This window comes from Podarcis tiliguerta, assembly GCF_965153285.1.
Source record: "Podarcis tiliguerta genome assembly, chromosome: 13".
NCBI lineage: Eukaryota > Metazoa > Chordata > Lepidosauria > Squamata > Lacertidae > Podarcis > Podarcis tiliguerta.
Genome location: NC_139546.1, coordinates 47223185 through 47361749, shown reverse-complemented (window position 1 = coordinate 47361749; position 138565 = coordinate 47223185). Strand labels below are relative to the sequence as shown.

Below are 138565 nucleotides of genomic sequence, written 5' to 3'. Positions count from 1 at the left end.
CTCTCTCTCTCTCGCTCAGCACGTTTTGGTGGGAAGAAAAGGAGGAAGGAGCCGATTGCAAAAGGAGGAGAGCAGAAAAGAAAGGAAAGGACGGGCGAGAGAAAGGAAGGAGGAGATTCTCCCGGCAGCCGCGGGAGGGAGGAGAGGAAAGAGAGAAAGAGAACGAAAGAAAGAGTGGCAAAAGCTGAAAGGAGAAGAAGTAGCACATCCGGCATACCGGAGCCGGAGGCGAGACTTTTGCAGGGAGTAAGAAGGGAAGAGGACAAAATGGGAGAGGGAGGAGGAGGAGGCGAGGGCGCCGCTCGCCCTCCGACAGATGGGAGCGAGAAGAAGTAATCCCTTCGCCCAAACTGGGAGGGAGGGAAAGAGAAAGGAGAGACGCGCGAGGAGAGAAGGAAGGAAGGAAAAGAAAGAAAGAGGGAGACAATGATGGAGAAGGCGCTTTGAAGTCCTCGAGGAGCCTCCGCTCTGCTTCCATCTCCTACCCTCTTTCTGCTTTTCTTCCCCAACTCTCATTCATTCCTTTCTTTCCCCACGACCTCCTTTCCCCGGGTCGCCCGTTTCCCTCCCTTCCACCTGATCCCCGCTTTCTCCTCCTCGTCCCCTCTTCCGCCTCCCCTTCTTTTCCTCTTCCTCGCCTACTTTCTGCCTCCCAGCCAGCTGCAATTTTCCTTTTCTCGACTGGCCTCCTTTCTTCCCCCCTCACCCAGTTTCCATCCAGCAACTTGGTTTCTGACTTGGGACGCTCCCTGGGCCGGATAAATTGCTACCTTGCAAGGAAGGAGCAGGCCGGACCCTTCTATTATTGGCTTGAGTGGGAGCCAGGATCCCAGCCGAAGGGGGGAAAAGGCCAAAACCCTAAATTTGTGGGTGTGGGTATCTGCCTTTCCTTGGAAGAGAGTTCCCCCAAAATTAAGCCTGCAGCAAACCCAAGCTGCTTGCCTCAGCATAAAATAGATTTGTGTAGGAAAGAGCCAATAATATTTTTTCCCCCAAAAAAGAAAGGGAAAAAGATGGACCTGCGACCTTTCCACAGAACTGGTCTCCCTCCAAAATGTCCCTCATCTTAAACCCACAGAAGAGGGAAAACATAACTTGGGAGTCTTGAGAGGGAAAATTGCTACTTTAGGTTAATATGGAAAGCTGGAGTCTAGTTTATCCAGGCTGACTGTTTGGACTTTGCTTATGGCAAATGACAGAGAGGAGTACGGATGGTTTGGATCAGCTGCTTTTTCATCTGGATTGTGCAGTCTTTTTCTGGATGCTGAAGATTAATTCAACTTCTAAAGTCCACCTGTGTCCGCTTGGGTTGGGGCTGCAGCACGTATACATTTTCTGGATGTTGGACTCTGTCATATGACAACACTGATGCTGGATTGAATATTTGTGCTAACAAGTTATTTTTCTAGATTTTGGCAGCCCTCCAAATTACTTTTTTTGTTGTTGGAAAAACACTGCTTTTTTCTGGATTATAAAGGGTGTGGAAACAACATCATGTGGAATTCCTCAAAATTTACAAATGATTTTGGGGGTTTTCTGAAGAGCCTCAAGTTTCCCATGCTTTGAAAAATTTAAAATTATGATGTGTCATCTCCCCCATCGCCAAATCTTACATCTCCCCTGTAGTTTGAGGGAGAAATCATGGGTCTTTCTTAGGCAATGAGCTTACATTAATGTGCATCGTGATTTTTGAAGTTTGATTTTTGTCAGTATTAGCATTTTCAAGCTTCACATCTCCTGAAGATTTGGAGCTTTCTGCAAAGCAGGACGTTTTTATTATTATTATTTGGGAGAAAAACTGGATCAAACCTCAGGATTTAATAAAGAATTTAGTGTCCTGGGACCTGGAGAAAGTCTGCAAAACATCTGGAAATTTCAAGACGTGGTAAATACTGCCTGCGTTCTCAGGAAAAAACTGACCTGCTGGATGTGTGTGTGTGCGCTTTTTTAATCTATTTCGGATATGGTATTTTGGATAAGTAGGAAAGTGTGTTAGCATCTGTGGATATACAGACTCTGCTGGCAAGACTTCTGGCTTGAACGGAACAGCTCAGGCTTTCTGGATTTCATGACGATGCAAAAATCCCTGGTCGTTCTTCTGAGCGTGCCAGGTTTTTTTTAAACAAGGACCTTTGGAGAGAAGTACAGTATTGCAAATGCCTCTGTTTTGGGTTGCAATTCCACTCTGTGGTTGCAGCACAAGCCCGTGTTCCAACTTGTTACTCTTTCGCCTCGCCTGCCTCATCAATCCATGCAGCCTGCACGGCCTGGAAGCAGCCAGGCCTACTCAGACGGTTTTTCTGGGAAGCTTTTGCTGACCAAGAGATTTGGGAAGGCTTACAAAAACTTCTGGGGTGTGGGGCAAAGAGAATTGCAAATTGAAAGTGGCTGGACTTCTGAGAAACCAGACTCGTAGCAATCAAAGGACAGGGAGTGTTTGAGTTCGTTTGGAAATTACCTTTCCCTCCCACTTTGCGTAGGGATACTGTTTTGCAACAAATTTGCCAACTTTTTTTTGTTTTGAGAAACTCTTGTTTTGAATCTGTTTCCGCTTCTTCCATCCCCAAAGCATCGGATATATATTTTTCAAGGATATAAGAAACCGGTGTTGAATTTCTCAGGAATCTCTTCTTCGTTTCGGAACAACCACAAATAATCCACCTAGAGGCAGGGATATTGTTTTCAGAAGCCGGCGGAACAGAGGTGTAATCTTCGCTCACTATCTCCTGGGTCTGCGGTTGTTCCTTTTCCACTTCTCCTCAGTGTTCAACACCCTGCCTTATTCGAAGCAACATGTCTGTAAGTATGCTCAGCTAGGAAAGAGAGCCAGATATTTAGCTAGCCCTGAGAGCAAAGTCTAGAGTTGAATCAGGAACCGAGAGCTCTTTTAACCTTGGACAAAAGATTTGTTTCGGGGTCACTGGGCCACAGCACGTTCCAGGTGTACAAACACTGAAGACTAGGGGGGAAAGTACAGAGCTGTAAAAAAACCTCTCCTGGGAACGTTTGCCAATGGAAAACCATTTTTAATTTCCCTCACAATTCCCTGCAGATGTTTAATCTGTGTGTGTGTGGACCCCAAATTCACCTGAGGTTTTGCTTCAGGTGAAATTGGATGGCGTTGCTCAGCTAGTTTTGTTGAAGGAGGGCTGTTGCTTTCACTGCGCCTTGGCCCCAGCACCTGTTTGAATGCTGAAGCTCAGAATAGCCAAGTGTCCCCAACTATATTCAGTAGGTCTTTGCTTAATACATTCGGGGGCAGAGGATGTGGCTGCTTTTGTAGGTATGAGCCCCCGGGTCTTTACATCTCAGTTTATTTTATCTTACTTTCTGCAGCTTTACCAAAGAGAGAGAGGGAAAAGGACAGGGATCCCTCAGCAGGGACCCTCCCCCTATAGAGAAACACATGTTAACTTCTTGAACATTGCCCTCATTTCAGAGCAGTCATGCACCCAACTCCCTAATGAGATCATCCCTGGCAAAGAATTATCTGTCAGCACCCAAATTGGCTCTTTCCCTCCCCCGCACCCCTTGATTGCCAAACACTCTGAATTTCTCCTCCAATACTGGAATAACAAGGAGCATATCCTATTAGTGGCCAAGATCTGCATTATATTTTAATCTGATTATTTTTATTGTCGTAGGCCACTTTCGGAACTGGTTTGACTGGAAAGCAAGTTAGCAGTAGCGACAGGGATCTGGCGCCCTAAGGGCTATTTTATCTGCCCCCCGCCTCCCCCAGAAACTCTTCCTAAGTTTTCATCAAGGGGTCAGCAACATAATAAAATTCCCCCTCTTTTTGCGCATAATGTAAAGGTCACTGCTAACCCTACACAGAGCTGACCCATTGGAATGAATGGACCTAAGTTAGTCATAGCCATTAACTTCAGTGGGTCTTCTTTTGAGTTTTGGATACAACCCATTGCTTTTCAAAGTGGTGGGAGTGAGGGATTTCCAGATGAGTCAGTCATTTCAGCAAAAAACAAACCCAAAGTCTCAAAGATTTCACGGATTCAGTGTCACATCCCTCCTTTGGGATTTGAATGTTCACATTTGCAAGTCATGTGGAGTGTGAATATGCATGTTCCATAGCATCTCTTACTAATGTGCTCTCACTGATAGATGAGGCAACTTTACTGCGGAGTCTGGATACCTGCAAAGGGTTGCCAATTTGTGTTGCGAAATGCAACTGCCATCTGGAAAATGGGTATATATATATCTCTGAGCAGTACAGTCGTACCTTGGTAGTCGAACGGAACCCGTTCCGGAAGTCCATTCAACTTACAAAACGTTCGAAAATCAAAGCACGGCATCTGATTGGCCGCAGGAACCTCCTGCGGCCAATCGGAAGCCACACCGGGTGTTTGGCTTCTGAAAATCATTCTAAAACCGGAACACTCACTTCCGGGTTTCGATCGCTCAGGAGCCGATTTGTTCGGGAGCCAAGGTGTTCAAGATCCAAGGTACGACTGGATAAAACCCCCCTCTTAGGAAGGCATCTGTTGAGCTCTTCCACCCCAGGAAGAGTTTCAAGTGTGCAATATTAAAAAAGGAAGGCAGATGCATGCATCCAAAAAAATAAATAAATCATGACACAGCCTTACTTGAACTATAAAAGGTAAAGGTACCCCTGCCCATACGGGCCAGTCTTGACAGACTCTAGGGTTGCGCGCCCATCTCAAAGAGGCCGGGGGCCAGCGCTGTCCGGAGACACTTCCGGGTCACGTGGCCAGCGTGACATCGCTGCTCTGGCGAGCCAGAGCCGCACATGGAAACGCCATTTACCTTCCCGCTAGTAAGCGGTCCCTATTTATCTACTTGCACCCGGGGGTGCTTTCGAACTGCTAGGTTGGCAGGCGCTGGGACCGAGCAACAGGAGCGCACCCCGCCACGGGGATTCGAACCGCCAACCTGGCGATCGGCAAGTCCTAGGCGCTGAGGTTTTACCCACAGCGCCACCCGCATCCCTTACTTGAACTATACCACTTCAGAATATTGGGGTGGGAGTGGAGTTTGAATCCTACTCTGCAACTCTCTGCTGTTTAAAGTGGCAGAGCCCCGCTTCCAAAAGGCAGAGAGGGTTGTACCTGTTTTGTGTGTCTGTTTGTGTCTCTTTGTGTCTGTATGCACTTCCGCTTAGCCGGTCGCCCCCTCCAGGAGTCCCTGCCACATTTGGACTTTTGCCTGCCTGTGCGGGTGGCCGTGAATTATAAGCTACGACTTGGGAGAAACAGATGGCAGCCTGGGATTTAGGGGGATTTGGGTGGCGAAAGCGAGAGTGTTGGAGAGAATGCTTTGCACCGCACCGGATAGGGGTCTCGCCCTGAGCTCATTTATCGCTTCCTGGTTTGCATCTAACTAACTGGGTTACCGGCATCTGGGCCCATCGCTATCCAGGGTTAACCCAACAGTGTGAACATCTGCATTCGGAGCAGCTCTGTCTGGGAAACACCCTGGATCGAGGGACAACCCTTGTGATGCAATATATCCCATGTGGCAAACGGGTGGGTTCTCCAGCTCCCAGCCAAGGAGTATGGAACCACAGAGTATAGAATCACAGGACTGTAGAGTTGGAAGGGACCCCAAGGGTCATCCAGTCCAACCCCCTGCAATGCAGAAATCTTTTGCCCAACATGGGGCTCTGCCAGCACGACAAAGAGCCAGGGATGATGGGGGTTGCGGTCTATAAGGACACAGACATTGCACCATTGCAGATTGCAAAGGCAGCGCAGCTTGTGTCCTCTTTTGGGGGAACGATCTGTTTCCAGGCGGGCAAATCCCGAGTCGTTTTTAGGGTTGTGCGGAGTCAGGAAAAGGGGGTACAGACTCTGTGTTGCTGTTGATCCGTAGGTGAAGTTTCGAGTGTCTGTCTTGGACACAGGGTTGTACGCTAAGGGTTTGTTTCCTGCTGAGTCTTGCTGTGTCAGCATCCCCAAAAAAGGACAGCGTGTGCCCATCTGGCTGTGTGGTGGCCTGTCCTTACGGTTGTGTGTTACGTCCTTAAAACCACCAAGCAGGCAAGTCTGGTGTGTTTGCCTCTCCTAGGTCTGCTCAAGTGCCTGGGGCCAAATCAAGAACTGACCCACCCTCCCAAAGGCATCTCTCTGGCGCCGATCAAACTTTATGGCGCTTAAGCAAGCGAGGTCTTTTGTTTGAGGCAGCGGCCCCTTTCCACCTTTCTGTTGACAGTGAAGCTGCCTTATCAAAGGCCTTGGAGCGAAATGCAACCTCCCTGCGTCAGGGCAGACAGGGACAAACAGCGTGGAAGGGGGTGTGTGGTCTTTGTGCCTTCCTCATGTGCTTCCTGGTAGCATCTGATGGTGGTTGTGAAATGCAGGGTGTTTCTGAAAGCTGGGGTCCTGGCTGCCGTTGGGACTACAACTCCCATCATCCCTAGCTAGCAGGACCAGTGGACAGGGATGATGGGAGTTGTAGTCCAACAGCAGCTTGGGACCAAAGTTTGAGAAACACACTGGCTAGGCAGACCCTCAAGAACCTCTCAGGTTCTCTGTGTGTGCGCGATTTGCACATCCGTGGGAGGAGAATGCAGTCTGTACTGGGATATAAGGGGTGATATGCTAGCCATGTTCAAATATATAAAAGGATGTCACATAGAGGAGGGAGAAAGGTTGTTTTCTGCTGCTCCAGAGAAGCGGACACGGAGCAATGGATCCAAACTACAAGAAAGAAGATTCCACCTAAACATTAGGAAGAACTTCCTGACAGTAAGAGCTTTTCGACAGTGGAATTTGCTGCCAAGGAGTGTGGTGGAGTCTCCTCCTTTGGAGGTCTTTAAGCAGAGGCTTGACAACCATATGTCAGGAGGGCTCTGATGGTGTTTCCTGCTTGGCAGGGGGTTGGACTCGATGGCCCTTGGGGTCTCTTCCAACTCTATGATTCTATGATTCACCTTTTTGTTTCTTTAAATTTATACACTGCTTGATTGGGAGGGGGTGGACTTCAAAGCGGTTAGCGAAAAGAGCGAATAACAGCAATTTGAAAAATAATTAAAAACAACAGAAAGGTAAAAGCGTATCAAAACACACGCCTTCATTACACATATCTGGGTAGGCTTGCCTAAACGGAAATGTTCTCAGCAGGCGCCCAAAAGAGTGCAGCAAAGGCACCTTCCTGACGATGTCAAGAGGCAGCGAGTTCCAAAGTCTAGGCAATGCCACACAAATGGAACAAGTATTTAATGCAGAGCAAGTATTAGAGGGCATCCAGAGCAAGTTGGGCGGATTGAATTATTATTATTATTATTTATTATTATTTGTACCCCGCCCATCTAGCTGGGTTTCCCCAGCCACTCTGGGTGGCTTTCACAAAGACCAAAAATACACTAACATGTCATACATTAAAAACTTCCCTGAACAGGGCTGCCTTAAGATGTCTTCTGAATGTCAGGTAGTTGTTTATCGCTTTGACATCTGATGGGAGGGCATTCAAGAGGGTGGGCGCCACTACCGAGAAGGCCCTCTGCCTGGTTCCCTTTAGCTTTGCTTCTCGCAATGAGGGAACCGCCAGAAGGCCCTCGGCGCTGGACCTCGGCGTCCGGGCAGAACGATGGGGTGGAGACGCTCCTTCAGGTATACTGGGCCGAGACTGTTTAGTGCTTTAAAGGTCAACACCAACACTTTGAATTGTGCTCAGAAACGTACTGGGAGCCAATGTAGGTCTTTCAAGACCGGTGTTATGTGGTCTCGGCAGCCGCCCCCATTCACCCATCTAGCTGCCGCATTCTGGATTAGTTTTAGTTTCCAGGTCACCTTCAAAGGTAGCCCCAAGTAGAACACATTGCAGTAGTACAAGCGGGAGATAACCAGAGCATGCACCACCCTGGCGAGACAGTCTGCGGGCAAGTAGGGTCTCATCCTGCGTACCAGAAGGAGCTGGTAGACAGCTGCCCTGGACACAGAATTGACCTGTGCCTCCATGGACAGGTGTGAGTCCAAAATGACTCCCAGGCTGCGCACCTGTTCCTTCAGGGGCACAGTTACCCCATTCAGGACCAGCAGTCAAGTTGGCATATGTGTAGTTTTGTGAAGAAGATAACAGCTCAGTTGGCAGAGCAGGAGACTCTTGAGCTCAGGGTGGTGGGTTCGAGCCCCACGTTGGGCGAAAGATTCCTAGACTGCAGGGGGTGGGGCTAGATGACCCTTGTGGTCCCTTCCAGCTCTGTGATTTCATATAGAGATGTAGTGACTTCGTCAGCATTTTGAGGGATGCCTGACCTGCCCTCTGCTTCCCGCCAGGCCCAGCTCTGCCGCGCCCTCTACGACAACGCCGCCGAGTGCCCGGACGAGCTCTCCTTCCGCAAGGGCGACTTGATGGTGCTGCTGCAGCCCGAAGCCCCGGGCTTGGAAGGCTGGCACCTTTGCTCCTTGCATGGCCAGCAGGGGATTGTGCCAGCCAACCGGGTCAGAGTCCTCCCCGAGCCGGGGTCTCCAGGGCCCACCCCTCGCCGGAACCACGTCCCAGCGGACGTCTACCAGGTGCCCAGGAAGGAGGCGGCGGCGGCAGCAGCCGGGACGGCCTACGAAGCGCCCCAAGATGAGCGGAGGAGGAGGGGGCGCAGGAAGGAGGAGCAAGAGGTGAGGAAAGGTGCTGGGGGGGTTGTTTATTGACTCTCCAGAATTTCAGAGGGGGAATCTCTCCTGGGTCCTGCTTGGAGCTGCTGTCAGAAATCGAACTTTGGACCCTTGGCATGCAAAGCAAATTGAGCTCTATTCCCTAGAACCCCAAACTACAGTGAACCTTGAGATTCGAGGCCAATACAGTGGTGCCTCGCAAGACGAAATTAATCCGTTCCGTGAGTCTCTTCGTCTAGCGGTTTTTTCGTCTTGCGAAGCAACCCTATTAGCGGTTTAGTGGCTATTAAAGGCTTAAGGGATTAGCGGATTAGCTGCTAAAAGGCTATTAGCGGTTTAGCGGTTTAGAAAAAGGGGGTGGGGAGCGGAAAAAAAATCTCAAGACTCGCAAGACATTTTCGTCTTGCGAAGCAAGCCCATAGGGAAATTTGTCCTGTGAAGCGCATCGAAAAACGGAAAACCCTTTCGTCTAGCGGGTTTTCCGTCTTGCGAGGCATTCGTCTTGCGGGGCACCACTGTATTCCACTAGGTGTAACCCGTGGGGGAGTGCAGCTGCTGGTTTCTTAGGCCCACCCCTTCTCTTTTAGCCACGCCCCCTTTGGCACTGCCACCTCCCCTTGACAGAAAGAGCATTCTTGTCATTATTAATTAAAATTGTATTATTTACCCATAGATCTCAGGGTGGTTCACAACACAAATATAACAAAATACAAAATACGCAGTGAAAAATAAGAACGAAAATGAGCCAATAATTCCCCTGTCCACCACACAATTAAAAGGCAGTGGAATATTAAGTCAGCCAAAGGCCTGGCTGAAGAGAAACGTTTTTGCCTGGTGCCTAAAGGTGTATCATGAAGGTGGTAGGCAGGCCTCCCTGGGGAGAGTGTCCCACTAATGCGGAGCCACCGCAGAAAAGGCCCCGTTCTTATGTTGCTGCCCTCCAGACCTCTCTGGAGTAAATTTATTTAAAGCAGCCTTTCCCCCCCACTGTATGTTTTGGCCCTCAGCATGGCTGAGGCCAGTGGGAATTGTTTTCCCTTTTTTAAAAAAAACGATATTTATTGAGTTTCCATTTTATAACATATAAATACAATCTTTGTTTTTTCACATAAGTTCAAACTCCTTTGAGCTCATCGACTTCCCCCCTTCCCACCTCATGGTTTCTTTGTTTCTTTGCTGTATCATCACATTTGTAATTTCCCTGTTTTTACCCTACATTATTCCCATGTCCTGTTTAATTTTTCTGTAAAAAGGTAGAATTTTCAGCCTTATAAGCCTTTGTAAGTCATTCCTGCCAGTGTTGTTTTCCAAAACACCTGGAGGGCACCAGGTTGGCAAAGGTTGCTCTTAAGGTATTCCTCTCGGACTAAGGCCAAATCTCACGGCTTGTACTGGCTGACTTTCATTACCGCAAAACAATCCCAACCATGAACCTCAGGATGAAGCCACAACTTCCTTTTGTCAATCCTGGTTTGAGTTCTCTCTCTTCCTTCTCCGCCCCCAGGTTTATGAGGTGCCACCACCCGCCAGACCCTGCCCTCTGCCCCCTGAGGGGATCTATAGGGTGCCTCGCAGCACCAGACGAGACGGGGACCCTGCTGAGGTTAGTGCTTATGCTGATTGGGGGAACTGCACGATGAAATCCGAGCAGCTGGCTGCATTATTGTTGACTGTGATGGCGTACTGTGTTTAGTCATTTAACGCATTTTTAAAAAATCACAATCCCTTCAAGGAGATCGGAGCTATGCACACGGTTCATCCCTCTCTCTTCCGTCCTCTTAACAACCCTGAGAGGTAGGCCCGGGAGAAGGCGTGTGACTGGGAGCTTCATGGATGATTTGGCCTCGGTCCTGTATACCTGAAGGAGCGTCTCCACCCCCACCATCCAGCCAGGACACTGAGGTCCAGCTCCGAGGGCCTTCTGGCGGTTCCCTCACTGCGAGAAGTGAGGTTACAGGGAACCAGACAGAGGGCCTTCTCGGTGGTGGCACCTGCCCGGTGGAACGCCCTCCCACCAGATGTCAAGGAAATAAACAACTATTTTACTTTTAAAAGTCAACTGAAGGTGGCCCTGTTTAGGGAAGTTTTTAATGTCTGACGCTGTATTGTTTTTAATATTCGGTTGGAAGCCGCCCAGAGTGGCTGGCGAGGCCCAGTCAGATGGGTGGGGTATAAATAATAAATTATTATTATTATTATTATTATTATTATTATTATTATTATTATTATTATTATTTGAAGCCAGGTCTTCTTGGCTGTCGTCTGACACTCCGGCCACAGCACCACACTGCTTGTAGGATTGGCACAGGGACTACAGATGGCGGAAGCAGCATTTTTCAGTTGGAAAAAGGGCTTCGGTTTGCTGGGTGCCTGCAGGCCAAAGTCTGAGGACCCCTGTTTCCGACTGAAGGCTGGTTGGGTCAGGGAGCCATTGCAAAGCATCAACGATTCCTGTGTTGCCGCGGGTTGGGCTAGATGACCCTCAGGGGTCCCTTCCAACTCAACGACGCTTTTGTATGTAGTGTTGCAATAGTAAGGCTAATAAGAGCCTTCCGCTTTGTCGCACTAGCAGTACACCCGTTCGAAATCTAGCCCACCTCAGCTCCCAGGGCTTTCCCCCCACCCGGAGTCCTGTTTTAACCTTTTCCCAAGGGTGAAGGCCCAAGCTGCGGGTGGGAAGATGCATTTGATAACCATGCCATTTAAGACAACTGGGATTCGGCTGCCTGCTGTCGAGCATCCCCCCTCCATTGGAGAGCTGCCTTTGTGGACAGCTGGACCCGTCTGTTGCTAAAGACAGCTGCGGCCGTGCCGGTCTCCGAGGGTAACTGTATCTCAGCCCAAATGCGGAGACTGCTGTCTCCGGACCAAACCAGTGTCCTTTTCAGCCCCTCAGCTGAGGCAGAGGTTGCCCTAGATGGACGAAAGCTTGGTGGGGAGTGGCAGGTGGGGTTGGTTGGACGGGGGGCCAGTGGACCTGAAGGGCTGAATGTAAGAGATACACTTGGGGGTGCCGAGTGTGTGGGTCTGTGCCAAAGGATAGGGGGCAGCATCATGGGGGAACAGGCCACAGAAATCTGCCATGGGGCTCTTTGGGTTTTGGGGGGGGCATCTCTTCAAGGCGGATTTGTTTGGGATCGGGAAGCCGGGAACGGCTACTTAAAATGGTGGGAGTGTCAGAAGCCATCGTATACCAAGTTATACCGTTGCTCCATCTATCAGAAGTGTCCCTATTAGGGGTGGGCAACCTGCAGACCATGGGTCAGTCATGGCCCACCAGGGGTACCGGTTTGGCCCACAAGGCTATATCTTCAAAGCCATGCCCACTTGTCAATCATTTGTCATCACTGCAGTGGGCAGGTGACACTCACTAAGAGGTGGGGTTCAATTTTGTGTGCGCCAGTTCTTTGCAGCTTCCCCCCCCCCTCCGGCCCTACCCACCTGACCTGTGCCCCTTGGAGGTTTGCCCATGATGAGATATACCCTCCCCCCGCTGTCAAGAGTTTGCCACCCCTGTTGTCAACGATCCAGAAATCCCCTCCCTCCCAAAACTGTTGTTCTCCTCCTTTCTCTCTTGTTTCCTGGAGTTGATTAACATAGTACAGAATTCCTGGGAGGCTACCATTTCAGTCTGATGTTAGGGGGTTGTATATATCCAAGCACTTCCCCATATCTCCAGATAAGACACCTCCTCCTATATACATAGAAACATAAGGCTGTTGTCATGCTAGAGTTTGAATCCAGAGTGACAGCAGAAAGGCAGGCAAACAAGCAAGGAGTGGGGCAGGTGGCCCAGGCAAGCTGTTTGGCAAACCCCTCTCTGAAGCGCCACCCCCTCTTTAAAAAGGGTTGTGGGGGGTTGGAGAAGCTGTGTGGGGGTAGGCGAGAGGAGGGGTGAGGTGTAAAGGGACAAAGGGCAGGCTAGCTGTTTGGGAAACAGGGTTGGCGGGTAAGCGGAGCAAAAAGGGACAGCAAGTGTGTGTGTGTGTGTGTGTGTGTGTGTCCACAAGTAGGTGAAGCCTCAAACCTTCTCACAAGCAGGCTAGTTTTCAACAGGTGAGGAGATTTTGATGTGAAGAAATACTCAGAGTTGTGACTCCTCCCTCCCTTCATGAAACAGTACACTCCAGGCAACGTTATAAAAAGTGACGGATATGAACCCAAAGTTTGGCGTTTCCACCCAGCAGCTTAAACCTCGTTCTCTCTCTCCTTCGTCGTCATCATCCCTATTCTTCTGTGCTCCTCAGGTTTACGACGTCCCCTCCTCCCTGATCCGAGACTCTCTGTCCGACACCTACGACTCGCCTTCCCCTTGCCCGAAGAAAGTGGCGCGTGTTGCCCCTCAGCCCTCCGCCCCTCCGCCCTCCGACGACCCCTACGACGTGCCCCTCGCCTTCAAGAAGCCCGCCGGTCCAGAGGAGGACGGGGAGGCGGAGGACGGGGGCCCAGAGGGGCCCCTCGTCTATGCCACCCCTTCAAACCTGCGCCGCGCCTCGGCCTTGCTGAACTTGTACGAGTCGCCCGAGGAGGTGTTGGCGGGAGGCGGAGAAGAGGAAGAGGACGGGGGCATCTACGACGTCCCTCTGCTGGCGCCCGGCTCCCCGCCCCTCGAGGGGGCGCTGCAGGGACTGAGCTTGCGGGATCCGGGACCCCCTTCGAGACCCCGCTTGCCCTCGGCCGAAAGCCTGTCGCGGCGCCCCCTGCCTGCCCTACCCAGCGAGGAACGGCTTTCCGTCGAGCCCCCGCCGCCGTCCCCGAGTATTGTGCGGAAAGGGAGCATCCAGGACCGCCCTCTGCCCCCGCCCCCACCCCGGCTGGGGGGTCTTGGGGCAGGAGAGCCGCTGGAGCAAGTCACAGATGACGGGCACAATGAATATGAGGGGATCCGTCTGGCGGAAGAATATGACTATGTTCACCTTAAGGTGAGTTCAGCGGCGAACGGCTTGCCGCAATGTGTGTCCGTCAGCCTTTGACCCCAGGGCCAAGGCAGGTCAGAAACTCCTTCATCGTCGCTCTGGGTTTGCATTTGATCCGACCAGGCTCTCACGCGCAAAAAATGTTTGTTTTCCTGCACTGAAATTAATTGTTTTTGTTGGTTTAATTGTATTGCTGCTGTTGTTATTGTTCTTTCAGTGAAGCTCAATAAGTGGCGGTGATTTTCTAGGATAGTGATGGGGAAAGCTAAATCTGCTTAACTGCTGAATGGCAGGCAGAAATCCAACAGGCGAAGTTGTTTTTCCATCACTGTATCCTCACTCTGAAAATCCCAAGGGATCCTGGGAAATGGGATCAGCGTTCTCTAAACATAGCATCCTCATGAAATGCAATCCCTTGGGTGTCTTGACGGCTGAACCAGATTTTAAAACACCTGAGCCACATTTGCAGTGAAGCTATGCCTCAGTTCTGCTTCCATCTCCCAAGAACCATTGAAATTATTAGCACCAGCACCACGTTTCTGTGGTCTTCGCCCAAAATCCGTGGCAAAAAAGCTCAACTGTGCATCATTTACATGGTGTGTTTTTTAAAAAAAAAAACATTTGGAAAGAAAGATTTGCACACTGCTTAATCACAAAGCTCTAATAAATAAAACTACCTGTGAAACGCAGCTGAAGAGTACGAAACTGTCACCGAAACAAATATATACAAGATAAGTATCAATAAAACACAGATAAAATTGGTAAAACTCTTAAAACAAACAGAGAGAACGACTTTATATGTTTGAGGAGGCAGACCTCTGAGCAGAGGGTCTCATTCTGTGTGGATAGCTAGATTGTATAGCAATTTCGGAGGTCAGATAGAAGACTTTCCCCAAAAAAGGCATGGACCAGGGTACATTCCTGCCAAACACGAGACCGTTACGTTTCTCAAGGAGACTGGGAAAGGGGTGGGGGGACAGTGTCAAACCATAATAAGGCATAAAGCAGCAGAACAATTTGCAAGGACCTGTGAAGGCTACCTGAATGTATTGGATATGTGGCTGGTTTGATACAAAATTTGATCTTCTTTGGAGACCAAACACCCCATCACCTTCTAAGCTTTCTGTTCCACTTCCCTTGCACACATACCCATAATCCTGCCTCTCTCTTCATTCCCAGGGAGCAGATAAAACCCAGCCCAAAGCTACAACTTCTGAAGGAAGCCTAGGACTCGCCCTTTCCGCAGACACAGCCCAGGCTGAAGAAATGGTACGTCTCACTTTTTAAAATGTCTTCAGCTTAGGCTGGGGACGGATGCCAGCCTCTCCTTATGGAATTTCTCCTCCCTGTGAGGCAGGCCTCTTGGTTTTTTGGGGTTTCCCCCTGCCAAAGGAGAGCCGAGACCGTGAAGAGACTCTGCCAAGGCCACACAGTCAGACTGTTGTCGAGGTGGGGTGGGACCTGGGTGGCGCTGCAGTCTAAACCACTGAGCCTCTTGGGCTTGCCGATCAGAAGGTTGGTGGTTTGAATCCCTGTGATGGGGTGAGCTCCCCTTGCTCTGTCCCAGCTCCTGCCAACCTAGCAGTTCGAAAGCACACCAGTGCAAGTAGATCAATAGGTACCACTGAGGCGGGAAGGTGAACTGAGTTTCCGTGCACTCTGGTTTCCGTCACGGTGTCCCATTGTGACAGAAACGGTTTAGTCCTGCTGGCCACAGGACCCAGAAAGATGTCTGTGGACAAACACTGGCTCCCTTGGCCTCAAAGTGAGATGAGAGCCGCAACCCCATAGTCGCCTTTGACTGGACTTAACCGCCCAGGGGTCCTTCACCTTTGCCTCTTACCTAGAGGTAGGGTTCTAAGGTGGTCTTCCCACAAAACACGCTCAGTCTTGGTCCAGCAGTGTGCATGACACACATGCACTCTTACAATATAAGCAGGCAGAGGGGGAAGGCAGCTGCCATCTTGAATTTCCCATAATGCCCCGGGAGGGATGCTACATAAGTGCATTTGGTTATGTCCCAAGAGCCAAGGAGACACACATACAACAAGGCGGCTACAGATGAGGCAGTTAGCTCCCACTGAAGCCTTACGTAGACCAGGATTTTGCTCAGCTCTTCCTCCCGGTGAAAACTTTGGGGTCCTCCAGCCAGGAAGGCCCCAAATAAGACACAAGCAAGAAGTGGGGCCTTTTTGACAGCTTGGGGGCCATGTTCCAGGGCCAGAGGCAGCAAGTGGAGGCAGCCACAGACTCTTAATTTCAGCTTAGAAAGCCATATTCCAGCCACACGGAAGCACTTGAGGAGAGTGTGGAGCAGGGCTAAGGAGGGGCATGGCCTAGAGAGAGACCCGAGGGCCTGATGTGAGGAGGGCCTGAGGCTCCTGTCCCCCCCACAAGGAAGAAGCCCGGATCTCATCCTCACTGGGTTCCTCTGAGATGTGCAATGCAAGAGATCCTCTGATCATGGCAGCAAGGGTAGTTCTGGGGGCATTATGGGAAATTGGAGCAGCAACGAGGAACAGAGAAGAGCATTGGGAAATTTTGAGGTCTTTGGCCTCAAAACCATCGAATTGCCCCCCTCAAGTCTTCTCTTGTGCCAATGAGGGAGATTTTCGTTCTGTGGTAAAAACCATGCCACTTAAATAAGTCTCCCCATGTTTGATCTGCTTGGATTTTCAGAATTGCACACAGACATGTTTCTCTGGCACCCAACGGGAAAGATTTTCCAGACGAAGGAAGTAGGCAGCCATCTCTCGTCTCTAAAAAAATAATGCACACAAACAGACGGCCAGAGTGAACAAAATGGCAGCTGCCTAACCTTTTTCTCTTCGGTTTATAGGCTCCGCCTTCCCCCGAGGACAGCCAGCTTTTGCAGTTTTACACGGGGCAGTGCCAGACTCATTACACCACCCTGCTCTCGGCCATCGAGGCGCTCCTGGCCAGCGCTGGGGCCCACCAGCCCCCGTGGGTCTTCGTGCCCCACGGGAAGTTCGTCATCGTCACGGCGCACAAACTGGTCTTTGTGGGGGACACCGTGTCCCGCCTGGCGTCCTCTGCCACCGTGCGGGCGAGGGTGGGGGCAGCGAGCGGCACCCTCTGCCAGGCCCTGAAGGACGCCGTGCTCTCGGTCAAGGGGGCTGCCCTGCACTACCCCTCGCCGCCCGCCGCCCGGGAGATGCGCGAATGCGTGGCAGAGCTCTCCCGGCAAGCCTTGGCCTTCACTTCCTTGCTCGGCACCCTGGCGCCATCTTGAATCCCGCGTCAGTGCCGATTCGCCACCAGCAAACTCCTGCCCTGAAGCTGTGAGACACTACGACCCCCTCCTGTGGCAATAACTGCGGCGCTGCTTGGTGGTTTTCTGGAACCGAGCAGGCCCGAACCTGCCCCCTGGATAACTCAGGCCCTCGCCTAAAAACAAACGTTTCCCTTGGGTTCCAGCTGCCATCTTGTCAGGGCCTCTTAACCCCCATGGCGTTTGGCGCCTGCAGCCAGAAGCAACGTTTAGTGACCTTCGACCCTCGGGTGCTCAGTTTCGACCCACAGAGGAGGCGGCCTTGCTCGACTTCATGACAAGAAATGGTCCTTATCCGTGCCAGGCCTTTGCCTATTTGCTTTCACTCCCTCGCCGTTGCACCGGCCACCAGCCATCTTGGACGGTTTCCTAACCAAAGAACGTTCCGGACCTTCGGCCTCTGACCCAACACTGCGCATCATGACACCCATTTCCTCCTCCAGTTAGGTTCTGTTAATTCTGACATGGGTTCCTTCCTGAAAACATCGAGGGTTTCTCAGACGCCCCTCGATAAAGATGGTGGCTTGAGGTCGTAAGACCAAAGACACGTATCCCCGCTGGCTCTTTATAGACTTGACAACAGTTCTTTAAGAGTGCAAAAAAAAACAACCCAAAAACCCCTGAATGGGAAAGGAGCTGAAGGGAGACAGAATTGATGGGAAATGACCCTCGTCATCCCGTAACAAAAGATTCTGGAGCAACGGCTGGAGAAAGGGGGGGGGGGGATTGGGAGAATGGTCAATATTGCTGCAGCAGAGAGGGTTATGGGAAATTGCCAACAGGGGCAAAGGAAAACAAAACACAGAGAGGCAGCCAAATGAGAAAAGAAGCAAATTAATCTGGGGCAGAAGGGACGAAGCTGAGGGTGAACAGGAAACGATTAAAAAAATGGACAACAGGGACGGGTCAGTATGGACACTATTACGATGCACAGTGTGAACTAGCAACAAAAATAACTGGGCAGGGGGGTTATTGAGCCACTGCTAGGTCAGCGGAATAGAGCCAGCACCTGGAAAGGGTCGGTAATCTTAATAATAGAAGTCCTTCAGCTTGATCTATGGATTCATTCCTCAGGTTTGTTGTCTTCCTCTGAAAAAACCCCCTCTAGATATTGGACAGCCGCCAGACAATTCTGCAGTTTACAGCATCCGGCCCCACCTGCTCCCTGCGAAGACCCTCATCTCACTTCCTCACCAGGAAACAAGCGGGGTCAAGAATATCTCTCTCAGGAAATATTTTCCAAGTTATTTTCTAGGTTTGATCATAATAAAAATGGGTGAAAAAACAAACACCCGTGTTGTGTGGCTTCCTTCCACATCCTGATTGGTTTCCCTCTCCCCGCCCCACAAATCTCCCCCGAAAACTCTGGCGTGCTTTGATTCCATTTCTGATTATTGATACGCTGCTGTTCAGGAAATGCAACTTGCGGATTTAAAATATAAGCAACAAAAAACCGATAAACTAGCTGTTAAAAGCAGACAGACCCACACACAAGAAACAACACAGTGAAACAGCCATAAACTAGGGGGAGACAGCAATCCGTTTTTCAAAGGCAAACTGGGAATGAATGTAAGAGTTTTACAAGAAAAGGCTCTGCGCGATCTAGATGTGGTCTAATAAAAGTTGACCACATGGCAGCATGGGAAAATGACGTGTGGGTCCAAGGTCATTAAATGCCAGAATGAATTTCAAAGCTGCAAAATTAAAAACTGGGTGGTATTCAATTAAGTTTAATTCAGAGTATAACTACTGAAATATGACTTAAATTTGGTCTATTCGTTTTGACAGGGCTGCTCTGAGTAAAGTTTAGTGGCGTAAGGTAAAAAGGTACCCCTGCCCGTACGGGCCAGTCTTGCCAGACTCTAGGGTTGTGCGCCCATCTCACTCAAGAGGCTGGGGGCCAGCGCTGTCCGGAGACACTTCCGGGTCACGTGGCCAGCGTGACATCGCTGCTCTGGCGAGCCAGAGCCGCACACGGAAACGCCGTTTACCTTCCCGCTAGTAAGCAGTCCCTATTTATCTACTTGCACCCGAGGGTGCTTTCAAACTGCTAGGTTGGCAGGCGCTGGGACCGAACAACGGGAGCGCACCCCGCCGCGGGGATTCGAACCGCCGACCTTTCGATCGGCAAGCCCTAGGCGCTGAGGCTTTTACCCACAGCGCCACCCGCGTCCCATTTAAAGTTTAGTGGAGTACCACCCTGTAAAATTTTGAAAAACCTCAATTATATTTCTATATCTGCCTCCTGCAATTCCCGTTCTTGATGCCCTTGCCCCAGGTCCATGCTTTAGTCATGGGGTCTAGAAGACTTGTGCCTATAAACAGTTAAGAAGCGAAGGAACGTGAACATTGATCTTGTTTATTAGCCTAGAATGATTGGTGAGGTGCGGAGCCAAGAGTTTGCCCAAGGCCAGCGAGAGGCGAAAACTGCACTGCAAAATTGAGAGAGAGAATCTCTCCGCCCTTTCAAGGGAGTCTTAAATTCACGAGATTTTCAATGTGACGTTGCATTTATTTTTCACCAAATACATTTTAATTAATAATTTCATTTATGTCCCTTTCTCCGAGGAACTTGGAGCAGTGCCCATGCCACAACAACCTTGCAAGGTAGAGTAGGATAAGAAAAGGGCTCAGTTGGTTGAGCATCTGCCTTGCCTGCCTCGGGTTCAATCCCCGGTGTCTCCAATTAGGTTTGAGATCCACTGCCAGCCAGTGTGGACAATTCTGAGTTAGACCCGCAGTGCACCTTCCTGAGAGGTCGCCCTGGGAACCTTAGTGGCCAAAAAGCCACTTGAACCCAGATATAGCCCAGGACTCTAACCACTGCGCAACACTGCCTTGGCAAGGCCAAACATTTCCAGGAGATCCCTTGGACCCAACCACCTGCGCCGGGTTGGCCAGCGAAACCTGAGCTGAGGTAGACCCCAAAAAGAGATTCTGGAGCAGACGGGTTGCAAATAATCCGGATTCGCTGGTGCGCCAAGAGGCGCGGGGCGCGTGACGCATTTGGAGAGGGAGAGAAGCGCCGGTGGCGGCGGCGGCGCGGATCGCGCTCTCTCGCCCTTGGCCGGTCTCCCTGCCCGGCTGGAGGTTGCGGGGCGGAGCAGGCTGTGCCGGGGGACGCGGCCGCCGTGTGGGGCGGAGGCAGCCTCGCTCCGCCCCGGCCTGCGTCGCCCCCTTGCGCGATCCCAGCCTCCGGAGGCGCACGGAGCCCGATCTCGGGGCGCAGCGTCCCCCCCCCCCGGCCGCCTCCGCCACCGCTCCAGCCCCCTTCTTCGCCCATGGGGACCCTCCCGGAGCGCGGCCACCCACCCGCGCCCCGCGCCTGGTGGTGAGTCTGGGCACCCGGGGCGCCCGTCCTTTGTCTCCCTTTCTCTCTCTCTTTCCTCTGCGCGCCCCCCTCTCCATCCCTCCTCCGGCCTCATCCATCCATCCATCCGCCCTTCTCTCTTTTCTCCCCCAAGACTTATGCTCCCCCCCCCATGTCCCGCCTCCCTCTCCCTATTTTTTCTTTCTCTCCGCCTCCCTGGGACCCGGAATGCGGAAACAGGAGGCCTGCCTCGGCTCTCCACGCCACGGGACCCCCCCTTCCCTCTCCCGGCTCCCTCCATCGCCCACACCCCCTTCTCCCCTTATGGACCCGCCCCACCCTTCAAACACACGCAGTTCTTACGACTTCCCCTCCCTGTAGCGAAAACGGCCCCACCCACCCGATTTTTTGCTTACCTCCACCTCTGCCCCCTGTATTTGCATTTCTATCCCCACCTTTTTCTCAAGGGGGTGGGCTTTATGGTGCTCCCCACGCCACCCCACTCCTTTAAAGGAGGTTTGGCTAAGAGGCGGGTGACTGGGCTCAAGGTCACGCCTTCCTGGCCAGGTGGGGATTCGAACCCAGGTCTCTCACCTGGGTCCTAGTCCGAGGACACTCTAAGCACTACGGAAGACCACAGCGCCCGCCCCCCTCCCACTTCATTCAACCTAGTTCACCCTAGACATCCCAGGGATTGAATTGGGGGCGTTCTGAATTCAAGGCAGATGCTTTACCCCTGAGCAAGATAAGTGGGACCCCTTCTTCTCCTCTGCCCCACAGTCCGGCCCCCTTTTGTACCCTTTCCAGGCCCTCCCTATTCCTGCCACCTGCCTTCTCCCTCCCTCCCTTCCATTCCTTCTGTTCCCCCTAATTAATTCATCCCACCTTTTACGCTTCTTTTCATTTGGGGAATTGCGGGATGAAACCCGAGCGGCTGGCTGCTTTATTGTTGACCTCGATGGCGTAGTACTGTATTTAGTTAATTATTACCTTTAAGGGGGTGGGGGACACTTCAAGCAGGTCAGAGCTACGTACGCAATTCATTCCTCTCTCTTCCGTCCTCTCAACAACACTGAGAGGTAGGTAGAGGCAGAAAGCATGAGACTTGCCCATGTTCACTCAGGGAACTTCATGGCTGATTCGAACCCAGCTCTTCCTGGCCATAGTCTGACAACTGGGGTCGAAGTTTGGGGACCCCTCTTCTCAACTGGAGGCTCCTTGGTGCAGAGAGACGTTGCTGAGCGTCAACGATTCTTTCATTTTAGCGGGTCAGGCTAGATGACCCCTGAGGGTCCCTTACAACTGCGCAATTCTATGACCTGCTCTTTCTCTCACTGCAGACGCTGCCCCATGGATACCAGCCCCCCGACTCCGGACCCCGGGGGCCCGCGGAGGGACTTTGCGGCTTCTGACCAAGGACCCCCGTCTTTTGAGGGGCTTCTGGGGCGGCTGGGGGCTGGGGGGCGAAGGCAGCGCCTCCTCCTGGCCCTGACCTGCCTGCCATGCCTCCTCCTGGGGCTCGGAGCCGGCTCGGACGCCCTCTTCACTCTGACGCCTCCGCGCCACTGCCGGGACCCCAACAGCACCCGGTTCCCGGACAACGCAACCTGCTGGGACCCCCACTGCCAGAGCTGGGAATACGGGGGTCTCCCAGCTCTCACCAACAATCCGGTGACCGAGGTGAGAGACCCAAATCCCCTCTCGACGTTGCCACCCAGGTCCACTTCCTGGCCCCCCACCCTCGCCGTACCCAGGAGAGGCAGAAGGATGCAGTGGTTCTTGTGCTAGACCAAGGAGACGTGAGTTCGAGTCCCCAGGAAGTGCTCTTGGGCCAGGCTGCATTACATGGTGGTTGTGTCTATAAAATGGACGGAGTGGGAATAACCAGTTATTCCTGTTCTTAGCTCTTTAAAGGAGGCAGACACAAACACGCACACACACACATACCGTATTTTTTGCTCTATAAGGCTCACTTTTTCCCTCCTAAAAAGTAAGGGGAAATGTGTGTGCGTCTTATGGCGCGAATGCAGGCTGCGCAGCTATCCCAGAAGCCAGAACAGCAAGAGGGATTGCTGCTTTCACTGCGCAGCGATCCCTCTTGCTGTTCTGGCTTCTGAGATTCAGAATATTTTTTTTCTTGTTTTCCTCATCCAAAAACTAGGTGTGTCTTGTGGTCTGGTGCGTCTTATAGAGCAAAAAATACGGTATATATAGTGCCAGAAACTTTCTTACAGAACATGTTCCTTCACTCCTACACAAAGCAGTTAATTGGAGCCAGTCCACAAACTGGCTTTCAATGTTGGGCTCAACCTGAATCACATGATAATAATAATAATAATAATAATAATAATAATAATAATAATGGGGAGATTGCATCTGAGCCGTGGCAACAGGAGTGCTCCTGAGCATGTATGGGGTATTTTCTCCCTGTTCCTGTGCTGCTGGATAGTCACTGCCAGATCCTGAAACCAGGATCGGGGAACATGGGGGTCACACTTGTAGGTCACACTTGCCCCATCCTCCCTTCCAGCTCTTTGACGTCTGCTGCCGCAAGAATGCATCCATTCAGGGCTAATTTGACCCCGGACTTCTAGGACCTCAAATTTAGATCCTTGTTCATTTGGGCGTTATTGGTAATTTTTCGCAACCTGTTTTTACATGCGAGCCAAAATGTGTTGCAACTCTCTCAACTCAGAGCTGCAAGTTTAAGCAAATAAGAGAAGCATTTGGTAAAAAATCTATACCACTGATAAAGATTATGGCGTATTAAAAACTGAGAAATGTGCTTATTAATAAATATATTGGTTCTGATGGCACAAGATTAGACCTTTCCCATCAGCTGATTATAGAAACAAACCACTCACCCTTTGGGACGGGGGAAAGCTGGATTTGTTTTTTTGGGGCGGGGGGGCACGGAATCGTAGAGTTTGAAGGGACCCCGAGGTCAATCTAGTCCAACCCCCTGCAGTGGAGGAATCTAACATGGGGCTCGAACCCACAACCCTAAGAGTCTCTTGCTCTACTGGCTGGTGGTCCTTTTTATTTTTATTTTAGTTACAGTTATGGGCCTCAAAAGCTGGAAGTGACCCGAGCCTCTCTGGACCTCTGAGAGGGGCTGCATCCACCCACCCATATCCCTGCCCTCCTATAAACGTCATGTTCTCCATTGTTCCGCTGCTTTTAACCTCTCTTTCTCCTCAGTGGTCCCTGGACTGTTTCCGTGGATGGATTGTTCCCTTGGAGCAGCTCTGCTTCCTCCTGGGTTTTGCCGCAGGCGCGCTGCTGCTGGGACACCTGGCAGACAGGTAAGCCAGAGGGTGAGGCAGCGGGCCTGTCGATGGGGCAGTTGGCAGGGGAAGCCATTTGTCATGAAGACATTCGCTCCCACAAGATCCATAAGGAAAGCCTGCCGGATCGGGCCAGTCGAGCACATCCATTCCAGCTTCTATCCTACATGACCAGTGCCGGATTTACGTACAGTGGTACCTCAGGTTAAGCACTTAATTCGTTCCAGAGGTCCGTACTTAACCTGAAACTGTTCTTAACCTGAAGCACCACTTTAGCTAATGGGGCCTCCTGCTGCCACCACGCCGCCGGAGCATGATTTCTGTTCTCATCCTGAAGCAAAGTTCTTAACCCAAGGTACTATTTCTGGGTTAATGGAGTCTGTAACCTGAAGCGTATGTAACCTGAGGTACCACTCTATAAGCTAAACAAGCTATAGCTTAGGGCCACACTCTCTTGGGGGGGGGGGGCAAAAAAAATTAAAGGGAGAAGAAACTGGATCTACCGTATTTTTCACCCCATAGGACGCACCGGCCCATAGGACGCACCAAGATTTGGGGGGGGGGGGAAATAAAGGGAAAAAAAATTATTTCCCCCAGGGCGCTTGTGGGGCCGGCAGCGGGGAGAAGCGCTCTTCTCCCCGCCACCCGCCTTCAGACCAGGTCCAGGGACAGCGGGAAGACGCGCTGCGCCTCCCCGCTGTCCCCGGAGCTTGCGGGGCTGGCGGCGGGGAGAAGCACACGTCTCCCCGCCGTCAGCCTCCAAACCACATCGGGAGACAGCGGGATGGCGGCGTTCCGCCTCCCCGCTGTCCCCCGATCTTGTGGGGCTGGCGCTGCGGCTCTCCTGAAGCCTGGAGAGCGAGAGGGGTCGGTGCGCACCGACCCCTCTCGCTCTCCAGGCTTCAGCGAAAGCCTGCATTCGCCCCATAGGACGCACGCACATTTCCCCTTCATTTTTGGAGGGGATAAAGTGCGTCCTATAGGGCGAAAAATACGGTACATTTCCAAAATATAAGATAAAAAACAAATAAAACGTACAGCAACAGTGTTTTGTGTTGTGTAGGCTCCTATGATGTAAGTCATGGGCCCCGCCTGCTAGCCTGCTCCCTAAAATATCACTGGTTTGTGTTGCATTCCGATGCCAAAGGAAGGATTGGACCCTGTTTAATAAAATACACACAAGGCTTGGCCAGCAAGACTCTGGGAGGAAGTGCGAATAATAATCCTGCCACACCCCGGCCCAGGTCCCTTTTATTAACAAAATAACTTTTAACACAGCGTTTGTAAGAACCAATCAGATTTCCTCTGAGCATTTCAAAAAATCCCCCATGTGGGACAAAGTCAGATCAGAGAAATCCTTTTAACTACAAAGAAACTATTTCCTACTTGAGCATGCATACATGATTAAGCTAAATAATCAGGAACCAAGGACAAATGCATTTAGTACCCCCGAAAGTCATAAACCCATAGGTAAGAAAGACACATTTACCATCTCCGTGTAAGCTCTTTTCCTGGCCCTTAAGACCTATCTAAAGATTAACAAAAGCTACATCAAAGCTACCTTCTGTCTTTATGGCCTGGTGAAGCAACTGGTCTGTGTTATAGAATGCTTATACGTTCCTGTCAGGTGTAGAGAAAGAAAATGGCAGAGGTGCAGAGGATTGTGGGATTGAATCAGAAATCGTGTCAAATGACGCAAGCCCAGTCAAAGCAATGCTTTCTTCGCTGACACAATGGCATGCTTCATTTTTCATAATTCCTCATAGCAATCCCCCCTGACCACCACATCTTTGCTCCTTTCTATATATAGGGTGCCTACATTCTGCATGGACTGGTTGCATGGCAACAGGGGCAAATGGCTTGAGATACCTATGAGGTCCATCAATTACCATATAGCATATATTCAACACAAAAAACAGCGACAATTTCTTGCTGACAAAGGACAACTGGACTTATAAAGGGCCCCATTACCTTCAGTAGCTGAGGGCCTCATCAGACCCTGTACATGACCATGCCCAGCGCTCTTTTAAAGCCATTCCAGTTGGTGACGTCACTGCCTCCTGTGGGAGTGAGTTCCACAGTTTAACTCGGCGCTGTGAGAAGCAGCACGCTTTTTTTTTCCCTCCTGAATTTCCCAACATTCCTCTCATGGCCACAAGTGGCTTCAAAAGAGGATCTGACAGGTGAATGGAGGCTATAGGGCTATCGCCAGTTACTAGTGACGATAGTTATGTTCCATCTTCCTTGTTGGAGGTAGCCTGTCTCTGAGTGCCAGTTTTTGGGAGCCACAAATGCGGAGAGAGGGCTGCTATACTCAAGTCCTGCTTTTGGAACGGGGAAAATAAAGATAGGCTACCCTTCAGTCAATGCACTGAGGATAGAAGATCACTGGTAATTTATGAACGCAGCCGCAGACTCCGTATGGATAAGTACAATAACATATGGAATGAGTTAATAATAATAATAATAATAATAATAATAATAATAATAATAATAATAATTTATTATTTGTACCCCGCCCATCTGGCTGGGTTTCCCCAGCCACTCTGGGCGGCTTCCAACAAAGATGAAAAATACACTAAAATGTCACATATTAAAAACTTCCCTGAACAGGGCTGCCTTCAGATGTCTTCTGAATGTCAGGTAGTTGTTTATCGCTTTGACATCTGATGGGAGGGCGTTCCACAGGGCGGGAGCCACTACCGAGAAGGCCCTCTGCCTGGTTCCCTGTAACTTGGCATCTCGCAGTGAGGGAACCGCCAGAAGGCCCTCGGAGCTGGACCTCAGTGTCCGGGCAGAACGATGCAAAATGTGCAAAATGTGGTAGGCTATTCACATTTACATAAGCACTAGGACAATAACACTATCCCAATTTATACAAGAATGTCTGGGAATATATTGATTATATATACAATAGTATATGCATATTGATTATATTTGCAATGAATACCCAGATTACAAAAATTACTAAACTACGATCAATAAAAATAATGGCAGGATCAATGCATGAAATACAGTCGTGCCTTGGATCCTGAACACCTTGTGAGTCGAACATTTTGGCTCCCAAATGCTGCAAACCCGGAAGTGACTGTTCCAGTTTCGGACGTTCTTTGGAACCCGATTGGCCGACGGGGCTTCTGCAGCTTTCGATTGGCTGCAGGAGCTTCTTACAGCCAATCAGAAGCCCATTTTGGTAGTCAAACGGACTTCTGGAATGGCTACCATTCGGCTTCCGAGGTATGACTGTACCACAAAACGTACAAAACCATTTAAAAGGATCAAACTGAGAAACGCGGACACACAACGTACAATTAAAAAGTAAACAAATCCCCGAACCTTGAAGAAAATAATAAAAAAATCCCTGAGCCTGGATTTGCATAGGGTTTACTGCTTAGCTGCTTCTTCAAGAAAGTCACAAAGCTGACCTTTTTATCCAGACCTTTGTGGAAGACTCGGAGGAGCTTGGGCTAGGAAGGAGAGAGAGAAGAATCGGCAGAGCAACCTTTCAACCTCTTTGTCTTTTCTTTTTCTTTTTTTATAATATTTTTTATTAAGGTTTTTACATAAGAGAGAAAAATAACAGAAAAATACAAAAATACAAAGCGACAAAAAACAGCAACAGAGAAAAAAAGAAGGAAAAAGACAAATAAAAACAATTCCATCTTCATAATATTCCTTGCATTTACTTATTTCCCAGACTTCCCCACACCTCCCCTCACTGTATTCCAGTTCATATATTTGATCAGCAAATCCCTTCCCTCTATCTTAACTAATCTTTATCTTAATTTTAATATCTTAATATATCTTGATCTCCTTAATATCTTAATATATTAAGTCTTTTAACTTTACACCTTTTTGCTAATAACCTTTTACGTTCAATCCAATGTCATTCTAACATTCATTAATCTTATAATATTTCTGTAAATAATCTCTGAATTTCTTCCAATCTTCTTCCACCATCTCTTCTCCCTGGTCTCTGATTATGCCAGTCATTTCTGCCCAACCTCTTTGTCTTTTCATCCACAGCGTGGGGCGGCGCGGGACCCTCCTTCTGGCCTTGGCTCTGGGTTGCCCTGCGGGCGTCTTGGCTGCCTTTGCCGCCTCGCCCTCCGTCTTCATGTTGGGCCGTTGCCTCTGGGGGGCAATGCTGGGGGGCATGCAGCTCTCCCTCTACCTTAGCCGTGAGTATCCTCTCCTACGTTGCGCAAGCGAATCCATCGGTTGGGTGGGGTCCTCCATTGCAGGCTGCAGCGTAGGAAACACAAGACGCTGCCTTGTGCTGAATCAGGTCATTGGTGCACCTAGCTCAGTGGTTCTCCAAATGGGTGTTGCAGCCCCCTGGGAGGCGGTGAGTTTCACTAGGGGGGTGCGAAGAGGCAAGGGGCAGCGGGTGTAAATGACCATCTGGCTTGACAGGCTGCCGGTGCTGAATCCAGCTTTGTTTTGTTGCATTAATTAAAACGAATCATTTTTGTTGCATTCATTCAATAGTTTTAATTGGGGTTTGAATGAAGGTGCAATGGATTGTTGGAGCGCAGGTGGCGCTGTGGTCTAAACCACTGAGCCTCTTGGGCTTGCTGATCGGAAGGTCGGCAGTTCGAATCCCCGCGACGGAGTGAGCTCCCATTGCTCTGTCCCAGCTCCTGCCAACCTAGCAGTTCGAAAGCACACCAGTTCAAGTAGGTAAATAGGTACCGCTCTGGCGGGAAGGTAAACAGCGTTTCTGTGCGCTCTGGTTTCCATCACGGCCCTCCATGTGCCAGTAGCAGTTAGTCCTGCTGGCCACATGACCCGGAAAGCTGTTTGTGGATAAACACCGGCTCCCTCGGCCTGAAAGCGAGATGAGCGCCGCAACCCCATAGTCGCCTTTGACTGGACTTAACCGCCCAGGGGCCCTTTACCTTTTTTTTAACCTAAAGGTGCAATGGATTGTTGCTGTTTTGCTTTATTATATTCCTTAGTGGATTGTGCAAGCCACGGTTTATCGGGCATTTTTACAAAGTAGGCACTGGAGATGAGTTGCTGGAACCAAGGGGGCAGTGGCAAGAAAATGACCTTATCTGGTAGACTGGTAAATGCTCTCCTGAATTTCAGGCAGGGCTCTCTCCTAGTCCTACCCAGAGATGCCTGCAGGGATTTGACTCTGGGGTCTCCTGCGTCCAAAGCAGACACTTTAACCCTGAGGGAGTTTGACTCTTAAGTATTAACTCTGTGAGACACGGTCGTACCCTGGAAGTCGAATGGAATCCGTTCCGGAAGTCCGTTCGACTTCCAAAATGTTCGGAAACCAATGTTCGGAAACCAAATGTTCGGACGTTTGGGTTCCGAAAACCATTCGAAAACCGGAACACTCACTTCCAGGTCTCGATCGTTTGGGAGCCAAGGCGTTCGAGATCCAAGACTGTACTTAGTTTTGCTCTTTTACTTAGCTTTAGGGCCACGGTTTCCAACAATATGATTTCGAGAATGAGTTATTAACAGTTGATGGCATTTTAGGCTTCCTCCATGTGAATAGGAGTTCACTTTTTGAATAATAGGAATTATATGTCATGGGGGGGGCACATCAGGATTTTAGAGATGCTTAGGTGGAGCATACTAGGGACGCGGGTAGCGCTGTGGTCTAACCCACAGAGCCTAGGACTTGCCGATCAGAAGGTTGGCGGTTCGAATCTTCGCGACGGGGTGAGCTCCCGTTGCTCGGTCCCTGCTCCTGCCAACCTAGCCATTCGAAAGCACGTCAAAGTGCAAGTAGATAAATAGGTACCACTCCGGTGGGAAGGTAAACGGCATTTCCGTGCGCTGCTCTGGTTCGCCAGAAGAGGCTTAGTCCTGCTGGCCACATGACCCGGAAGCTGTACGCCAGCTCCCTCGGCCAATAAAGCAAGATGAGCGCTGCAACCCCAGAGTCGGCCACAACTGGACCTAAGGGTCAGGGGTCCCTTTACCTTTACCTAGGTGGGGCATGGCCAAAAAAAGGTTGGGCACCACTGCTTTAGGGAGTTTTGTTGATGTTTTCGTCTGGCGTTCTCATTGTTTTCCATGTCAACCGCCACTCTGTTACCCCTGGAAAATATTGAATTGCAGCTTAGAAATTTGACCCCCGTCCTTTTTGCCTGGCCATGCCTTGACTTAGCCGCTGCCTCTCTTCCTTTCCAGGCTTGGAGCTGTGCTGCCCCCCACAGCGGCTGCCCGTGACCATGGCGGCAGACCTCCTCATGGTTGGGGGGCACTTCCTTCTTCTGGGGCTGGCATTGGCGTGTGGCGGTTGGAGGGTCTTGCAGGGCGTCATGGCGGCTGGGCTGGGCCTCTGCCTCTTCTATGGGTAAGTTGTGGGCGCGTCACTGAAATCCCTCGCCAAAACCAGGCAGAAGGCCTTGTGGGGAGGGGGAAATAATATTTTTATTAGTTTTCAATTACAATAATGCAATAATAGCCTCATTATAAGAATGGGATATTAGCTCCGCCCAAGGCCTGAAGGAGGACAGCAACAACCAGGAAAAGGTAAACATAATATTTTACAAGGACAAAAAAGAAGCATCACGGACAGGCTATAGTTTGAACGCTTCACCTGTAGATTTATAAATCATTTAATGTGTCAATACAAATGGAAGTCATTAATATTGCTGTTGTTGTATAAGGGATTGCTATTTTGCCTGGAGCGTAATTGAAATTCATAAGATTTGGGGACGCAGAAATAAAGTACATCATCAAACCACCAATTCTAGCATGCAGGGGACCACCTAAATTACATAATTTGGCAACTGAATGGTTGGTATTAGTAATTGTAATTTGGCGTTGGTATAATGAGGCTGAAAGCCTTTTTGCTAGTTGCACCCGGCACGGAAAACTACCGCCCGGCACAATTCCAAGTGTTGGTGCTGACCTTTAAAGCCGTAAATGGCCTCAAAGGCCCAGTAGACCTGAAGGAGCGTCTCCACCTCCATCGTTCAGCCTGGACACTGAGGTCCAGCTCCAAGGGCCTTCTGGCGGTTCCTTCACTGCGAGAATTAAAGTTACAGGGAACCAGGCAGAGGGCCTTCTCGGTGGTGGCGCCCACCCTGTGGCATGCCCTCCCACCAGATGTCAAGGAAATAAACAACTATCTGACTTTTAGAAGGCATCTGAAGGCAGCTCTGTTTAGGGAAGTTTTTAATGTTTGATATTTTATCATGTTTTTAATATTCTGTTGGGAGCCGCCCAGAGTGGCTGGGGAGGCCCGACCAGATGGGCGGGGTATAAATAATAAGTTGTTGTTGTTGTTTGCTGCAGTCTTCAGATGAGGATTAGACTATGCAAAAAATGAATACAGTCATACCTCGGGTTAAATATGCTTCAGGTTGAGCGTTTTCAGGTTACACTCCGCGGCGACCCGGAAGTAAAGGAATGCGTTGCTTCCGGGTTTTGCCGCATGTGCAGATGCTCAAAATGATGTCACACGCATGCGCGGAAGCAGTGGATCGTGCCACACGCAGACGCAGGTTGCATTCGCTTTAGGATGAGAACAGGGCTCTGGAACGGATCCCGTTTGCATCCAGAGGTACCACTGTATAAAATTTTAGCTGCAGTCCACTCATTTTCAGCGTTGTATTCTTGTTATTAAAAAGTGTGCCTAGACATTCCGTTGTTGCGCCCATAACCTAGGTTTAAGGTGCCATTTAGCTCCTAGCTTTCATATCTCAGTTTCTAACACTGCCTGATACCCCTGATTTCCCCCGCCCCCCGGCCCCGATCCTGCTTAGGTGTCCTGGATTGTACCCAGACTCACCCCGGTGGCTCTTGGCCACTCGACGGACAGCCCAAGCCAAGGAGATCCTGATAGCCCTGGCTCAGGGCAGTGGCAGCCAGGAGTCGGAGGCTCAGGAGGCCCTGGAAGGTGAGTCTCAAGAAGAGCAGGCCAAGAGGGCTTTGATCCAAAGATTTTTCAGAGGGGATGCCAATTTCTGCTTGAAGAACTGGGCTCTAGGTGAAGTGGGAAGCCTCTGCCCCCCTTTCCACCTGCCCCTTTAAAATATTTATAAAAATATATACATACAGTGGTGCCTCGCAAGACGAAATTAATTCGTTCTGCGAGTTTTTTCGTCTTGTGAATTTTTCGTCTTGCGAAGCACGGTTTCCCATAGGAAATGCATTGATGGTTTCCCATAGGAATGCATTGACGGTTTTAAGAAAAAGGCGCAAGACGTTTTCGTCTTGCGAAGCAAGCCCATAGGGAAATTCGTCTTGTGAAGCAACTCAAAAAACAAAAAACTCTTTCGTCTTGTGAGTTTTTCGTCTTGCGAGGTACCACTGTATCTCTCAAACCTTTATTGAGGCGGACAATAACCAGCATTAAGAAAGCAAAGGGATTTTATTTTATTTTTAAGGAAATGAAGCACATTTATTCAGATACATATTACAAGGCAGAGCAACATAAATGAAAGTCGCAAGAGATTATATAGGCAGCAAGAAAATTAGAATTTATAGGCCTATCACGAACTCCGAAGAGGGAGGCTGCAAAATGTCTGGGGTCAATTCCCGGCGAGTTTTGAAAGCGAGAGATGCCTTTTGATTGTCCTGGCAGATTTAATCAATGGGGCTCAATGAAGACTTTGCATAGATTTTAGTAAAAGGAGCAATACAGGAGGAGAGCCGTGTGGCTGTAGCTTCTCCTCATGGGTGGAATGCCCTTTTCAACTCCTTTATTTTGTGTGTTTCCCCCTAAATCTGCTTCTGAAGAACTTGACAATGCCTGCCACCTCCCCGCTGCAGCCCAGATTTCGTTCCGGGCCGTGCTGTCCTGCAGAAACATCTGGAAGAATGTTCTTATCCTCGGTTTCACTACGTAAGTCCACCTTTCTTTGTCCTGAACCAGAAAGTCTTGGCATCGGTGGGGGTCAGGGAGGTATATACGGGGTTTTGAGATGAGGAAGTTATTCAACGGTGAGGGAAAACCTCGTAGAGGTGAAATGAACAGTACCTTTTGGGGGAAGGCTCTTTGGCACTCGCATGTTCTCCCAGACTTGTGAGTTGGGTGTGAGAGCCAAGAACCTGGATTTGGAGTCTCCTCTCTTGATTATTATTATTAATTATTATTTATTTATTTATACATACATACATACATACCCCCATCAGGCTGGGTTTCCCCAGTCACTCTGGGTGGCTTCCAACAGAATATTAAGATACAATAGTCTATTAAACATTAAAAGCTTCCCTAAACAGGGCTGCCTTCAGATGTCTTCTAAAAGTTTGGTAGTTATTTTTCTCTTTGACATCTGATGGGAGGGCGTTCCACAGGGCAGGTGCCACCACCGAGAAGGCCCTCTGCCTGGTTCCCTGTAACTTCACTTCTCACAGGGAGGGAACCGCCAGAAGGCCCTTGGCGCTGGACCTCAGTGTCTGGGCAGAACGATGGGGATCACAGACCACCAGGTGGCTTTTAACATAGGGATCCACTCTTTTGGAACTTTTAATCAGCCATTGCACCATGCAAGGATCTAGAATGCATATAACCGTTCCAGTGGTCCTAATTCCTTTCCTTTTTATAACATACAATTTCATCTCAACTTCCCTTGAGAGAAACTATGAGATTTACAACTTTATGAAAGCTGAGTGGATCACTGTTTGGTTGCTCTTTTTAAAATATTTTTAAAGGTATTCGCCAGTTTTCCCTGTTATTTTCTCCCAACTCTACATTTCCACGATTTTTATATTTAAAAACCTCCTGCTGCTTTAATTTTTGTTCTTCTGTTTTCTTTTTCTTTTTCTTCAGGGTGCTTTTGGTTTGGATGCATTTTCTTCCCGCAAGCTCCTTTCAATATTATTAATATTAATATTATTTATTATTTATACCCCGTCCATCTGGCTGAGTTTCCCCAGCCACTCTGGGCAGATTGCAGCATATCTAAAAACATAATAAAAACATCAACCCTTAAAAACATCCCTAAACAGGGCTGCCTTCAGATGCCTTCTAAAAGTCAAAGAGTTATTTATTTCCTTGATATCTGATGGGAGGGTGTTCCACAGGGCGGGCGCCACCACCGAGAAGGCCCTCTGCCTGGTTCCCTGTAATTTGGCTTCTCGCAGTGAGGGAACCGCCAGAAGGCCCTCAGAGCTGAACCTCAGTGTCCAGGCTGAACAATGGGGGTGGAGATGCTCCTTCAGGTATACTGGGCCTTTGAGGCCATTTAGGGCTTTAAAGGTCAGCACCAACACCTTGAACTGTGCTTGGAAACGTACTGGGAGCCAATGTAGGGTTTTCAGGACTGGTGTTATATGGTCTCGGTGGCCACTCCCAGTCACCAGTCTGGCTGCCGCATTCTGGATTAGTTGTAGTTTCCGGGACACCTTTCATTCCCTCCAATCCCCCCAAAATTGGATATACAGTGGTACCTCGGGTTACATACACTTCAGGTTACAGATTCCACTAACCCAGAAATATTACCGCAAGTTAAGAACTTTGCTTCAGGATGAGAACAGAAATCGTGCTCCAGCGGTGTGGCGACAGCAGGAAGCCCCATTAGCTAAAGTGGTGCTTCAGGTTAAGAACAGTTTCAGGTTAAGAACGGACCTCTGGAATGAATTAAGTACTTAACCCGAGGTACCACTGTAAAAAGGGACGTGGGTGGCGCTGTGGGCTAAACCACAGAGCCTAGGACTTGCCGATCTGAAGGTCGGCGGTTCGAATCCCCGTGATGCAGTGAGCTCCCGTTCCTCGGTCGCTGCTCCTGCCAACCTAGCAGTTCAAAAGCACGTCAAAGTGCAAGTAGATAAATAGGTACCGCTCCAGCGGGAAGGTAAACTGCGTTTCTGTGCGCTGCCCTGGATCACCAGAAGCGGCTTAGTCATGCTGGCCACATGACCCGGAAGTTGTACGCCAGCTCCCTCGGCCAATAAAGCGAGATGTGCGCCGCAAGCCCAGAGTCGGCCACGACTGGACCTAATGGTCGGGGGTCCCTTTACCTTTTACCACTGTACTGTAAAAAACTAAACTGCATTGATGTTGTTGTTGTTTTCTGCATGGCACCTCTCCAGTTTCATCGCCCACGCCATCTGCCACTGTTACCTGCTGGCCTGGGAATCCCTGGAGGATCCACGGGCCAACTTCTACCTCTCCTACCTGCTGTCATCCGGCAGTGCGGGCCTTGCCTGCCTCTTCCTGTGCCTGAGCGTGGACCGCTACGGACGCCGCGGGATTCTCCTCCTCACCACCACGCTGGCCGGCATCGCTTCCCTGATCCTGCTGGGCCTGGGAGAGTGTAAGTCGCTTCAAGTTAGTTTTCCTTTTTTTAAAAAAAGCCGCTAAGGAGTTTCATTTGCAATCATGGTCACGCCCAAAATGAGGATGTGTGTCACAGGGCTCCTCTGCCCCTCCAGAAAGATGCACTAGGCAGATTGCAGAGACGCAGAGCGAGGACTCAGTAGGCTGATAACAACCAGTCCTGTTTATTCTTTTCCCCCCATCGAATGTAGATGGGAAGCTAACCCAAAAGTCCAGAGGTGGCATTATTATCAATTTACGATGGGGTGGAAGGTTCACAGGCTAGGAAGAACTCGCTCACAAATTTATTGACAGCTCCATGAGTTATTCTAGCTAGGAAGTGGAAGGGGCAAGCAGAATATAAAATAGAAGAATGATATAAAGCGGTGTGGGATATAGCTATGAATGATAAATTAACATGTGCCATTAAGGTAAGGCAGGAGAAATATGCAGGAGAAATTATTCTGAGGAGATATGGAGAGTGCCTGTTGAAAAAAACGGAAAGGGGTTGAAATTTGGGAAGGCTGGATAGTTGGAATGATCTTAGTGGTGGGGTGCACATTTTTGTTCTTATTTATTCATGATTATTACTTTGTCAAAATAAAGTATCTTTAAAAAAAAATGTAGATGGAGAAGTTGCTGCTGGGCAGAAACAGCCCCTCAAATTAGTAAAATGTAATTCAGCATAGTGAAGCTCGATCCATAGAAGTCAGAGGTACAGTCAGTATGCAATTCAAGCTGCACTGGCTCCCGGTGGAGTACAGGGTCAGATTTAAGGTGCTGCTTTTGGCCTTTAAGGCCCTTCACGGCCTAGGACCCTCGTACCTACGGGACCGCCTCTCCCGGTATGCCCCACAAAGAGCCTCAAGGTCCATAAATAGCAACACCCTTGTGGTCCCGGGCCCTAAGGAAGTTAGATTGGCTTCAACCAGAGCCAGGGCCTTTTCAGCTCTGGCCCCGGCCTGGTGGAACACTCTGCCTCATGAGACCAGGGCCCTGCAGGATCTGATTTCTTTCCGCAGGGCCTGTAAGACAGAGTTGTTCCGCCTGGCCTTTGGCTTGGAGCCAATTTGATTCCCTCCCTCCCTCTCCTTCTTTTTTCTTTTCCTTCTCCTCCTGCGATGAGGCTACATTTTAATATTTTAATGTTCCATTATTTTAATGTTGTATTTACTTTTGTTTTTAAGTTGTAATCATTCATCTTGTTTTTATTATTGCTTGTAAGCCGCTCTGAGCCCGGCCTTGGCTGGGGAGGGCGGGGTATAAATAAAATATTATTATTATTATTATTATTATTATTATTATTATTATTATTATTATTTCTGTAATTAGAGAGGCAGTGTTCAGTCTGTTGCAATCTAGAATGGGTTGGCACCCCTTTGAAATATCACAGTTGCAGGTGAGGAGCTACTGTTTGATCTAGGCCTGACTCTCAGTGTCTTCTATGCATGTGGTAATTTTTTAGCCTCTTGTGAATGAATTTAAATGTGCATTTCCTTTAGTGATGCTTTCTTTTGACATGTTTAAGATAATAATGCTGTTGTTGTTGTTGCTAACTTAGCTGTGTTATATGTGCATTCTGTAGTTGACCTCGTTTGCAATGTTTCCTTTTGAAACCTTTTAAAGATATTATCTTCTCTTAAGTATGTTGTGGGAGGGACACAGGTGGAGCTGTGGGTTAAACCACAGAGCCTAGGACTTGCCGATCAGAAGGTCGGCGGTTCGAATCCCCGCCACGGGGTGAGCTCCCGTTGCTTGGTCCCTGCTCCTGCCAACATAGCAGTTCAAAAGCACATCAAAGTGCAAGTAGATAAATAGGTACCGCTCCGGCGGGAAGGTAAATGGTGTTTCCGTGCGCTGCTCTAATTCACCAGAAGCGGCTTAGTCATGCTGGCCACATGACCCGGAAGCTGTACGCCGGCTCCCTCGGCCAATAAAGCGAGATGAGCGCCACAACCCCAGAGTTGGTCACGACTGGACCTAATGGTCAGGGGTCCCTTTACCTTTAAGTATGTTGCTTTGAATGTATACCTGACTTTCTTCAGTTGTGTTTTATTCTGGATTGTTTTGTTTGATGTTTTAATGTAGGTTGTAAACCGCTTCAAGGTCTTTTTCCTTAAAAATATAACGTAGTTTAGAAATGAAATTAAGAAGAAGAACATATAAAGCCCTGTTGAGTAACACCTGTGCAGGGCTAATTAGTGTCATGTCTTTGCACGTAATTTCTGTATTTCAAAGGATACATTTTTCTTGTTTTAATTTGCATATTATTATTATTCATTATTGTTATTGTTTGTTGATAGGTTATGTATTTTTGTGTTTTCACATTTTGAACCACCATAAGAATAATGATCATACAGTAATTGGTTAGTTGCTTTATCTTACCCAGGGCAAAAAACAACTTACAAATAGATAGATAGACAGACAGACAGAAGACCCCACATAGATATATTAAAACCAAGAGGATAAAGAAATACATTAAAAACACCCCACCCACTTCGAAAAGACCACAGATAGCTAAAGGCCAAACTTTTGATATACAAAGGTCCGTACTTAACCTGAAACTGTTCTTAACCTGAAGTACCACTTTAGCTAATGGGGCCTCCTGCTGCTGCTGTGCCGCCGGAGCCCGATTTCTGTTCTTATCCTGAAGCAAAGTTCTTAACCTGAAGCACTATTTCTGGGTTAGCGGAGTGTGTAACCTGAAGCGTATGTAACCCAAAGCGTATGTAACCCGAGGTACCACTGTATTATATAGAGGTATAAGTGAACAGATAAGCTTCTTCTGCTTTGAGTGGAAAAATATTAGGAGCCACTTCTGTTGGTTGAGACCTCTCTTGGTGTCTCCTTTTCACCGTTTCTGCCCTTTCCCTCCCTCCGCGTTGCAGATCTCAACGATGCTGCGCGGAGAATCTTCTCCATCCTTGGCCTCTTCTCCTCCCACGCAGCTGGATCCCTCAGCATCTTCTTCGCCTCCGAGGTCATCCCCACCGTGATCAGGTGAGGTGGAGAGAGCGAGAGGCCTCTCTCAGGCCCTTAACAAACTCCAGCTCCCAGGATTCTTTGGGGGAAAGAAGCTGTACCATCATGTAAGGTTGTGGATGGGGAGTTGGGAAACTGCGAGAAGGTGGCCCTATTTTAAAACTCCACCCTGGCTATATCTCCTTTGGTAGTATAGTCCACCCTTCTTTCGCCAACTGCTTGGGAACAGCCGCCCTGCCCCCCATTTTTCTCTTTCATGTTTCTAGCCCTCATATTGTGGCCATTTTGTTGCTTTCCTTATTTTGCTTCCCCAGCAGCTGCAGGTGAGTAAGTGCTGTAGTTCAGTTGGGTCTAATGCAGGCATGGCCAAACTTGGCCCTCCAGCTGTTTTGGGACTACAACTCCCATCATCCCTAGCTAACAGGACCAGTGGTCAGGGATGATGGGAATTGTAGTCCCAAGACAGCTGGAGGGCCGAGTTTGGCCATGCCTGGTCTAATGCCTGCTTTGAAAGGTTCCAGGTTCAGCTCCTCACATCTGAAGGTAGGGCTGGGAATCCTAGATGGACCAGCAGTATATTCCTGTGTCTCTATAAATTTGTGCGGCATTGCCACACATGCACAGAATTTGGTACTCAATCAGTCAAATCTTTATTACAGTCATAGACCAGCATAAGTAGGGTGGAGCACAATCATTTAGTATCTATAAAACATTTTGGAAAGCTAAAAAGTATTAAAACAGAAGGTATAGCTAAAGAACTATAGAAACCAAAAGAAACTAAAAGAATTTGGTACTGGTATCAGGACAGAGTTCTGCTTCATGAAAACCATGCTGTCCTTTTTAAAAAAAAGTTTCTAGTCCCTGGAAAATGAGCGAGGTACCAACTAGAAAAGAATGGCAACTTAAGCTGACAGAATATGCGCAGCTTGCAGACTTAACATATAGAATAAGAGAACAAGAAGAACATACATTTAGGGAAAACTGGAAAATGTTTATTGACTATATGGGGGCAAATTGTACAATTGAAAACTTTGGCAGCATTAAGATAAATTCAACTGTGTAAGTAAGTTTTGACGGATGTAATAATGGAATACTGAATGGTACAGTTTTTGTAAAATATTCAGGGATTTATGATACGCAAAATGAACCATGGAAAGAGAAGAAGGGAAGTTCACTGATATTTTAAGGATGTTTAAATAAGTATTCTGAATTGTAAAACAGAAAATGTAATAAAAATTATGTATATATAAAATAAAATAACTCCATAAAATAACTCCATAAGCCACCAAGCACTTTAGGAGCGCGAGAATTTCCATTTCCCCCTCATACTTGTTTACTCCCCTTCCTCTGGAGGTTTTTAAGCAGAGGTTGGACGGCCGTCTGGCATGGTGGCTTGAGTTCAGATTCCTGCATTTCAGGGGGTTGGTCTGGATGACCCTCAGGGCCCATTCCAAGTCGACCATTCTATATTCTCTTTCGTTCCATTTACGGCAGCCTTGGGAAAAGGACCCCCCTTCCGCTCACAGCTCTCTCTCTAGCCTTCGCCGTCCACCTGTTTTGGAGAACTTTGTTAGATAACGCAGGAGCAAGGATTAACAACATCCGCAGAGCCCTTCCTGCCGCTGGTTCAGCCTTGTCCTTGAGGCACGGGGAGCTCCGCGGCCTTGGCGATAACGTCCCTATGGCAACTGGTTTCAGGATCGCGTCACCAAGGCCCTCTATCTCTGTCTCCCTCCACAGGGGCAAGGGCCTGGGCCTGATCCTGGCCGTGGCATCCCTGGGCGGCCTGAGTGCCCCTCTGCTGCGGCTGCGAGAGCAACACGGCTCTTTCCTCGAGCACATCGTCCTGGCCTCTCTCAACATCCTGGCTCTCCTCTGCCTGATGCTGCTGCCTGAGAGCAAGCGGAAGGGGCTGCCCGAGGGCCTCCGTGACGGGGAACTCTACCGGAGGCCTTCGCTGCTACGCCGGGCCGGAGGAGGCGAGAGCCGGGACTCAGAAGGAGCCACCCGGCGGGACGACGTGCCTCTGCTGTCCACGCCGAACCCTGCCAGCTGATGCACCCTCTGCCGCTGCCGCCGTACACACGCCCTGGCTGGATGTGGACCTCCTTTGCCCGCTGCCTGGTTTGGGACTTCACTAAAGCCTCGCAAGGGCAGAAGAAGACATTGCCAAGCGGCCTCCACTTTTCTCCGTTTCGTTCTGCCGGAGAGCTGCCCTTTTCCTCCGTGTCGAGGCTGGGTGGGGGTAAACCATTAGCAACGCCGGTCATTTATCTTTTTTTCTTTCTGTTTTTTTATAAGCCTACAAACTGGCTCGCCCCCGCTCCTCGCACACACGCAGTTCAGTTGGCGATTCGGCGTGGCTCACCAGACGAGGGCCGGCCCAAGACCACACACACACACACCCTGACCATGCAGGCTTTCGTGGTTGGGATGGAGAACCCTCTCAAAACTAGACCGCTCTGTGTGCAATAATAATAAGCTCCTAGGTACAGTATTTCCAGAAAGCCAGGTCCTTTCTCAGAGTTCCCTGCCCCAAAAGAGCAGCGGTCTGCCTTGTCTTGGCTGCTTCTGCAAGTAGAAATTGCCAGGTGAAGCTCTGTCCAAATTGGGGGGGGGGGGGGACCAGGGAAAGCTGCCCAGGGTGGCTGGGGAAACCCAGCCAGATGGGCGGGGTACAAATAATAAATTATTATTATTATTATTATTTCCCTGCCAGATTTCTGGCAGTCAGGTGTTAAAAGGCCCAGGAGCCCTGGCAGAAATAATAGAGTGTCAGATTTAGAGAGGTGTTTCCTCACCTCTCATCTGTTTTTGTAGTTTTTTCCTTAAAATGCCTGGCTGCTCTCCAGTCTGGAAAAAACATCCATACAGTATTGGATATTTAACAATCTTGGGGGTATAACTTGCCCCAAGATACTGAACCATAGAGGATTCATTCGGATCAGATTGTTTCTGTTCCCATTTCACAGGTTTAGGAAACTGAGGCCAAGATGGAACGTTTAAGGGCCAGTTTCAAAGTCAGGGTCAGAGCTTTCAACCTATGCACTACATTCAGACATCGTTTTGATAGCACATCCTCAGTGTACAAAGGGCTTTGAATGTCACTCTTGTCAGAGTTGACTTAACCCCAAAATGGAAGCAAGAGCCTTTTAAAAGTGGGCTGTTCTATATTCTTCTCCATGATCTTGCGAAAGATGGCTGCTCACTCAATCCCTATCCCACAATCCCCTGCTGCACTCCATGGCCATTGCTCAATACTTGGGGGTCAGGATTGCCTCTTATAAGCTGGGCGGCATTTCCCTGTTTTAACATCCTGGAGGGAGCAAAACCTTCTTGGATTTCTGCTTCCTTACTGCCAAAAGGAAGCAGCAAGCTGCAGGCTTACTTCCAGCGCTAAGAGCAAGAAACCTAATTCCTTCTCTTCTCTCCTCCCTGCCTATTTGTATACTTTATAAAGCATTGACATGCACACCACATCAGGTACAGACTGGTTGTCCCACCCCTCTGGGCCCAAGGAAAATGCTAATTTTTATCACCAAGGAGGAAGGGGGGGAAAGAGATGCCTGAATGTGGGAAGGAACAGACTGGGCCACTCTACTTGCTCTTTTGGCAACTCAAAACGCAACCCACACAGGAGACTCTGGGAAGACGGTTGGCTGCTTTCTACGGGAAACAAACTACTGACTGTTAATAAGCTAAATACAAATTAAAGGGGGGGCACTTCTTGAGAATCCTTTGCTTCGCCCCATTTATTTCGGCGGTGCTAGAAATGTTTGTCCGGGTTTCTCATGGAGTTGGGGTGCAACTGCAGCTGACGTCCTTCCTCAATGTGGAACAGCAACTGTCCCAGGACACACCCCCCCCCCAAAATGCTAGCATTCCCCTCAAGCTTGCAGCCCTCCTGATTACAGCATTTCAGCTCCTTCCCACTCCAGGCAGTATGGCAATGGGCAGGGATGGTGGGAGTTGGGCGTTCTCAAGACCTTGGGGGGGGGTGCAGAGGCTCCCCTGCCCTAAAGCATCCTCTCCTAACCTGGAGCTGATGGGATTTGTAGTTCAGAGCATCTGGAGAGAAGGCTGCCCTGAGAGGTCTTGATGCAGAGTTGTATGGCATGCCCAGCAAGTTTGCTGCTCAAATGCTGGTAACAGGGCAGGTGCAAAGTTGCTGCAGAAACACATTTCCCTGTTCAGTGCACAGATGAGAGAAGTCTCCAAACTTGGCAGTAAATGGGAGCTGCTCATCTCTCCTTGACTCACTATGTAAAAATTCTTTAAACACACCTAAGCGTCTCTAGGGACGCGGGTGGCGCTGTGGTCTAAACCACAGAGCCTAGGACTTGCTGATCAGAAGGTCGGCGGTTTGAATCCCTGCAACGGGGTGAGGTCCCGTTGCTCGGTCCCTGCTCCTGCCAACATAGCAGTTCGAAAGCACATCAAAGTGCAAGTAGATAAATAGGTACAGCTTCGGCGGGAAGGTAAACGGCGTTTCCGCGCACTGCTCTGATTCGCCAGAAGCGGCTTAGTCATGCTGGCCACATGACCCGGAAGCTGTAAGCCGGCTCCCTCGGCCAATAAAGCGAGATGAGCGCCGCAACCACAGAGTCGTTTGCGACTGGACCTAATGGTCAGGGATCCCTTTACCTTTACCTATCTCTACTTCAACCTCCCTGCTTTCTATTATGGTACCCGATTGTGCATTTGTTCAGTCAGCTGTAGCAGAGGACTTCTGGCACCTCTTCCATCATTCTTCATGCTTTCCAGAGCATGTTTTGCCCTTTCGACGTGTGAAAAGGCAGGGCTGCACTCTGACAAGACCCACATTTACAGCATCCCACAATACTCTTCCCCGCACATACCCCTTTATGGTAAAAAAAAATATTTGGGACACACCAGTGGCGTAGCGTGGGGGGTGCAGGGGGGGCCGGCCGCACCGGGCGCAGCATCTGGGGGGGGGCGCGCTCGCACTCGCAGCTCTCTGCCCCTACCTGGCTCACTCACTCTCTCTCACTGCAGTGCTGGCTGTGCGAATCCGATCCGAGCCGCCGGGTCGCCGCCCACTGTGGAGGGTAGGGTGCCAGGCGTGCGGTGCGGAGCGGAGAGAGAGCGAGGGACTATCTGGGGGAGGGACAGTGCAGCAGTTGGGGGGGGCGCAAATTACTTGCCTTGCCCCGGGTGCTGACAACCCACGCTACGCCACTGTGACACCCCCCCCCCGTTTTTCCGCACCTGTTGGTCCAGGACTCCCGCTCCCATCGACTCCAAGCAGTGAGTTCAGGGAAGATGGGACGGATAATCCTGTACCCCCCGCAATGGTCATTTGTGAAAAGCTCCTGCTCCCTCCAGGGGGGTCCTGCTCAGCTCACTGGACAAGTTAACACACTGCCCCTCTCTTGCATCTCTGTTGTTGGGGCAGCCAGCAATCCAGTTATGCAACATGCTGTTATGCTGAGAAATCTGTGCTGCATTGAAGTAGGGGTTTTTTTAAAACGCAGGAAAATTCCTGCAGCAAGAAAGCATTGAGTAGGAGGTACGCAAAATCTGCAGCCTGCAAGCAGAGTATTTCTGGCAGTGATCCAGCCACTCTGAAGACAGAAGAGCTGTTTTAGAGAAGCATGCAGACCAATAAACCGGGGGGGGGGGGGCAGAAAGGCAAGAGGTGGCCAAGCTCAGGCAGTAGGTTTGGGGCTTGCCTGTACAGTGGTACCTCAGGTTAAGTACTTAATTTGTTCTGGAGGTCCGTTCTTAACCTGAAACTGTTCTTAACCTGAAGCACCACTTTAGCTAATGGGGCCTCCTGCTGCTGCTGCGCAATTTGTGTTCTCATCCTGAAGAAAAGTTCTTAACCTGAGGTAATATTTCTAGGTTAGCGGAGTCTGTAACCTGAAGCGTATGTAACCCAAGGTACCACTGTATATTCTCCCTTTCACACACACACATACCGTATTTTTTGCTCTATAAGACTCACTTTTTCCCTCCTAAAAAGTAAGGGGAAATGTGTGTGCATCTTATGGAGTGAATGCAGGCTGCGCAGCTATCCCAGAAGCCAGAACAGCAAGAGGGATCGCTGCTTTCACTGCAGTGATCCCTCTTGCTGTTCTGGCTTCTGAGATTCAGAATATTTTTTTTCTTGTCTTCCTCCTCCAAAAACTAGGTGCATCTTATGCTCTGGTGCATCTTATAAAGCGAAAAATACGGTATACTGCAGATTCCCCCAAAGAGGGCCAGAATTTCCAGCAGAAGCTAATTCCATCGCACTAGACTTCTAAAGCCCACAATGGTAGCATTGCTCCCATGGGACTACATTATTACTATTATTATTTATTAAATTTGTATACTGCCCTTTACCTGAAGATCACGGGATAGTTCACAACATAAAAATACAACATAAGAACACAAAACGGGTAATAAAAACAAACCAATGACGCACACCCAACACATTTCCAAGGCCATAGAATATTGATAATCCAAAGGCCTGGGAGAAGTATGTTTTCATCTGGGACCTAAAGATATATAATGAAGGAGCAAGGTGAGCCTCTCAGCCACCACGGAAAAAAGGCCCATCCTAGTGTTGCTGCCCTCCAGACGTCTTGTGGAGGCAGATGAAGAAGGGCCTCAGGTGCTGATCGCAGGGTCAGTTCATATGGGTATAGGTAGTCCTTGAGGTATCGCGGTCCTGAGTCGCTTAAGACTTTATATGTCAAACACCGGCACTTTGAATTGGGCCTAGAAGCTAATTGGCAGCCAGTGCAATTGAGCCAGGATTGGTGCAAGAGGCTCAAAATGGCGCCCTAATTCTGCACCAGTTGAAGTTTCCAAACCTGGTTATGAGAGCAGAGACAACAGGTTGGGTTATCCCTGCCCAGATAGGGGCATAGCTGGGCTTCAGTCTTAATCTGGATTGGGCTTCAGTTTGTTGGCTCTCATCCAGCCCATCACCAAGGCAAGAGAGTGGCTCAGCACATCCACTGCCCCACCTGCAGATGTAAAGTGGAGCTGGGTGTCAGCATATTGTTGACAGTGAAATTCCAAACCTCTAGATAACTCAGTGCTCCACAACATGAGGACTAAAACTGAATCCTGAAGAGCCACACACACCTGGGGACCGCTCCCCAAGCTTTGCCCTCTAGAAATGAGCATCCAAGTAGGACCAGAACGACCCCAAGTGGTGCCACCCACCCCAAACTTGGTATCGAAAGCCGCTGAGAGGTCGAGAATTAACGGGGGACATTTCCCATCTCTCTCCGAACAGGCTTCATACAGGGCAATCAAAGCAGTTTCTGTGCCAAAACCCTGATTGGAATGGATGTAGAAAATCAGTTTTTTTCTAAGAGCTCCTGGATCTGGTCCACCACTCTAGAACCTGCTCTAGAACCCTTCCCAAAGGGAGACTGGCAACTGGCCAGTAGTTACTTAACATTTCCCTGATATATAATGAGATGAAAAAGATGTTGAAATACATATTCTTAAAAAAAAACAGAAGCATTTTTACTTGGTATTATAGGCCGAGACATTAAATTGTCTTGGCAAGATGTTAAATTGTTCTTATATGCAACAACAGTGGCAAGAGAACTGTTAGCCCAGAAATGGAAGCAAGAAGAAATTCTGATGAAAGAATGGCAGACGAAATTAATGGACTATGCAGAATTGGACAAAATGACAGGAAAGATTCGAAACCTGCGGGACCAGAGATTTACAGAAGATTGGGAGAAGCATATGAATTATTTGAGGAGCAACTGTAATCAAAAAATTACACTAGTAGGACTACAATAAGTTTTGTAAGGAGAAATATATGAAGTGTTACAAAGTAGAAAAAGATAAGATATTGGTTATGAATTTGAAATGTAATAGGGAAAATAAGAAATGCATACTAAGATTAGATTGGAAAATTTTCAGACAGGACTGATGTAAGTCAAAAAAATTGAGTAAGATGTAAAAGTATGTTTAATTACTGTTGAAAATGGTATGTTAAAAAACTAATAAAATTAGATAGATAGATAGATAGATAGATAGATAGATAGATGATAGGGACGCGGGTGGCGCTGTGGGTTAAAGCCTCAGTGCTTAGGGCTTGCCGATCGAAAGGTCGGCGGTTCGAATCCCCACAGTGGGGTGCGCTCCCGCTGTTCAGTCCCAGCGCCTGCCAACCTAGCAGTTCGAAAGCACCCCTGGGTGCAAGTAGATAAATAGGGACCGCTTACTAGCGGGAAGGTAAATGGCGTTTCCGTGTGCGGCTCTGGCTTGCCAGAGCAGCAATGTCACGCTGGCCACGTGACCCGGAAGTGTCTTCGGACAGCGCTGGCCCTTGGCCTCTTTGAGTGAGATGGGCGCACAACCCTAGAGTCTGTCAAGACTGGCCCGTACGGGCAGGAGTACCTTTACCTTTACCTTAGATAGATGATAGTTACTTAACATTTCCCTCTCTTCTAAGGAGGCATTCACCTCCAGTTGTTTGGATCAGGCAGGTCAGCCACTTGTGCTCTGACTCCCTGTCCCTTGTGGCTGATAAAAACAGGGAGGAGACAACTGGCTGGGCCAGGGAGCTGCCTTCTTAGGGAAGGGCCCAGAGCACACATGGCTTTTCTGACTAATCCTGATGACCTTGTCCACCCAGCCTTACAAAGCGAAACTCATTCAACGCAACAGCACTAGAAAGCGTTCTGGGAAAGCCTTGAGATCCATCTGCTGTTAACAGCAGCCAAGGTTCCGGGGAATTAAAGGTTCATCCTCAAAATGCTTTGAAAACAAGTCAACAGTGATCTTCCGTCTGTTCCACCACCTCCTCCTTTTCTGCCTTCGCTGCCATCAAGGAGGCTCAACGTTTAGCCCTCACCGGTGTCCCACTTGTTTTTGACCGCTTTTCCTCCACCGGCGTCTGAGCAGTCTCCCAGGTTGTTTCCTCACCCATAGCACCCGCTTTGCAAACTCTCAGCCGCTGATTCAGCCATGCAACTTCCTCCTTGCTTGCTCACTTAAGGATCACCCGCCACAGTCCCACGGGAAGAGCCAACAGCCACATCGGCGCTCTGCGGCTCTAACTAGAAAGGGGAGAGCAGCTGCCGCAGCTCATTGCTGACACCGCTGACACTTTGTGTGTCTGTGTTGCTTATTTTCCCATCTGGCTGAAGGCAAGTTGATGCAGGCAGGCGATGTTTCTGTCAGCCAGAGGAGCTGCTTGCTTGCTAAGGAGCGGCAGAGGTCCTAGACTCGAACCATTTCTAAAATCAGCTTCCTGCTTTTGAGGAAAGCAGTTGAAGTGTGTGCGAAATTGAATTAAATCTTCCAAAAGGAAGAGGTATGTGTCTTTATTCGTATGAGTGGAACCCAGGAGCCCTAACTGCAAGATCACTCAATACTCATCAGCTCTGCCCAAGGCATGACGGGAAACAGCAACAACTGGGGGAAAGGAAGACATAACATCTTACAAGGACAGAAAGAAATGCCAAAGAAAGATTAATTGCCCCACACAGGAAGGAGGATATAGTTTTGAGTTCTTCACTTGCGGTTTTATAAATCATTTAATGTGCCAACACGAATAGAAGCTATTAATACTGCAGTTGTTGTATAAGGGATTATTATTATGACCAGAATGCAATGGAAATTAATAAGATTCTTGAACGCAGAAATAAGGAAATAACCAAACCATCAAATCTAGCATGCGGAGGGCTACTTTATCTAAATTATATAATCCGATATTTGAATGATTTGTATTAATAATTGTATTATAAATAGGAATTGTTATAATGAGGCTATTAGTGGATTGTAATCGAAAACTAATAAAAACTATAATAAATCACTCAACACTCATCTTTCTTCCAAAAAACATCTTTATTTTTTATTATTATTTTTTTTGCCCTCATAACATTTTATTCTATTTCTCCCCCTTTCCTCTTCCCTGCCCTCCAGCCCAATCTGGATCTCCTCCCCCTTTCTCTCTTACTCTTTTTTTTTTTTTAATAAAAAAAAACCATTCTCCCACATGGAAATATGGGCCTCAATTCCTCCCCGCTCCCAAACCCCCCCCACCCCCTGCCCCCAAAAAGGGTGTCCTCTCCCCGGCCCCTGGTCTCTACAGCTTCAGGTTTCGGTGTCATTTCTTCAGGCTAAAAAATAAAGAAACCTGTAAAGATAAAGACACTCAAACAAGGCATATAACATACCCCCAGGGGTGGTGGGAGAGGCAGCGACTCAGGGGCAAAGACAGGAACAGCAAAATGGGACGCAGCCGCAGTTATGTATGGCTCTGAGTGCGGGGTGCCTATTTTTACAGGACCTTCCCCACCCACCAGCCTGTTTTAGAATTAGCATTTCAGGGGCATTTCTCCATTGGGGAGTTTGGGACAAGGATCAATGGGGTAAGAGAAAAGCCCAAGGCAGGCTCCCCCCGTCTGACGTAGACACACATACACAGACACACACACACACACACACACCTAGAGAGGGATGCCGAGAGAGACTCGTCTGCCCAAAGTGAGAAAGAGGGTGGTGGACGTCTGGGAATGGGCAGGAACCCCAGGTCCCGCTCCCTGCTAATTCCTGAAGCGAAGGGGAGGGGAAGCAAACGAGATTGGGGGAGAACCAAGCACACGAGAGAGAGAGAGCGGGGGAAACAGGCATACCGGAATGGGCAAAGGCTGCAGAGGGAAAGGTTGGGAAGATGAACAAAAACTACAAAACTCTCTCTCTCACACACACACACACACACACAAAAATAGTATGACAAAAGATTTCGGGGTGTCGGCAAACCCTCCCCCACATCTGCCCCCTCCCCCAAATGCAGGGCAACAATTAAAAAAAAAAAGGCATGAGAGGAAGAATGGCTCGGTTATGCCCAACAATCTCTGCAGATGGGAGAAAAGGATGAGGAGCTGGAAGGGGGGGTGGCGTGGTGGGGACAGGGCTCAAGTCAGCAATACCAGCAGGTGGAAATTTGACAACAGGATTCGACCCCCTGCCCGGTGTTTACATCTTCCCCCCTCCCAATAAGTCAGCCCTCTTTTTCTGCACAGCATTAGACACTTCCACCTCCCACCAACAGTATTTTTTTTTTTCCGTCATGGTAACAATCTTCATTTTTTTTCTCTTTTTTTTTTCCTCCTTCCTAAAACAACCACTTTTTTTTGTTTTTAGTAAGGGGAATACCATGAGGTCGCTCTGGCCCGGCCCCTGTGGAGAGAAGAAGGACACAGGTTAATGAAAGAGAGACGAAAGGTTTGCTAAGTAGCTCAAAACCCTAAAGACCTCAGAGTTGGGACAATGCTCAGCTCCTTGAGAGTGGCTTGCTTTCATCTGTGCAAGCCAGGTTTTGAGTTTTTAAGGTGTTTTTTTTTTTCTGGTCTGCAAAGTTTCTGTCCTGACTAAAAAATTCTAAAGCCCGTGATTGAGAACCTGCCAACCTTTCACCCCAACCCAAAACTCTGGCTTTCCAAAGTTAACAAATCTGATTGAAGAACACTCAGATTGAAATACTGGCAAGATGACATTAAAACTGACCCAACTCCAATACTTGGAATTGCTTCCTCCTTCGAAGTCCCAAAATCCAGCAGCATCTACAACTGGAAATGTCATTAAAATGCTGGTTCAAGTTATAAAGTCGTTTTGTCTCAGTGCTGCTGCTTAACAAGAGCAGTCGTGGTTCCCAGCCCATCACCTCTCTCACTTGGTGCAGTCTACTTCCAGTCTGGGGGCATCAAGAGCCCTCCCACTCTAAGCCAATAGATCTCCCCTACTCCAGCCGCCACACCCCCCCCCGGAACCCCTGCAAGGCAGGAGCATAGAAGCTCCTCCCCCCAACCTGCCGCCACCGTCGTGCCAGACCTGTATGCGCGCCCTCGGGGCGGCCTGCTGCTAAAGCCGCTGTAGAAACGGGCCCGGGAACTGCTGTAGCCGGATCCTCTCCCTCTGTACCGGGTCCGGGGGAAACCCCGGTCTGTGGTGCTGATCCCAGGGCGGTTGGTCCGTTTGGGAATCACCTTCAAAAGGAGAAGATCCCCTTAGCCTCAAGAGCAAGGGTATCCCAGAAACCACCCCCAGCCCATCCTTACGCAACTTTTTATATATATAATTTTTATTATATTTTCTAAGTTACATTTCAAAATATTCATTTAGGCAACCTTAAATCAGTGACTTCGCTTCTTCTCTTTCGGTGGTTCATTCTGCATTCCATACATCCCTGCATATTCTACATGAACTCAACCATTCCGTAATCCATTATTACATCCATCAAATCTTATTTGCACTGTTGAATTCAACTCAATGCTACCAGCATTTTTAAATGAACACAGCTTTTACTCCTATATTCAGTAAACATTTCCCAGTCTTCTTTAAATGTGTATTCTTCTAGTTCTCTCATTCTATATGTTAAATCTGCAAGCTGTGTGTATACCATCAGTTTAAGTTTCCATTCTTGGGCTGCAGTAGTACCATACATAGTTTTCTGACACCTGGGAATTTCCCTCTGAATTATCCCCAACAAAAAGGACTCTGGTTTTTTCGGAAAGATACTTTTATGTTTCAAAGGTAAATGTTTATAAGTCCCTTATGCAACTGTTTTTAAACTCTGCTTACAATTGCGTTACATACTGGTCTATCTTAAGGAGTTGGATCTTAAGGAGTGAATACTATAGCTGCAGGACAGAAAGCCAGAAGTGCTTTTATTCTTGTATTTTTCTAATCTTTTCTCTTTCTCTCTTTTCCTTCTTCTTGCCTTTTCTCCTTTCTGCCTTTGTTCTTTTTTTAGACTAAGTAGCTGCTTATATTATAAAAAGATACTTTGCAATGGGCATGAATTTTTGTGTAGTCCTGAATTAAGTATCAGCAAATAAATAAATTTAAAACACTGAAAAGGATCAAGCAACTCAGAGCCTTCATTGGCCAGCCACTGCACTACACAAACTTCTTGCCCACAAAATGATGTTTCAGAGAGGCGGAAGGGGCCTGGTGGAAGAGTGTACACACCTTAATCTGTCTTCCCCTAAACAGCGACTCATCTAACGCTAAGGACGTCCTCACCGACTCCTTGTCCGAGAATTCAATGTAGGCAAACCTGGAGGGCAGGGGGGAGAGAATGGGCAGGCTTAAAAGGCAATCACTCACCCAGACGGAAAAACACACCCGGCTTCCCCACCCCGTCACACGCACTCACCCCTTGGGATGGCCAGTGTACTTATCGCAGAGGATGGTCACCCGGTTGACGGAGCCGCAACCGTGGAAGTGAGCCTCCAGCTCCTCTGCGGTCGCCCCGTAATCCACCTGAAACAAGAGGATTGAAAATGGTGAGGAAACCCAAGATACATCTCTTGGCCTCCTGATTGAGCTGAGCTGCAGGGAACAGACTTACGTTGCCTACATATATGGACCTGGCATCTGCTTCCATCTTTTCTTCTAAAGACATGATGACTGGGCCAGCTGGGGAGAAAGAAACAGTGTCAGGCAGTGTTAAGACACCTGGATATATAAGCTGGCTGCCAAATGGCTCCTTAAACCAGGGTTGCAGTCGCCAAAATGGACCAGATGGCTCGAAACTCGTATTTTTCAATACAATATTTTGGTTCCTGAAATTCGTTCCGATAGCGCAGATAAAATATAACGGATAGAATTCTACAGGATGTGTTGCTAGTGTGTGAAAACAGTCAAGACCCAAGGATCCCCCAGGCAGGCACCTCCAGATGGTGGAAACATCAGAAGACATCCTGGTCGCAAGTGGCTGATAACCAGGTACAAAATGCATCTGGCAAATTTCAAACACTGGTGTAAAGCCGGGGAAATGCTGGAGGAGGAAGAATTGCCTCTGATTCTGGGGCCTGGGGAAAAGCACATGCTGATTGGCCAGTGCTTCCTCCAGAAGTGGCTAGCCAAGTCTGCAGGAAAGCAACAAAACGAGGCGGGGAAAGGCCCAGCACCTGGGCAAAGCAATCTTGACACTGTTTTGGACTGCGACACCGCCAGCCTCACAAACCCTCTGCATGAGATTCTCTCTCCAGGTAAGTACAACACAGCACCTTTCTTTTAGCATCTAAAAGTTGGTTTGAACAATTTTAACTAGGAACACGGGTGGTGCTGTGGGTTAAACCACAGAGCCTAGGATTTGCTGATCAGAAGGTCGGCGGTTTGAATCCCCGCGACAAGGTAAGCTCCTGTTGTTTGGTCCTTGCTCCTGCCAACCTAGCAGTTCAAAAGCACATCAAAGTGCAAGTAGATAAATAGGTACCGCTCTGGCGGGAAGGTAAACGCCGTTTCTGTGCGCTGCTCTGGTTCGCCAGAAGCGGCTAAGTCATGCTGGCCACATGACCCAGAAGCTGTATGCCGACTACCTCGGCCAATAAAGCGAGATGAGTGCCGCAACCCCAGAGTCAGCCACAACTGGACCTAATGGTCAGGGGTCCCTTTACCTTAACTAGGAAGAAAGGAAGCCACCTTTGTGGCAGCAATTCTCCAGGATTTCAAGCAGGGGGGGCATGACCAGGTCTACCTGGGGAGGCCGGAGGTTGAACCTGAGACTTCCTAGATATAAAGCAAAATTTGGCGCCCTCCAGATTTTGCTGGGCTGCAACTCCCATCAGCACCAGCCTGTATTTGACTGGCTGAAGTTTCCAGCAAAGGGGGTGGGTGGGAAAGAGGAAGAAGCCAGCTCAAAATCCTTAGTCATACAATGTTAATGCTGTAAGAGCTGAAACACCCAACTGAAACACCTCTTCATTCATCTGCAAAATGCCTCTCACCTACACAAGCACATCTTCGTTTGGGACAAGACACCTGGCAAAACAAGTCTCCAGACTTTAGGCACAGCTACATTTTTTATTTTTTTTAGACTTATTTAACACACTTCTATCCTGCCTTTCTAGAAAACTATATTCAAAAGTGACTAGCTACACATCTGATACAGCAAAACAATCCAGTCTTAATCAGGTCATCTCCACAAAGCTGTTTGCTAAAGTAACGTAATTGCAGGGCCGGCACATTCACACATCCATTTGCGATGGAGAACCAGAGGTTTGGACGTGCTTTAAGCAACTTCCTTTCTCTACCACAGGTGTCCTGCATTTGTAAAGAACTTAATTGTCAAGTGTGGTGGCAGCGCCTAACACTTTGAAACTCCCTGCCTTTTGAGATCAAGCAGGTGTCTGCTTCAACATGTCTGTTAGACACACCTACGCAGATGCTTAGAAAGTTCAAGTAATTTTAATGTTTACGTTTTAAAGTAGGGTTGTGAATCTGTCTCGATTTTACCATTTTAGCTTTTGTAAGCTTTTGTAAGTTTTTTACATTCAAATATATATTATGAATTGGGGACGCGGGTGGCGCTGTGGGTAAAAGCCTCAGCGCCTAGGGCTTGCCAATCGAAAGGTAGGCGGTTCGAATCCCCACGGCGGGGTGCGCTCCCGTTGCTCGGTCCCAGCGCCTGCCAACCTAGCAGTTCGAAAGCACCTCCAGGTGCAAGTAGATAAATAGGGACTGCTTACTGGCGGGAAGGTAAACAACGTTTCTGTGCGCTGCACTGGCTCACCAGATGCAGCTTTGTCACGCTGGCCACGTGACCCGGAAGTGTCTGTGGACAGCGCTGGCCCCCGGCCTCTTGAGTGAGATGGGCGCACAACCCTAGAGTCGGACACGACTGGCCCGTATGGGCAGGGGTACCTTTACCTTTACATATTATGAAACAAATCATTCATCCCACTTCAATGCCACAAGACTCGCACAGAATTTGGAACCCCACAGCCGATAAATGAATGGGGTGAATGCATATCATCTAAAATACACTCCCATGTCCTCTGCTGACAAGGGAAAAATGAATTCCCTGAAGTGAATTTTAAAGGCATCAAGTTAACCTTCCATTTATCCTAACTGTTAAGGAAAGTAGCTTGCTTTGTTCTGCTCTGCACCGGAATTGTTCTAGCTCTATGCTGCATTTATTTTGTTTAAAAACAAGTAGACACAATAAAGTTACATGTCTGGCTTGCTTAACCAAAATATTCTTTAGCAGCTGTTGAAAACAGTGCAGTGAAAGTGCCTCTTATTGATAGGTAATTTCTTGTACTTCAGCAATGCTGCAGCTTGTAAAGTGTTTTAATTCCAGCCTCTGGTTAGCTAATGTATACCAGAGCCCAAACTGGGATTTTTACAAACCCTTGTAAAGACAATGCCAAGGAAATTAAACTTTTTTTTGTGGGGGGGGGTTACACCAAGGCCGTTGTTGTCTTTGTGCTGTATCCTGCCCTACTATATTTTCCTATGGAAGAGGTTTACAACAATCAAAAAACAATCCATGAATCCAATCTCCCAGAACAACTCCAACGCCCAGATGAGCCATTTAGCCTATTCTACATTAATGAAATTTCTGCAGGTAGAGGAGCTCGAGATGTGCATAAACCCTTGTACCTGAGCTAGATGGACCATGGATAAAGCATCTTCCTTTGTTCCAATGTAATTTCCCCATGTCATCCCTCTTAGCCTCAAAGTGTCAGCAACAACAGATGTTTCTTATCCATTACACAATTCCTAACTTCTCCCCCCCCCCCCCCGTATCTGAATACTTGCCACCTTTTGCGGGAGGTGGGGGGAGGAAGATGAGGAGCAAGCACAAATTAATTATAAGAAACTTAAGGAGACTTACCGTTCCCAGGCGGGGGGCTCATATTCATTTGTTTCTCAACTTCGTTCTGCAGCTCTTTTAACTTCTCTGCTTCCTCTTCCATCTCTCGCACTCGAGCTTTAATGGCTTCCAACTCCTGAGAGTGGGAAGAACGGGCAGGGAAAAGCGGGGAGCAAATTAAGAAACATTCTTGCAGTTCTTAAGAGCTCACATCCAACTGAGACTCCCTTCTCTTCTTCCACTTCTTTAATGCCACTGATTACTAGTACTTCTCAAGGTTACTGCTGCAAAACATTCTACAGTTATCTACTCCCATCCACTTGTTTATGCCAAGACAGCTCTGCCGGCATTTGCTTCATCTGATCTCTCCCTGGTCTTTCCCACGGTTTTAGCTGTTTTCCCACTCTGCCTCTGCTCTTTCCAATCTTACTGTCGCCACCCACTACGCAGGGCCTTAGCTCTGCCCACTTTTTTGCTTCTACAAATCAGTGTCAAAGATATAATCTGCATCCAATTGCCAAATGGCAACCCCAGACTTCATTTTGACACTATAATGAACTTCTCATCTGCCCAAGTCAGCAGGTGCAAATTAAAACCGCTTCTGCACTATCACTGAGCATCCCATATTAATAGTTTTGAATGTACCTTCCGGTACATTTTTTGCCCACCATCCCCCATTAGAGAAGAACCCCCTCCCCGAAGCCATGCTCTCTCCTTAGGAAGCAGTGAGCCAGGACCAGAGAAAGACCAGGATTTGAATCCCCCACTCACTGCATGACCTTGGGTCCACTCACTGCCTCTCAGCCTAATCCTACCTCATGGGGTTGTTGTGGGAACAATAGGATTTTTTGGGGGGGGGGACCACATACACCCTCTTGAGCTCCTTGGAGAAAAAGGTGGGATATAAACACAAAATAAGCAGCCCAGTGTGCTGTATATGCAATTTCTGAATACCGTATTTTTCGCCCTATAGGACGCACCGTCCCATAAGGCGCACCTAGTTTTTTTGGGATGAAAAAAAGGGGGGGGGGATTATTTCCGAGCTTCCCCCAACCCCAGAACAGGCAGCTCTCTGCAAGCCCTGGGAGCCCACCGCCGGGCTTCCGCTGCTTGCGGAGAGGTGCGCAAAGCCTGGACGCGCAGAGCTCAGCGTGCGCAGGCTTCAGCATTTAGGCAACTCTCCGGAAGCGGCGGGAGCCCAGCGCCGGGCTCCCGCTGCTTGCGGAGAGGTGCGCACCGACCCCTCTCGCTCTCCAGGCTTCAGCGAAAGCCTGCATTTGCCCCATAGGACGCACACACATTTCCCCTTCATTTTTGGAGGAGGAAAGGTGCATCCTACAGGGCGAAAAATACGGTAATCATTTCTTTGCAACTGTTCCCAGTATATAAAAAGTAAGACTCAATCTCACGGTTGTGGGTTCGAGCCCCACATTGCGCTAAGGATTCCTGCATTGGAGCGGGTTGGACTGCATCATGGGTAGGCAAACTAAGGCCCGGGGGCCAGATCCAGCTCAATCGCCTTCTAAATCTGGCCCGCAGATGGTCCGGGAATCAGCATGTTTTTACATGAGTAAACTGTGTCCTTTCACTTAAAATGCATCTCTGGGTTATTTGTGGGGCACAGGAATTCGTTCATTATTTTTTTCAAAATATAGTCCGGCCCCCCACAAGATCTGAGGGACAGTGGACCGGCCCCCTGCTGAAAAAGTTTGCTGACTAGATGACCCTCGTGGTTCATTTCAACACCACAATTCTATTATTCCACACACACGTTACCTCCTCATTCACCACCACTCTTTCGCTTAAGCCAGTACGGTGCAATGGTTAGAACTAAGGTCGAACTATGTGATCTGGGAGACAAGGGTTCGAATTCCCACTCAGCCACGAAGCTCGCTGGGCGACCTCGGGCCAGTCAACCCCGCTCCTATCCTACCCTACCTCACAGGGTGGCTGCGAGGATCAAGTGGGGGGGGGGGGGGAGAGCCACGTGCGCCACCTCGAGCTCCTTGGGGAGAGAAAGGCTATAAATGCGGCAAATAAATAAGCAACTCCTCGCGACACTCCTGCGAGGTAGGCGACGCTGAAAAAGAGACGGGTGAGGGGCGGGGGGCAAAGATCACGCGGGAGAGCAGTCCGAGCCTCGGGCTTGGCCGGGCCCTCTCTCCTCCGCGCCCCCGGGGGCCACTCACCGGGTCTTCGATGGCGGAGTCTCCGGGGTCGCTCTCTCCCAGGCCGGCCTCCTCCTCCAGCTCTTCGGAGTGAGGGTGGTGGTGGGGCCCCCCCACTCCCGCCTGGCCGGCCCTGGAGGGCGCGTGGGAGGAAGAGGAGGAGGAGGAAAGGGCGCCCCGCGGGCCGGAGCCTCGGATCCCGCCGCCGCCGCCGCCGCCCGCGGCTCCTCCGCCCGTCGCGGCCTCGAGGAGCAGCCCCTCCTCCTCCTCCTCCTCCAACTCGCGGAGCCCCCCGCCCTGCTCCCCCCCGGGTCCGCTCCCCCCCAGCCCGTTCCCGTACTGGGAGGAAGGCGGGCCCCCAACCAGCCCCCCGCCGGGCTCCCCTTCGCCCCCCAAGGCCGCCGCGGCCCCTCGCCCGCCGCCGACGCTGCTCGGGCCCCGCACGGACGCCATAGACCCCGCCGCAGCCGCCTGCCGCACTAGCCGCCCGCCGACGCGCTCTGATTGGCTGCCCGCCCGCCGACGCGCTCATTGGCTCGCCCAGAGGCCAGGCGCCCTCCTGCCATTGGTCCGCGGCGCAGCCCGCCGTCTCGCGAACGCAGGCTCTGCAGGCATTGGCTCGGGAAAGCCGCCGCTCGAAAGGTTTCGATCGGCGATTGGATCGGAGCTGGGAAAGGGTTGGTGGGGTTTCCCCCCGACTTTTGCAATGTGGATTAGTGATTGGTCCGGGAGCGTCTTGCGCCCGCCTTCGCCGCGTTTCTGTATGATTGGGTGGCTTCGCGGAGTTTCCCGCCCGCCTGCCCGATTTGCCCCCTTCGCGAAGTTGAATTGGAGAGCAAGCACGCCAATCAAAACGTACAGGGAAATGATTTATCAGAGCGCTGAAGGGCCAAATCGGAGTGTTTTTCATTTTCGACCCGCCTCACGTGATTATTGGGTGAGATGCCTGTCTATTACATACATTCGTATTTTCATTGGGTCAGAAACCATTGGATAGAGTTGTGCCAGTCATATCTAGAGTAGCTCTCCTATTGGCCATGGAGGGATTCCTCAGGTTCTACTGTAAGTGGTAGAACGCCGCTTTGGTCCAGGCCCTTTTCTCTATCGCGTTTGAAGCTGCAGTTTCTGATTGGCTAATGGCGCCAACGTCTCTGTAGCTACTGGAAAAGCCGTTTAACGGCCTTCCGTGCTTCCTACAAGCCTTCCCAGGGGGGCCTGCATTATATGCAATGTTATCGATAGTAGCAGTGATATGAAAACATACAATCAAATGTAGAATAAAACAGTTTTAAATGAATAAAAAATCATTTCACTATCGAAAACTCCACAAGTAGAATATACAATAAAACCTTTAAATTAAAAGCCAGGGAAAACTTTCTTCAAAACTGGGAACTAATGAACCCTGTTGCATTTCTCTCAGAAAGGAATTGCAGGAGACTGGAGCCACCACTGAAAAGGCCCTGTTTCCCAAGGCTGCTGCAGTCGGACTGTTATTTCCTTCAAAATACCCATTTTACATCCTTAAATGACTTCCATTCTTCTCTTTCCATGGTTCATTTTACATATCATAAATCCTTGCGTATTTTACAAAAACTATACCATTCAGTATTCCATTATTGAATCCGTCAAAACTTATTGACACTGTTGAATTTATCTTAACGCTGTAAGCATTTTCAGATCTTTATATTTGCCGTTTGATGCCACAAGATGTTGGGGTGGCGCTTGACTAAGGCAGATTTAAAGGGAGGTTAGACAAATTGAATGAGGTGTAGAGGCCTATCAGCAGCTTTTTGGTTATGACAGCTAAAGGTGAAACTCCATTATCAACCATCTTGTCTGAATTATTTTTCTGATGGGCTCTTTCAAATTTTGGATCAATCAGATATTTAAATTCTAAGCAGACTGCCAGTGTTACTTGCAGGAAAACAAGGCAGGCAGGAGAGCTTTTCTGCTTTGCGGGCAGAAAGTCGTGTCTGGCTGAAAGGATTCCAGGTGAAGGGAAAGACTCTCTGCCTTAAACTCTAGAGACTTGCTGTCTCTCCCTTTTGGACTGTATAGGCCAATGGTCTATGTATAAGGCGGCTTCCTATCTTTAAAGGATTGCTGAGCTGGCAACACTTTGCAGAATTACTTAGGAGTATATTGCATCAAAATGAGATTTTAAAATTAAAGTGGGATTTTCTTCTGAGTAAACATGCATAGGGATGTTTCCAAATTTACAAGTACAGGGAAATCTCTTATTTATAAGCAAGAGACATTAAGTTCATCCGCTGAATAACAAGCGTCTCGTCTGCTGTCTACTTGCCAATCTGCTCAACCCCCAGAAGAAGCTCAGAATTCTAGTCCATCTGAAAATAAGGGGACAGATGATTATTGTTATTTGTTGAAATTGTTAATCGCTTTATCTTGCCCAGAGCAACACAAAGTGACTTACAACCAGCCAACTGGGAAAAAAACACCACATAGATGCATGCAGCTCAAGGATGTTGTGGCAAATGCCAGACCAGAGGCATGGCATGGGGGGCCGGGGGGAGGGTCATCGCTCTGGATACAGTTTGGGGGGACAGGACGTTGTGCGTCCTCGCTCATGCCGCCCTGCGAGCCCAGTGCTGTTCTTGTGATTCTCGCAAAGTGACACTGGGCTCACAGAGTGCCATGAATGCTTCTTTCTTTGTTAACATTTTCACATTATTATTTTCTTTTTCTTTTTCTGTGCTCTCACCACTCCTGGCGCTCATTCTAATTAGAACTGGAAGTCAGCAGATCATGGTGGACTTTGGGGTTGTGGCTCCATTTCTGTTGTGTTTTTTAAATATTTCTTTAACCACAACATTCACCTGCTCTTTGGTTCTTTGAGACTCGGAATTAATCCCCAAATACACTGAATTGTCTGTCAGTGTTCCTGTGGGCCAGTCTCCAGCTGTGGAGAGGTAACTGGTAATGAAACACCTTTCGGCAAGTGATAAAGAAGAAGAAGAAGAAGAAGAGTTTGGATTTGATATCCCGCCTTTCACTCCCCTTCAGGAGTCTCAAAGCGGCTAACATTCTCCTTTCCCTTCCTCCCCCACAACAAACACTCTGTGAGGTGAGTGGGGCTGAGAGACTTCACAGAAGTGTGACTGGCCCAAGGTCACCCAGCAGCTGCATGTGGAGGAGCAGAGACGTGAACCCGGTTACCCAGATTACGTGACTACCGCTCTTAACCACTACACCACACTGGCTCCCAGTGGCAAGTGAAAAAGGAACAACATGAAAATGTGTGCCCGGTCATTTCCTAGGACCTTGCAACGGTATATGTCGGCCTTCGGCCACCAGGTGCCCTCCAGATATTGTTGGATTACAACTCCCATCAACACCTGCCGACACAGCCATATTGGCACAGTCTGATGGGAGTTGTAATGCATTGCAACTCCTTTGCCTAGTGAGCAAAGGCTGTCCCAGAGAAATGGTGCGCAGTGTAAAAAGCCAAACTTCATAGGTGTAAGAGACAGATGGATTCTTTTAGGTGTTTTAGGTGCAAAACAAACATTGGCTGTTTGCGTGTGTCTGCAAGGATTGCATTAGCGTTCGGGCCCGAGACAAACCAAGCTCAATTTCCTATGACCTTGGGAAATGAGGCAGGTTGAGCAGAGGGACAGAGCAGCTGCGGTAAAAATAAGATGAGGAGGATGTCATTGAACTCACCCTGCTCCCAAGAGAGAGAGAAGGCTACGTATTTGTAGAGCTGTCCGTAACCATTTCTGTACCTTCATTAGATTCAGGGAGGTGGCGTGATGTGGTTGCCTGTTTTCTGAAGCTGATCTGAGGTGGCTGTCAGTGGAAAGGAAAGGTGTGATTCTATCAATTTAGCGAAGGGAGAGAGAACAGGCTCCTTCCTTCGCAATAAAAGTAGTACAGTAAACATCATGTAACCCCTTTTATGCTTTGTGGTGAGAATAGGCAGGAGAGGATGTTAAGGAGAGGAGGACAGAAAGCTTTAGGCTTGCTCCATTATTCATGACCGGATGCCTGCAGTTTCATGTACAGAGACGCTCTCAGGCACCTGGTTAACGCGGCATGAAGCCAAAGGAGCAGCTCCATCTCAGTTAACAGCTTCATTTCTGCCCCCCAAAACAACCTCCCCAGTTCTACTGGTGTCCCTTGTTGCCAGCTTGAAGCCCCCCATCCCACCCAAACACACACATTTCCCATATCTGAGCTCCGACTGCCAAATCTGCCCCCAATTTTGAATCCCACCCCCCTTTTCCTGATCTTTGTGGGGCTTTCTTGCTCTTGCATAATCCATTAGTTCCATTTTCTCTTCTGAATAATTCATCTCCCAAAGAAACATTTCTGGGCACGTATACTTTTTTAAGGTACATCTTGTCTCTGGAACCTAGAGGGGCAAGGTGTGAGGGAGAGGGAGCCCTTTTCCTAGCAGTAATAAAACCTTTTCGGGTCTGGAAGCAAAGATCTTCTCCTTCCCACCAGCCCGCCCAAGCCTCCGGTTCTTGACTGAGTGAGTTGTGCCTGTTTGCATTCCGTGGAGAGATCTACTCTGGAGTACCGGACCTTCAGATTCTGGATGGGCAGGCAGTTTTCAAGGAGCCGCAGCTCTGAGGATTATGGTAATCTCTGAGTCACCTTTAGCTGGACCACACTGAATAAAAAGCTAGAGAGACTGAGAACTCTCCAGGAAGCAAAAATATTTAACAGCATCTTCCAGAGAGAGAGAGAGAGTCCGGGAATCTCTGGAGTGGGACAGCGTGGAAGTGAAGCGATGGACAGATAGAAGAAGGAAGAAGCAGCAAGGGAAAGATACCTTGATACAGACATATATAAAATTTTAAATATACACAGAGAGTATCAGAGATCAAGTAGAGTGAAAAGAGACAGGAGAGAGCAGACAGACGACCTGACCGACTTGACTCCTCAAAGAGTGACGGTGTCCTTGGGAAGGAGAAGGCAAAGTCACACAGTTGAATCAACAGAAAGAGACAGAGCACGGATGGAATAATAAAACACAGAGCATCTCCAAAAGGAACAGTGACAAAGCAAAAGAATGAGGTAGAACGAGAGAGTCTTCAGAAGGAAGAGCAGCGGAATACACTGAAAAATGGAAAGACAGAGCGAAAACACCAGACCAGATGGAGGGAGGGAGGGAGAGCAGAAGATGATGGAGTGGTAATAAATGAAGAAGTGACCCACAGACAGACCGAGAGCCCTGCAGACAACCGGAAGCATGGCAAAGAGACTCTAGCAGGAGAATTCAGAGGAGGTAACATGCTGAGGGAGAACCAGAGTGCTGAAGAAGACTAAGAGGCAGGGCGGGGGACAACAGAGCTGCAAAGGAACATCTTTCCTCCCAAACGTGCGATAAGGCAGTCCGAAACAGAGCAACAGTGGAGGAAGGTCTGGCGAAGGGCGTGAAGAACTTGGGTTGCCACCAAACACTCCCGAAAAGTGATTCTTGGGCCTGAGCCAAGCCTTGGGGTCTGCAGCTTTGCCCCCATGGCTCGTGCCCCACCGTCACCTCTGACCCCTAGCAACATCCCGCGGAACCTGAGCTATATCGCAGGCCTGTACGAGCGAGCCTACTACCGCACCGCCCGGCCGAGCATAGCAGAGGACTCGGGGACCGAGGGCTCCGAATCCGAGTCGGAGAGCAGGCCCCGGAGCAGGCCCCGGAGGCGACGCCACGTCTTCGGAGGGCACAAGCGGAAAGGAAGGCGCCGGACTCGCTCGGCCCCTGCCCGGGGCAGAAGTCGGGGGGCCTCACGCAGCCGCAGCCCCGGGACACGCAAGAGGGTTCGCTTTGCCGATTCCCTGGGCCTGGAGCTCACCAGCGTCCGCCAGTTCTGGCCCAACGACCTCCCAGAGGTGCCGGAGCGTGTCCATGCCCAGCTGAGGCGCGACTCACTCAGCCACTTTGCCCCGTGCCTGCCTTTTTGCCCACCTGTGAAGGTAATGGGGGGTTAGCCAGCCTAGTGGTGGGATGAATCTTGGGGCAGAATGGGAAGTGGCAGAAAGGTGGGAGGGAAGGAAATCAACTATAGATTTCCCTTCAGCATCGCCTTTATGAGGGCAAAGGAAGCATTAAATCCATGGAGAATAATAATTCCTACTCTTTACCCCCCACAAGGGCCTAAAAGGGCCAGATAACCAGCATTGAACTGGTCCAAAATGCATCATATTTGTGTCAAGTAGCAATGGAAGATGTAGCTTTTTCAGATAAGGGCTATAGCCCAGGGGTAGAACATCTGTGTTGCATGCACAAGGTCCCAGGTTCAAACCCTGGCATCTCCCAGATAGGGCTGGGAGTGTCCCCTGCTGCTGCTGCCAGTCAGTGCAGACAATACCAAGTGAGGTGGACCAGAGGTCTGACTCAGTAGAAAGCAGCTTCCCATATTCCCATGTGCAATGCCGCTTTTGGCCAGGGGGGGGGGGGGAACTGGTGCCATCCAGAGGCTGTGAGACATCAGCTTCAAAACAGACAGCCAGGTCTGAATGAATTGTGCTCTGTATTTACTTGCCGCAAGTTTTGATCCTGTTGCCTGGGGCTGATGGGAGTTGTAACGACTAGGGAAGGCAGCACACGGGCTGCCCTAGCTGGCAGTGGCTCTCTGGGTTTCAAGCAGAGGGCATTTCCATTCTTTCTGAGGAGTTGCCACTTGGGATTGAACTTGGACCTCCTGCAGGCAAAGTAGATGCTATGGCCCTGAGCTGTGACCCTTGTCCCAAGATAAGAGTACATGGGATTGCAGCCTTCACTTCTTACCATGAAGTCACATGTCATTAACCTGTAGTAACCTATATCCACGTCTCTGGGTCTTTGCAGGAGTCCTGTAAATAGGTAAGGAAAGGTAACTGACTAGTATATTTTTTCAGTGTTAAAGTGAACTCCTGCATTGATTTCTGTGTTGCAGGGGGTTGGACTAGATGACCCGTAGGGTCCCTTCTAATTCTACAATTCTATGCTTCTATGGTTGCTGAGAGAGGGGTGTTGTGAACATGCAAGCCTCTCCGCCGTCATTCCCACTCCCTGCCTGCCTTCCTACTTTACAAAGCAACGCTCTGAAGCACAGATCCTTTCGTATCCACAGAGATTCCCCATGCATTTTCAAATTTGGCATAACAGGAGGTTCTTAAAATGTGTCAAGAGGCCTCCATAGATACAGGTGTCTCCTTCTCTCAGCCAGTCACCTTCCAAGAGTTAGGAGGCAGAAACAGCGATGGGGCATGGATACTAATCCACATTGCCCTTCTCTTTGCGTTTACATTTCCCTCTTCGTAACCCCAGAAGAGGCCTTAGATCTATTATGACTATACAAAAGGCATGGATCCAAAATATGCCTTGAAAGGTTGTTTCCGCAGTTTCCAGGTGGAGCTAACCTACAAGGCTTCGGAGGCATTCAGAATATCCCATTCTGTCCACCTTTGGGCAGTTAAAAGTCTTTCACAGTTCGCCTTAAGCTTTCCTCCCTGAGAATTATTGAGCATCTCTTGAGATGGCCCCAAATCTCCAGGGATGGGGGTTGTGCAAGGAACTGGGAGGGGATAGAAGATCTCCCCACCCTTGGCAGGCTGAGGGGATCCCTCCGCCTCCAAAGAGAGTCCTCAGGTTTAAAGAAAGGCCCTTCCTCCCATTTTGAGCCCACGCAGTCAAGCCAACATGAAAAAAGTTTCTTCTTTTGGGCCCCCAGCCCTCACTAGTCTGCTCGTAGGGCCTTTATATAAAGGCAGCCTTGCCTTCGCCAACCAGGTGCCCTCCATACATTTTGGACCACAACTCTGTGGCTGGCTGCCGTTGATGGGAGTTGTGGTCCAAAGTGGCTGTGCTTGCTTGGGCTGGTGAGAGTTTTGCTGGCTGCATTAGGGATGACTCCATAACGACTGCATTCCAGCCAAAGGAATTAACAGAGATGGGCTGGTGGTGCTGGGAAAAGGGTTTTTTAAATGTTGTCCGGAGACCAGAAGTCTCTCTTCTCTTTCCTGAAAGTGACTCTCAAATGGCACTCAGGATCCATCAACGCCTCCCTTGCTTTCCACCTTGCCTGCCTCCTCGCTTTCTAGCTCATCCTCCTCCCGCCCTTCCCTTCTCCACACGCTGCCATCTTGGATCTCCAGTCTCTTCTCTTCTTCGCCTTGTCCCATCCTTTCATCTCCCCCCTGACTTCTTTCCTTTTCCCTGTGTGACTTGTACATTTAAGGCACATTCAAAGCACCTTCTTTTCCCCTCAAAGAATTCTGGGCACTGGAGTTTGTTAAGGGTCGCTGGGAATTGTAACTTGTGAGGGGTTGACTACAGTGCTCAGAATCCTTTGAGGGGAAAAGAATGTGCTTTGAAGGGCCACATCCGCACTATACATTTAAAGCGTTATGGTACCACTTGAAACAGTCATCGCTTCCCCCAAAGAATTCTGGGAGCTACCGTTCCTGGGGAATTACCCTCCATGAGGGTAATAGGGGCTGCCAAACAACTCTCAACACACTTAACAAACTACAGTTCCCAGGATTCTTTGGGGGAAGCCATGACTGTTTAAAGAGGTATCAGAGTGTTCTAAATGTATGATGCAAATGTGGCCATAGTGTATACAGTGGTGCCTCGCAAGACGAAAATAATCCGTTCCGCAAGTCTCTTCGTCTTGCGGTTTTTTCGTCTTGCGAAGCAAGCCCATTAGCGGATTAGCGCTATTAGCGCTATTAGCAGTTTAAGGGCTATTAACGGCTATTAAAGGCTTAAGGGATTAGCGGATTAGCGCTTTAGAAAAAGGGGTTGGGGAGCGGAAAAAAACCTCAAGAATCGCAAGACATTTTCGTCTTGCGAAGCAAGCCCATAGAGAAATTCGTCCTGCGAAGCACCTCTGAAAACGGAAAACCCTTTCGTCTTGCGGGTTTTCCGTCTTGCGAGGCATTCGTCTTGCGGGGCACCACTGTATTTAGCCCTCGCTCCTCTTTCTCTTTCTCTTTCTCATCCTCTTCCTCCCTCTCCCGCTCTTATTTTCCTCCTGTTCTTTTTCTGCTGGCCAGCCAGTATCTTTATCTTTCATCTTTATTGCCCCTTTTCCTCACCTCCCATGCATTGACTTTCCTTCTTGGTCCTCCTGAACTGATTCAAGAACCCCTCTCCTCTTTATTTACTTGGTCACATGCTTATTATATCCCATTTTTCCTTCACGGTGCTGTACGCAGTTCTCTTTCCAATTTTATCCTCATGACAACTGGGTGAAGAAGGTTACCGTAATCTGAGAGACAAAGACTGACGCAGGCCTACCCTGGGAGCTTCCTGGCCTAGTGAGGATTTGAACCCGGGTCTCCCAGGTCCAAGTCCCACATTCAAACCACTTTACCACATGGACACATACTGTTTCCTGCCAGCCTTTAGTCTCTTTCTGCCTGCGTTCTCTAGAATTCCTTCTGTTTTCTTTTCACTTGTTTAAATTTATATAGTCATATCCTGTATAATGTATTGGTTTTCCCTTTCTGTCTTATTTAGTCTTTTCTTTCTAAATTCTCATGGTTTGTTCCCACTCACCATTTCCCCCCTACCCTCTATTTTAATACTTTCCTATTCATTTTTCTTCATCATCCACAAATTTCTTCAGTCATTCTGTCTTCATTGTCCCTTTATCCCCTCTGTTTCGCCGCCCCTAACACCCAAATAGTCCTTCATGTGCTCCATTTTCTAATTAGGAACATAGGGAGATGCCTTATTATACTGAGTCAGACCGATTGGTCCATCTTATAGCTTGTCAACACTGACTGGTGGTGGCTCGCCAAGGTTTCAGATCTTTCCTAGACCAACGTGGAAATGCCAGGAAATAATAATAATATTATAATAATTTATTTTTATACCTCGCCCATCTGGCTGGGTTTACCCAGCCACTCTGGGTGTCTCCCAACAGAATATTAAAAACATGATAAAACATCAAACATTAAAAACTTCCCTAAAATTGAACCTGTGACCTTCTTCTTAAATAAAATTTTATTAAAACTTTTTCATAATGCAATATGAGCAAAGAAATTAATCTAAAGAAAAACAAGGTGAGGGGGGGGAAATGAAAAAACCAAAGGAAAAGAAAAAAAGAAGAAACAAAATAAAAGAGAAGAAATTAAAAGGACTTCCAATTTTCCGTCTGTCAGTTTCATAAAAGAAATTAGTCAAAATATTCTCTCTAGCATGACATCCAACTGATCTTCTTTCTGCTAGGCAATATTTTTCCACCCCAAAGGTCTCCGATTCATTTTCTTTTTTACACAAAAACTCCAAAAGGGGTTCTCTGATTATTATTATTAACAGTAATAAATTTCATCAATGGTTTTTCTCTAATCAAACATATCAACTTTGCAACCTGTGACCTGCCTCTGAGCCATGGCCCTTCCAAAATTCTCACTCCCCTCTTCCTTTTGCCTCTCCAGGATCCTTTGAGTCTTCGATACCTGCTGGAGCCCACCTTCCCAGACCCCCTGTCCATGCCAGATTTCTTACCGCGCCTCCTGGCGCAGTGCGTTCTCCTCGAAGGAGCCCGGGCCGAAGGCTCCTGTGTATCCGGCACCATCCGGGTCCTCAACTTAGCCTACGAAAAACGGGTCTCCGTGAGATACACCTGGGATTCTTGGGCTACGCAACACGAAGTTCGGGCATCCTACGCCGCTCCTGCAGGCCGGGATCGGGACCACGCCGACCGCTTTGCCTTCCGCCTTCCGCTGCTCACCCCGCTGGTCCCTGGGGTTGTCCTGGAGTTTGCCATTTGCTACCTGGTGGGGGCAGAAGAGTTCTGGGACAACAACCAAGGCCGCAACTATTGCCTGAGGCCTCCACCTTGTGTGGATGAGGAGGATGAGCCCCCCAGCCCCACTGCCGATTGCTGTGAGACAGGGTGGATACACTTCCTCTAAGGGAACATAGAGCCATCCCAGTAAGATAAGAGGAAGGGCAGGAACCAAAGGACAGAACAGGGCAGAAGGGGGGACTTGCCAAATGTCTCTGTTAGGGGGGTGCTGTTGGGTACTTGCACTGAGCCCTAAGAATAGGGTGGGTGGCAACTATCAATATGCTAGAGGCCTCATGCAACGCTTGGGAATTCAAAGAAACCCAAAAGATCAGTGCAATTGTGCAACCAGTGGTTAAAATCAGTTTTGAAAGTCCGCCATCTTGATTCAAAATGGCAGCCAACGGTATCAAAACATAGGCCAAAAACGGCTCATTGATCTCAGGAACAATCATACAAAATGCGGTAAAACTCAGCACATTCTTGGAAGGTTCCGTCCGCCATCTGGATTCAAAATGGCATCCCACTGTATCAAAATATAGACATAAACCTGCTTCTTGATCTCAAGAGCCATTATGCAAATTTCAGTTACTTTTTCTTAAGAAGCATCCAAATGCATAGCAAACAACTTTCCTATATATTATACATATAGCAGATGTATGCAAAGGTTTGAGGTAGATGATTTGGGTTTGCTCCCAGGCTCTGTAGTATGACATTCTGCAAGTCTGCTATGGAGTTTCTACCTGAGTGAGATCTGACAAATCCAAAAATCAGTCTCTGAAGTAGGGCAGTAACGTTCACCACATACTCTGTTTCCCACAATATACTAACTTGCTATCTAGCTGTGTGTGCTTTCACCAATCTATTTCACCAAGCAAATATCGAGTGAGAAATATTGAGAAAAGGTCAGGCAAATCAGCCCTTTGTTCTCATTTTACAGTTAGGGAACAGGAGGTCCTAAGGGAGTGACTTGAATCTGTTGTAAGCTAGGATTCGAACGCAAGACTCCCACCCAGAAATCTAGCATTGTTCGGCTGGGGGCTCTCTGAGACTGAACAACATCCGCATAAAGTGGCTAGCCTTCAAAGTACCACCCCCACCCCATATGACTTGTATGTTGCTAAGCAACATATGTGCATCTTGAGGATCATCAAGAGATCCCTTCCCTTTGTTGGGGTCTCACTGGTGCCTTTACATGAGAATTGAGCAAGTGTAAGCTAAATACACATACCTGAGGGAGAGAAGGAAGAAATTCTGGCCTAGGAGTAAGGTGAAAAAGACTGAACTCTGGTGAAACAAAAGATGGACAAGATCCACGGCTATATATTGTGGAGGTGGATCTCCTCGGCGTCCGTCGCCAGATTCTGGGTGGCATTAAGAACAATGAGTTTTCATCCTGAGGACTTGTTCACACATGCTAATTCCACCCGCATCTCCCTGCATGAATAGACGGGAAATGTGGAATGTATGAATGTTTACATGTAATTGTATTGCTGTTCTCTCAACTTGAGTGTTCTGAACTGGTTCCTTGCGCATGTTTCATTATGTCGTTGTGAGATCACTGATCAAGCAGAGAGTAGCTGCCTGATCTGTGTGTTTAAGCGGGGTGGTGGTGGTGGTAATGAACACTTGCGCCAAATTCATTATCTTCATGTTGCAAAAAAAAAGTCTTGTGTAGAAGCAGCACTATCCAAAATGGTGTCCAGGGCAGTTTACAGTGGTGTCATCTGGTATCAGGTATCATCCATGCTTTGGTTAAAATGCACGGGCAGTAAGCCTTAATGAAAAAATGTGTGAAATTTCTAAATTTCCATGACCCACAAGACCCCTAACAACTGAAGTCTCCATAATAGTGTTTCTCAAAGTTCTGATGAATTTATTCTCTTACAACTGAAAGCATTCTTCACTCTTGCACCTGAAAATATTATTTTAATGTGTGCAAAAATAGTTCATTCTCTGCGTGACTCGGTCATTGTTCTAGGTGCGTTCTTGGTGCCTACTAGCAGTTCAAACCATCCTTTCATGAGCAAAGCAGTGCAGCTGTGTATAACAAGAATGTACAACAAAAAACTACAATAAAATATGAAAGCATCGTAAAACACAAAACCGAAAGACCAACAATTAGCAGAATTAAGTCTCTGAAAATGTTTGACAAAACAAATGTTTTCAGTATTGAGAGAACATCAGAATTGTAGGTGCCTGTCTAATTGCTATAGGAGCAATGCTCTAAAATACCAGTGCCATTACAGTGAAAGCCTTGGCCTAATCCATTCCTTATGATGTACTACTGCTCTTGGTTCAAGTAGAAGCTAAATGAACATGCGGCACATGGTCTTCTCTAGAAAATTGCAATGCTCTGGCTGGTGTTTAAGGGAAAAGGCAGACCTCCAGTTATTAATGGGAAGAAATAACTGACAACCTCTTTATATCATACTAATGAGGAGTGCCTGGCACTGCTTGGGAATCTGTAGAAACCCAGAAATATTGTGACTTTCAAATAGCTAGTGCAACTTGTGAGTTTGGGCCCATCACACCAAAAATCAGGCAAAGTCACACCAAAGTCATATTCTACTTCACTGTCTTGATTTGAAGTAGTCACTGGCATCCAAATATCGACGAAGGCTGCTGGAGCCTTCATGACAAGTTTGGTGATAATGTCTCAAGTAGTATCTGAACCCATAGAAAACAGACAATCCATTTTCCAAAATATAGATTGGCTTGGCATCATTTTTTCCACCATAGTGTAACGATTGGGAAAAGCCAGCTACCTAAAATCACCTCTAATTACTGGGGGCCATCTGCTCCCTAGTCCAACCCAGGCAGAAGATTCTGGGGCAAATGGACTGTTTGTCTGGACCACAGAGGGAAGGCTTGGGCAGAAATTGGATCAGTGATGTGTGCTTTTGGTGTGTTCCATAATGTAACAATGAAATGGCACCGGTGAACCAAAGTTTACATTAATGTTTGTAACTGACCAAAACAAGCAATTGGACTGAAAAACCAAAGAAATAAAACAGTGAAAAAGACTGTGAAAAGTCTCGGACTCAGGTTATATTTGCATACCTCTAAAGATCTAAAAGGGACATGGGTGGCACTGTGGGTTAAACCACAGAGCCTAGGGCTTGCCAATCAGAAGGTTGGCGGTTCGAATCCCAGCGACGGGGTGAGTTCCCGTTGCTGGGTCCCTGCTCCTGCCAACCTAGCAGTTTGAAAGCACGTCAACGTGCAAGTAGATAAATAGGTACCGCTCCGGCGGGAAGATAAACAGCATTTCCATGCACTGCTCTGGTTTGCCAGAAGCGGCTTAGTCATGCTGCCACATGACCCGGAAGCTGTACGCCGGCTCCCTCGGCCAATAAAGCAAGATGAGCGGCGCAACCCCAGAGTCGGTCACGACTGGACCTAATGGTCAGGGGTCCCTTTACCTTTAAGTATATAAGACGAGCCTACTGGATCAGGGCAGTAACCTCTTTTGTCGAGCATCTTATTCTCATAGTGGCAACCAGATGCCTGTGGGGAGCCTGTAAGCAAGATCTGAGCACAAGAGTATTCTCATTTGCAATTACCAGCAACGGGTATTCAGAGCATGGTATATGGGGTGTTAGGGGAGGGGTAGTACCTCTGGTGGGGGACACATCATGCTTCTGGGGTAGTTTGTCCACCTTTGGTCTCCACCCTGCGCTCAGCTCTCACCTCTGGCTCCTGGAAGCTGCCTGCATGTGACACCGGCCGCACCACAGAAATGGCTTCTAGTGGCAGGCTAAGCCAGGAGGGGGTGATTGATGGGTGTCAAACCCTCAGTGAGTTAGGGACTTCTTCTGCGTGCAAATACAGGCTCTGGCAGATCGAGCAGGAAAGACCAATAGTCCAATGGTCAATAATGCAGTTTCTGCAAAATGCTACAGAGGGAAGTGAGGAGCAGATGGGGCTCGTCAACGTGGGAAGGGAGCCCACCTTAGAGAAGGAAAACCCTGATCCTAAACCTCTGCTGCCTTGTGGGATATCTTTGGGAGCAGAAATGGCTCAGGAGCAAACCCTACACAAAGGCTGAGAACACACCATGCATTTAAAGCACACGAATTCCTCCCTAACAATCCTGGGAACTGTAGTTCACCGCTCACAGAGCTACAGTTCCCAGAAAGCTTAACAAACCACCGCCTGCTGCCAGGCTGCTTTTATTCTTTCATTTCTTCTGCAGCCTCGAAAAAAGAACAAAAGGGTTGCTCTTTGGTCCTCTGGAGGGGCGAGAGAGTTGGAAGAGTTGGGTGCAAGCCCAAATCAATGGCTGGCTGTCTCCCCCACCCTTTCCTTCTCCATTTCCTTCTCCATTTCTTTCTTTCTTTCTTTCTTTCTTTCTTTCTTTCTTTCTTTCTTTCTTTCTTTCTTTCTTTCGCTCTCCCTCCCTCCTATCCCTTCCCTCCTCCATCTCCCCTTCTCCCAACCCCTCTCAGCCCTCCCTTCTTCCAGATCCCTCCTCTTTTTCCTACCAGACAGAGACTGAGAGAGGGGGGGGGCGACTGTGGTCCGGACCCCCTCAAAAAAAAAAGCCCTACTTCGATCGCAGACTTCACCCCCCCTCTCCGGGTAAGTCGATCGACACTTAACTAAGTTTTCCCCTTCGTCGCGTCGTCTTGGTTGCATGCGGGAGGGGGCGAGCACTTCCCCCAACTCTTAGCCATCACTATGCGCCCCCCCCCACGCCGTCCCAAAAAAAGGCCTGGAAATATGGGGAGGGGGTCGAGAGAGAGTCCTTGGCCGCGGGCTACGTCCATACCTTGAATGGGGGGGGGTCCTGAATCTTTGTAATTCCTCCTGTTACTACTCAGTTTTATTTATGATTTACTTGGGGGGGGGGGAAGAGTGTTAGCTACTTTAGCCCATGATATGCAATCCCCAAGATGCTTTTATAATGTACTAGTTTAACTTGCTATGAAATGTACTAGTACTAGTTTAATTGGTATGGAAGCTCAGACCAATAACTTAGTTGGTTAATTCGTACCAATTGGTATGAATGTACTAGGTTAATTGGTATGAAAGCTCATACCAATTTTAAAATTTAATTCTATTTGTTTTGTTTTCTTTCGACTGCGGCAGACCAACACGGCTACCTACCTATAAATAGTTTAACCCAGATTAGCTGCTTCTCTCCCCCAATGTTCCTATAGTGGAGAGAAGAGACCCCATCCCCCAGCATAGTAATCTGGATTGAAAAGTTGTGGGGGCCGAAGAGATCAACAGATCCCTTGGTCAGTTAGAGTAGATCTAGATGGCAAGTATAACAGAGGAAAGGGGGAAATGTTAATATAACCACTTTGCAGCTGCAGGAACTAAATTTGTAATACTTATTAAAGAGGCATCAGGGAAGTGTTACAGAATCTGTGTTGATAGGGGTAGCGCAGTGGCGTAGCATGGGTTGTCAGCACCCGGGGCAAAGCAAGTAATTTGCACCCCGTAACCCGTGGATTTGCGCCCCCTAACCCTAACCCCCAGATGTTGCGCCCGGTGCGGCCGGCCCCCCCTGCACCCCCCACGCTACGCCACTGGGGTAGCGCCCCCCCACATTTGTTTAGGACCCAAAAGGTATCTGTGGGGCAGCTGGCGAATAAACGTTTTTGTGGGCTACTCAATTTTTTGTCAACTGATAGATGCTCCTCTCCCCATAGGTAACCATTTATCTTCCACTTTCTTCCAGGTCTGTCTACCCGCCCCCTACTGCCCCACATTGTAGCAATGCCCCACGGTGTGGCCTTCCTTTTGGTGGCAGCCACATGGGCTGTGGTCTCCCGTGCTGATGGGTGCAATAAGGCCCTCTGCGCCAGCGACGTCAGCAAGTGCTTGCTGCAGGTAAGAGGTTGGGAAAGCGCTGCCTCACATCAGATCTTGTTGCAGACCTGCAGACTTGGATTTGGGATGGGCGTTTTCCAAGCAGGGCTGGATTTAGGTTTGATGAGGCCCTAAGCTACTGAAGGGAACGGGGCCCTTTATATGTCTAGCTGTCCTTTGTCAACAACATATTGTCACCGTTTTTCGTGTTGAATATATGCTATATGGTCATTTACGGGCCTAATAGGTTTCTAAAGCCATTTGCCCCTGTTGCCATGCAACCAGTCCGTGCAGAATGTAGGCACCCCATATATAGAAATAAGCAAACCAGGGATATTTTAGGGAGCAGGCTAGCAAGCGGGGCCCATGACTTACATCATAGGAGCCTACACAACACAAAACACTGTTGCTGTATGTAGGTTTTGTTTCACTGTCATACCTCGGGTTACAGACACTTCAGGTTGTGTGTTTTCAGGTTGCGCACCGCACCAAACCTGGAAGTACCGGAACGGGTTACTTCCGGGTTTCGGCGCTTGCGCAGAAGCACCGAATCACAACCCGCACATGCGCAGACGCGGTGCTGTGGGTTGCGAATGCTGCGGGTTGCGAATGTGTCTCCCACACGGATCACGTTCGCAATCCAAGCGTCCACTGTATTTTTTTTACCTTACATTTTGGAAATGCACATCGTTTTTTTCCTTTAAATTTTTTTGGGCCCCCAAGAAATATAGCCCAAAGCTATAGCTTGTTTAACTTAAATGTAAATCCAGCACTGCTCCTGAGATCCCTTCTCCCCCTTGAATGGGAGGCTCAGTCACACCACTAACCAGTGCTCTCACACAAAATGTGGTTAGAATGCATGACAAGTACTTCTCGGTGGCAATCACCCCTCTATGTTTCTGCGTGAGCCGCTACCACGGGCTTCCTTTGGATTGGCAGCCCAGAACAGTCACTCACGCAGAAGCACAGCAAGGCAACCTCTTCATTTGGGGAGGCTGAACTACCCGGTCACAGCTGATGCAGCAATCAGGGGAGAACAGCGCATTCATGGCAGGGGGCTGACTGGACAGAGTTGAGGCCAGGGCATCAGGCAGAGAGGCAGTGGGCAACCTCCTCCTCTGGGAGGGTAAACCTGAGTTCACAGGATCTGCTAAGAATTTAATTATTTCTCAACACACAATCTGTGTAATGAGATGTAATTAAATATGAAAACTTAATTAAAATTATTTTTAAAATAATTATTTCTCAACACGCACACATTTTGGAAGAATGGGGGACTTTTTTGGACTATTTGAAAAAGCACTATAAAATGAAATTGCGGGCAGGATTTGAGAAGAAAGGATAAAGTGATTGCATTAGAGGGATTTCTGCAATAGATAAAATATTGATATGTAATGTAGTAGTAATGGGTATGAACAAAAACAATGTGGTGTGGGTGGGAAGTCAATATATGAAAAATGTAACTACGTATTTAATTTGAAGTCAGTTTGTAACACTGGTCCTGAAAGAACCTTCATTGGCTCCCAGTATGTTTCCGAGCACAGTTCAAAGTGTTGGTGCTGACCTTTAAAGCCCTAAACGGCCTCAAAGGCCCAGTATACCTGAAGGAGCGTCTCCACCCCCATCGTCCAGCCCGGACACTGAGGTCCGGCGCAAAGGGCCTTCTGGCGGTTCCCTCCCTGCGAGAAGCCAAGTTACAGGGAACCAGGCAGAGGGCCTTATCGGTTATGGGGCTGTACTTGTCAAATTGGCCATCCTCACTTTGGGGGCAAAACAGGGGCAGATTTGTGTGCGCGTTGGTGTGATCGTTTTATATAGGGAACCGGGCAGGGGGGAGGTCACTGTTAACACCCCCACTTGATATCTCTTGGCAGGAAGTGTGCCAGTGCGAGGCCAACCGAGCTGGGTGCCCATGCTGTCGGGAATGTGCTTTCTGCTTGGGCAATCTCTGGGAGTCCTGCTGTGAATGTGTGGGTGAGTGAATTCCAGGGGGTGCTAAACGCCCGTCCCATTGCAGGGTGGGGGAAAAGGTGGGGGCCAAAGTAGAGATGGGAAGCTCTGGGGGGGAAAAACAGGAATAAGGGGGGGAAACAGGGGGTTTCCAAAGCCATTTTTTTCTGGAAAAATTGAAAAAAGCAGTTTGAATATTCCACACACTTTCCCCCATTTTTTCTGGAAAAAAACTGGGGGGGAACCGCAAGGCCTTTGAGGAAGCTGGAGTCCTCTTAGTGCTGCATGCAAAGGAGGTTTTCTACCACCACTGTGAAAATATGGCTGGGAGGAGGGTTCCCAGAACCAGGACACTGCCCGCTTCTTCCCAGTGGCTGAACTGTGGTCCATGAGGAATTCCGACTTGATTTCTCTTCTCCGCAAGGGCTGTGTGACGAACGCCCCTCCTCGGCTCCCCGCCCTGCCCTGCGGAGCTCAATGCACAACCTGATGTCCCCGGTGCCCTCGCTCTTCCGGGCACTCATGGCCATCTCCGACAACGACCCTCCCATGGGCTGGAGCATCCTGACCCTACCGGTCGAAGAAGAGCTGCGGCAGAACCACGCAGAGACCGGCCACCTCCTCCTGGGGCCTCACACAGGTATGCGTGTGGCGGGGAGAGAGGGGACTGTTGGGAGACGCAAGTGGCGCAGGAAGGAGACATGCCATTTGCATGGGGGAGGTGGGTTAAGAGGCAGCGTGGTATAGCAGTTAGAGCTTCAGACTAGAACCTCAGAGAGCAGGGCTTGATCTACAGTAATAAACGACAGGAAACATTCAGATTGACACATACCGTATTTTTCGCTCTATAGGACACGCTTTTCCCCCTCCAAAAATGAAGGGGAAATGTGTGTGTCCTATGGAGTGAATGGAGGTGCACCGACCCCTCTCGCTCCCCGAGCTTCAGGCAGCTATCCGCAAGCCTTTGGAGTGCAGCAGGACTTCCCGCCAGGCTCCGAAGGCTTGCGGATAGCAGCTTGCAGCCTTGCCGCCGCTCACGGACCTGTTCTGGGGGCTGGGGTCGGGGGAAGCTCGGGCTTACCCCGCCCCAGCCCCGTGGCTAAAAACGAAGCCGCCCACAACCTCTCCCAGCTGGAGAGGTTGTGTGCGGCTAAAGAGGAAGCCAAGACAGCCAGCGGGATGGATCCCGCTGGCTGTCTTGGCTTCTTTGCTCTTTGGGGCTGAGGGGGGAAATAATTTCCCCCCCTTTATTTCCCCCCCCTAAAAACTAGGTGCGCCCTATGGTCCGGTGAGTCCTATGGAGCGAAAAATACGGTACCTGTTCACAGTGGCACCTGAGGGTTTTTTGGGATTGGCACGGGGGTTACTTGAGTGATGTGTGCTGTAACCTAGAAGGGCCATTGCCCAGGGAAGGAACATCTGCTTTGCATGGAGAAGGTCGCAGAAGGTTCATCTTCTGGTAGCACTGGGAATGTCTTGTCTGAAACTCTGGAGCACAGCTGCCAGTCAGTGCAGACAATACAGGGTTAGATGGACTTTTGATCTGACTCGGAGTAAGACAGCCCTGGTTCAATTCGCACATGAGCTCGTCATTCCCAGCCGTTGCCTCCCAGCCTTCCCATTGGCCAGGCTAGCTCCATACTGCCAACACAGGCTGGCAGCATCTCTCCAGGGTCTCAGTCTAGATTCTCTCCTAGCCCTACCTGGGGATCGAGCCTGGGACCTTCTTCGTGCAAAGCAGACGCACGACATCTGAGCTGCAGCTTTTGTCCTGGGTTCAACCGCAACGGCCGCAAACCTTCTCTCCTCTCACTTCCAGGCTTGGCCCTCTCGGATGCCAAGGGCCTCAATGCCACCATGCCACCGTGCCAGTCCATTTTCTTCAACGAGTGCCTGTCCATGAGCCGGTGCCGGACGGCTTGCCAGTCGGTGGGCGCCTGGCGCTACCGCTGGTTCCACAATGCCTGCTGCCAATGCCTGGGGCCAGACTGCCTGGGCTATGGGGGAGCCCACGCACAATGTTCCAGTTGCCGGGACTGAGATCTCTGGGTCTCTCGCCCCCTCAAAAAGCACCCACTCGCCTTGCCCTAGCCTCTGCTTGGCCTGCCTGCCCCAGTCACACCCAATCTTCCTTTCTTCACTGAGCAAACATGAAGGAAGCATTTGCTTTTTGTTGCTGTTCATTAACCTTTTTGGTTCTATGGACCCCTCTGGACTCATCCCTTCCCCAAGCAATAATGCCTTCTGCCCCACCTTCTCCCTCTGCTTATTATGGGTATCTTGCCAGCTACAGCCCCCCCCCCTTGCTCTTTCTTACAACCCAGCTGACTTTGCCTTATTCCCTAATGCTCACTGTTTAAGGCACCCCTCCCAAAAGAGAAAACGCCTTCTGCTTATAAGCACTGCACCTGGGAAAAAGGTGTCCTAGGTACCTGCCTATAGCCACCTTGTGGAGAAAAAAATGCCCTTTTCCCAACCCCTCCACAGCCCCAAGTTTTCTGAACACCTCGTCCAAGTCAATTGCTTCACGGACCTAGAAATAAAGACTTTTGTCAGTTTCCCATCTTTGTAATGATAATTAAATGAATCTTTTTACCTGTACTGTTGTTGTTCTTGTTGTTATTTATTCATTTTACATATTGTCCCTCGAATCCCCGTGATGGGGTGAGCTTCCATTGTTCAGTCCCAGCTCCTGCCCACTTAGCAGTTCAAAAGCACGTCAAAGTACAAGTAGATAAATAGGTACCACTCTGGCGGGAAGGTAAACGGCGTTTCCATGCGCTGCTCTGGTTCGCCAGAAGCGGCTTAGTCATGCTGGCCACATGACCCAGAAGCTGTACGCCGGCTCCCTCGGCCAGTAAAGCAGGATGAGCGCCGCAACCCCAGAGTTGGCCACGACTGAACCTAATGGTCAGGGGTCCCTTTACCTTTACCTTATATTGTCCTTCATCGCAAGATCTCAGGGCAGTTCACAAGACAAGGCAGTTGTGTTGCAGAAGCCTCATCAGCAGATTATCTTCTGAACTGATTATTTATTCTTATTTATAGAATTTATATACCACGCTAAACCTGTAGGTCCCAGGGAGGATCACAGAATAAGATCAAGATATAAAACCACGAAATACATAATAAAAACAAAAACATAGCCTTCCACCCAAAATAAACACGTTTTAAAAGGGAATAGGATGTAAATCAGATCAACCAAAGGCCTGGTTAAAAAGGAACGTTTTTGCCTGGTGCCTAAAGGTGTATAATGAAGGTGGCAGGCGAACTTCCTTGGGGGAGACGGGGAGCCACTGCAGAGAAGGCCCCGTTTTCGTGTTGCCACCCTCCAGACCTCTAGAGGAGGAGGCACACAAAGGAGGACCTCAGACGGTGATCTCAGGGTCTGGGTAGGTTCATATGGGAAGAGGTGGTCCTTGAGGTATTGCGGTCCTTATTAATAGGTTGTTCTACTTACAAATAGCTTTTTATGGGGATGACAAAGTTATCATGATAATAAGAAACAACCAGAAACTAGCTTTCCAGGGGGAAACAGAGGAAAACAGCATCAAGGCTGCCCCACTTTTCAGCCTAGCTGCTCAGTAGCTGCATCTTCTGGTCCGTCTCCAAGGGAAGCCCCACATACAGCGCACTGCTGCGGTCCAGGCAGGAGGTCACCAGATCATGGACAAACAAGACCAGATCAGACGTGGCTTGTGAAGAGGCCTAAACTGGGCCTGAGCATTCCTAGCCACAACAGCCTCTTCGGACTTGTGTGACAAGCTGCCATCTGGCAGCATCCCCAGACTCCGAGCTTGTTTCTTCTGAGAGAGTGCAACACCACCCGGAGGTCTCGGTTTATTGGCCTCCATCACTGCTTCTAGACACTGGTCTGATACCTTCACAGCCTCTCTGGCTTCAGATGGAATGCAGAGATATGCCAGGAGCGTTCAGATGACACACTGTGCCAAATTCCCATTTGACAGCTCCCCAAAGTTTCATTGGTACTATAGTGGATCTTACATTTCCAGATGAGATCCTGGAAGTCCTCCTGCTCTTCAACAAGAAGGCTGAGCCATGCTGACTTGTTGGTGACTCCAGATATGAGACAAAACTCAACACTACTGTCTACTATATACAGTTATTCTGGTCCTTGAAGTAAAGATGCACATGTACAGAGAGATCCACTAACATCGCCATGCTGTGTAAAACCCACAACCTCTTCGCCAATTCTCACAAATTCAGTCAGCAAGTCATGCGCTCCAGCTTGCTGGTGTTGCTATGGTAACCCAGTGCACCTGGTACCCTTATCTCAGAACATCCAGACATGGGGGGTTTGCTAACTCAACACATGAGACCAAACACTTTAATTTCACTCAATGTTCACATTATACCAACATGATCGACCCTCACAAGCATCCATCCTTTCTCGGGGATGCCCTGCCAAAGCGAGAAGAAGCATCTGCAGCGGGTTCCAGTGAGATCTCGTGGAGGTCTCCACTTGTGGCTCTTACGAGGTCTCACTGGAAGCCACAGCTGCACAACTCTGGTAAGCGAGGCTTTGGTGGGGGCAGCAAGGGGGTGGTCAGCACCTTCCCAAAATTTTGCTTTAGGTGGCCAAACATGACGGGCCACCTCTGTCCCTTCTGCAAGGACCCAGATCACCACTGATGTAAACTCTGCATATTTATCTGGTGTAGGAATTCCTGCAGCCGTCTCTCTGCTTATGTGTGGGGGACCTCTATATGTGGCTGGACTACCATTCTCATCAGCATCTAAGGGCCAAGCATAGCTGATGGGCCAGGAATGAGAGGAGGTGTACTTCAGTCACGTCAGGCGGGCCAAAGGCTGTGTGCATCTGCCTTACTAGAGTTTATCCCTCACATATAATGTATTTTTTCCAATAGTGCCTCTGAGCATGTGCAGAATGGCTTTCCCTCGACATTATGAACATGCTTTCTACAAGGCAGTTGTCCAATGATAGATTCAAAGAGTAAAGAAGAAGTTGAGTGGTGATGGAAGATCAACAATCCCTGTTTTACTAATGAGGCACTACAAAATCAGTCATCTTGTTTAACTAATGAGGCACCCCAAAATCAACTATAAAGCCGGTGCAGAGTAATGGTTTATGTGCAAGACATATGAGGACCAGAAAGGTCACCAAATCCCAGCTGGACTGTTAACAAACTGCTAATCAACTTAAGTTTCATTCAGAGTGTGGGTCCACTGAAATTAATGGAGCAATGTTTGCCATGTTAATTGTTTTCTATAGGTCAGCTCTGTTACGGTAAAATCTGGGTGCGAGGCTGCTCTGCCACCCAGCTCGTCGGACTAAGTCCGCGGGTCCCTGCGGAGGAAAATGAGCTCAGCCGGAGACAGGAGCAAACTGTAGAAGATCCAAGTTTATTGCGCAACAGGTTCAAGGCGAGATTGAACCACGAGAAAGGGGTGACATGAACTTTTGAAACTTCCCTCCATGTCCCAGAATACAGTGCAAAATACATCCCAGCTACATCATGAATACATTAAGAAGAGGTTGGGTTACACAGATTACATCATGAATACATTAAGAAGAGGTTGGGTTACACAGATTACATCATGAATACATTAAGAAGAGGTTGGGTTACACAGGATTAACATATGGAGGAGGGAGGGGGGAATATGCAGAGCTGGAGATATGCGCAGATAAGCACATCCTGAGTACCGGTGATGAGAAGACAATGGTCCATGTATGCATAGTCTGCCACCTGGCATTGCCCAGAGGAAAGGCTTGGCAGAGTGATTTGACAGGATTAGGGTCTTGACACCTTGCTTGAGGGATTATGGAGGACAGGGGAGGTGTCATGGAATCCTAGAGAAATTGAGCAAATTGGCATGTTGATTTTCTATGAATTTTATAGATTTTAGTCCCTTTTGACATTGACAATTGGAAATAAATGGATATATTGTAGCGAAGAAGAAGGTGAAGAAGACATGCCCCCCCTTCCGTATCAGCTCTGAATAAAACTTAGTTGAATGCTCTCCTGAGTTTTGAACAAAACCCCACCACAGCACCAAGCTTCAGATTTCTACCCTAATGTGGTCCCATACCTTCCCAATGGCCTCAGGGGGGAAGCAGATGCTTTCTCATCCTCGCAATTGATATTATTTCGACTTATTCACCCACCCACAAGCCTCCACATGCAAAGATAAATTAAAATCGCAGTTCCTCCCTATCAGACACAGAGCAGCCTTATGCCCTGAGCATTCTGGAACGCCTGAAGCCACAATGGAGAGGGCGCAAAGATGCTTCAGAGCACATTCAGAGCAAAGAACCATTCCCACACGTGTGGGGCGAAGGGGCTGGGTTTTCAGGTAAGGGGGTGTGGCTTGAACCTTGGTTCCTATTCAAAAAACAGACGACCGTCCCGAGTGGAACCCTGGAGTCCTGCTGGTTGGGCGCCTCGCTGCTTGCCTCGCTCTGCTTGGAGATCCCAGGAGTCCGGCTTTGCTGGCCGGCTGCCTCTTCCAGCCAATGGCAGGTCCCCGGCCCGTACGGCTGCCCAGCCCAACCTCCTCCATCCCCGCCGGCTCCCCAAGCGGGCGGAACCCGACTGCAAGGGGGAAGAAGAGCCGGAGCAGGCCCTAGCGGGTGAGTGGCCGTGGTCGGCAGCAGCCTCAGCTGCGCCCTCCCCTCTTCCGTTTCGCCTGGGCCTGCTGCGATCCCTCCTCTACTGAGCCTTTCCTTCATTGCCTCCCCTTTTGCCAGCCTTGGTGCTACATCCCTCCTTTTCCTCTTCCTGGCTTTTCTCCCAGGAACTCTGCTCCTCTTTTCTGCTCTCTTTCTTTAGATTGCTCTCTCTCTCTTGTCTTCCACATGCAAAATATTCCCCCTTTCCACCGATTCCCGCCTCCTCTCATCCTTTTCTCTTCCGCCACTCGCCCTACCCCTCCACCTCTTTCGGCCTGTCCATCCCTCCTTCTTTCTCTTTTGTTTACCACCTCTTCCCAAAGCTGCTATAATAAGACGATATTGCGGTGGAGTAAGGAAGGCGGGGAGAAAAATAAACAGCGGTCTTCCGGTTTCCTTCCTTATTTGTTTTGGGAAGCGTGCCTGGGCAAAGTGGGAGCCCTGGGAGAGAAGTGGCAGAGTAGAGAGAGTAAGGCATGCTCACAATTGTGTGAGACTGTAGTTAAAGCAGGTAGTCAGGGGTATGGGATAGGGACGGGGGGGGGGCAAGTGGGGAGGACTGCAAGATGCTGCAAAAAGATTTGGGGGTGAATTGGGCGGGAGACAGTATGGGGTTGTGTCAGCAGTGGTGTGCCTGATGTTTTACAGCAGGGGCTGGGAAGGCAGCCCGGGAGATCCCGGTTGGCCTGTGGTTCCTCACAACTACCAAGTAATAATAATAATAATAATAATAATAATTTATTATTTGTACCCCGCCCATCTGGCTGGGTTTCCCCAGCCATTCTGGGCGGCTTCCAACAAGATGAAAAATACACTAAAATGTCACATATTAAAACTTCCCTGAACACCAGCTAGTGACACCAGCTAGTGGACAGAGACTAGAGTCTAGGGAGGCAGAGTTCAGTCTTGCTGGGTGCTGCTTTGCCAGGGTGTTCTCTGCAGGGAATGCAGTGAAGAAGCAAACCATTGCAGGTGGAAGGATTGAATCCTTACAGAGTAACAAGACAGGTCCCCGCCCCTAGGAGTTTACAGTGGCAGGAGGCCTTATAAGGGAAAGCACACCTTGGTTTAAGAACGGGTTTGGTTTAAGAACAGACTTCTGGAATGGATTAAGTTCGTAAACCGAGGTACCACTGTATAAAAAGGCAAAGGTACCCCTGCCCGTACGGGCCAGTCGTGTCCAACTCTGGGGTTGCGCGCCCATCTCGCTTAAGAGGCCGGGGGTCAGCGCTGTCCGAAGACACTTCCGGGTCACGTGGCCAGCGTGACAAGCTGCATCTGGCGAGCCAGCGCAGCACCCGGAACGCCGTTTACCTTCCCGCTAGTAAGCGGTCCCTATTTATCTACTTGCACTTTGACATGCTTTCGAACTGCTAGGTTGGCAGGCGCTGGGACCGAGCAACGGGAGCGCACCCCGCCGCGGGGATTCGAACCGCCGACCTGACGATCGGCAAGTCCTAGGCGCTGAGGTTTTATCCACAGAAATTGCCCACCCTCTGGCCCAAGGACCCCCCCCCAAAAAAACACCATACATACATTATAGAAGGAGGCGGTCTCCATCAGAAATTTGAGAGTGTTGCAACTCTCTTGTCTGCTAGGATACCTGATAATGCCTTACTTGATTGCATTTTCTGGGTTCCCTGGCCATTCCTTTGAGATGGTAAATACTTAGTTCCTGAATCTCTTACGCATATTGATAACAGATACTTGCCAGACTCTAGATTTCATGCATGCACATGAAAGCTTATACCCAGAACAAACTTGGTTGGTCTCTAAGGTGCTACTGGACAATTTTTTATTTATTTCGACTTGCCAGACTGTAGTTGAAAAGGGAGGTGTAAGCTCCTACAATCAAAAGACAATTGGAAAGCTTTCCCCATTTCCTTCCTCCTTGCAGAGAAATATTTGAGGTCAATTTGGGAGAGTCAAAATGGCTTCAGGATTGTTCTCCTGTACTATTTCAGACGGGACCCGGGTGGCGCTGTGGGTAAAAGCCTCAGCGCCTAGGACTTGCCGATCGAAAGGTCGGCGGTTCGAATCCCCGCGGCGGGGTGCGCTCCCGTCGTTCGGTCCCAGCGCCTGCCAACCTAGCAGTTCGAAAGCACCCCCGGGTGCAAGTAGATAAATAGGGACCGCTTACCAGCAGGAAGGTAAACGGCGTTCCGTGTGCTGCACTGGCTCGCCAGATGCAGCTTGTCACGCTGGCCACGTGACCCGGAAGTGTCTGCGGACAGTGCTGGCTCCCAGCCTTTAGAGTGAGATGAGCGCACAACCCTAGAGTCTGGCAAGACTGGCCCGTACGGGCAGGGGTACCTTTACCTTTAACTATTTCAGACACATGGTTTATATACTTAGGTATGTGTTTGCCTTATACGTTTATGAACATTTATTCTATATTTCAGACCTTTGAATTCTTAGAACACATGCTAAGGTTTCAATCTTATGCACACTTACTTGGGAGTAAACCCCATTTAATTCAGTGGCGCTGAACTCCTGGACAATACCTACACTCAGTTAAACAAATTGGTTAAGCAGAAAGCTGTTGAGGTGGCTGTGTGCAGTCTTGGAGGCAGTCTGCCTCTGAAATCCATTTGCTGGGGATGGTAATGAGCAAAAGAGTGAACTGCGCTTATGCCCTCCTTGTGGGCTAGGAAACATAATGCCAATCTGGTCCAGCAGGACTGCCAACATGGTGCCCTTTGGGTGTTGTTCCACTACAGCTCCCACGAGCCCCTGCTAGCATGGCAAAAGGCCAGTGATGATGGGAACTGTAGTCCAACAACATCTGAAGGGCTACCCACCCCCAGTCATTTGGGATTTGGCTGCACAGCACCTTTTTCTTGTCGCTGGTTGTACCCAGTAACACAGACAGCCACCAGATAGGGGATTAAGGAGCCAGTGGCAGGGTGTGACTGGATGAATGTTAACTCATCAGTTCTGCAGAACCATTTCACATGCAGAATTCCATTCAGTTGCTGTTCTGTTTGCCCCTGCTGTGCCATTCCCATTCTACAGCGGGCCTCTGAACTCCCATGGATCTTGCTGGGTGCTGGAGCTGGATGTGAGGAGCTGAGATTGAGAGAGAGGGACTTTGCCAAGGGCTATGCAGTGAGCAGGTGGCAGAGGTGGGACGGGCCTTGGCTCTGAGTACAGGTGGACAAATTCCTCCACGTTTATTTATTTATTTCACTTATTTCCTCAACTTTTCACTAGATGGCTTTATTTCTATGAGTTTTTGAAAATCATTTTGTTGCGACGTCAGAATTTGTTAACGACTTTAACTTTCTTTTGAAAACAAGATGGCTTAAAAGTTCTTAAATCTTTTTTTATAATAAATTGTATTTATTTTCAGTGTACTGTATAAACACTAGGGTTAAGCTATTTTTTAAAGGGGTAGGGAGTTTTGGGCAACTTAATGGGAGCAGATCTGCAGAAGCTGATGGAGAAAATGAAAAAGGTTAAGGAAAGCACTCCTTAAATAAATAAATAAAAAACCCAAGTAAATGCAAGTTAGGATAGAGGACCCGAAGTGTCTGGCTCCCCTTAAAGGGCCAGCTTCCTGGGGATTGAGAAACCCCGCCTTCTTCCCTCTGTTTCCCAGCGTGCACTGCAGGGAGCAGGGAAGAGAGAGAAGGAAGGAAAGTCCTGAAGTGGGGGAGGAGTCAAGGGAGAAAAGTGAGTATAGAGGAGAGAATTCAGGCTTGGGGAGATGGGAGGGGACTTTGACCTAGGGAGGAAAAGCAAGAGGGAAGGTTAGGCAGTGCTGGAAAGAGAAATGTTGAAGTTAAAGTAGGTTGCTGGCAAAAGGGGGTGGTACTGTGAAATCTCAGGATATCGGTTGGGTAAACGGTCCTCCTTTGGGGATGCTTATGTCTGAGTACCTGGAGAATAGTTATACACAGACACATATTCTGCAAAATTCCTCCCCTCCTTAAAAATTGGATGAAGCGGATCTGGGCAGCTAGTACTATGATGTTTACATAGCTAGTTGCAAAACCTTGGAGAATGCGGTCTGCTTTTGATGGATTTGTGATTTATTTTGTATTAATGCTGACTTTTGGGGCATTTAATCTTCTGGTGCCTTTGGAAATTGGCATTCATTGCTCCATTGTTGCTTCATTATCCTATTTAATTAAAGGCCATCTGCTTTCTAAAACTATTAGAGAAAAATTGGAATTTCAGTCTGGCTGATCAGTGCTGTGTGTGTGTGCAGACATATACAGACAGACAGACACCTCTGTGTGTGTGTGTGTAAATCATTGTATGCTGAAATACATAACAGGCTCCCCAGAGGCTTGCAGTTTAAAAGATTTGGATGAATACGAGGGAACACGTGAGATAGCAGAAGGTAAATGCGGAAATTGGATCAAACTGGAGTCCCAAGTGAACAATTCTAGAACATATATAATGGAACTAAATAGATGCACACAGTGTTGAAACTGAGCTATATATCTTTTCATGCTCTAGAGCAGTTTTTTCCAAAGTGATGGCTAATATAGCTCCCCACACCCCAGGTTGGTGGAACTGTGCAGGGAGTGAATACAGACCTCAGAGTCAAAAGGAGACTGAAGTGTTAAACCCGTACCAGAAGAGGACCAGTGTTAGAAACAGATATGAAAGCTAGGAGCTAAACGGCACCTTAAACCTAGGTTATGGGCGCAACAATGGAATGTATAGGTGTGCTTTTTTATAACAAGAATACAAAGCTGAAAGTGAATGAACTGCACCTAAAATATTGTGTTCATCTTTCACATAGTCTAGTCTTTCCCCTGCCCACTCCCCTAATATTCTTAAGAGGGTCTCTCCTCCAGAGAGTAGCTGGAAGAGGGGAGGAAGAAAAAGGTCCTCCTTTCTTTCCACTCTGCGGTTTTAATCTGAAATCTTAGGTGCTGAACTGAGCCTTTAGCTCAGAAACTGCCTGCACTAATGAAATTCCCCGTCTGAAAATGAACCTAGAACAATGGGAGTTTTGAACACTGAAAAGGACTAGGAGTGGAAAATAAAATTTCTGTGTATTGTTTGAAAATTTAATCAGGAACTATGAGTATCAGAAATAAAAGGCATGGGAATGTACAGAGGATACCTTCCTTGCCTATGAGGAATGTTTATTATATATTGATTTAAAAAAAACAAAACAAAACATTGTTTCACTTGATGATGACAACTTTATAAGCTTATCAAGGGGTAAATGAACTCAGACGTTTGGGAATCCCTGTTTTGGGGGGCATCAGCAGGCTTTGGGGGACCCCCAAGGTTTGCAGAAGGACAAAAAAAGTCAGAGGAAAATGCCTAAAACAGAAACACACCCAAACACCCAAATGAAGACTGAGCATATTCAGTGGCCATAGAATTGCTGGTTGGATGTTTGGGGCAGGGTAGCGGAGGCAGAGAACTGATGGGGAGGGGGATGGAGCAGCTGGACTCCTGAACGATGGAATTGCACACTGTAACATTTTGTTGCAGACCCTCTGTGTTTTTCTATTCTCAAACCAGATCTAATTCTGGCTTCATAGCTTGCTTAATAAGAAGGAAATTAAAACTGTTTGCCAGTTTGGATGTATGGAAAACTGGTTTAAATAAGCCTCAATATTGGCAGCAAATCTGGGAGCATGAGAGGAGGGAAGGGGTCTGGAATGAGTGCAATGGCATGCAGTTTGTTTGGGGGCTGATAATTTACTTCTGAAGCAGGCCAAAAGGCCATTTAATTGCTAAATGTTATTTAGAAGGGAGGCTGTGTTGGTCTGCATCAGTAAAACAGTCCCGTGACTCTAAAGCAGTGAGCCTGGGTTTAGACTGTAGCACTTTGGGATTGCAGGTGGCACCTCTAATGATAACCACAGTGGTACCTTGGTTTATGAGCTTAATCCGTACCGGAAGTCTGTTCTTAAACCAAAACCATTCTTAAACCAAAGTGCGCTTTCCCTAATGAGGCCTCCTGCTGCCGGTGCCCTTCCACTGTTCAGATTCCGTTCTTAGACTGAGGTAAAGTTCGCAAACTGGGACACTACTTCTAGCTTTCCAGAATTCATAAACCAAATCGTTTGTAAACGGGACTGTTCTTAAACTGAGGTACCACTGTAAATGCTTTTCTATCACCCCACACCACCCTGACCAATTCTCTGCACATAGATAGAAGGCTAGGTTAGAACTCCTCTCCCAAACACAGTGGCTTGCTATATACAGTGGTACCTCAGGTTAAGAACTTAATTCGTTCTGGAGGTCCATTCTTAACCTGAAACTGTTCTTAACCTGATGTACCACTTTAGCTAATAGGGCCTCCCGCTGCCACCGCCGTGCCATTTCTGTTCTCATCCTGAAGCAAAGTTCTTAACCCGAGGTATTATTTCTGGTTAGCGGAGTCTGTAACCTGAAGTGTATGTAACCTGAAGCGTCTGTAACCCGACGTACCACTGTACAGGAAATATTTCTTTTCTTCACCTGGAAGTGAACACTACAATTTCCTCATTGTGGTGCTATCTCTCCTGTCCCCGCTTCCTCTAATGTAATTTCTTCTTCTTCTTTTGACCCATATTCTTCCTTTACTCTTTGGTTCTAGCTGTTCTGAGGGACAGAAGCTGATCCCCGGAGATAGAAGACTTCTTGTAGACGACAGCCGTCATGCCCCCCAACAAGGATGCCCCTGGCTGCCTTGGCTCCCCTCCCGGTTTGATCTGCCTGCCACCCATCTCTGAGGACCTCCAGTTGGTGTGGACACAGGCAGCACAGACAAGCGACCTTGATGGCAACCAGCATCTGCTACAAACTTTCAGCTATTTTCCATACCCCAGCCTCTCTGATCTGGCCTTGCTCTGCCTGCGTCATGGCCTCCACATGGAAAAGGTCAAGGCCTGGTTCATGGCACAGCGCCTACGCTGTGGCATCAGTTGGAGTGCAGAGGAAATTGAAGAGACTCGAGCTCGCCTCATCTACCATCAGGACCAGCTTCACTTTAGCTGCCTGCTTGCCAGGAATGATGATGACCCCTGGCACCAAACTTATAAGAGTCAGGAATATCACCAATCGGTTCCTACCTCTGGGCACCATTCCACTAAATATCTGCCAAATCAGCAGTCTTCCATAACTCCCTTAAGCCACTTCAGCACAGCCCAAGGAATGAGGGAACTTGGGAGAATCACTCAGGACATTTGGGAATTGAATGGGAATGTCTTGTCCCACCATAACAAAGTTCAGGAGAACTGTGAACCTTCAGGAACCTCTGTGCAGCTTCACAATGCCAAAGAAATGCTTTCTAGTTCTTATCTACCTACCACAACCACAACCACCAGCTTGGATCGCAACTTCCATAACTCTCACTCTATGACCTGGGGTCTCACCAAAGCATCCCTGCAGCCGGCTGAACCTGTCACCCCTGCAGTGAATGGTGGGCATCACCCAGTGATTCTTCCAGCGGTCTCTTCCACCAAAGCTACCCCATCATCCTCTACAGCTACAGCCAATGTTGAGTCACACAGCCTTCAGAACTATCAGTGCCCTGTGGGGGACCAGCAGCAGGCTTCAGGCTACCTCTCGGACATTCTTCGCAAGCCTAGGCGAAAAACAAAGGAACAACTGGATATGTTAAAGTCCTTCTTCCTTCGTCGTCAGTGGGCCAGGAGAGAGGACTATCACCAGCTGGAGAAGATCACTGGGTTACCACGAGCAGAGATCATCCAGTGGTTTGGAGACACTCGCTATGCCCTCAAACATGGCCAGCTGAAATGGTTTCGGGACAATGCAGGACAGAACCCAGAGCCTGTCTCCTCATTACCTTCTCACCCACCTCATGCTCACCATCCAGACATAAGCCCACTGAAACGGTATCGTGCAAGCGACCTGCAGCTGCAGGAAAACGACTTGTCGGCACTGTGCCATGAGTCTGGCATAGAGGCTGAGCAGGTGCTGAAGTATTTCAATTCACACTCACCAGCACCATGCGAGGTAGAGGTATGCTTGGGGGATGAGGACGAAGTAGATGAGGAGGTGGCAGCCGCTATGATAAAAGTAGAAGATGAAGACTATGAGGAAGATGATGACAATGAGGACGAGGAGGACGACGATGAAGAGTGGGTTGCCTAGGGCTCTTGTGTGAATGTTGGATGGATGCTAGCGATTCTGGACTTCTGAGATAGGTCTGGTGGAGGGATCAAGATGCAACTGGCAAATGTGTTATGAGGTTCTGTTCCATCAAATTCCTGCCCTTAGCCATGGTTCCAAAACACTGAATTTGGTCCCCTTTTCTGTTCCAGCATATTTATGTGTGTGTTTTTTCAAGTTTTAGAATTGAAGTAAAACAAATTTGTACCATGCAGTGATGTGTTTAATCAGAGATTTTAAAAGGTGTAGGATAGGGGGCTTCCCACACCCTTTCTCCAGAATCCATAGAATGAGCCTGTTCAGTAGTGTACTGGACCGATAAATTTATTTCTTATCGATCTTTCAAATTGTGTTGTGCTCATAGAGGCCAAATTGTTTCCTTCTTCTAGAATCCTGATGCATTTTTCCTTCTTTCCGTTCTTGAGTTCTAAACATTCCCTCATTTTAATGGGGGTATCTGGGATGAGAGAAGCATGTTGATTCTGCTTTGTCTCACTGCTTCCAACTAATTATTTGACTCCTGCTTCTGTCAGTGTTTTCCTTACTGGCACAGTGACATGGCTTATATGACTCTCTGTACCTTAATTTACGGAACAATGTCTTTTTTCAAATTCCATCCAGAAAATATGTACCATCTGGCTACTCTCCCATGTATCAATCCTATTTCATTCTGCTAAGTGAAGCAGAAGCCTAGGGAATACAATGAAGAAACATTTATTTTGGCTTTACAAATCAAAGTCCCTTTACTGACAGAACACATTAAAAAAAATGTAATTTAGACTAAGCTCCTCCAGACTTTTAGCTCTCCCCGTTTGTTTACTTATGGGATTTTGTTTTCCATTTTTAAAATTGTGGCCCAAAATTACAGTTATAAATATTTGATTTCTGGAAGTTGCCAATCAAGGATGGCGACTTTGTGCCTTAATCTCAGTTGTCTTCCGTTTCATTCTCTCCTTGCATTTTAATTGCCTCTTCTTTGTACAGCTTCTAACTTTTCTTCTGCTCTTGATGATCTCAGAATAATAGAATTGTAGAGTTAGAAAGGACCACGGGCATCATCTAGTCCAACCCCCTGCAGTGCAGGAATTTTTTGCCCAACTTGGGGCTCAAACCCATGAACCTGAGATCCATGGGTCTCATGAGTAAGAGTCTCATGCTCTACCGACTGAGCTCCTTAGGTGGATGTCATCACCCTTTTTTATTCATTCCTGTGCTCTCCCTTTACTGGTGCCTTGATCCATCAGTTTTCACTTTGGTCATATATCCATTTTGAACTAGATGGGTGACGGCTATGAACTGAAAGCCACCACTTTCCACTGCAGCTTACTTGAAGGTGAGGTGTGATGTAGAGACCATCTCCTTTATGGAAGAAATGGAGGAAGCATTGCTGTTTGTATGCCATCTTTGTTCCATTCGCAAAGCCAATACCGTCACTGAAACAGGAATGTGTTCCCTACCCTGCTCCCCGCCCCTGAATCTAAGGGATCGAAAGCTGCTGTAAACTCTCAGAACTGGCCCTAGATCATTTATAAGGGGTTATTGGGGAAGATGGAATCTGAGATTTATGGAGCGATGAGTAGGCAGAAGATTGTACATAGTGATACTAATCTGCATTTTTAAAAAACCAACTCTATTTATTAAATCACTCTTTCAAGCATTTTTACAGAGTGGCTGAAAAGGCAACACCTCTTCCCCCTGTTAGAAAAACTAAAAATATTGGTATAAGCTGGTCAGTTGCGCAGAGAGAGAGAAGGCGGAACATGGGACTGTACAAACTTATGTGATATTGAAGGAGATAAATAAAATAGACTAAGGTGTGGATTTAGTTCAAATAGCCATAACTGGGGGATTCTCTTGATAATTAGTCTTTTCTTTAATAATAGTGATAAAAATACAGCTTCTTTTTTATCTTTCAAAGAAATACTTGTCACGTCCTTACTCTGGAAAGCAACTTTGGTTATACAGTATGGAGAAAGTAGTCCTATATTCTATGCAACTGGAATAAAAAAGAAGGAACTTTTCCATTGAGTTGCTAGTGGCTAAATTGCAGCTGAGAATTTCAAAAATACTTGCTATCTTCTCAACAAATGAATCTGATCTCAGTTTTGGCAAGTTTATTTTATGATCTACAAACTGCTTAATAAGTTGCAATAGAGTCTGCTAAAAAATGCCCTAGCCTAGTAACACTGAGCCTTGAAATAAGCCTACTACGGTAAGTCTGCCTTTGATCACCTTTCCTTCAACAAGAGACCCTGCAAATATATATTACACCACTTAAGTCTATCACATGTTAGATCTCCTGAAACTATATAGTGTGTTATGAGAGAGAGAAAATACTTTTAGTGGATGGCTTTTCACCAAGGCCCCAAAAATTCAGCAGAGTTTATTCAGGGACAGGAAATACCATCTTCCTCATGTTGAGACTGGTAAGCAGAGAGCTGCTTTTGTCCTCCCTATTTTTGTTGGTGGGCTTGGCTGTTGGATGAATGCCTGTGAGAAAATAAAATGAGCTAGTTGCATACTGTAGGGTTCACACTAGTTACAAATGCAGCTTATCACTCAGTTATGTTCAACAAAACTTTTCTGTTTGTAATGCACTTCAACCTGTATCTAGAGCACAATATCGGGCTTAGGCAGGAGGTTGTGTTTTACACAGATCAAGTTCCTGGCTTGGCTCAGCAGAAGGAGGAAGTGACAGAATACTTGATACTGCAAATCCCAAAAGTTCCAAACCTTGTATTAGCCCCCCCCCTCTCTTTTACAAGCCCTTGTAGTCTCCTAACTCAGGGAGTCCCCAACATTTTTTGGCCTAGAGGCTTTGAATCCTGATCCCATGAAAGTTGGCAAAATACAGCCCAAAACAAAAAACTTAAGCAAAAAATAAAGGCAACCCTCTTCAAATTAAACCCAAATGGGAGCGCCCAAAGGTGCCTACAAATAACGTGTTGTGGGGGGCACAGCCCTAATTCCTGGTGGGAGCAGGGGCATATCTAGGGGTTGGCCCCTGCTAAGGGCACAGGCTCAGGAGCGACACGAAAACCTCACCTCTCCACTCTGGCTTGGAGTGGCTAAGAGCCCACCTGCCCAACCATGCACTCCACAGGCTGTTCCTCTGCTGCTCTGAGGGAGGGCTCTCTCCCCAGTCATCCAGTGGTGCTGTTAGAAGTGTGACTTTTTGAGTTTCTAGTCCATGGTTTCTCCCAGCTTCAGAGGCACTGAAACATCTCCATGCCAAAGGTGCAAGTGGGCCTAGGTGTGCCTCTGGGTGAGAGGATGGTGAACTAAACAGGTTACCACTTACCTGCAGTGAAAGGAGCGAGGGGTGAATCTCAGCTGAGAAGACAGAAATAAAAGTAGTTGTTCAAAATGCTCCAATGATAAGCTTTGCCCAGTCTATACTCATTTCACAGACTGCTCCTCACCTGTATAGGCCGTAGTCTCTCACTGCTACGATGTTCTGGCATAGAAACCCCCTCTGTCTGATCTGTGGGTTAAAGGCAATAGAGATTTGATCATTAGAAAGTATACGGTGGGATTCTGAGGCTGAGTGGGTTGGCTGAGTGGTGAGGCCAACCCTTAGAATGCAGCCTGCATTGTAATCATTACTACAGTGAACTATAGTGTACAATGATAACATTGTTGAGTACTGGAGGGAATATGGAAGAATAAAAGGTGCGTCTGTTAGCAGCAGGGTACTTTCTCACCAGAGAAGATGTTGAGGTTGAAGTATGGGGTTTCTTGTTGCTGCCTAGCACTTTGATTTTGCCTCGCCATAGGGGTGTGTGAGTTGACATTCATGCTGGAGGTGTGAGAAAAGGCAGGAGAAGCCCTGAAAGAAATGAAGAGATGAATGGTGATGAGAAATGCAAATTACTGTGGCAAGTAATACTAGTGCCATGGCCTTTTCATGGTCACGTGATAATAGTATCCTGGAGGGAATATCATCCCTCACCCTGGAACTCACCTGAAGAATAAACTTTGAGTGGAACCTGAAGAAGGAGTAGCTGCAAAATAGAACAAAGTATTATGCCTCAAGTGATTATCGGAGAGTCTGTGGAAAGGTGACAGGAGAAGAACAAAGGTAAGCATGTAGGACTTTACTTTTCTTAGATTCAATAATGTATTTGCCCATTTAAAAGAGGGGACAATTTCCCCTCTTGGACATTGAATAAGCTTTGGAGGCTGAATCTTGCACTCTCCTATTCCTGGTCTTCCATTGCCACCTTTTGGTCTTTTGTATTATTTGTAGTCAAAACATATACAGCATTCATAAGAACAGAGTCTGGGATTCTGAGGTATACTATTTCTGATACTGGAGATATATGCCACTAGCAGCCTTCAATAGTCTTATGCTTCATGAATTTGTCTAAAACACATTTTTAAAGCCATCCAAAGTGCTGACCATTACAACTTTGCCTGGTAGCAAATTCCAGAGTTAAATGATGTACTGTGTGACTAAGTAGTTGTTGTTTAGTCGATTAGTTGTGTCCAACTCTTTGTGACCCCATGTGTGACTAAGAACTTCCTTTCATCTGCCAAATTCATTATAAAATATCTATTGGCTACTAGTATTATGAGGAGAAAAACTCTATGCAGCTTCTGCATACCATGCATAAATTTAGACACTTCATTCTCGTCCTTCCACCTTATTCACAATTTCTCTAAACTAACCCCCCCCCCCATGTAGATTTTCCTCATAAGCGAGTTGCTCCAGTCCCTTGATGATATTCATTACCTTTTTCTTAACCTTTTTCTGTTCTACAATATATTTTTTAAGGTGTGTTACCAGAACTGTGCACAGCATTCTCAAGTATGGTTGCACCATAGATGTGTATAATTGGATATATCACCCCTTTTCTTACTATCCTGTACAATTTGGCCTCATAGGCATCTCACTGCTCATCTCTTATTCCAGATCGTTTCTGCACAGGTTAAAAAGCAAAAGTACTAATTGATGACCAGTATTGTAATAAAATATTGTGTTATGAAAATTCTATTTATTCTTACTCTCTGCTCCCTCTTTAGCCAGTTACTGATGTAAGTGAGGATCTGTCCTCTTATCCCATGGTTGGTAATCATACGCAGGAGTTTTTGATGAGAAATGTTTTGAAAGTGTTTGGCACTATGTTTGACACTCTCAAAGAACTGAATAATGTTAATGGGACAAGTATTACACTTCTAGTAAACATGCTAGTTTTTATTCAGCAAGTCTTTTTATGTTTGGCAATTCTTCATAATGCTCTCCGCCAGCTTTCCTACAACTGACATTAAGCTAACTGGGCAGTACTATCCTAGATCTCCTTGGATCCCCCTTTTAAAAATTGGTGTTACATTGGCGATTTCCCAGTCCTCCAGTGTGGGGGCTGATCTTACAGACAAGTTACATATTTCCAATAAAAGATCAGCAGTTTCGCCTTTGAGTTCTTTAAGAATTCTTGAATGGATGCCGTTTGGATATGATAAGTTAATTTGTTTTTAATTTGTCAGTATGGCCTAGGACTTCATCTCTTGTTACCACTATTTTCCTTGGTTCCTCAGGCTCTCTTCCTGAGAAAATTAGTTCAGACAGTGACCTGTCCTATGTCTTGTGCAATGAAAACCGATGTAAAGCATTCATTCAGCTTGTCTGCAATCTCCTCTTCCTCCTTCAGCACACCTTTGACTCCTTTATCATCCACAGGTCTAACTGCCTCCCTAGCTGGTTTCCTGCTTCTAATGTATATAAAAATACTTTAGTGTTGGTCTTAATGATTTTGGTGGTGTGATCCTTGAATTATTTCCCCCACCCCAATCTCTTATTGTCTAGTTGTGTTCCCTACCTTTTATTTGAAGCTATTTCTTACCATTTATAGAGTCAGCTGGGGTCATCCTAGTGGATCCTCTGGCATGCTGGGTACAAGTGATAATAAATCTCTGCTTTTTAATATTATCTAGAAAAGTTATTACATGGTAAAATAAGGCAACAACATTATAAACACCTTAATTCTAAATTTTACATTACAATTCAATCTGCACTTGTTATTTATGTGTCCTGTAGGCCTTATCAGGCAGATGATATTAACAGCTCCCACTGACCTTGTTGCGGTTATTGCCTTGGTGAGTCCTTGTTGGCAACAGGAGAATAGTTCTTTTGCCATGGCAATGTATTAAGTACTGAGCACTAAGCCTTGATAACACAAAACAGTAAACAGTGTGTGACGAGGACAAGGCTTCTCTTTTCATGGGCATATTATATCAATGACTCCTGGTTCTCCGAATTCTCTGTGACACTGAGTTTTTGAAGAACAAAAACAATATAGCCCTCTTATCTTTTCCTTTTTCTAGGTAAAGGACAGCAGTGGTGGAGACTCACTTGCCAGTTTGATAGCTGGCTGGTTCTGGAAGAGATGGCATCCATGGAAGATGAGCGACTATGGAGAATAGAGGCAGAAAAAGTCCAGGAGTCACTGGTAGGAAGGCTAGATAGGCAAGCAGACAGATAATATCTATACATTGCCTCTACTAAGAGGTCTAGATTCCTAAACTAGAATTCAATTTTTGATTATAGGATACTGGACAGAGGAGATATCATAGCATGAAGTGTACTGTGTTTAGAGTTGGAATTTTGTTTTACTTAAAGAGGAAAAAAAATAAACTGAAATTCCTCTGGAATTGTGAGCAAACGCCTACGTTTTTGCTGTTGTTTTTATAACAATGCCTCACACCTACAACCAAAGAATATGAATTTTCTGATTCACCTACCTGACTACTTCACTGGAGTGCTGGGAAATAGGTTGTGGTGTAACTGCAAAATATGAAATAGGTTACTGTGGAGACAATAACAACATACTGTGCTAGAGAAAAGATGTTGGTCTGAGTCATTATAAGGAAGGTAATAAATATGCATCTTCAAGGGCCAAAAAGACATGTGCAAACCTTTACCCTGATTTTATAGAGAAATATTTGAGCATATGTTTGTACCTGTCCATCCCTCTCAGGGAAACATGTTGGATTGCATGTGTGTACATGTGCAAAGGCATATTTTAGATAGGTAAGTAGCCACTTATTGCTATGTGTTCAGGGCCAGAACACATGCATTCACATGCTCATAAACAAACAGATACACTGTAATGTGAACATTTGCTCAAGGGCATTGACGCATGCCTACAGAAACCCCATCTTTCTACCTACCTCTGGGTGATGGGTGTGTGACACCGACTGGCCTTGGAGTGCTGTTTCTGCAGCAAATTGAAATGAATTTTGTTCAGTCAGGGTCAAAGGCATGTGACTGTGCCCCAGATGTTTTGCTGCCCTGTGGCCTCAAACTCAGCTCTATTGTTTTGCCACAGATACATTGCTGTCTACATTTTATGTGCTGCAGCTCCTGGCAAATGTTCCAAGAAGGCAGAAGTAACACACTGACCTGCTACTCTGGCGGTGTCTCGGAAAAGCCTGTTGAGAGAAAAGGGTGGGTTTGCAGGACCCAAATTCAAATATAAGTAACTTGCAGGGAGGTTGGTTCACTTTTCCCATCCCAACATTGACAAAGGCACGGAGGAGCAGAACTTGTTTCTACCAGCAGATGGTGTCTGGATCTCAGTCACAAAAAATGTGATTTGTTTCCAGCAAAGGGCTCCTACCTTCATGTTGTTACACTTTTTCTTCAGTTCCCTGTTCTCTCTCCGTATTGCCTCCAAATTCCTAAGCCAAGGGGAGTAGGGGGAAAGAAATGGAAGATAGGTGGTCTAATTATATTACATTGCCTTAAGTATTCCAGTTATACTGTTGACCCTTTAGGCAGGAACATTTTGGCAGAGAGATGTGGGATGTATGTCTGTGGGGTCATGTAGACCAATAGTTCCATTTCACATTAACATGTCATAATATCTAGTACTAATGGAATAGGAGTATGGTCCTTTTAAAATAACAGTATACATATTTATCCCCATTTGGTTGCTTTATGTGTATAATGTTAATGCAGGAGCTCACTCCACCCCTTACCAGGATTCTGCCATCAATCAATAATAAAAGAGCTGCTTACAAATGAAACGAGAATTCAATAATATTTCATATGAACCTTCTTTATATTGTTTTCAGGAGGGGGAATAGGTTATACTGGGAGATAATGACTGGCCAAAGATCACCAAGTGAGTCTCAGGACTAAACAGGGATTTGAACTTAGGCTTCTGCAGTCCTAGTTCAACACTTTGATGGTCTTCCTCATGATGGCTCTACTAAATCCTGCAGCTACAACTAACACTGTTTGCCTTAGTTCATGGGAATACAACCTGCTTTTCTTGGATAGTTAGTTTCTGGTGAGCTTCCTGAAGAGCTCCCTCTGCTTTTGAAGCATTGTGTTTGTAGAAAGAAACTAAAAGCTCCATCTGGCCCTTCTGGAACATGCACACCTAGGAAGAGAAACAAAGGGAATGAAATAAAAGGATTGAAAAGCATGTGGGGGCAACCCAGTCAGATGGGTGAAGTAAAAATATTAAAAATAATATTATTATTATGTGCTCTCCTGGTCAAATTTGGGGACTGTGACTTGCTTCAGGAGATCAGAAATGAAATATGGGTCCTTTCAGCTCTAGGGAACATACTAGACAGGAAGCAAGTGGCATAGTGCAGTGGTACAGCATTTGCCTTACATATAGATGGTCACAGGGTAAATGGAGCAGTGACCCACTCACCTCAGTCTGCCCCCAGTTAGTCCCCACTTGCCTACCTCCTTACAACCAGCCCTGTGAGTGGTACTGGCTGTCACCTTCCTCCTCCTTGGACTCAGTTTTACCCTTGTGCAACTCGACAGGGAGAAAGACAGGAACAAAACCAGAATTAGTGGGCTCTGTCTTAGGTTCCACCTATGGTGGACTCTTTGCCTGCTGCCTTGCCATTCCCAATGGGCACCAGCCACCACAAGACACAGGTTCAATGTCTACCAATCAGAGTAGACTGGGCTTAACGAACGAGTTGTCTGACTTAAGGTTATATAGTTTTGCATGTTCACTCTAGTCATATGAGATGCACATCATGTTGCACAAGCGACTCAGAGTTTGTGCTAATGGCTGTAATTGAACAAGGTGATAAGAGTCCCTAAATTGTTTTTTAAGTCTGAGAAATTAAGAAACAACCCATGAGTTTGCTAGGGGAGCTTTTAGAAAGGAAAATTGACAGAAAACTCTGGCATATGTGTCTAGCCTTTGCCTGCTAATACTTTGAGGGAGCTGCAAGCTTGCTCCATTCAAACAGTTGGCTAAAGGTAAGTACTGTATTAATGACAGGGTATCTACCACATTCTTAAAGTGCAATATAAAGACACAGTAACAACTTTGGAGATAAAACTCCTGTTTCAAAATGTTGGAAAAAACATGTTGCAAAAGTGTATCAAGACGATAGACATCTGAGGTACTGTGCTGGGCATGCAAAGCTAGTGGAGTGCAAAGGGGAAGGTCAGAAATGGAGAGCTTCCTGAAAATATTGGAAATGCAGCAATTACAATATTCACCTACCTGAAATTCTTAGATAGAGAGACACCCCTTACACTTGTGGCACCCTGTTTTTAGAATTCTCTTCCATGGTCAGCTTTCCCGGCATCTACATTGCTGTATTTTCAGCAGCAGGTGAAGACCCTTTAATTTTTACAGGCCTTATAAATGTGTTCACTGTTTTAAATACTGCTTGATTCTACTGTTTTATCACTATTTTCATTGGACTATGCTTTTGTTATTTTAAAAAATACTTGTAGACTACCTTAGGAACTTTGTTGTTGAAGGTGTGATATATACACATTTCCCAAATAAATAAATACCTTTATTATTGTCACTACAGTTATATGTACCAATGAGAAGTAGTATCATGCTCAGGGGAGGGAGCTGGTCCATAATTACCAAGGCTTGTGAGATATACCTAAAATGGCAATCCTGGCAGATTTTAATGTTCAGATGCTGCTGATTCTGCTGAAATTCTATCTGATTATTAACTAGTTGGTCTGCATATTTATATGGCTCTTTTATCTAGATTTCTTATAGTAATTAATTAGCTAAGTTGGCAAAGAGGACCACTATTATTATTAACCCTTCCCCAGATTGGTTATTAACTAGTCCTATAAATGACCTTGGATTTAACCCCACCCCCATAGCCCCAAGCTATTGGAAGCAGGGTGAAATGTAACTTCTTTTCAAATCATATTCTTTGTTTATTAGGCTAGGAAATTAAGCTGCTACAGCTGCTTCCAGACTTGCTATTTTGCAACTAGGATTCAATCGCATATAGTATTAGCAAATCCAGGTTGCTCAGTGTTTAGTTTACTTAACACAAGCCTATTTTTAAAGAACAAGCTTTTGAGGGATAAGGAAAGTGATAAAACATGTACTGGAAAGTGAGAGCTATTTGCTTGGTATAAAAGGTAAAAGGTAAAGGGACCCCTGATTGTTAGGTCCGGTCGCAGACAACTCTGGGGTTGCAGCGCTCATCTCGCTTTACTGGCTGAGGGAGCCGGCGTACAGCTTCCGGGTCCTGTGGCCAGCATGACTAAGCCGCTTCTGATGAACCAGAGCAGCGCACGGAAACGCCGTTTACCTTCCCGCTGAAGCGGTACCTATTTATCTACTTGTACTTTGATGTGCTTTCGAACTGCTAGGTTGGCAGGAGCAGGGACCGAGCAACGGGAGCTCGCCCCGTCATGGGGATTCGAACTGCTGACCTTCTGATCAGCAAGTCCTAGGTTCTGTGGTTTAACCCACAGCGCCACCCACATCCCTTATTTGCTTGGTATAACCTCCCTACAAATTGTAATGAATGTTCGTTATGAAGCCAATTTCACAGAACCTCCCTGAAAACTTTGCGCAAACAAATGAGATCAAAGCTCAATAAACAAATTGCCTGAAGCAATTTTGGTTTCTTCCTTGTTTGCAGGAAGGACCCCTTAAACATACTTCTGAATACATTTTCATACACATACACTTCTCCCACTATCTTTAAGCTAACCTGCTTCTTCTGGTTGGATTGCAGACACTGTTTTTAAACTAACCTGCTTTTTCTCAGAGACCCACAATTCCACAAATTCACTCCATGTTTCTTGACTGTCACCAGCATTTTAGGACCTATGAGACAATGCTCACAGGGATGTCATTCTTACCTGAGATAGATGGGTGATATAGTTGAGAGCAGTTTCAACAGGGCTTTTGAAAAACTTTTTTTCATCTTCTTTCACCTGTAGATCAGAAACACAAAGAGGACAAGATAAGGCCCAGACTCTTTATTATCTTCCAAAGAGGCAAAGCAAACTGAGATATTCTAGGTTTAATCAGCTGGTAATGTATTTAAGAGACTGATGTTCAAATCCCTTGTACAAACCATGGCTAAGTGTGAATGCACAAGCATGCAAGCCTTAACAGCAGAGTTACTTCACTCATTCCCTGGCCTTGCTGCATACACTTGCATGGTTTCACAGCAAAACACATGGCCACTTTACTGTTTCTTCAGAAAACCTGAATTGATGTTAGCTCCAATTGAGCACTAAAAAGTGGGTTTTCACAGGGAAAGGAAACCTTCAGGGCAAAAATAACTAACACTAGGACATAGAGCTTTTAAGCATGGACCTGTGACTGGAAAGAGTAGGGCAAAAAGGTAAGTAAGAATATGGATTGAAACTACTTTGCAAATTAAAAGTGCATTTTACATACTGGATTTTAATTGCATCCCCTGAAATACTCTTACAGATGGGTGTGCTGTTCAGAGAAACAAACTAAGAGGAAGGTGGGTTTGGCAAACCCTCAACGTGATCAACTCCTGCCTGGAAACCTATGTCCCTACTATGGAAGGACGTATAGATCCAGAATTCGCCTCCACAGTCACTTACGGACTCACTGTTAACACCATACTCATGGAAGACAATCTTACTCGGCTACAAGTGATTGCCAGATAAACTGTTCAGAGCAAGAAGCCTTGCTCAGACCAACTCCCCCCAGCCCTGTATTAACAACTAATAAAATTAGACAAGTGTTTTCAAATCTGCAACGTTTTAGCCTTATAAGAAAGTATTGTGTATACTGAATGCTCCCACTTTCTTGGGAAAGCCTTTATTCTTTTGGGCTCCATACATGGATGGAAGCCATTAATCACGGGCTTTTTCCTCCTGCCATACGGCCATAGCAAACTGTTTGAGGGTCAGGTTGCATCTTTTTAAGAGGGCCGCTTTGTAAACATAACCACATCCTCAGATAGGAAAAGCTAGCAGCCCTGGATCTCTCTGGTGGTGAAGGTGGGTGCATCAAAGTTGTGCCATCTTTCATAATTCTGCTCAATATTTCTTCCTCTGTTTCATAAAAAGAACTCCATACATTAGCCAAAATGGATGTGGTACAACTAGAACATCTGTGTTTCAGAAAGTCCATGGAAACAAAGGAGAAGATAAGAGTCTGCTTTAGAGAAACTACAACTTACATTATTATTGAGAAACAAGTATTTGCAGCTGGTTCCACATGATGGGCATTTATCTGTCAGGATTAAAATGCAAAAGGTGTTAGAATAATATGTGGAAATTTATTATAAATAATATAAAATTTCTTATATCACAAGATGGGTCAATCCTCTATAATTATGAACCAATCTTCAAATTTGTTAGATCAGAGGTGACCTATATAGTGTGTTCCAAATATGAGTCCCATCATCCATGATCATGGGAGTTGGGAATCCAGCAATATATGGAGGGTACCATGTTGGCTACCCTTGCATTAAAGGTAAAGGGACCCCTGACCATTAGGTCCAGTTGTGGCCGACTCTGGGGTTGCGGCGCTCATCTCGCTTTATTGGCCGAGGGAGCCGGCGTTTGTCCGCAGACAGCTTCCGGGTCATGTGGCCAGCATGACTAAGCCGCTTCTGGCAAACCAGAGCAGCACACGGAAATGGCATTTACCTTCCCACCGGAGCGGAACCTATTTATCTACTTGCACTTTGACGTGTTTTCGAACTGCTAGGTTGGCAGGAAGCCTTGCATTAGATGGTCTTTAAAAAGCAGATTTGAAAATTTTAGTATTTCTGACTGCTGGCTTTTGATCAGTCAAGTTCTATTGTACGGCTGACGAATCAAAACATGAGCAATATGTTTTCATGTGCAGGATGCAAGAAACTCATAGGAAAGTTCACTACCTAGTCATCTTCTGAAGGTGTGTGTAGGAAGGCAGCATTGGTGACTGAATGTTGCATCCCAGACATGGTATAAACATCACGCTGTTACTCTTACCTGTACCAGCACATTTTTTGCAAAATATGTGTCCACAGCTGGTGACGTAATAGTCAGATGCGTCCTGGATAAAGCACTGATTGCAATGAAACCAGTCCATGTTGCAAGAAGGACAGGTGAGGCAGAGGTCCTCCCTCAGCTTCTGTTAAGAAAGGTACAGCATATAAGGAGGATATGTCAAATTTTACCAGTACATGGCACATTTAAGACCCATTGATTTCAATGGAATAGTTAAACTTAATCCCTTCCCTTTGAATAGCAGGTTCAGAAAATCACAGGATTTAAAACTTTAGCAGTAAAGAAGAAAATATTACGAGATGCAGTTCTACTGCACTCTTAGCCAAGAGTCCAGTACTTTGTGGCCACCACCATAAGACAAACGTGAATCTGAGGTGCAGATCATCATGGTTGTTGTTTTTTAACAGCAACACTATCCTCCTGCTTTGAAATGACAGTTCACATCTGTGTTGTCATATTGATGTTTCTTTCCACAGTGGTGCTGTAACAGAGGCAACCAGATCTATAATTTTTATGGTGTAATTTGTTTGCATTGGTGTAAATCATGATGAAGCAGCAGCTTTTTCTGGCCTCAGCACCAGATTTAGGGTGGTTTGGGCAGTTCCCCCGTATCGGGTACTGAGCCAGGGGAAACAAAATCAAGAAAATCAGTAACTGAGAAGATCCATTTGGGGGCACCAAATTTTGGCCTCAGTCAGGACACCATATTACCAAAGTCCACCTCAGTGGCATGCAAAATTAATGAGCAGATTGATGGATCTCTGTGCCTCATAACCATGGTTTTTGGGTTGTTGTTGTTTGCACCACTGGCATATCAATCTCTACAGCAACAACAGGTGCTTCAGCCTTTCAACAGTTTTTGACTTCACCCCAAAAGGCATGCTTCTCCACTGTCTACTGCGACAGAAGGATGCCAACAAACACTGGGTCTATGACTTTTACAATGTAGCCCATGAACCTGAATGCATGGTTAGGATTTGACAGTGGATTTGAGGTATTTTAATGTGCAACAGTGTGGATCCAGATTCATTTTTTGCACCACACTGATGTGCCAGTGTGCTGAAACCATTATGTTTTACTGTTCAATCTGAAGAGTGTGATTTGATGGTAGATTTTGGAGGGCGAAATCCAAAATATACATGTTTTCACACACTTACAACCTGGTGTGTTTGATCGATTATTTTTTACTATGCGAGTCCATGGATACAGATATGAGTGGCGATTTGCTGGCAGGATCTGTATCTTGGATTCATATTTCTGCGCCATGGAAGCACCTTAGGTGCATTTAGGTCTGTGCTTTTGTAGTGCAGTCCCTGGAAAAGGATGTTGAAAATGGTTTGAGGGTGTGTTTTTTGTGGCCTGCACACAAAAATCAAATGAATTTAGGAGGATCCGCCTGCTTATGCACACAATAGATTAGCATTAGTCTTTTAATGTGCGGCGAGTGTGTGTTGTCTCCTAAAATGCTCTAAAAGGGACAACTGTCTGAAAGCAGGAACAATTTATGGTATCAGGGACAGGTACTAGAAAATAGGGACTGTCCCTGCCATCCAGAGACAGCTGGAGGCAAATTCCTATTGAGAACAACAAAGGAAGAACATGACTTAAAGGAAGTGCTGAAGGAATCCATATTTTGAAAGCGGCTTTCCCAAAATTTCTAAGTGAAGGAGGGTCAGGGACCAGGGTCCTCCCCCACTAATAAAAAGGATTTTCATCAGAACAGCTCCTTCAATACCTCTTTTCTTTCTACCCCCACTCTTCTAACCCGCCTGTTTTTCATGCAGCGATTGCCGTCTGAAAAGTCAGTTAAAGTACTGTATAAAACTCTCGAATTTATAATTTAAGGCAAGGTCGCTTCACACGCCGATAGGCAAGGCAAGTTCCCAAACCCCTCCCCCGGCCGCTGCCTGTTTCCCGCCCTTTTCTCGAGACTACTTGGCCGCCTCGCGCTGAGCGAAAAACGACCGTTAAAAAAGGCGGGAAACGGGTTGCGCCGGGGGGGGGGGGGGAATCCGTGCGCGAGGACTGAAGGGGATTAAGGAGAAGAGGGGGAGGGGCGCAGATGGAGGGCGGCGTTGTGGCTTTGGAGAAGCAGGCGTATAAAAATGGCAGGGTGGGGTGGCTGAGGAAGGGGCTTTTTAGGGTAGGAAGGGGGATACTGTGTGAAAACTAAGAAAAAAGGAATGGAGGCGAGGAGAGAGTTTGGGGGATCTGAAAGTGGGCTCTGAGAGTTGGCGAGGACGGGCAGGGAGTTTCTGAGGTAAAAGTGGGTGGGATTCAACTTGAAGTATTACTCAGGAGTTGACCCGCTGAAAACGATGAACTTGTGCCCATTAATTTCCATGGGTGTCGTCGTTCCCCCCACTCTCTCTGAGTTTGGTTCATAGTCCAGCTAGGGTTTGGAGGGGGGGTGGAGTTTTGGTCGCCATTTTTCTTGCCCTTAAAGGCATCATTTCTGCGCCAGCTCAGTGGGTAATTTTGGGGTGTCTCGTTGGTGGGAAAAAGCAAAGGGGTTTTGGCAGGGGTTGTGGATCTTCCAGCTCAACCCCCTCGCTGGCTCCTTGGATCTGTCCTTGGGTAGGGGAAAATGGTAGACACTTGACAGTAAGCTGCACAGGGAGATCCAGCAGATCCATGCATTTCCAACCTGCTTTTTCTTTGCACAGGAAGCTGCGCTGCTGGAATCGCCTCCTGCTGCTTAATGAGAGAAACTTGCCAAAATACTTTGGAGGACGTGAGGAGCGATAAGGGGATAAAATGGCATTTGAGGGCCGTAGATGCAGCAGGAGCCTAGAATGGGGAGGAGAACCTAAATATGGAGGGTGTGGGATCCTAATCTGTGGAGTTGTGGTCCTTTTAAACTGATACCAGAAGGAGGCAGAACCAGCAAGGCCAGGATGGATTTTATTTCATAGAATTAATACACCACTTGATTGTTTAAAAAAACCACAACAACAACCCTCAAAGCAGTTTACAAAAAGGTAATCCGGTAAAATGAAGACGAATTCACAACCCTACTTTAAAACATACATAAATTAAAATACCGGTACTAAAACAAATTAAAATTACTTCAATTTTCTAAGCATCTGGGTGTTGTTTAGTCGTTCAGTCGTGTCCGACTCTTCGTGACCCCCTGGACCAGAGCACGCCAGGCACTCCTGTCTTCCACTGCCACCCGCAGTTTGGTCAGATTCATGTTTGTAGCTTCGAGAACACTGTCTAACCATCTCGTCCTCTGTCGTCCCCTTCTCCTTGGGCCCTCCATCTTTCCCAGCATCAGGGTCTTTTCCAGGGAGTCTTCTCTTCTCATGAGGTGGCCAAAGTCTTGGAGCCTCAGCTTCAGGATCTGTCCTTCCTGTGAGCTCTCAGGGCTGATTTCCTTCAGAATGGAGAGGTTTGATCTTCTTGCAGTCCATGGGACTCTCAAGAGTCTCCTCCAGCACCAGAATTCAAAAGCATCCATTCTTCGGCGATCAGCTTTCTTTATGGTCCAGCTCTCACTTCCATACATCACTACTGGGAAAACCATAGCTTTTACTATACGGACCTTTTGTTGGCAAGGTAAGCATCTGGGTAGGTGTGTCTAAACTGGAATGTTTTTAGCAGGTGCTGAAAAAGAGTACAGGATAGGCGCCTGCTTGATGTCAATTGGCAGGGAGTTCCAAAGTGTCACTGCCACACTAAACAATTGAGCTCTTACAAATGCGGAACGGGGATTATGTGGCACCGGTGGCAGTGCCAATTCTGCCAAATGAAGCGGCCAAGTAGATGCATGAAGGGTATGATCTCAGAGATAAACTGGTCCCAGGTTATTCAGGGCCTTATATGCTAATATGAATATGTCTTGAGCTTGGCTTGGTAGCAAAGCAGTAGCCAGCGCAGATGCTATATGCTGACATTGCCTTGCCCCTGTCAGCAATTGTGCTGCAGCATTCTGCACCAATTGCACCTTCCGAATCAAGCGCAAGCGAAGCCCCGCATAGAGCACATTGCAGCAATCCAGTCTTGAAGTAACCAACGTGTGAAGTACTGTGGCAAGGCCTCATGGCCCAGGAATTACTGTAGCTCTCGAACCAGGCACCATGGGGGTAGCCAGGGTTTATTTTAGGGGGGCAGTCATCATGCTGGGCGGAGGGGGCAAACCCAAGATATCTGCAACGCAATTGGTCAGTTAGTTAAGTATTTTTATTTCTTTACACCCATGCCAACCGCAGTTGCTAAAATGCACTTCTAGCCGCTGAGCCTCCAAATCAGAGAACTGGATCCAGAAGCACTCTCAAACTATAGGGAGCAGTTGAATCCTAGTTACCATCAATTTCGAGATGGGGATGTGGAAGGAAGGAATTAGTCATGAGATGTTTACTGCAGTTTTGCTTCATGTCAGTTCCACTTTGATCTTGTTATTCCCCTTTTTCTTTCGTTCACGTGACTGCCTTAGCCCACAACTCTAATGGATTGTCGTGCAGTCGCTGCTGAGTCCCCACACCCTCCTGCTTTTTCTCATCCTCTGCTGTTATCTTCTCTCCTTCCCAGCCCTGACCTTTGCTCTAGCCTGTTCCTGCTGAGATGACGATAAAAAAGAGTCAAGGGTGCTCCCCAAAGGCTGGACTTCACCCCCACATTGCCGGAGAACGTGCGAGATCAGCAGAGATAGCAGAGGGAGAATGTGCCAAGCAAGGGGAAGTGGGGACATTGAACAGAAGGTGCGGGGGAAGAAGGAAGAGGAATAGTACACAGGAAAAGTGGGGGCACACAAAATCCTGTCATTCTGTTCTCTCTCTCCCCCCCCCCCCCCCCGTTTTCAAGTCTCTTTTCTGATTTTCCAAGTTTGGGAGTTGAGGGGCTTCCAAAAAAACAGGTCCATCATGGAGCAAAATCGCACTCCTGCCCCTTTTTTAAAGGGGATTACAGTATATTGGCGGTGCACACATACACCAAGCTGAGTAGGGAGAAAGATTAAGATCGTTAATAGACGCTATTGAGCAATAAACGGATAAACTGAAGCATCACCACAGTGAATGGTAGCGGCCCAGGGGAGCAGAGGCGGAGGAACCCGTTTCCGGAAACATCGCTATTATTTGCAGAGAACAATTTTGTCAGTGTGTGCCCTTACCGAAAGGCTTGGAGTGAATGTCAGCACAGGGCACTTTACAAGACTGGGGCGGCGGGGGGGGGGTTTGACCCTAAACTGGTGTTCTTGCAATCTGAAGCATAACAAGAGGGAGCCACAGTTGCAGGAGTGGAGGAGGAAAAGAAGAGATTGGTAAAGCTCTGGATTGGATACAAGTTTTGTGAGGAAATCCAGCAGCGTGTAAACTTGGCTTTGCGTGTTTACAGTACTGCAGAAAAGTATTGGGGTTAACATATTTTTTAAACTTACACCCTGCCCTTCCTCCAATGACTCCAGGGCGGGTCATAGTAATAAAACACGCAAATAATATAATGCACAATAAAAGAATGCAGCAAAGTTCAGTTTGATCTGTGACCTAAAAGCTTACGTGGAGAAAAAGATAATTGGAAGGGGGTGTAGAAAGAGGAATACCAGTACAATAGAGTGAACATATTTATGTATAGTGGGAATTCTTTAAAATTGTGCAATGAAAGAGTTGGTCATTTCTTTCGGAAATGAAAGGCACCCGTTAACCTGAGGAACTGTATGTCACGTGGTCCCACGACAATATGAGATCATATAGCAGAGTTGGGGCTAGATTCCAGTTGTGATGGCACCACAAACAGACGAGAGCGGTCAGATACGTTTCCACGGGGGTCGCGGATTATGGTGGATCAATATGCTCAGGTAACGAGCTGGTGTCTCGCGGGTTAGGCTCATGCCGACTAATGCGTGTTCCCTACCCCCTGCAACAGCGGACGGGGCACCTTTAATACTATTAGAAGACGAGACCGAACAAGGCATAACGAGAGTCAGTTGCATCCGAAGGCGAGCGAGATCCCAAAGCGACAACACGACCAGCTTCCGCGGATGAGTTTTAAGCGGAGAGGTAAGGCGAGAGGGAGGAGGAGTCTGTCTCTGCCTCTCCTGGAGCGGAGAATTATCTCCCCCCGCCTCGCCCCAGGACCGGCAGCGGCTGGTTCAGCACAAGAGCAGGGGAAAGAAACTCAAGAGGGAGAAAAACAAATGCAGAGCGGAGAAGCTCGAGAGCTGGTCTGCGAGAAGGAATGAGAAGCCGAGAGACCTGGTGGGGAGAGAAGCTCGGCTGGGACAACAAAACCGGCGAATCAACCATCAAAGAGAGAGAAACGCTGTAATGAGAAACCACCCTGGCACCTAGAGCGATCCCTGTCCAAACTGAGCCACAAGGAAGATCTAGGGAAATCAGAATAAAACTGTGGTAGTGGGTGTGTGGGAGCTGCACAAACAAGATCAAACCAGTCGGCTTCCCCTGCACTGTTGTGCGGTTCTCCTCCTTCCCTTCAGGGCAAACTACAACAGAAGAAACGGCAACAACAACGTGGGAGAGGAATCCCACATCATCTGCACCTGTGATTTGGAGCGGAAAATATCTAGTACTTACTGCATGGGAGAGAGGGTCAGTTGGATATCGGAACCAAAGAAAATCTAGCCGCCGACACCCAGATCAAAGCTGATAGAGAGACCTAACTCAGTTCTAACAAGGTTGGTGCTAGAAACAAAGCAAACCCAGCATTTTCTGGTATTAGAAAGGAAGTTTCTAATCAGGAAGAAGATAGAACTAATTTGCTTCTAGAAGAGAGACAGCAGATCTGGCCATCACCTGAAGCACAGACTGGGACATCCTGACTCTAAATATTTCAGACAGAGATCCCCAAAGTGGACTGGCAGAGCAAGACTAGGAACAGGTATACTGTAATTTGGAGCTGGAAAGTTTGCAGAAGTCCGTTTTCACAAGATTCAAGCCTGTAACTGGATCAGCAGACACAGAGTGAATCCATAGTCATTCCAGTTCTAGGAGAGCCATCCACAACCTCTAACCCATAGTTACTTGGTGCTGACCAGTTCAACACTATGGAGGATGGAGCACGTCATCGAGGTGGTTCCGAGAAGGGTTTGGATAGCCCTGAAAAAACAGAAGAAGGTGGTGTTGCACTCAAGAAAGAGATTGGGCTGATGAGCGCATGTGGCATTATAGTGGGTGAGTGGGGACCCTGGTGGGATGTTATTTTCCCTGTTTGCCCTGAACTGGACAATACTATCTTCTCATATTCGTCTAACATTGGGTGATATTCATCATCCCTTATAACCCAGGAAGCAGAGGTCCTGCTACGACCCTCTATCTTAGCCTTGGATCTTCTGTCTTTCCTGTAGCAGTGATTAGCACCATGCCCCAACTTGGCTAGGAGGCTTGTGGCTCATATTCTGCAGTTACCAGAATGAGGGATGAAAACCTTCCTTCTCTTTATTTATTTATGCTCCTTTCTAAATTTAGCCACCATTTCTTTTTTTCCTATTTGTCTTCCTTTCCCTCCTTTCTATAAATACCTTAGAGCTGTCAGGTCACATCACCAATCCGATTAGAGCTAGTCTTCCCCTCCCTGAAGCAGTTCCAGCACCACCAACTTGAATTCCTCTTAACCCCAGGCTGTTTTATTCTCCATTGAGGTAACCAGATTCCTGGCCAATTCCCAGCTCATTTTGCTGTGGTACTCCACCCTAAGCCCTTCTATGTTTTGGGACACAAACAATCGCTGATAAATATATACAACCCTAAAAACATTAGCCTCTCAGCAGTGGGTGTGGAATGCTTGTATATACTGCTGTCATGGCCCAGAAGGAGATGGATCTCAGGAACAAGCAAGAATGGGAACATACACAGCTGCTTTGCGCCGGATGAGGTTGCAAATTCATGGCGGGCAAGATTTCTCTGAACTGCCCCTTGCCAAAGTAGCCAGCTCTCTGAGATGGACAAGCAATGAAGTCCTCCAGTTGTCCCTGCCTCATACAGAGATGCAACTTAGACTCTTGGGCTGTGGTGTGGTTCGGGGCTTTTTTGCTGTGGAGATGGTTGCTTTTGGTTTTTTGTATCTTGAGATTTATGTGGAATTTTCTCAGTTTGGTTATGTATTTTTATGTTCGTTTTATTGTTTACAACTACTTTAGTTATGCATTTTTTTTTCATGTAAGCTGCTGTGAGCATGGTTTGAACCACAGAAAAGCAGCATACAAATAAAATTATGTAGGATTCCATGGCCTAGGGGACTTCTGATTTAAAGGTTGCCAGCAGAGCCATGCAGGAGCAGATCAAACCTTTACAGTTCCCCAAACAGTTAGTGACTGGAGTTTGTTTTCCACCCCAGTGCAGCTGGAACGTGGCTCTCTCGGAGCATGTTTGTTCCAACTCCATCAGTCTCATTCCAGATGGCTTTGTTTCAGCAGGTGCCAGGAGACCGCTGAACAAACAGAGGAGGACGAGGAAGCGCTTTGAAAGAGAAAACCCTTGCTTCCCTACTTGTCCAAGCCTCACTAATACCCAAATTCTACCTACTTATTGAGTTCTCCTCCCACTGCCTCTGCCCCTCATTCCACAGTGTACTGCATTGCTCTATTCTCTCTCTCCAGCTCTGCACGCTAGGATGGCAAGTTGTCATCTATCCGCACTTTTCAGTATTCCTTGCCCTGCTTCTTTGGTTCCTTCTTGATCAGAAGGATCATTAAAGCACACCTTAGGGAGAGTTTCCACTTTCCCAAAGCACGACAGATACCGGTAACCAGTTCCTCCTGTATTTCTTCCCACATATTCAAGCCACTCCAGCCTTTCCTTCATCCCTCTTTCTTCCCTTAGCCACCCCCTTCCCCATCTTCTCAAGTTTTGTGTATACAGTAATTCTCTGGCCCCTCTCACTTCCACTGGCCTGTTGCAATGCAGCCCAACCCTACCCTGCGGCTGGTACTTTCAGCCACACCTCCACCCAGCCCTTTGGCTTCAATTCACATCTGCAGAGTTTTAATTTTCTTAATGAAAAATAGTGGAATGATTCTGTGCGATGGGAATAGAGCCAGAATGTGTCCACAAGCATGGAAAGCTGGACAGTGCACACTCTGAGGTATTCAGCCAGCAATGTAGTGACAGGGACAAATGCATAAATAATAGCTCCCATCATCCCTGTCCAACAGGACCAGTGGTCAGGGATGATGGGAACTGTAGTCTCAAAACACCTGGAGGGCCGAGTTTGCCTATGCCTGATCTGGACGAATATTCCAGTGGAATTTTATTTTATTTGATAATTTTAAAGCTCTTTTTCACAAAGAGAAATGTGCCAGACTGAGATCCCCAGCGATGCCTTTGGAGCATCTCCCAGGTTATAGAAGATAACAATGTCCTCTATCCTTGCACACAATGTCCTCTATACGCATTGAAGCCACAGTTGGAATTATATGGCCAGAAATTTGCTTTTAAAAGTGGTAACCTTCCTGCTTTGGCCATGGGGCCATTTTTGAAATACAGATTCAGTATGCTGAAGCAAAGGAAGGCTACAAAAAATGGAAGGTTTGGAATCACAGATAGGCTAGTTGCTAAGCATAGAGTCCTAGCCTCCCCAGACACAGGAGACGTGATCTGCAAGTACTTGGCATATGTGTGCAATCAGGCCACCTGTAGGGAAAAAAATAGATCATTACCTCCCAGTCCTAAACCTATTTGCTAAGAATTAAGTGCTTGTTTCTATTATTCTTATGTTAAATCTACATGAGTTGACTTTAAATAGTCTCAGTCTGATATTATATTATATTATATTATATTATATTATATTATATTATATTATTATATTATATTATATTATATTATATTGTTTTATATGATCATCTTTGGTGTTATAGAAATAGAAAATACGTTAAATAACAAAGTGGTATAAACAATTTCCATTCTGAAAAGTTTTATAACACAAGCATGGATATTTCTATTTCTTCTTACCAGACAGAGAATTTGATTAGTACAAGAGGTAGTGTGTTCTCCAGTTGGTGATATATGAAGAAGCTGACATTTAAATGTCACCCTAAGTTAACCTTTCTTATTAGACACAGAGGGTAATTCCACTTCTTGGGCCAATATCTTAGGCTCTGCAAACCCATATAGATAACTACAATGTTTGTTGCACTAGAGCAGCAGTAGCTAGCCTGTGGCCCTCTGAAAGTTGCTGCATTCCAGTTCCCAAAACCCTTGATCATTGGTCATGCTGGCTGGAGCTGATGGGAGTTGGAGTCCAATGGCATCTGGAGAGCCTCTGCACTAGAGAGAGTCTCCCCTCTCACCATTTCCCTCTATGGTTTCTAATCTCTCTGTACCCCTTTGTTTCTTCTCCAGGTAACATCATTGGATCAGGGATCTTTGTGTCACCAAAGGGTGTGTTGGAGAATGCAGGCTCAGTAGGACTGGCACTAATTGTGTGGATTGTAACGGGTCTTATCACAGCCGTGGGGGCTCTGTGCTATGCAGAATTGGGAGTCACCATCCCCAAATCTGGAGGCGACTATTCCTATGTCAAGGACATTTTCGGGGGACTGGCTGGGTAAGTGAGGAAAGAAGAAATAAGGATGTAAGTAGGTGGCTGGGTATGTGATGGGGAAGTGGAGCAGGATTAAAAGTAGGAGGGGATGAGTTTTGAGGGGCAGATTGTCTAACTCTTTCACACTTGGAATATTTCTCTCAAGGTTCCTGCGGTTATGGATTGCTGTCCTGGTGATCTACCCCACCAACCAGGCTGTTATTGCCCTCACTTTCTCAAACTACGTACTGCAGCCACTCTTCCCCACCTGCCTTCCCCCAGAAACCGGATTGCGACTGCTCGCTGGGGTCTGCCTTTGTAAGTACTGAGCCCACTACCATCCTTTAGCCATGAATATTGGGCTGATTCAGATTGACTGAACTGGCAGTTTGTATGTTCCTTGCAGGGAGGTTAAATGACATTGTGCCAAGACAAGAGTTATCACACAGTTTCCAGTGCATTTCCCCATCACTTTCCTTACTGCAACCCCCTCCCCAATCAATTATGATTTAACAACCTGAATTTGCTGGTATGTGACTGAATCACACCCCAAAATAGTGACATTCTGGAAGCACTTTTTATCTACTCAAAGACCCTGGAGTTATGTTACAGTTGATCTAGCCAGCAGCAGATTCTCCCTCAAGAGTTTCAAACCACGTGTAGTTATTCCTCAGAGGCATGTATAGCTATGGCCAACTCACCATTTCTACACATTTAGTAATTATTCCAATATCCAGTGTGATGTTGAAGCTAGGCTGGTATACTTGGACCAGAAAGATATAAGTTTGCATCTTTGTTTGGCCTACTAAATTTACTGAGTGACCTTGGGCCAGTCCCTCTCTCACACCTAGTCTACTTTGCAAGGTTGTTGTAAGAATAAAACAGGTTAACTCACATCTGTGTAAGCCACTTTGAGGTCTTTGGAGTTGGAGTGGGTACAAATGTGTGGAATAATGTGCATTTGGCCTGCATACCAAAAGAACAAATTCTTTCACTCTTTTGTAAAGGTGTATCACTGTTTGACCTGTGTTCTAGGTACTGTGAGCTATAAAATACAAATAATGACAACAAATGTTCTTAAAAGAGGGTAAAGGTAAAGGTACCTCTGCCCGTACGGGCCAGTCGTGTCCGACTCTAGGGTTGTGCGCCCATCTCACTTAAGAGGCCGGGGGCCAGCGCTGTCCGAAGACACTTCCGGGTCACGTGGCCAGCGTGACAAGCTGCATCTGGCAAGCCAGCGCAGCACACGGAACGCCGTTTACCTTCCCGCTAGTAAGCGGCCCCTATTTATCTACTTGCACCTGGGGGTGCTTTCGAACTGCTAGGTTGGCAGGCGCTGGGACCGAACAACGGGAGTGCACCCCGCCGCGGGGATTTGAACCGCCAACCTTTCGATCGGCAAGTCCTAGGCGCTGAGGCTTTTACCCACAGCGTCTTTTGGTGTGCATCTTGCATCTTACTAATCTGAAATAGCGCTCCTTACCCACAGCTGTGTAAGCAGCATTGGAATTTATCCTCCAAATAATTCTGGGAAATATAGTTTGCTAAGGGTGCTGGGACATGTAGCTCTGTGCATTGCTCAGGATTCTTGGAGTGTGGGTGTGCTTTAAATGTATGGTGTGTGTGCAGCCTCACTCTAAAAGCATCCCACATGCAATGAGTACAAGACAGGAGCAGAAAGGTTAGAAGGGTCAGAGTGAGGAACACACGAAGTAGAAGGAATGCCCAAATGCCAGGAGATTCTTTCCACCAAAGCTTTAAGCCATTTCTGTCCGTCTGTCTACAGGCTCCCCCCACCTGTCCTGTGTTGGATGTCTGCACAGTTGCCCCAATCTGAATCAGTGGGGAGTGGGCAGCTGTGTTCCCCATGAACTCAAAGACATTTAGGAGGGATAATTTCCCCTGAGGTTACTTTAGGACATCAGTTGCTGGAAAAATCAGGCCTGAACTAGTTTTGTTCCTTTCTAGCTCCAAGGCAGGGGTGGGGGTGGGGAAAGACAAGCACCAGCCAGGGAGGGGATTTGGCTGAGGCGCTTATGCAAGCCAGCTGCAGCAGCTCAGCAAGAGTTTATCCATCGAGCTAAAGCCAGTTACTCAGCAGCTGAGTCAGCTAAAAAGGGAGAGATTATATGTGCATATGAAAGAGAGGCAGGGAAGAAGAAAAATCTATGCCTCCAGACCTCAACAATGAGGAGCTGCTTACTAATGGGCCTTTTGGCCAAATTTTGAAATCGAATACTGGAATGCAAAGGCTGTGGAATTAGTAAAGAACAACAACCAGACGAGAGGGATTGGAAACAGATAACATTGGACTGTCAATTACAGTTGAAGGATTGAAGTCTTGTTTCTCTTCCAGCATGCCTTTCAAGTGAAGATTTTTATCCCAGCCTTTATCTATATTCGCCTAGAAATTTCATTTCTATGTTGATGTTTTTATTGTTAAATCACTTCAGGACGCTTTGTGTGGTGTGATTCATAAATTAATTCAATCAAACAAACAAACAAACAGAGATAATACTGGTGGTTCAGAATAGCCAGTGGTAAAATTTAGCAGGAAGCCTGTTGAGAGGGCTATGGCTGATGATTGGAGGTAATCGTTGTGAGACTGGAATTGGGCAGTGTCACCAGAGCCTTGTGAAGCAAGACTTAATCCGCTTTATCTAGTGTACTATGCTTTCTGTTTAGTATCTCCAGTGCTAACTGACGTAAGCAAGCAGCCTAGAACAGGCCAGAATGTTGTTTTCTTGTACCAGTCCCAGCTTGATAGCCACAGACTGGCCTGGATAAATTTGTTGTTACTTTAAAGGAGGACACAGAGATGCCATGGAAGTGGCATTACTGGTCTCTGACCTCTCTGAATGAAGCACTGGATCTATTTTGAGGTCAGGAAAAGGGTGGCTGGTTTTGATTAGCCCCTGGGACAGTGTGTGCTAAAAAAATTAGAAACAGATCTGAGCCACACCCTCTGGCTCTAGCATCAGCTCTGAGATTCTGTGTCTGAAAGGATCCCATGGAATTGGAGACTCACTGGCCTTAATCCAGTCCTGCTGAGTGCCAGAGATACTGAGAAACAAGGGAACTTCCAGGAGTTTTGACTCTGAGTTGGAACATAAGGCAGTAACATATGTTCCTGTAATATTGTGAAGCCAGCTCTCCCGCCTCCCACCCCTGAAATACTCATTTGACGCTACTACTCCCCACACCAAACCACAACATATTTCCCCATAGAATCCTACACTCAGATCCACCCATTCATCTTGGAGTTATTTCTGGACTACTCCTAAGATCCCTTTCCAAAACCTTAGGCAGCCCTAATCTATTATTGGGATCTTCGAACCAAATCTAGCTCTTGATCTCAGATCCTCTTTGGGGGATCTACAGAAACAGATTGGGTCTCTGTGACCCAACTTTATCCTGGAAAGGAGATCAGACTATCATCCTCACTACCTTCACCCTCCATTCATACGTAATTGACCACATAACTTCAATTTCACTGTAATCCCTCATATATACAACCCCCCTTGAAGCTTATGGAATATGTTCCTGAAGAAATCAAGTTGTTTAAAGTACATGTTCAAGGGCAATAAATGTGCACTACTTACCTCTTAACACATGTCACTCTCTTGTTAAATGCTCTGTTGCTTCTTCAGGGTGATTAACAAACAGTATAGTTTAAAGGCGGTCATATTGGTTTCCAGCTTGTATGCAGCAAATGTACATAACTATGTATAATAGAATCATAGTTAGAAGGGTCCCCAAGGGCCATCTAGTCTAACTCCCTGCAGTGCTGGGATATCAACTAAAGCTTCCATGACAGATGGCCAGCCAACCTCCACATAATCTCCTATGTGGAGAATCTCTCTGTTTTATAGATAAATCTTATGTGTTAAACAGCCTTAAAATGCACACATAAATGCACACACCACTCTCCTCTCCCCAGCCCCAGACTGGTTTTCTGTTAAGCTGCCTCCAGGCTTCCTGTTTTGAGCCTTTTGGACTTGAACTGATTGTGCAAAGGGATGCAGAGTAAGCAGAGAAGTTTCCACTTCCTCTTGGTCTGCTGTGTTTTGGGGGTCCTGTTAACTCTCTCTTCCTTCTCTCCCACCCGCCAAAGAAAAAAGCAATGAGAGGACATTAGACAGAGCACGAACGAGATACATTTTTACCTCTCACCAGCGGCGAAGCAAGCTGATTGGGTGGCTGGGGCGGTGCACGTGCCCTGTGCCGGGGGGGGGGGGGGCTCTAAGAAGTCTGCCTGCCTCCTCCCACTCAACTGCCCTACAGCTGAGGGGGAGTCTCCTGGGAGTGACGCGGGTAGACCGTTTGGGGCAGCGGGGAGCCTGCGGGTGCCCAAGCCACCGCATCACTCCCAGGAGAAATGCGTGGCTCGGGTGCACTGCAGGCCCCATGGAGAGTGCCGCCCGCATTTTGTCACCCCCCCCCAGTGGTGACGCTTTTCATATAATGTAAACAGACTATGTATCTGGAGAACAGGTACCTCACTCCTCAGAGATGTTTAATTTTTTTTCAAACTTTAATGCCAACTTGTTATGGAATTGTCAAGTTAAAAAAGAGTTGACATGAAAGAGAGCATGTGTATGTATGTGACCCTAGACGTCAAGTTTCTTTTCTCCCTGCATTGCAAACAAAGCATTAAGCTCCTGTGCTAGGGTGCTTTTGCATGTTTTGTAAAAGAACTGCTTCTTTGTGTAAACCAGAGAGTAAATGTGGGCATGCAGTTATGCCTTGGTGGTGTTGCTGAGTCTGAGTATTGATATGCTATATCAGGAGTGGCGAATGGGAAAGCCAGTGGCCCTCCTGATGCCATTGGACTCCAACTCCTATCAGCCCCTGCAGCCAGCATGGCCATTAGTCAGGGATGCTGGGACCTGTAGTCCAACAACATCTGGAGGGCCCCATAGTTATCCAAATAATTCTTTATTGCAACTGCAGCCTTTTATAAGACCATTTGTATGTGTGATAGCTTGTCTCTACATTTTGATTATTGTTAAAGTTTTGTGCATATATCGTGGGGAGTGTGGAAGTGTGATGGATTGTGTGATGGATTTGGGCAGGATAAATGGAAGGTCTGATTTGTCACTCCTGTTTGCTGTGGTGGGTAGATACTGGAAGGTTTAGGGGAGTAAGGCCTTCTACCTATCTGTCTGCCTGTCTGTAAACCCTGTTTGTGTGGTGTTAGGTTACCAGGGGCCAGGGGCTGTTTGTGCTGACGGGATGTTTTGATGGAGTCAGGCTGGGTGCCAAATAGGTCACCACCTCCCCCTCCCTCATCTGTTTGTTTTTCATTCCCTCAAACTTCCAGGAACATTTATAGAAACTGTGGTTTTTTCCTTCCCATATACTGCAGGGCACAGATATAACCCCAGATTACAATCCTGAGGGGTGGGTCATGTACCTTGGTCCCCTTCAAATAATAAGGGACAGCCCAGGAAATAGTATCTGTGATCACTTGTCCGCTGATCATAAATTGTTTTTTTTTCCTGAATAGCTTCACCCTTAAACAGTTGTAGGAGCAGAATATATTTGTACCATTATTATGAGAGGTGGTGATATCATAAGAGATTTACAGAATATAACCCAGGCCATAATCACAATCTCAGTCAAAAACCAAGGAAGGCTGTGGCTGCTCTGAACCAGAAAGCTGTCCTTGTTTGTTCCTGGAAAGTGCCAGTGCAGCATCTGAATTTGCCCCTAACGAAACACATTGCTCCCAGCATTATCTTGTGTCCAACAGTCATGAAACTGGCCTTGACTGAGAGATTTAGGCCAGAATAGGAATGTTGACTGTCCCTTCCCCCACTGACTTTCCTGCTTCTCCACAGTACTGCTGACTTGGGTGAACTGTGCCAGCGTGCGTTGGGCCACACGTGTCCAGGATATCTTCACGGCAGGGAAACTGCTGGCGTTGGGACTTATCATTGTTATGGGAGTTGTACAGATCTGCAAAGGTGAGGCCCAGCCTGGTCAGACAAAGGAGGGGACAGGAGTCTCCCCAACACACTGTATTTGCCTCCCCTCACCCCCCCCCCCACACCAAGGAGAATAAGCTGCAGGGTTTTAAATTCAGGGTTATCAACATTCCTTAGTAAGCAGATTTAGAGACTGGATTGGCTTCCATAGTTTCCTGCCCCAGTCTGTATCAGAGAGGGGGAGAATTAGCTGACCCAGGGAAAGGGAGGGAGAACAGCCCACCTGTTTCGTTTAAAGAACCCTTTTTGTATTTCAATATCTCCTTTGTGCAGGTGAATACTTCTGGCTGGAGCCGAAACATGCTTTTGAGTTTTTCCAGACACCAGATGTGGGATTGGTGGCCCTATCCTTCTTACAGGGCTCTTTTGCCTACGGGGGCTGGAACTTCCTCAACTATGTCACTGAAGAGCTGGTTGACCCTTACAAGTGAGTCATTGTCCCCCTTGGTGGTGATACAGGGGAATTAGACCCACGTTGACTTTTATTCCTCTCTTCCACTCTACAGTCATACCTTGGTTTTCCAGCAGAATGCATTCTGGGAATCCGTTCAACTCCTAGAATTGTTCAAAAAGCAAGACGCTGCTCCCGATTGGCTGCAGGAGCACCCTGCAGCCAATCAGAAGCTGCAGAAGCCACGCTGGATGTTTGGCTTCCGAAAATAGTTCAAAAACCGGAGCACTCACTTCTGGGTTTCGATCATTCAGGAGCCGATTTGTTTGGGAGCCAAGGCGTTTGAGAACCAAGGTACAACTGTAATTGTTTTTCCTCACAGGAACCTGCCTCGAGCCATCTTCATCTCCATTCCCCTGGTCACCTTCGTCTACGTCTTCGCCAATGTGGCCTATGTCACTGCCATGTCGCCCCAGGAATTGTTGGCCTCCAATGCTGTCGCAGTGGTGAGGCCCCATCTACACCATTGTGCAAATTCACCTTCCCCTTGTTTCCAAATACAATGCCCCTAACCACATGCTCTCTTCCTGCTCCCTTCCTCACAGACATTTGGAGAGAAACTGTTAGGAGTCATGGCTTGGATCATGCCCATCTCTGTTGCCCTTTCCACTTTTGGAGGAGTAAACGGATCACTTTTCACTTCCTCTAGGTGAGTAAACATGGGAGTACATACCCCAAAAGCTGCAGCTCTGCTGGCACAACAGACTTTTGTGTGTGCAATTAAGCTTCCTCTCCTGTCTCATGCAGCACCCTTGTGCACCCTTAAATTCAGCTCTGAAGGATTGTGTACCCTCTGGAGCAGATTTTGGTGGGCATGGGAGGAGGAGAGGAACCACAAATCCCATTGCACTAGTGGACACAACCGACTGCCTTCAGCAGACATTCAGTGATGTATTCTCATTTCCAGGTTCCATCTGCTGAAAGCCTCAGCTATCAAGTTCCATTATAGCAGCAGCTCCCCTTCCACACACAATTGCATTGCTCTTCATAGTGCTGCCTCTCTAATTCAGCTCTACTTTAACACCTATATTAGGACTGGGGAACCAAGTTGGCCCTTCATCCATTTAAGCCTTCCCCATTCTTTCTCGGGGTCTTTTCTTTAGTAAGTCCTGTTCACAGTGTGGAGCCAGCTTCCTTCCTCAGTGCTGATCAAAGTAAGTAAATAATATTGCAGCACACTGCTTGCATTTATGATGTTCTCTCTCCAACATTCACAGACTATTTTTTGCTGGAGCCCGGGAAGGCCACCTGCCCAGCGTATTGGCTATGATCCACGTGCGACGCTGCACTCCCATACCTGCCCTACTTTTCACTGTGAGTCATCAAAAAAAGAGTTGGGAGGGGGACAGTTGATGCATCAGTGAAGGATGAGAAGAAAGTGTCTGCCAGTACAGAGTTAGAATTGCCAGTGACTGAAGAACTTGGCAGGGGCATTTTCCTGGGAATTAATGGGATTAGCCAGCAGGTGCTGTCAGTTTGGCAGACCAAGTGCCTTGGGCTATTTCTCTGAAAACAATATAATTGCATTTTCTCTCTCCTTTTGTCTGTCTCTGGCAGTGCCTTTCAACATTGCTTATGCTAGTAACGAGTGATATATATACCCTGATCAATTATGTGGGCTTCATCAACTACCTGTTCTATGGTGTGACTGTGGCTGGGCAAGTTGTGCTGCGCTGGCGGGAACCTCACCGACACCGTCCCATCAAGGTAAGACGCTGGCCATCACATTTCTGCTGCTCTATTTATGTCAGCCCCTGTCACCTTCTCACACCAGTGTTGTCTTCCCTTGGAACCACACAGGATGGATTAAGCTGAATCAGTGTCACATCACTGATTTAAAACACATGGTTTTAAATTTCCTGTTTCCAACTGAATCAAACCTTTATACCAGAACCTGTAGTCCTCCCAGTGGCGTAGCGTGGGGGGTGCCCGGGTGGGCCCGGCTGCACCGGGCGCAACATCTGGGGGTTAGAGTTAGGGGGCGCAAATCCACGGGTTAGGGGGCGCAAATTACTTGCCTTGCCCCGGGTGCTGACAACCCACGCTTCGCCACTGAGTCCTCCAGTTGTTGCTGAACATTCCCAGTGTTCCTGGCCATTGGCCTTGCTAGCTAGAGCTGATGGGAGCTTCAGATGCTCTTAAAGGGCCACAGGATCCTATATGACCTAGGAACATAATCCAGAACCTCAGTGATTCCTGAGTGAGGGCAAATGCTGAGGGTCTGGGAGACACTGGAGCAGAGCAGACTACCACTTCTTGTTTCTGGAGCACTCAGCAAAGAATTTCCCCGTGGCACCACCGCTGCTAACAAAACTGGTGGGTGTCTTGGAGTGTGGGTCCACTTTTGGCCTATTTTGACTAGCAGCAGCAGATCCCCATTGCTAGAGCTGGAGGCTGAGCTTGGGACCTTCTGCATGCAAGGCATGTCGTCTACCACTGGGCTAGGATTCATCCCACCTCTGCTAGCTTTGTTCTTGATAAAGAAACCTCTGTTCTCCCAACCTTTTCCCTTGCATCCCACTTCCTGATGCTCCTGCCCAGATCCAACCCATCTCTTTCCTCCCCAGGTGAGCCTGTTCTTCCCCATAATCTACCTGCTGTTCTGGGCCTTCCTGTTGGTGTTCAGCTTATGGTCAGAACCTGTGGTGTGTGGGATTGGCCTAGCCATCATGCTGACAGGTGTCCCAGTCTACTACCTAGGTGTGCATTGGCAGAACAAACCACCTGCCTTCCACACGTTTATTGGTGAGTCATGAGCAGATAATTGGGTGGGAATTTTTTGAAATTCCATTTTGAAAAATGACGCTGCGGGTTTTCTTCTCCTATCTTAAAGCTCACCCGCTTACTCTTATTTTCTTGCAGAGGTAGTGACTCGGCTAGGACAGAAGCTTTGTGTTGTTGTGTACCCTGAAATGGATTCAGGGAAACCTAAAACCAACCTCAGCAAAGAGACCAAAGAACAGCTGGAGCCAATGTGTGGAACTGAAGACTCGAAGTATCCTCAGAACTGAGCCTTCTTGGTGGCTGGGGGTAGAAGAAGCAGCCAGTGATGGGCTGCGCAGTACCCTTTGGGGGCACTGAAGTAAATGGGAGCTCCCTGCACAGCTAGAGCTCTCTTCTTGCTCCCAACAGCACCACACGCTGGGACTGGAATAGCTGGGAATGCCTCACTAGTGCCTCACCCAGTTTCCTGCACTAAACCCCTGCTGGGGCTGGAGTACCCACATCCGCCACTCCCCACCAGCAGTGCCCCCTGCTGGAGCTGGAAAAGATGGGAGCTCTCCTCACAGCCAACGACCCCACACCCACATCCCCGGCGCACCCTGCTGGAAGGGGCTCCTTCGTTATTGTTGCCTTATATTGTTGGGAATATTCTCTTTGGGTTTGAACCTCATTTCGTGGGAGAGGGTCCTCTCCCATGGTTTTTGTGTCCTTGTATTTTTCACTTTTCTCTCTTTCTCTTTTTTTGATGTAATAAATTAAGCTAAACTTGCCATACCTGTTGCCTTAAACGCTGGATTCTAGGATGTGTAAAATACTGCTTTGTACACACCATCCATTCTGCTAACTCTTGCTTTCCCAGTGGAATTATTTCACAGAGATTGCTACCACCTTGACAAGTATTGCGCTATTTTGATCGGGCATGCCAGTCTTTCCACTCAATGGAATTTTGAAAGATAAACCTCCATTTCCAGAGCACGTTGGCCAGAAGGCGATGTAATATTTTCATTGGCATGGCATGCTGGTAGAAACTGACTCAGGAGTATCAGAGAGACCTTACAGAGTGAGGAAAGGCAGGTTTAAATTCCTGCACTGCAATGTGAGAAGGTAGGGCACAAAGACTTTCACTATCGGGACAGGAATGGCCCTCACACCCACAAATTACCCCTGTCCTCCAATAACATGAGAAGAGTCCCACTAGATTTAATTAAAGGTCTGCCTAGTTTCACGCCCATAAGCTGGGCATGTAGTACACAGCCCTCCTCCAGCAACTGGTTCCTGATGTACAGTAGTGGCAACAGAACATAGTGGTTATATTTCACTGGGATGGGAAACAGGCCTTGACAGGTCTCACTGGTGCCTGGTCCCTGCTGGGACTGGTACAGTGGGAGGTAGGAACATCAATGGCAGGTGGAGCCAGAGCCAATGAAAGGCAAAGCCAACTCATAGTTTTGCCCCCATCCTCCTCCCTGCTGAGTTCTAAAGACAACACCCAGTTTAGAAATGCCATTTCAGAGCTTTTGGGGTTTGCCCAATCCTGAATAATACTGTGTCCTGTTGCTGCTGGAGCCAGCTGGACTGACAGGGTTGCAAGCCTCCAAAGGACCACTGAAGATGGTCAGATGAGCAAGAGAGTTAGCTTTACCCCTACAACAGGAGGGAAAGGTCTGATGGCCGAAATGCCCATGTGGTTAGAGTGCGTGTCAACTGGGAGACTCAGGTCACACCTGCACCTTATGTTTATAGAGCTAAGCCACCCAACAGTCTTGTTTCCCCCTCCCCCCAAAAAAAAGAATCTTGGGAACTGTAGTTCGTTAAACGTGCTGAGAGAGTTGTGAAGAGGCTTCTATGCCCCTCACAGGGCTACAGTTTTCAGAGTTCTGAACGTCCCTAACCAACTGCAGTTCTCATGAGTCCTGGGGGAAGCCACGATGGTCAAAGCGGTGTCATGGTGTTTTAAACGTGTGGCTGGTTCGAATCCACTCAGCTACAAGGCTCCTTGACTGATTTGGGGCCAGCCACTCTCATCTTAAGGCAACCTCACAAGGTTCTATGGATAAAATGGAGGGCAGGAGGAGAAGTGTGTGTGTGTATCCTTGAAGTTACCAAAGGAAAGACAATCTATAATGTATAAGAAAGGGAAACAAAACAGGTGAAAGTTAAGTCTTCCCTGGGGGCAGTCTATCCCCACATCTCCTTCATATGTGGCAAATCCCTACCCCGTGTTTCCATATGGTGATCTACATGGTACCGTGGCAATTATAAAAGAGGCTGCTGCTTTCACTGCAGAGTGAAGTGATTTTGACAACTTTCTATGCAAGGGCAACCTGCCTGGGCCTCCCGCAGGAGGAACTTTTGGAGGTCATTACCAAATTAATTGGAATGTCTCTGCCAAAGCAACCTTCAGTAAGAGCTCTACACACCAGGTGAGTGGGCACACCACCAAAGGCTTCTAGGGCAAGCCTTCCCTTTCAAACTCAAAACAACTATTTTTGTTTTTTTTGCACTGCTCCATAGCTCAGTGCAGTTGCAGTACTGGCCTCAGGGCCCCACCTGCTGGTGTTCAGAGACACCGCAAAGGAAAACTACGGCAAGTGTTTGCAAATTTCAATATGGCCCCTGATAGGTGGCAAGGGGGCTTCCAGAAGCAAGCCCTCTGGTGCAAATGCTGGCAAAACTGCGACAAAACTTCCACACCATTGTGCATATGTGCCCCCATTTCTTTCTTTGCTTTAATTCCGTCATTTACCATCCACAGGGTTGGACGCAGGTCCCTCAGCCCTCTGCATAGCTCAGTGGCAGAGCACCTGCCTTAATAATAATGATGATGATAATAGTGATTATGATGATAGTTTTATTATTTATACCCTACCCATCTTGCTGGGTTGCCCCAGCCACTCTGGGCAGCTTCCAGCACATATAATAAGACATCAAACATTAAAAACCTCTCAATACAGGGCTGCCTTCAGATGTCTTCTAAAAGTTGCATTGTTGCATGCAGAAGGTCACAGGTTCGATCCCAAGTGGCGATAGGTGCTGTTTGAGTGAGGCAGCGTACGGCTTATGGCTGGTGGGGAGTGGGAGGAAAAGTGCCCCCAGGATCACACATTAACATTGCGTGACAGTAATGTGAAGACCCTCCTGAAGTGGATGAGGATCATGGGAGAGAGACTGCCAGGGTGGATGAGGCGAATTGCTCTTCACAGGAGCAGGGGTTCACCTCAGAAAAAGAGGAAGGAAGGGGGAGGGAGACGAAGGAGGGAAGGAAGAAGACGAGAGAAAGAGGGAAGAAGCTGCAGACCTGCAGAAAGAAGGAACGGTGCACAGAGGGGAGAAAGGAGCAGAGATGAGAAGAGGAATGTGACAGTGACGGAAAGAAAAGGTAGAGGGGGGAACGGAGAAGGAAGAAAATTGGACATTCCGAGAAAAGGAGGAACGAAAGAGCAAACAATATTTTAAAAGTCAAGGAGGGCAAATCGGTGTCAAAGAAGGAAACCAAAGAATCAGCTGGAGAGGACGGGACCCTCATGTAAGCTGAAGCAACAAGCAACATAAAGAACAACTAATAATAATAATAATTCTGGAGAAACTGGGCGAGGAGCCATTGAAATATAGGAAGGCAAAGAACGAGTGCATTGGGGCCGCTAGCAGACCCGGAAAACAGAGAGGAAAGAAGTCACGGAATTTCAGATTTCCACTTGGCGCCATGTCCCAGGGAGGGTATTTTGAGGGCAGTGAGCAGCGGCAATACCAAGCCCTGGAGATGCCCCCTGCCAGGCCCAGCGGCACGGACCTGGGCCCCCTCTGTGAGTCGGAGCTGGCCTCCTACATTGGAGACGAGCAGCTGCTGTCGGAGCTGCTGCAGGGAGCCGGGCAGAGGGGGCCCAAGCCAAGCACCCCCTTCTCCAATTTCTTCCCTGGGGAGCCATACCCCTACCTGTCTTACGGAGGGGAGCGCAAGGTCCTCGGTCCCTTTGACCCGCGGCCGGTCGCTGTCAAGGAGGAGCCACGAGGAGGCGAGGCCGGTCGCGCAGGCGGGCGCCACCCGTACAACCCCATGCACTTCTCGCCAGCCCACTGTGCCCAGGTGGCCCTCGCTCAGCCTGGCATCCGGGCCGGACAAGCACTGAGAGTCCTCAAGGTAAGGAGGAGAAGCACGGTCTCCCTGTTCCCAGCTTTGCTTTCACCCTCACTCAGCTTGGAGACTTTCTCAACTCTATAACCAAATTAAAAAATGGTGACCCCCCACTTTGGAGGTCATTGGTGACTATTCACCCTACCGGCTAAGTCCTCCTGTTGTGGTTGGAGGCAGAGATGCTTCTGAATGCCAGTCGCTGGAAGCCACAGGAAGGTGAGAGTGCTCGAATCCTACTTGCGAGGTTCCCACTGGCTGGCCACTGTGCGAACAGGATGCTTGCTGGGCCCCTGGCCTAATCCTGCAGGCTCTTCTTAGGGTCTGAGCTCCTCCTGACTCCAAAACCTGTCCACGCTAGCACAGCTCCTTTCCCCACCCCATCTCTCAAACCTCCATCTTCTTCGAGTATTTATTAGTGTTAACTATTGTTATTGAAAGTGCTTTAGAGAGTAAAAAGAAAGAGGGGGGCAAGCCTGTCCCTTTCGGGGCTTAAATCTATAACCTGATGCACAGGCGAGAGCAGAGGAAGGGGAAGGAAGTGGAGAGACAGTGGGAGATGGGAAGAAGAAGGTGCAGTTAGGTCGGTTGCAGATACTTAGGTTTAGTTACAGCAGGGACCGGGAGCGCGGGCAAGAGCAGGGGGTAACCCATGTTGTGCCCTCCAGATGTTGCAGGGCTCCAGCCCCCTATCAGCACCAACAATCAGGGATGATGCAGTTAAACAAGGTCTGGAAATCTGCACCATGTTTGTTGCCCCTGGACAAGGGCCTGTTGTGCCAAAGTTTGCATGGAAAAGGTGGGTTTTGAGGAGAGGTTTTAAGGGAGCCAAGCAGTGGCGTAGCGTGGGGGGTGCAGGGGGGGCCGGCCGCACCAGGCGCAACATCTGGGGGGGGTGCGCTCGCACTCGCAGCTCTCTGCCCCTACCTGGCTCACTCACTCTCTCTCACTGCAGTGCTGGCTGTGCGAATCCGATCCGAGCCGCCGGGTCGCCGCGCACTTTGGAGGGGAGGGTGCCAGGCGTGCGGTGCGGTGCGGAGAGAGAGCGAGGGACTATCTGGGGGAGGGACAGTGCAGCGGGGGGGGGGGGCGGCGCAAATTACTTGCCTTGCCCCGGGTTAGGGGGCGCAAATTACTTGCTTTGCCCCGGGTACTGACAACCCACGCTACGCCACTGGAGCCAAGAGAGGGACAAAAATGAGTTCTTTTTGGATCCCAGTTCCTTTCTATCTGGAACTATAGGGCTCAGTCCTGAAGTGTTTGCCTCCATTCCTAAAACCTGACTCGCCTGCTCTCTTAATCTGGGACCCCAGTGTCCCTCGTCAGCCCTTGTGAACGCGGTCTCTGCAACACTGGGGTAAATGCATGATATAAGCTATAACCCACACCAAGAAAAGGGGGAAAGGAGCTGAGCTTAACAGAGGTAAAAAAAAAGCCTCCTTCAACAGCTCCATTAAAGGGCCCTTCCCATGACTGCGAGTGAACGAGAGATAATTTTGTGAGATGATGTGCAGGGAATCAAGGATCTATGATGGAACAAGTAATCGACCAGGCAAAATTAGGTAAAACACAGGGACCACATGAGCTACCAGCAAAATACAGTATTACAAAAAAATTGCAGGACTACTTAATGCAACCATTAAAAGACACTGCGAACAGGATATTAAAAACCTGAGAGATTCCAGATACATGGAAGAATGCATATATCGCAGTGACTTCCTTTAACCTAAACCAAGGATCTGTGTTAGAAGCACATACTTTTTCAGAAACAAGGTTTCATAGTGGCACAGCAATAAAACTGCCAGCACACGTGTGGAAGCTAAGCAGGGCCCGGTTTGGTTTCAGATTGGATGGGAGACCAGGTTCCTGCCTTGCAGGGGGTTGGACTGGATGACCCTGGGGGTCCCTTCCGACTCTACAATTCTAGGATTCTATGAGAGGAGTAGGTATTGTTTCCAGAGCAGGCTGGGCCCATAAGGGCATCTGGAGGCACAGCCCCACCAACCTCAGCCAGTCCCTTGGTCTCCTTATTTCATTGCTATTTATTTGATTATTTCTTTGATTCTTGCATGCACCCATTCCAAGGAGTGGCCCTGCCTGCCCGCTTCCTCCTTCTTAGGGTTATCTTTGCAGAGCTCAGCAGGCAGGAAGGTGGGGACGAAACTAGAATCTGCTGTGTCTCTGCCTGCCATTGGCTGTGGTTCCACTTACGGCCCCACCAGTTTCAATGGTCACCAGCTGCCGGTGCTTATCCCAGAATCCAGGGGTGTGGAGCCAATATCTGGAGCATCAGGGAGGGCCCTCCTACAACCGGCAATCTCCATCTTGGCACGGAGGGCGTTTCTAGGCAGCTGCATATTCTGGGATGGGTGATGCCTCTTACAGGCAAATGTTTTGCAGTGTCCACCCACATTGTTGGCATTAAAATGCCAACCTGTATCTTTCCCCCAATTAACCCTGATTTATCCATTTCAGAGGAAATCAAATAAATTAATCATAATTATTATTAAAATCTGTTTTGAATGATCTATTAGTGATATCTGAATGATCCATTTACAGTATCAAGTATTAATCTTTATACTGTTTTAAAGCAGGCTACACTTTAAGCATATGTTTGTGTATGTATGTATATATGTATGTATATATATATGGCTACACTTTTGTGAAAATTTGGTTTCATAAAAGTATTGGCCAGCTGTGGGTTTTGAGGCCTGATGCTCTCTCTCTCTCTCTCTCTCTCTCTCTCACACACACACACACACACACACTTGGGCTATTGTCCCTAACCCATGGAAGGATCTATCCATTTCAATTGTCTTGGTTTCTTGCTTTTTCCAATATTAAATTCCATTCTTTGCATCTCTGTGACAATGTGAGATTTCAGCAAGACTCCTCGTGAAAATTCACTGGACTTTTAGTGTCATTTTCTCCTAGTAAACACATTTTGTACGCAGTTTTGACTACCGTACACCTTTTGCAAGAGATTTCCCCAATATAATGCATTTTTATATGGTTTTGTTTGCTTGTTTTGTTTTTGCTAATACAGTCATTATTACCTTACCCTAACATGCATTTTTGTAAGCATCGATTGCCTGGAGAACTGCATTGCAAAATTCAGAGAGTTCGAAAGGACAGTCATGTTTTGCTTTTGCAAGCTGTTTCAGAAACCTGCAAACTTGATAAGTTTGAGCATGAAGCAAATAAAATCTCTGATTTTTTGCCCTTCCCGCTTCTCCCTCTGTGTCTCCGCAGGGCCCCCCTTGCAGCCCCTCCCCGCCCTGCACCCCCAAGGGGAAGAAATCGGTCAACAAAGACAGCCTGGAGTACCGGCTACGCCGCGAGCGCAACAACATCGCCGTGCGCAAGAGCCGCGACAAGGCCAAGCGCCGGGTGCTGGAGACGCAGCAGCGCATGGTGGAGCTCCTGGGCGAGAACGAGAGGCTGCGCAGCCGGGTGGAGCAGCTGGTGCAGGAGACAGAGACCCTGCGTGACATTTTCCGCCAGATGCCTGAGGCGGCCGGGCTTATCAAAGGGCTTGGGGGCTGCAGCTGAAGGCAGCTGGGGTGGGGTGGGGAGCGAGGAAGGAGGTGGCGGCACTTAAAATCGAGAGGGGGGGGGCGTGCAATTTTGAGTGTGTAAATAAAAGGGTCTCTCATGGCACATGTTTGCTTTAGTGATGTTTCGTTTTGTTTTATAGGAGGGAATTGGAGGAGGGCTGTAGCTCTGTGGCAGAGCCTCTGCTTTGCATGCAGAAGGCTGTAGGCTTCTCTGGGTACCTAATAATAATAATAATAATAATAATAATAATAATAATAATAATAATTTATTTATACCCCGCCCATCTGACTGGGCTTCCCCAGCCACTCTGGGCAGCTTCCAACAAAATATTAAAATACAGTAATGCATCAAACGTTAAAAGCTTCCCTAAACAGGGCCGCCTTCAGATGTCTTCTAAAAGTCTGGTAGTTGTTGTTCTCTTTGACATCTGGTGGGAGGGCGTTCCACAGGGCAGGCGCCACCACCAAGAAGGCACTGTGCCTGGTTCCCTATAACCTCACTTCTCACAGTGAAGGAGCTGCCAGAAGTGCCTCGGAGCTGGACCTCAGTGTCCAGGCAGAACAATGGGGGTGGAGACGCTCCTTCAGGTATACTGGACTGAGGCCATTTAGGGCTTTCAAGGTCAGCACCAACACTTTGAATTGTGTCCGGAAACGTACTGGGAGCCAATATAGGTCTTTCAAGACTCAAGACCCTGGGAAACAATTGCTGGCCATTGCAGGCAGTGCTGAGCTATACAGGCCAACGGTCTGACTTCGGGTGGCAATCAGTGCTTTCCCCCCTAAAAAAAAAAAAAGTTTAGGGGTATTCTCATTTTCTGACTCATATTCAAATACTGCCCCTCAATGAGGCCAAACTTAGATTCACAAAACGTTTAGGGGTATGTGTCTGCGTCCCCCCAGAAAAAAAGATCTGGCCGGGCTTCCGCAGCCACTCTGGGCGGCTTCCAATAGAATATTAAAAACACGGTAAAACATCAAAAACTTCCCTAAACAGGGATGCCTTCAGACGTTTGCTGAAAGTCAGATAGTTGTTTATTTCCTTGACATCCGATGGGAGGGCATGCCACAGGATGGGCGCCACTACTGATAAGGCCCTCTGCCTGGTTCCCTGTAACTTCGCTTCATGCAGTGAGGAAACCGCCAGAAGGCCCTCGGAGCTGGACCTCAGTGTCCGGGTTGGATGATGGGGGTGGAGGTGCTCCTTCAGGTATACTGGGCTGAGGCCTTTTAGGGCTTTAAAGGTCAGCACCCGCACTTTGAATTGTGTTTGGAAACGTCCTGGGAGCCAATGTAGATCTTTCAGGTCTCGGCGGCCAATCCCAGTCACCAGTCTGGCTGCCACATTCTGGATTAGTTGTAGTTTCCGGGTCACCTTCAAAGGTAGTCCCACGTAGAGTGCATTGCAGTAGTCCAAGCAGGAGGTAACCAGAGCATGCACCACTCTGGCCAGACAGTCTGCCCTGGACACAGAATTGAACTGCACCTCCATGGACAGCTGTGAGTCCAAAATGACAATCAGGCTGCACACCTGATCCTTCAGGGTGAGATATTTTCCTGTGTAGTCAACAGCCCAACTTGCACCAACAGCCCAACTGGAAAAAAGTTCAGCAAATGGCAAACGAAATTATCAAGGGGCTCCACTTTGAGGAAAGTTTGCAGTATTGTGGGGCCTTTTAACTCAGAAAAAATCTGAGAAAGAGGTGACATTATAGAAGCCGATAAAATAATGCACAGAGAAAATGCATAGGGAAAAAGTTTTCTTCCTCTCTCATAATTGTAGAACTGTGGCTATCCAATGAAGCTGAATGCTGGAAGATTCAGGGCAGATAAATGAAAGTACGTAAGCATGCAGCACATAAACGATGCAGCTCAGGCAGTGATAGCCAGCAGTGTGGGCTGGTGGCTTTAAAAGAGAGTTGGACAAATTCATGGAGGAGAAGGGCTACCCATGGCTACTAGCTGCGATGGCTATGTTCTGCCTCCATAGTCGGCGACTAAGAGGGGACTGTTGTAAATAAAAATATGCCCTTTTCCCTTATGGGATATCCAAGAGCCCATATAGAGTCCTTACATAGGTTCCCTATTGGTAGGAGAAAATAACAGAGGCCAACCAGAGAATATTGAGAAGCAAAGCAGCTAGTAAGCTTGATCTTTATTGATCTGTTGCAACAGGGTACTCCCCTCACATGCAGGAGAGGAAGAGGACCCCCAAAATTGCTGTGCAAGGGCTTATAAAGACTTTTGAAATTCCCATTCTCTAGATCAGGACCACCCCCAGAAACATTATGCATACATCACAGAAGGGGTGTAACCTAAGACCACCCCTCAGGTACATCCCACCTACATCACAGAAATTTAAATGTTGTTTTTCTCCTGTCACAGTTTATCTCCTGTCTGGCTCCTGTCTGGGGTGCCTGGCCATTCTTTTGTAGTAGTAAAATACTTATTTCCTGGGCCAGGTCACAGGCTCACACCTTATTCAAACAGGCATATCCTGGAGATAAGATTTCTGAGGAAAGAGACAATGGGGAGGCTTTTCCAGTTTAACCTTGCAGTGAAAGGATTTGGTCAGTTTAGGAATCAAAATGGTTCCAGGTTGGTCTTCCTGTGTTGATCTATGTATGTGCAGTTATGAACATTACCATATATCTAATACCATAAAATTCCTATCACAGGACATGATATAATTTTATATAAAATTATGGATGCCCTCGAAAAAGCGCGTAGAGAAAAGTTTTTCTCCCTCTCTCCCAACACTCGCTGAGATCCAATGCATCTGAATGTTGGAAAATGCAGGACGGATAAAATAAAGTCCTTCACACAGCAAATAGACTTTGGACCTGGCTTCCACAGCATGGTGCTTGAAGAGGACTGAACAGATTCATGGCTTTGGGTTGGGCGTGGCGCCATATTACCCAGGTCTGTCTCTGGCACTCGGTGCCTGGAATAGCAGCAGGCGGAAAGGGCACATTCTCACAATCTGCTCCTAAGGGTTCCCCGGAGGCATCTTTGGCCCCTGCGTAGCAGCCAGAGGCCAGACTAGATAGGCCTTTGGCCTGATCTGGCAGGGCTCAGCTTCATCTCTTGCCTTGAACCTGGACAGAGAGAAGCTTTCCCTTGCAATCCTGAAACTCAAGAGCCACTAGGTTGAAACTGGTTGACAGTCGGTTACAGAGCTCTCTATGCACCGAGATGTGGGGATGGCCAGGGCCAGGCAGAGCCAGGCAGAGGCCCGGGCCAGGTAGACAATGTGCCCCCCCTTTTTTTTACCCTGGGGATAACTGAAGTCTTATAAATAAGTAAGTACTGTATATAAATAATTTTCACAAAAGTTATGCTGACAAATAATTTTATTTCAAGGCTTGAACGGTATCTGCATATAAAGACAAAATGGAAAATATAGATATACAGTGGTACCTCGGGTTAAGTACTTAATTCGTTCCGGAGGTCCGTACTTAACCTGAAACTGTTCTTAACCTGAAGCACCACTTTAACTAATGGGGCCTCCTGCTGCTGCCGCACTGCCGGAGCTCGATTTCTGTTCTCATCCTGAAGCGAAGTTCTTAACCTGAAGCACTATTTCTGGGTAACAGAGGCTGTAACCTGAAGCGTATGTAACCTGAAGCATATGTAACCTGAGGTATCACTGTACAATAGTGCTTTTTAAAAATACATAGGGAATATATGCTGACCAAGGCCCCCTTTGGAATTGGAGGCCTGGGCCAATTGGCCCATATGGACCCCCCTCTGTCTGGGCTTGGTGATGGCCGCTGGCTTAGATTCTTCTTTGCCTTGTGGGACTCTGGGGCCCCTTTCCTTGTGTGCATTTCTCTCTGTTTCTCTCAGACACACACACACACACACACACACACACAGCCAAGGGTTGCACAAGCCGGTGGTTGATGTTACAACCTCTGGAGAGCAGTTTTTTGGATGGAGGTGAAGCGACGTCTGCTGGCTGCCCTGCCTCCCTTGGGCCCGTGCATCTCCCAAGAGACCCCCTGCAACTAGCGGAAGCCCCCGGTACTCAGGATTTGGGGTTTTCTCAGTGCCCTCTTTGCCAAGAGTTCGGCTCCTCGTATCCCAAATTTGCTGGCTGTCCCCGTCCAGGCAGGGGTGCAAAGGAGCCGGCCTCAAGGTAAGCCTTGCGTCATCTTGTGAAATAACCTGTTACACCACCGAGAAGGAGAAGGAACTCTGCCACAAACCACAAGCTGTTCTGCTCCCCCATCCTGCTACAAACACACACCCCCAACTCAACCTTGCAAGGGTGTCCTCGCCCCCCAACCCAGTCTAGAACTGGGAGCCCCAAGTGGAAAGACGACAGACCGCCACCCTCAAAACCAGCTCTCCCCCCGAGGGTCCAAGGCCGGGCCCACAGTAGAAGCACAACCCTCCCGGAAGGCGCAATGGCCCCCTATCCGCCACCTTCCCTCTTTCCACACCGTTGAGGTCTCCCCCACCCCCAGGCCATGGCTCATTGCAACCGGCCGGGTTTGCGAAACTCCTTTCCTGAAGTGTTTCAAGGGGAATGGGAGGGAGCGAGAGGGGAGAATCCGTTCCGACATTTCTCCGATGAAAATAGGGGCATCCCACTCCATCATGATACTTTTACTATCTATACGCCACATATCTCAATGGCTTGCCGCAGCCACTCTGGGCAGCTTCCAAGATGTATAAAAAACATAATAAAACATTAAACTTTTTTATTTTTTAAAAACCTCCCTATACAGTGGAACCTCAATTTTTGAATGTCTCTGTTGACAAACGTCTTGGCTTTCGAACACCGAAAACCCGGAAGTAACGCTTCGGTTTTTGAACGATTTTTGGAAGCCGAATGTGCCATGCGCCGTTTGTTTTGAGTTTCCCTATTGTACTGAGGCTTCCGCTGTCAGTTTTTGGATGTTTCAGAAGTTGAACGGTCTTCCAGAACGGATTACATTCGAAAACCGAGGTTCCACTGTACTAGATTGCCTTCAGGCGGCTCAGGGGTCAGATAGCTCCATACCCTCCAACATTTCTCCAATAAAAATGGAGACATCCTAAGGAAAAGCAGGACATTCCAGGATGAAATAAGAAACCGGGATGGCTTCTCTAAATCAGGGACGTCCCTGGAAAACAGGGACACTTGGAGGGTCTGCCAGAGAATTCTGGGAGCTGTTGTTTTTAAGGGTGCTGAGGGTTGTTAAAAGACCCCCTATTTCCCCTCACAAAACTACAATTCTCAAATTTCCCTATCATGAGGGATTTATTGTTAAACCACTCTAGCAATATTGCAGCCCTGGGGTCTTGTAACTCTAAATGTCTTAAATTAAATAGTGCCTTTTATGCCCAAAGGGGAAAACTGCGGCATTCTCAGGTAGGCTTCAAGTCACGGGTTCAAGAGGTTCCCCCCAGCCACTTTTCCTGAAAAACACATGATTTAGGGGCAAATTGGAAGAAACATGAATCAGGTTTTCCGTAGACAAAAATAAAATAAAAATTAATGGATAGGCCCTTAATGCGAAGTAGAAATACCATAGAAGTGATCTGCCACAGAGGTTTTTCCAAAACCTCTTTGCCTCCAGAGAGGAGAGATGAAATAATCTGGCAGAGGTGGGTTTTGGGGGTGGAGGGCAGGGGAACAGGAAGATATAAGTTTAGCGTGAAAAGAAATCACAAGAGAGGTAAAAAGAAAACAGCTACTATGAGATAGGCAGAGGGAAAAGAAAAGAAAAAGCCTTCTTTACTTAGAGACTCTGGAACAGTAAATTCTGCCTAAATTGGGGAGGCTGAGAGACACAATGTCTCCAGAACAGACAAAACAGTAGTTTCTGTCCTTGTCTTGAGGAAAAGCTGAGCTGTGGAACTCCTTGCCACAAGGAAAACGCTGTGGCAAAGGACTTAGTGATTTCCAGAGATGGAATAGCAGAGAGCAATGTCAGTCATTGCCAACCGACTATATCAAACCATTTTGTGACAAGGGGATCTCGGTAATTTCCATCCTTCTCTAGTGGATCTTGAGGGGAGAAGGTCCAAGATCCCTCGCAGCACAGGAGACCCCAGTTCAAGGAAGAGGAAGTTACCAATCTGTAGGTGGAATTTGGGGTTGGTTTCGGAGCTGGGGGTGGGGGGGCGAGAAGCCATCTTGCCCTTTGCCTCAGGCCAGCAAAATGCCCTGGGCCAAACATGTTTAAAAGAATCTGATATGTCTCCAGGGATCCCAGGACACTGTTGGAAAAACCACTGCAAAATACATTGTGAAATGTTAGGCCTGCAATCATCAAACCAACAGCCATTGAGCCTCAGACTTGGCACAGGGCTGCAAGGGCCTCTGGTGGCCATGAGTGGAGTTAACACAGGACTTCCTGACAGACATTTGCCTCCCTCCAAGGCCTCAAGCAAAAAAAAAATGTATTTATTTCCCTCTGCTGCTACTGGATCCTTTCAACTGGCGATACATGGAATCGAATCTGGGACGACGGGCTTACTATTTCTGCCAGTTGCCTCAGCTGCTCTCAGGGAAAGGCCTGTCTAGTTCCAGCATCCTGTTCTCAAATAAATACTGTACATACATGGCCACGTGCCATGGATTCTTGAGCTCTGATTCCTGCATTGCAGGGGCTGGGCTAGATGACCTTTGGGATCCTTTCCAACTCTGGAAATCTACATTTCTGTGCTTAGAGCCTTCAAGGGCTGCTCTTGAGGCACGTACCGCAAGACTTGGCTTGCAAGGCAGCTGAGCAGGCATGTCGCCGGCTGTTGTCGACATGGTCAATCTGTTCTCCCTTGCTCCAGATTAATGCTTAAACACACACACGTGGAGAATCTTTAAAGAATATTTAGAAAACTATGGTATAAAAGGAAACATCCTGGAGAATTAGACTGATCCCTGTATTGTATGAATATAGGTTTGTAGGGAGGTAAAAAGAAACTATATAAGAAATATGTAACTGCAGTATAAAGTAATGGATAGACAAAGTACAGTGAGATTAATTGGAAGTCATTTTTAATTGCCCCCCCTATAAATTTTATAATTGCTTTCAATGCCAGGAGTATATATGACAGTTATATTAATCTTGTTGTATCTTAGAGTGGTGGTTTGTTTTATTTTTCTGTTATTTCTGTTGTTTAGTTGTTTGTCCGTCCGTTTTTTCATAAATGTATTTATTTTAAATTAATAAAGATATATTTTAAAAAACCCCACAAAAACCCCCAAACACACATTCTGAAGGATGGCACCCGAAGGAAAGTGCGTGCGTGCAGGAGAGGAAGCAATTGAGAGGGACTTGAGTGCAAACAGGAAAAAAAGACACGGCAATGCAGAAGTCAGCCCGCTCACATCCCTCCTCAAAAATTTCCTGTAAGCCCCACCTAAGGGAATTTCACTCAGCAGGGAACAATTGGAAGGCCAAAGGTCTAAGGCTGAGTCTAAGCAGAAGGAGATTTTATTTACAGTGGTATCTTGGTTTACGAACTTAATCCGTTCCCGAAGTCCTTTCTTAAACCACAGCATTCTTAAACCAAGGCGTGCTTTCCCATAGCAGCGGTGGACTCAATTTACAAATGGAACACACTCGACAAGAAGCGGAACGTTCTTATTCCAAAGCAAAGTTCACAAACCAAAACACCTGCTTCCGGGTTTGCAGCGTTCTTAATCTAAGTTGCTCATAAACTAAGCTGCTCTTAAACCAAGGTACCACTGCATTTTATTGTGTTTATATTGCAGCAAAAAAGGAATGATTACTGGCCACACCTGTTTGAATGCAACTGGGAAAACATGTGCCTGTGTAAGTAAGTAAAAAGAGAGGCAAAATCTCTGGCCTGGGAACAGTTGGGATTCATGGATCTGTCAATTCCAGTTTTCTCGGTTTCTCATTTTTCCAACCTTAAATTCAGTTCTCCACTTCGTTGTAACAATTTGCAATTAAAGGGGGGGGGGGGGAATCGTCGTGAATATTTGTCACCATTCTAGTGCGAATTTCTGCTAAAGAACATTTTTGTATGCACTTTCATACATATGTATGTGTGATCATTGATGTTTCTAAGTGACATACATAAAAACAAGCCAGCTGGAACAGAAAAAGTCTCAGTAACGCGAAGAGTGTCCCTGTCTAATTTCAGGTGGGAAGGAGTTCCATAGGCTTGGGCTCCACTCTATGTACATTTTTTCAAAGCAATTTCCCCCTATAATGCATCTTGCATGATATTTTCACCAATATATGCATTTTGATGTACACTTCACCGTAATATGCACATTTTTGCAAAGCATTTCCCCTTTAATGTAATGTGTTTTTGCACATTAACTCCACTGGAGAACCGAATTGTAGTATACAGAGGTGTGCAACTTGAAAACGAGTAATAAAAATACTT

At 47.6% G+C, this 138565-nt stretch overlaps 9 protein-coding genes and 1 long non-coding RNA gene across 27 annotated transcripts; 8 read left to right on the top strand and 2 right to left on the bottom strand.

The window, feature by feature from the left end:
- The first annotated feature begins 8 nt into the window (after positions 1-8).
- EFS (embryonal Fyn-associated substrate) lies at positions 9-18088 on the top strand. Its single transcript, XM_083410422.1, has 6 exons — positions 9-2799; positions 8256-8594; positions 10096-10194; positions 12839-13513; positions 14687-14776; positions 16347-18088. The coding sequence occupies exons 1-6, from the start codon at positions 2794-2796 to the stop codon at positions 16758-16760; spliced, it is 1623 nt and encodes a 540-aa protein (XP_083266548.1). The 5' UTR covers positions 9-2793; the 3' UTR covers positions 16761-18088.
- Positions 18089-19809: 1721 nt separating this feature from the next.
- On the top strand, positions 19810-41348 carry SLC22A17 (solute carrier family 22 member 17). 2 transcript variants are annotated; one of them, XM_083410417.1, is made up of 10 exons: positions 19810-20130; positions 21450-21789; positions 23311-23414; positions 27423-27577; positions 29553-29718; positions 31136-31269; positions 32112-32217; positions 34407-34630; positions 37521-37632; positions 39355-41348. In XM_083410417.1, exons 2-10 carry the CDS (start codon positions 21460-21462, stop codon positions 39668-39670), a joined length of 1647 nt encoding a protein of 548 aa, XP_083266543.1. In that variant the 5' UTR covers positions 19810-20130; positions 21450-21459; the 3' UTR covers positions 39671-41348. The 2 variants fall into 2 exon arrangements, with proteins under 2 accessions (XP_083266543.1, XP_083266544.1); XM_083410418.1 differs by lacking the exon at positions 19810-20130 and adding an exon at positions 20206-21188.
- Positions 41349-47423: 6075 nt separating this feature from the next.
- PABPN1 (poly(A) binding protein nuclear 1) lies at positions 47424-56841 on the bottom strand. Its single transcript, XM_083410660.1, has 7 exons — positions 56395-56841; positions 54227-54341; positions 50954-51021; positions 50759-50865; positions 50572-50659; positions 49432-49586; positions 47424-48780 (listed from the first exon to the last, which is right to left on the bottom strand). The coding sequence occupies exons 1-7, from the start codon at positions 56824-56826 to the stop codon at positions 48741-48743; spliced, it is 1005 nt and encodes a 334-aa protein (XP_083266786.1). The 5' UTR covers positions 56827-56841; the 3' UTR covers positions 47424-48740.
- A 2766-nt stretch (positions 56842-59607) lies between these two features.
- On the top strand, positions 59608-70159 carry PPP1R3E (protein phosphatase 1 regulatory subunit 3E). Its single transcript, XM_083410727.1, has 2 exons — positions 59608-62316; positions 66772-70159. The coding sequence occupies exons 1-2, from the start codon at positions 61864-61866 to the stop codon at positions 67249-67251; spliced, it is 933 nt and encodes a 310-aa protein (XP_083266853.1). The 5' UTR covers positions 59608-61863; the 3' UTR covers positions 67252-70159.
- Positions 70160-71480: 1321 nt separating this feature from the next.
- Positions 71481-77498, top strand: LOC310663155 (twisted gastrulation protein homolog 1-like). The gene is made up of 5 exons (XM_083410810.1): positions 71481-71708; positions 72817-72968; positions 74822-74921; positions 75322-75537; positions 76717-77498. The coding sequence occupies exons 2-5, from the start codon at positions 72855-72857 to the stop codon at positions 76935-76937; spliced, it is 651 nt and encodes a 216-aa protein (XP_083266936.1). The 5' UTR covers positions 71481-71708; positions 72817-72854; the 3' UTR covers positions 76938-77498.
- A 3619-nt stretch (positions 77499-81117) lies between these two features.
- Positions 81118-89857, top strand: HOMEZ (homeobox and leucine zipper encoding). 2 transcript variants are annotated; one of them, XM_083410460.1, is made up of 2 exons: positions 81118-81233; positions 88106-89857. In XM_083410460.1, the coding sequence occupies exon 2, from the start codon at positions 88168-88170 to the stop codon at positions 89623-89625; it is 1458 nt and encodes a 485-aa protein (XP_083266586.1). In that variant the 5' UTR covers positions 81118-81233; positions 88106-88167; the 3' UTR covers positions 89626-89857. The 2 variants fall into 2 exon arrangements, with proteins under 2 accessions (XP_083266586.1, XP_083266585.1); XM_083410459.1 differs by having other exon boundaries at positions 81130-81510.
- A 149-nt stretch (positions 89858-90006) lies between these two features.
- RNF212B (ring finger protein 212B) lies at positions 90007-112587 on the bottom strand. Of its 10 annotated transcripts, none has more exons than XR_014504354.1 (17): positions 104619-104854; positions 102866-103007; positions 102067-102119; positions 100760-100834; positions 97915-98030; positions 97263-97323; positions 97046-97074; positions 96814-96860; positions 96385-96427; positions 95996-96053; positions 95487-95532; positions 93608-93647; positions 93348-93472; positions 93066-93127; positions 92945-92976; positions 91981-92133; positions 90007-90333 (listed from the first exon to the last, which is right to left on the bottom strand). XR_014504354.1 is itself a non-coding variant. In XM_083410646.1 (16 exons), the coding sequence occupies exons 2-16, from the start codon at positions 102963-102965 to the stop codon at positions 92097-92099; spliced, it is 924 nt and encodes a 307-aa protein (XP_083266772.1). In that variant the 5' UTR covers positions 102966-103007; positions 110361-112587; the 3' UTR covers positions 90831-92096. The 10 variants fall into 10 exon arrangements, 7 of the variants coding, with proteins under 7 accessions (XP_083266772.1, XP_083266766.1, XP_083266768.1 ...); XR_014504355.1 differs by lacking the exon at positions 90007-90333 and adding an exon at positions 90344-90656; XR_014504356.1 differs by lacking the exon at positions 90007-90333 and adding an exon at positions 90831-91002.
- On the top strand, positions 93588-97671 carry LOC310663261. Its single transcript, XR_014504449.1, has 2 exons — positions 93588-93724; positions 95968-97671. It is a non-coding gene; the product is annotated as an uncharacterized lncRNA (long non-coding RNA).
- Positions 104931-123294, top strand: SLC7A8 (solute carrier family 7 member 8). Of its 6 annotated transcripts, XM_083410430.1 has the most exons (15): positions 105034-105143; positions 105550-105864; positions 107417-107586; positions 107711-108026; positions 108749-110013; positions 113179-113383; positions 113526-113677; positions 119203-119328; positions 119623-119776; positions 120123-120246; positions 120346-120449; positions 121018-121114; positions 121358-121507; positions 122368-122545; positions 122663-123294. In XM_083410430.1, exons 5-15 carry the CDS (start codon positions 109887-109889, stop codon positions 122809-122811), a joined length of 1566 nt encoding a protein of 521 aa, XP_083266556.1. In that variant the 5' UTR covers positions 105034-105143; positions 105550-105864; positions 107417-107586; positions 107711-108026; positions 108749-109886; the 3' UTR covers positions 122812-123294. The 6 variants fall into 6 exon arrangements, 5 of the variants coding, with proteins under 5 accessions (XP_083266558.1, XP_083266555.1, XP_083266556.1 ...); XM_083410431.1 differs by lacking the exon at positions 107711-108026; XM_083410428.1 differs by having other exon boundaries at positions 107711-110013.
- Positions 123295-123436: 142 nt separating this feature from the next.
- On the top strand, positions 123437-130253 carry CEBPE (CCAAT enhancer binding protein epsilon). Of its 2 annotated transcripts, none has more exons than XM_083410785.1 (2): positions 123437-126662; positions 129906-130253. In XM_083410785.1, the coding sequence occupies exons 1-2, from the start codon at positions 126228-126230 to the stop codon at positions 130203-130205; spliced, it is 735 nt and encodes a 244-aa protein (XP_083266911.1). In that variant the 5' UTR covers positions 123437-126227; the 3' UTR covers positions 130206-130253. The 2 variants fall into 2 exon arrangements, with proteins under 2 accessions (XP_083266911.1, XP_083266912.1); XM_083410786.1 differs by having other exon boundaries at positions 128739-130017.
- Positions 130254-138565: the final 8312 nt, after the last annotated feature.

Coding starts and splice junctions, on each gene's coding strand:
- SLC7A8 (XM_083410432.1), top strand. CDS start 109,887: ATGGAGGATGGAGCACGTCATCGAGGTGGTTCCGAGAAGGGTTTGGAT. Junction 119,777..120,122: donor GAGCTGGTTGACCCTTACAA/GTGAGTCATTGT, acceptor TTTTCCTCACAG/GAACCTGCCTCGAGCCATCT. Junction 122,546..122,662: donor TGCCTTCCACACGTTTATTG/GTGAGTCATGAG, acceptor ATTTTCTTGCAG/AGGTAGTGACTCGGCTAGGA.
- RNF212B (XM_083410640.1), bottom strand. CDS start 104,663: ATGAAAAACAGGCGGGTTAGAAGAGTGGGGGTAGAAAGAAAAGAG. Junction 96,861..97,045: donor AGACACCGCCAGAGTAGCAG/GTCAGTGTGTTA, acceptor AATTTGCTGCAG/AAACAGCACTCCAAGGCCAG. Junction 96,054..96,384: donor CACTCCAGTGAAGTAGTCAG/GTAGGTGAATCA, acceptor TATTCTCCATAG/TCGCTCATCTTCCATGGATG.
- LOC310663155 (XM_083410810.1), top strand. CDS start 72,855: ATGCCCCACGGTGTGGCCTTCCTTTTGGTGGCAGCCACATGGGCTGTG. Junction 72,969..74,821: donor TCAGCAAGTGCTTGCTGCAG/GTAAGAGGTTGG, acceptor ATCTCTTGGCAG/GAAGTGTGCCAGTGCGAGGC. Junction 74,922..75,321: donor GTCCTGCTGTGAATGTGTGG/GTGAGTGAATTC, acceptor CTTCTCCGCAAG/GGCTGTGTGACGAACGCCCC.
- HOMEZ (XM_083410460.1), top strand. CDS start 88,168: ATGCCCCCCAACAAGGATGCCCCTGGCTGCCTTGGCTCCCCTCCCGGT.
- CEBPE (XM_083410785.1), top strand. CDS start 126,228: ATGTCCCAGGGAGGGTATTTTGAGGGCAGTGAGCAGCGGCAATACCAA. Junction 126,663..129,905: donor AAGCACTGAGAGTCCTCAAG/GTAAGGAGGAGA, acceptor GTGTCTCCGCAG/GGCCCCCCTTGCAGCCCCTC.
- SLC22A17 (XM_083410417.1), top strand. CDS start 21,460: ATGGATACCAGCCCCCCGACTCCGGACCCCGGGGGCCCGCGGAGGGAC. Junction 34,631..37,520: donor CCTGCTGGGCCTGGGAGAGT/GTAAGTCGCTTC, acceptor TCCGCGTTGCAG/ATCTCAACGATGCTGCGCGG. Junction 37,633..39,354: donor GTCATCCCCACCGTGATCAG/GTGAGGTGGAGA, acceptor CTCCCTCCACAG/GGGCAAGGGCCTGGGCCTGA.
- PABPN1 (XM_083410660.1), bottom strand. CDS start 56,826: ATGGCGTCCGTGCGGGGCCCGAGCAGCGTCGGCGGCGGGCGAGGGGCC. Junction 50,866..50,953: donor GGTCCATATATGTAGGCAAC/GTAAGTCTGTTC, acceptor CTCTTGTTTCAG/GTGGATTACGGGGCGACCGC. Junction 50,660..50,758: donor TACACTGGCCATCCCAAGGG/GTGAGTGCGTGT, acceptor CCTGCCCTCCAG/GTTTGCCTACATTGAATTCT.
- PPP1R3E (XM_083410727.1), top strand. CDS start 61,864: ATGGCTCGTGCCCCACCGTCACCTCTGACCCCTAGCAACATCCCGCGG. Junction 62,317..66,771: donor CTTTTTGCCCACCTGTGAAG/GTAATGGGGGGT, acceptor TTGCCTCTCCAG/GATCCTTTGAGTCTTCGATA.
- EFS (XM_083410422.1), top strand. Junction 10,195..12,838: donor GAGACGGGGACCCTGCTGAG/GTTAGTGCTTAT, acceptor TGTGCTCCTCAG/GTTTACGACGTCCCCTCCTC. Junction 13,514..14,686: donor ATGACTATGTTCACCTTAAG/GTGAGTTCAGCG, acceptor CTTCATTCCCAG/GGAGCAGATAAAACCCAGCC.